General features: G+C 47.5%; 2 protein-coding genes across 4 annotated transcripts; one reads left to right on the top strand and one right to left on the bottom strand.

Moving 5' to 3' along the window:
- The first annotated feature begins 43,988 nt into the window (after window positions 1-43,988).
- angel2 (angel homolog 2 (Drosophila)) lies at window positions 43,989-143,399 on the top strand. Of its 3 annotated transcripts, XM_072508901.1 has the most exons (10): window positions 44,453-44,635; window positions 47,037-47,141; window positions 50,178-50,806; window positions 70,011-70,264; window positions 115,905-115,974; window positions 117,958-118,376; window positions 126,654-126,783; window positions 128,483-128,549; window positions 129,268-129,431; window positions 143,116-143,399. In XM_072508901.1, the coding sequence occupies exons 2-10, from the start codon at window positions 47,077-47,079 to the stop codon at window positions 143,262-143,264; spliced, it is 1,947 nt and encodes a 648-aa protein (XP_072365002.1). In that variant the 5' UTR covers window positions 44,453-44,635; window positions 47,037-47,076; the 3' UTR covers window positions 143,265-143,399. The 3 variants fall into 3 exon arrangements, with proteins under 3 accessions (XP_072364992.1, XP_072365002.1, XP_072365012.1); XM_072508891.1 differs by lacking the exons at window positions 44,453-44,635; window positions 47,037-47,141 and adding an exon at window positions 43,989-44,135; XM_072508911.1 differs by lacking the exon at window positions 47,037-47,141.
- Window positions 101,185-101,904, bottom strand: LOC140395055 (kinetochore protein spc24-like). The gene is given in 2 exon segments (XM_072482826.1): window positions 101,185-101,687; window positions 101,689-101,904. Coding segments are annotated over 2 exon segments (564 nt in total). The 3' UTR covers window positions 101,185-101,339.
- Window positions 143,400-144,179: the final 780 nt, after the last annotated feature.

Below are 144,179 nucleotides of genomic sequence, written 5' to 3'. Positions count from 1 at the left end.
TCTGCTTAACACAACAACCTTGTCTGTGTCGGGGCACACGCCCTGCTGAGAGATCTGGTCTCCGAGGAACTTGAGTGTCGACATGCCAAAGCAACATTTGGCCCTGTTCAGCTTCAGGCCATTGGCGTGGACACGGCGGAATACCTGCTGGAGACGGAAACATTCTCCCCAGGGGTCATGGACCATATGATGACGTCGTCCATGTGCACACGAATCCCTTCAATGCCCTCCATCATCTGCTCCATGATGCGATGAAATATCTCCGAAGCCGAGACGATGCCGAACGGCATCCGGTTATAGCAGTACCTGCCAAACGGTGTGTTGAAGGCGCAGAGCCGTCTGCTGGTCTCATCCAGCTGGATTTGCCAGAATCCATGTGACGCATCTACCTTCGTGAAAAACCTTGCATGTGCCATCTCACTGGTGAGTTCCTATCGCTTCGGGATGGGGTAGTCTTCACGCATTATATTCTGGTTGAGATCCTTGGGATCAATGCAGATGCGCAGGTCTCCAGAGGGTTTTTTAACCACCACCATCGAGCTGACCCAGTCAGTTGGTTCGGATACCCTGGAAATGATCCCCTGCTGCTGCAGCTCCTTGAGCTGTTCCTTCAGGCATTCCTTCTGCGGAGCTGGGACCCAGTGTGGTGCATGGACCACTGGCTTGGCATCAGTTTGCAGTAGGATCTTGTACCGATATGGCAAATTGCCCATCCCGTCAAACACATCTGGATACTGAACGAGAATGTTGTCAATGCCAGCTTGAAGATCCACATTGGAGGATGTCGCTGAATAAACCCGCTGAACCAGGTTTAGCTTCCGGTTGGAGACGAGTAGATGGCAGGACTCCAGTGCCGTGATGACATTACCGTTGTAGTCCAGGAGCAGGCAGGCTGCTAGAAGGACCTTGGGGAGCCTCTTGATGTGAGAGGAGGTTGGCAGAAGCACCTGTGTCCAGCTTGAACTGGATGGAGCAGCAGTTGACCTGCATCACCGCACGCCATTCGTCCTCCGAATCCACAGCGAGGATGGACTGAATGCGAGATGAGTTAGGTGTGGCACATTCACGTGTGGTAATGATGCCCACTCGGTAGGCGGACTCCAGGCACTTGTCCTCTGGATCCGTTGTAATGCCAGGATCAGAATCCTGTAAACGTCGTTGCACATTCTGGACGCGCCGTCGTCGGAACTGGTGGTGCAGACCTGCACAAGGCTGCATAGTGTCCAGGCTTCCCACAGTTTAAACATTGTCTGCCTCTTGCAGGGCAGTGCACCTTTTACGTGGGCTTTACCACAGTTCGGGCATGTGATGACGTCGGCATCGTGATGTGCTGTACATCGGCGCACATGTGCAGTGCGGTCGGCAGATGTCTGCACCTGCGCAGTGTGGGTGTCGGCCGCTTCATTATCCCGTTCGCATGGCGGATGCGTGGGGCTCCGGGAAAAGCATGAGAGATGGCCACTGTCTTCAATGCTGAGGCGCTGCATCCGGGAGATGGCCTGCACACTCACTGTCTTGTGGGAGGCAAGTTTCTAATTTTCAGCCGATTTGTATTGGGAATACCAATTTTTTGCATGCTTATGTACCGTACATGTTTCAATCGCGACTGGCAGGGTCATATCCTTGATTTTTAAGAGCTGCTCTCTCAGAGGATCAGAGTGAACTCCAAACACGATTTGGTCTCTGATCATGGAGTCAGCAATATCACCAAAGTTGCAGGACAGCGCTAGCAGGCGGAGGCTAGTTAAGAAGGCATTGAAAGATTCATCTTTACTTTGAAGACGTTGTTGGAATAATGTAGCGCTCGAAGATTTCATTGGTGTCCACTTCACAGTGACTATCAAACTTGTCCAAGATGGTCTGAAACGTTGTCTTGTTCGGTGAAGTTAAACGAGTTGAAGAGTTCGATGGGTTGATCACCCGCTGTTGAGAGGAGAAGCGCGATCTTTCTTGCATCAGACGCACCCTTGAGGTCTGAGGCTTTGATGTACAGGAGAAACTTTTGCTTGAATATCCGTCAGTTGGCACTGAGATTGCCAGAGGTCCTGAGCTGGTGAGGAGCCTGAATCTTCTCCATGGTGCGGGATACATTTGCTGGTTGTTACAGAACGGACTGAGGTAAGCCACCTTAAATTGGTAGTCTCCTGGTGTCATGTTGTGTTAGGGACACTAGTTTAACACTGGCTGCAACTGGATGCAGCTTAGATCAGAAAGATACTTCAGACCCTGAAGTTAGTTCAATCAGGTTTATTGAACTAATAGCACAGCCAGCACAGTTCTCTGTGAGTTCGACTCTCTGCTAACTTAAGTGTGGTTACTCTGTCTGACTGAACCAGACTAGCTCTTAGCCACGTGGTGGAGGTGTGAGATTGTAACAACACCCTTCACTGACTCTCTATATGTTCATCAGTGGGAAGAGGCGGAGTGTGAGTGCCTCGTGTCTTTTAGAGTTAGATCCCACCCCTGAGTGTCCTGCCTGCTTATTGGTCATGTCCTGTTCTCTGTGTCCATTAGCTGCTTGTATGTATATCATTATGTGTGTGTGTGTGCCTGCATATCATGACACCATGCATCAAAGATCTGCAAGCTGGACATGAACCATGTGTACCTCCAGCTGGAACTCGATATGGCATCCAGGAAGTACGTCACCGTCACCCCTCATAAGGGGTTGTATGAATACACCCACCTACCTTTTCAGAGTCTTATCGGTGTGCATTATATTTTTTAGCGCGTAATGGAAAGTATCTCTCAAGGGTTGCCAAGGGTGGCAGTGTACCGAGATGATGTATTAATCACAGGAGCCACTGAAAAAGAACACCTGACAAACTACAACGATTCTCTAACGCAGGTGTCTGCCTCAAGCGTGAAAAGTGTGTGTTTCAGGCGGACGGGTTGACATACTTCGGTTACCACATCGATAAAGACAGCCTGTAGCCTGTAGAGGACAAAGTGAAGGTCATGATGATGCGAAACACAACAGAATTGAAGTAGTTCCGACGCCTCATAAATTATTATGGGAAATGAATCCCCGTCCTAGCCAACTTACTGGCATCTCTGCATGCATTACTAAAGAAAAACCAGCAGGTGCCACAGCATTCACTAAAGTCAAGCACCAGCTGTTGTTGTCCAATATCTTGGCACACTACGATCCCGCAAGGCCACTGGTACCAACATGTGATGTCTCTCCCTACGGAATAGGGATAGTCCTCTCCCATCGATGGGACAATGGCAATGAGTGACCGATTTCATATGCACCACAATCACTTGCAATGCAGAATGACGTGATGCACAAATCGAGAAAGAGGGACTGGCTGAGATATTTGGAGTGAACAAATTCCATCCGTACATTTACGGCCGACACTTTACAACAATCACAGACCATAAACCTCTATTGAGCCTTTTCAAGAGGTCAAAGTGACCCCATCCATATGCATTGCCTCGGCTCGGATTCAATGCTGGGCACTATTGTTGGCGGCATATGAGTACTCTTTCAAGCACCGCCTGGGAACGCACATAGGCAATGCTGGAGCCCTGAGTCATAGTGTCTGCCAAGCAAATCCAGACATGGACCAGAAGGATCTCACGCTTGTGAAATTCTGCCACGCGATCCTAAGCAGCAGAATTTAGTGACATCATATGGAGTACCTGAAGCCCTTCCTATCTAAGGGCAGCACTATAGCACAAAGGGTAGCACTGAGGCTTCACAGCGCCAGGGTCCCAGGTTCGATTCCCCGCTGGGTCACTGTCTGTGCGGAGTCTGCACGTTCTCCCCGTGTCTGCGTGGGTTTCCTCCGGGTGCTCCGGTTTCCTCCCACAGTCCAAAGACGCGCAGGTTAGGTGGATTGGCCATGATAAATTGCTCTTAGTGACCAAAAAGGTTAGGAGGGGTTATTGGGATATGTGGAAGTGAGGGCTTAAGTGGGTCAGTGCAGACTCGATGGGCCAAATGGCCTCCTTCAGCACTGTATGGTCTATGTTCTAAATGCCAAGAGTTCAGCAAGGAAAATGGCATCATCCTGAGGAGAGCCCATGTGGTTCTCTCTCACCTAGGTCAACGCCCAATCTTGAAGGCACTACACTGGAGTCTCCAAAATGCAGATGCTCACAAAGAGCTACATGTGGTGGCCAGGACTTGACTCCGACATTGAGAATTTGGTGAAACAGTGCCTGTCATGTCAGGAAAATCAAAAGATTTTGGCCTCACTACGCCCATGGGAACAGTCAAGAAGACCTTGGGTATGGGTTTCATACGACCTTCATCAGGTCATTTATAGTGTCAATTTTTTTTCAATCTTGGTTGCTGCCTATTTTAAATGAATGGACATAATTTGGATGTCCTTCCCAAATTCCAACGCCTCTGTCGGAAAATTCAGGCAATCATTAGGCACTCATGGGGTACCAGAGGTACTCATGTCGACAATGGAACTGCCTTCACCAACGGAGAATTGCAGGCCTTTGAGAAGTCCAACGGGATGAAACACATCTGAAAGGCACCAGACCACCCATCTTCTAATGGCCTCGTCAAACGGGCAGTCCAAACATTAAAAAATGGCATGAAGAAGTAGACCATCGAATTGCTTGACACCAAATTGGCTTGGTTCCTCTTCAAGTATAGGACCACGCCACATAGCACAATGGGGATTGCGCCAGAGGAATTGCTGATGCCTCTGGACCAGACTCAGACTATTGTTTCCCAACTTAGGTGCAAACGTGGAGTCAAAACAAGAGGCCTGGAAAAGAAATTATGACACCCAACAAAACCTTCAGGCCAGGAGATAGCGTCTACGTTCGCAATTTCTGAGACGGGTCCCCTTGAATCCCGGGAGTGAGAGTAGAAAAGACTGGCCTCATGTCGTACAAGGTCAAGACCAGGGAAGAGGACCATAAAACTGCATGTGGGACATCTCAGAAGCAGTGAACCCTCTTCTGCGGAAACTACTCCGGGCGGGTGATGCCCTCAATATCCTTTGAACTAACCTCCAGGCAGGAGACACAACCCATGTTACACCCAAGAGTCGTCCTCCAAGAGGACAAACATCCTGACTCAGAAATGAAGACGAAGGTGACGGATCCGCAGGCGGAAGTCAACTTTGGGGTAGAATCCCCAGACGTGGCCCTTCGACACTTGATTAGGAAACAGTGATTCCCCCATCCGCTCCCCCAGAACCTACTCCATTGATGGTGAACGCAAGGCTGTGAGCAAAGAGGCAAAGGAGGCCTCATTGGCACAGGGGTGAGGGGGAGGGTCTGGACTTGGGGCAGGGGTGGGATGTGATAACCCTCACTAAGACCATGAGGAATCACTTATCGATCTTTCCATGGGGCTCGTAGAGTATGAGTTCCCATGGTAACGGGCGGAGGTCCGTCCAACTGGGACTCATTATGGAGCCCTTTAAATACCGCCCCAGACCCCGGTCCAGGAGTGCTATTAGTCCCGAGCTGGGACACTTGTGTTATATGCCGCGGGTTCAGTTTTACTTTTGAGTTTAAAATAAAATTAGTTATACCTTCATCTTTGTGACTCCTGGATTACTGCATTCCACATACATCCCCTCAGAATGAGATCGTTTGGCAAATTTTCAGGAGTAGAAACCCCGTAGGGTCAGTTGCCACATCATTTTTAAAATTCATTCATAGGATGTGGATATCATGGGCTAGACTAACATTTATTGCCCATCCCTAATTGCCCTTGAGAAGGCAGTGGTGTGCTGCCTTTACAAACCATTGCAGTCAATGTAGAGCAGGTACACCCACAGTGCCGTTAGGGTTGATTTTGTCAACCAGTGGCGGTGACGGTACAGTGATCTATTTCCAAGTCAATATGGTGAGTGGCTTGGAGGAGAACTTATTATTTTCCTTCCCAATGGAATCGCAATTGCATATGCCTCAATTATGCAATTCTTATCCAAAGTAATTGTTTTTAGAATTTACAGTACAGAAGGAGGCCATTCGGCCCATCGATTCTGCATTGGCTCTTGGAAAGAGCACCCTACTTAAGCTCACGCCTCCACCCTATCCCAGTAACCCCACCTAACCTTTTTGGACACTAAAGGCAATTTATCATGGCTAATTAACCTAACCTGCACATCTTTGGACTGTGGGAGAAAACCAGAGCACCCGGAGGAAACCCACGCAGACACGGGGAGAACGTGCAGACTCCGCACAGATAGTGACCCAAGCCGGGAATTGAACCTGGGACCCTGGAGCTGAGAAGCAACTGTGCTAACCACTGTGCTACCGTGCTGCCCACATTGTTGTCATGTCCAATGTTCTTTGTTACGGACGGGGGGGGGGGGGGGGTTAATTTCTCCTCTCACCACCATTCTGTAATCAGAAAGGTATATTTGGATTTTTATTTCCCCCTTTGTAAACGGGAGCGTATTTTCCCAACCCCAATTCCATTAATAACCCCATAGCAACCTCTAGATAGGGTAAACTCAGAGGGTAGTTTATTGGCACACACTGAAACACAAGAGGAGGGGTTGCAACATAGCCTCCCCTTTCACTCATAGAATACAAGAAGACGGGAATAGAGAAAGAAAGTGTTTTACAGGGCATCAACCACAATAAAGAATTATTGCTTCACTGGAGTCCAGAGTCCAGAATCAAAGTCCCATGGTGTATTCTTTCACAGAAATTTGCAGGCTGAAGATGGGTGTTGGCTAATTCACTTTTCCAGTGGAGATGAGTTCCATGATGGGATAGGTAGGTGGAGATGAATTTGTCTTGTAGGTACTGGGAGAAGTTCAGACGTTCCAGTAGAAACAGTGTAGATGGTGCCAAGTGTTCTGCTTCTGTGATGCTGCTTGCTAAATGGAAAGATGGCAGACAGATTGCCAGTACAAGAAAACCGGATAAATGATCCTCCCAGCTAGGAGTGATCTTGTGACATGACTTCTAATTCTTCACTTTGGACTTGCCAAAGGATGTATATTCCCTTTGTTTGGATTCTTGAGAGTGTTAATGTTTCAATCATTAAGAATTTTTAAACTTTCAGCGGCAGCCAATGTATGTGGTTGTGTAAAGGGCAGCTTCTGCTTGAAGGCATAGAAAAGAGCTAATTTTACGCAAAATCGGGTGTAACTTTGATGGAAAAGTGTAACTGAAGGTCGGAGGAGAGGTTCCCCCCGGGAATGGCATGTCTGCTGATTACCAAACCCGGCAGAAGAAGGTGAAGGATCTGGCAAGGAGTTGGAAGAAACATGTGGCGCAGCAGCTAGTGGAAAGATGGCGGAGGGGGAAGGGTCAGTGCAAGTTGGAAAGCCCCAGATGGAACAGCTGATAGTCTTCATCAGGGAAGAGTTCCCCCAGCAGAGCAAGGAGATGCAGGAGGATTGATCGAAGACCCATCGAAGGGACGGTGTCACCCCTGAAGGGTTCGATGGAGAGAGTGCAGAAATGTCTGGAGACTCAGGTTGCAGACCCGAGAGATCGAGGGGGTGACGTCAGATCACAGGATCGGGTGGTCATTGGAGGCAGAGGTGGGGCTCTTAGGAGACCTTTGCAAAATGTTGAGAGCAAAGGTAGAGGAGCAGAAAACCAGGTTGAGAAGGCAGAATTTGCAGATGGTGGGCCTGCCTGAAGGAGTGGAAGGCACGAGTGCCACAAGGTACATTTCGAGAATGCTGGCGGGGCTGGTGGCGGAGGGGGTGTTAGACAAGGCCCCTGAGGTGGACAGAGTGCACAGGCCTCTGAAGCAGAAGCCAAGAGCTGGGGAGCCGCCATGGTCAGTAATCGTGAGACTCCACACGTTTGTGGAAAAAGAGAAGATCTTGCAGTGGGCCAGGGAGAAGTAGAACTGCGATTGGGAGGGGAGCAGGGTTCGAATATACCAGGACATTGGAGCTGAGCTGGCAAAACGCCGTGCGGAGTTCAACAGGACCAAGGGGGTGTTATATCGATGGCAGATCAGGTTTGGGGTGCTCTACCCGGTGAACAATGGGTGACTTATGAAGGCCGGGAATATTATTTAGAGACTGCAAAAGCGGCCAATGACTTTATCAAGGTGTGCAAAATTGGGGGGAACTGAATAATTTTGGGAGACGAAGGTGCTGGCACTCTGGAATAATAGAGAATACAAGTACAGACTTCCGGTTGCGGCTATGCAGAGCTAAGTCGCACGTTCGGCAGCTCCCGTCAGAAACGGACTTTTGGGCTCTTTTAAGGGGCCCCAACTGCATTTGTTCGATGGTTCCTGTCATGATATTCAAACACATACATCATGATAGACACACCAACAGACAAATCAGAACACACAACACCACAACCAATGACAGAAAGATATAAAAGCACAGACACGACCCCCGGTGGTCAGTATTAGCTGCAGAGGAGGACCAGGACAGATCTGTTACCAAACACACTCAGGGAGACAGCACGTGCAGAGTATCCAGAACGAACTGTATTATAAGAGTTAAAATAAAATAGAGTTGTACCACATACAACTGTGTTGGCTCATCTGTGCACCAGAGCACCCAACACCACAGTTCCCAGTGTGGGAAGGTGACAGTACAGTTCCCCTGGAACTGTATGGATTGGACCAGGAGTGGAGCGGTCAAAAAAGTGATTTTGGTGCAGCGAAAAGTGCAAGGGAGGAGAAGCAAGATGGCGGCGGGTGGAGACCAAGCAGCGTGGGCGCTATGGTCGCAGGGGAAGCAGGCATTCCTCAAGCGCTGCTTTGCGGACCTGAAGGCAGAGCTGCTGGAGCCGATGAAGGCGTCGATTGACAAGCTGGTCGAGACCCAGAAGGCCCAAGGGGCGGCGATCCGGGAGGTGCGGCAAAAGGCCTTGGAGAACGAGGATGAGATCTTGGGCCTGGCGGTGAAGGTGGAGGCGCACGAGGCGCTGCACAAGAAGTGGCAGTAAAAGTTTGAGGACATGGAGAATCGGTCAAGGAGGAAGAATCTTCGGATTCTGGGTCTCCCGGAGGGAGTGGTGGGGTCGGATGCCGGGGCATACGTGGTCACGATGCTTAACACGCTGATGGGCGCGGGAGCTTTCCCGAGGTCCCTGGAGCTGGATGGGGCTCACCAGCGAGGAGGCCCAAGGCCAACAAGGGCCTTGATGACGGTGGTTGCGTTCATGTCTGGGCAGGGGATGGTGAATGGGAACCGGGAGTACTCGTCAATCACATTCAGGAAATACGTGTTGCGGTCGGTGGAGGGGAGGGGGCCTTTGAAATCCATGCTGAGGCGTTCAAAGGGACGGGAAGCCTTTAACAGGTGCGCCCTCTCTGGCCGGTAGAAGTGCGGTTTGCACTCCGCGCAGATTTGGCAGTCCCTCGTGACTGTCCTGACCTCCTCTATGGAGTAGGGCAGGCTGCGGGTCTTGATGAAGTGGAAGAAACGAGTGACCCCCGGGTGGCAGAGGTCTTCGTGGAGGACTCGAAGGTGGTCCACTTGTGCAGTGGCACAGGGCATCACGAGGCTCGTTTAGCTTCTCCGGACGGTACAAGATCTCGTAGTTGAAGGTGGAGAGTTCTATCCTCCATCGCAAGATCTTGTCGTTTTTAATCTTGCCCTGCCTTGCATTATCGAACATGAAAGCAACCGACCGTTGGTCCGTGAGGAGAGTGAATCTCCTGCCGGCCAGGTAATGCCTCCAATGTCTCATAGCTTCAACTATGGCTTGTGCTTCTTTTTCGACCGAGGAATGGCGAATTTCGGAAGCATGGAGGGTACAGGAGAAGAAGGCCACGGGCCTGCCCGCTTGGTTGAGGGTGGCCGCCAGAGCTACGTCGGACGCATCGCTCTCGACCTGGAAGGGGAGGGGCTCGTCGATGGCACGCATCGTTGCCTTTGCAATGTCTGCTTTGATGCGGCTGAAGGCCTGGCGGGCCTCCGTCGACAGGGGGAAGGTTGTGGATTGGATTAGGGGTCGGGCTTTGTCTGCGTAGTTCGGGACCCACTGGGCGTAGTAACTGAAAAACCCGAGGCAGCGCTTCAGGGCCTTGGGGCAGTGAGGGAGGGGAAACTCCATAAGGGGGCGCATGTGCTCAGGGTCGGGGCCTATAACTCTATTTCGCACTACGTAGCCTAGAATGGCTAGACGGTCGGTGCTAAATACGCATTTATCCTTATTGTACGCTAAGTTAAGGATTTTCGCGGTCTGGAGAAATTTGCGGAGGTTGGTGTCGTGTTTCTGCTGGTCATGGCCGCAGATGGTGACGTTATCCAGATACGGGAACGTTGCGCGTAAGCCATACCGGTCAACCATTCGGTCCATCTCTCGCTGGAAGACCGAGACCCCATTAGTGACACCAAAGGGAACTCTTACAAATTGATAGAGCCGCCCATCTGCTTCGAAGGCAGTTTACTTGCGGTCACTATTACGGAGGGCTAGCTGGTGGTAGGTGGACTTGAGATCCACCGTGGAGAAGACCTTGTATTGCACGATCCTGTTTACCAGGTCTGCTATACGGGGGAGAGGGTACGCGTCCAGCTGCGTAAACCTGTTGATGGTCTGACTGTAGTCAATGACCATCTTATGTTTCTCCCCGGTCTTTACCACAACCACTTGAGCTCTCCAGGGACTGTTGCTCGCTTCGATGACCCCTTCCCTCAGCAGCCTTTGGACCTCTGACCTGATGAAGGTCCGGTCCTGGGCACTGTACCGCCTGCTCCTGGTGGCGACGGGTTTGCAATCCGGGGTGAGGTTCGCAAACAGGGAAGGCGGGTCGACCTTGAGGGTCGCGAGGCCACAGACAGTAAGGGGGGTATAGGGCCGCCGAATTTAAAGGTCAGGCTTTGCAAGTTACATTGGAAGTCCAACCCCAGGAGGGTAGCCGCGCAGAGGTGCAGCAGGACATAAAGGGGGAAATTGTTGAATCTCCTGCCTTGGACAGTGAGGTTCGCTAGGCAGAACCCCTTTATCTCCACCGAGTGTGACCCGGAGGCCAGGGAGATCCTTTGGTTTACAGGGTGGGTAACAAGTGAACAGCGCCTTACCGTGTCGGGGTGAACAAGCTTTCCATGCTCCCAGAGTCGATCAGGCAAGACGTCTCGTGGCCGTTGATGAAGACCATCGTTGTTGCTGTTGCGAGTGTCCGAGGTCGACCTTGGTCCAGTATCACCGAGGCCAGATGAAGCAGTTGCGAGTTCTGATCGGGCAGCGTGTAGTCGGCCGTGCTGGGGGCCTGGGGCCCTATCCAAGGTGGCGTCTCCCATGGATCGCACATGGTGGCCGGGGATGGACAAGATGGCAGCGGGGATGGACAAAATGGCGGCACCCACCCTTCCAGCGTGGTGTCTGGGGGGCAAGATGGCCACGCCCGTGGGTAGCACGTGGCCCTAGGATAGGGGGGTGCCGTTGAGGGCTGGCCGGTCGGGGCCTGAATGTGGGGTTGCCGCGGCGGTCCGGAGCCGCTGGAGACCGCGGCCACGGCGCGGGCCTGGCAGACCACCACAAAGTGGCCCTTCTTGCCGCACCTTTTGCAGGTGGCGGTGTGGGCTGGGCAGAGCGGGCGGGGATGATTCGCCTTCCCGCAGAAGAAACAGCGGGGCCCGGCTGCGTTAGCGGGCCATCTCGCAGTGCAGGCCTGCGGGGTCAGGGGGAAGGTCTGTGGGGCTGCCGCTGCAGGGTGCCACGCAGCCCGGGGGCCGCCGCCCGGTCGAGTGCATAGGACTGCGCGTTTTGGGAGGCTACGTCCATGGACCCTGCCAGGGCCCGTGCCTCTCTAAGTCCCAGGGTGTCCTTTTCTAGGAGTCTTTGGCGGATCACTGAGGAGCTCATGCCTGCTACGAAGGCATCCCTGATTAAAAGTTCCGTGTGCTCGCTCCCCGAAACCTGCGGGCAGTCACAGTTTCAGCCCAGCACTAGTAGCGCCCGGTAGAAATCCTCCAACGATTCACCGGGGCTTTGCTGTCTAGTTGCAAGCAGGTGACGTGCGCAGACCTGATTTACAGGGCGGATATAATGTCCTTTTAACAGTTCGATCGCGGCATCATAGTCCTCCGCCTCCTCGATAAGGGTGTAGATCCCAGGGCTGACCCTTGAGCGCAGGAGATGCATTTTCTGTCCTTCTGAGGGGGTGCCTCCGGCTGTCTCGAGGTAGCCTTTAAAGCATGCCAGCCGGTGTTTAAATATTGCAGCCGAGTTCTCCGCGTGGGTCTGAGTTGTGGGCACTCCGGTTTGATTCGGAGCTCCATCCTTCCAGCTTGGGTCTAGTCGATTAAATTGATGCACGATCAATTACACTCAAGACAAAGTGATTTCATAACTGAAGGCTTTAATCGACTAGAACTTGTTCCCCAGCAGCTTCAGTACAGAAAGTGAAGGCTGCTGGGAATGCACCGGTTCTTACAGGCGGAGCTACGTACCAACAGCCAATGGTAAACTCCTAGGTTTAACCAATGGTCATCAGCCTCTTAGGTACCGCAATACCTGATAATATCACAATTGCAGTCTTTCCCAAATTTTCATAGTATATTCATCACTCTGTGTGATAATTTTACAAATTTGTGCACCTACCTGACTATTCCAAAATTGCAAACAAGTAAATAATATCAAAGACTGTAATTTAGTCTAGCTACCCGATTGTAATGATTATTGTTTGTGTAAATTATGCAGAAAGCCGTCTATAAACAGTTGCAGGAACACATATTACACCACATAATATGCATTCCTTCTAGTACATATCCGACGAAAAATGTAGAACAATGAGAATATACCTTAAGATGTAGGAGCAGGAGTAAGCCATTCAGCCCAATGATTCTGCTCCACCATTCAACAAAATCAAGACTAATTTGACATGAAAATCCTCAACTTCACTTTCCCAACCAGCCCCTTAACCCTTGATTCTCTGACTGATTAAAAATCTGGCTATCTCAGCCTTGAACGTACTTAATTACCCAACATCTACAGCTCTCTGTGGTAAAGAATTCCACAGATGCACCACCCTCTGAGAGAAGAAATTCCTCTTCATCTCTGTCTTTAAAAAATTCCAATAAAGGGGCAATTTCGGGTGGCCTACATCTTTGGGTTGTGGGGGTGAGATCCATGCAGACACGGGGAGAATGTGCAAACTGCACATGGACCGTAACCCGGGCCGGGATCGAACCTGAGTCCTCGGCGCCATGAGGCAGCAGTGCTAACCGCTGCGCCACCATGCCGCCCCCCCCCCCCCCTATTCTAAGATGATGCCTTCTGGTATTGCACTCTCCCACAAGGGTGTAAAATTAATCTGGAATTGTAAATGCAGAATTTTTATTCATACTAATGCACATAATTCATTTCTGAAAGTTAGTAAGTTAAAAGTGTGGGGGCAGGGTGGAGGCGGAGAGTCGTCAGGAGGCGGAGGTGGTCACAAGACTGAAAGTTCACCAAGGATACCTTTTTTTAAAAAATATATATTTTATTGAAATTTTTCATTCACAATTTTTCCCCTTACACATCAAACATAAAGAAAAGTTAACCGTACAAGTAACATGATAACTTCAATCTAATAAAGAGTTACTAACATGGTAAACTAACCAAATAATATAAAATGAAACTTTCCCCTCCCCCTCCCTCCCCCCTACTCCCCCTGGGCTGCTGCTGCTGGTCATCTATCTTCCCTCTAACGTTCCGCTAGGTAGTCGAGGAACGGTTGCCACCGTCTGGTGAACCCTTGAGCCGATCCTCTCAGCGCAAACTTAATCTGCTCCAGTTTTATGAACCCCGCCATATCGTTTATCCAGGCCTCCAGTCCGGGGGGTTTCGCTTCCTTCCACATGAGTAAAATCCTACGCCGGGCTACTAGGGACGCAAAAGCCACGACATCGGCCTCTTTCGCCTCCTGCACTCCCGGCTCATCCGCAACTCCAAATAAAGCTAACCCCCAGCCTGGTTTGACCCGGACCTTCACCACCTTCGAGATCACTCCCGTCACTCCCCTCCAATACCCCTCCAGTGCCGGGCACAGCCAAAACATATGCGTGTGGTTTGCCGGGCTTCTGCCGCACCTCCCACATTTGTCCTCCACTCCGAAGAACCTGCTCAACCTTGCTCCCGTTATGTGTGCTCTATGTAGCACCTTAAATTGAATCAGGCTAAGCCTGGCACACGAGGAAGAGGAATTTACCCTGCTTAGGGCATCAGCCCACAGACCCTCCTCTATCTCCTCCCCGAGCTCTTCTTCCCATTTTCCTTTCAGTTCGCCCACCAGCTCCTCCCCCTCTTCTCTCATCTCTCGGTATATCTCTGACACCTTGCCCTCCCCGACCCACCCCCCCGAGAGCATTCTATCCTGGATCCCCTGTGTCGGGAGCAATGGAAATTCCCTCACCTGTTGTCTTGTGAACGCCCTCACCTGCATATACCTAAAGAAATTTCCCCGGGGCAGCTTATACTTGTCCTCCAACGCTCCCAAGCTCGCAAACGTCCCGTCTATAAATAAATCTCCCACCCTCCTAATTCCCAACTGGTGCCAGCTCTGGAATCCTCCATCCATCCTCCCTGGGCAAACCTATGGTTGTTCCTAATTGGGGACCCCACCAAGGCTCCCAGCACACCTCTCTGTCACCTCCATTGCCCCCAGATATTTAATGTTGCCGCCACCACTGGGTTCGTGGTAAATTTTTTTGGTGAGAACGGTAGTGGCGCCGTCACCAACGCCTCTAGACTCGTCCCTTTACAGGACTTTCTCTCCAGTCTTTTCCACGCCGCTCCCTCTCCCTCTATCATCCATTTATGGATCATCGCCACATTGGCGGCCCAGTAGTAGTCGCCCAAATTCGGCAGCGCCAGTCCCCCTCTGTCTCTACTACGCTGTAAGAACCCCCTCCTTACCCTCGGAACTTTCCCTGCCCACATGAAGCTTGTGATGCTCCTGTCTATTTTTTTAAAGAAGGCCTTAGTGATCAGTATAGGGAGACATTGGAATACAAATAGGAACCTCGGGAGGGCCATCATCTTAATTGCCTGCACTCTGCCCGCCAGTGATAGTGGCTGCATGTCCCACCTCTTGAAGTCCTCTTCCATTTGTTCCACCAGTCATATCAGATTAAGTCTGTGCAAGGTTCCCCAGCTCCTGGCTATCTGAATCCCCAGGTATCGAAAGCTTCTTTCCACTCTCCTTAAAGGCAGGCCATCTATCCCTCTACTCTGGTCCCCAGGGTGTATCACAAAAAGTTCACTCTTTCCCATGTTAAGCCTATATCCCGAGAAATCTCCGAACTCCCTCAATATCTGCATGACCTCTGTCATCCCCCCCACTGGGTCCGTCACATACAGCAGTAGGTCATCCGTGTAGAGTGACACTCGGTGTTCTTCTCCCCCTCTAATCACCCCTCTCCATTTTCTGGAGTCTCTCAGCGCCATGGCCAGTGGTTCAATTGCCAACGCGAACAGTAATGGAGATAGCGGGCATCCCTGTCTTGTTCCCCTGTATAGTCAGAAATACTCCGATCTTTGCCGACCCGTGACCACACTTGCCGTTGGGGCCCCATAGAGGAGTTTGACCCAGCTAACATACCCGTCCCCGAACCCGAACCTCCTCAGCACCTCCCATAGATACTCCCACTCCACCCTATCAAATGCCTTCTCTGCATCCATTGCCGCCTCTATCTCTGCCTCCCCCTCTGCTGGGGGCATCATTATCACCCCTAATAGCCGTCGCACGTTGACATTTAGTTGTCTCCCCTTTACGAATCCTGTCTGGTCTTCGTGCACCACCCCCGGGACACAGTCCTCTATCCTCGATGCCAGCACCTTTGCTAGCAATTTGGCGTCCACATTTAGTAGTGAAATAGGCCTATAGGACCCGCACTGCAGCGGATCTTTATCATGCTTCAAAATTAGCGATATCGTCGCCTCCGACATTGTCGGGGGTAGAGTCCCCCCTTCCCTGGCCTCGTTAAAAGTCCTCACCAACAGCGGGGCCAGCAAGTCCACATATTTTCTATAAAATTCCACCGGGAACCCATCTGGTCCCGGGGCCTTCCCTGCCTGCATGTTCCCCAGCCCCTTGGTAACCTCATCCACCCCAATTGGTGCCCCCAGGCCTTCCACCTCCTGCTCCTCCACCCTCGGGAACCTTAATTGGTCCAAAAACTGCCGCATCTCCTCTTTTCCCTCCAGGGGTTGGAACCTATAAAGTCTTTCGTAAAAGGTCTTAAACACCTCGTTTATCTTCCCTGCTCTCCGCCCCGTAGCTCCCTTTTCGTCTCTAATTCCCCCTATCTCCCTCGCCGCTGTCCTCTTTCGCAGCTGATGGGCCAACAGGCGACTAGCCTTTTCCCCATATTCATATCTCATCCCCTGTGCCTTCCTCCACAGCACCTCCGCCCTCCTAGTGGTCAGAAGGTCGAACTCCGTCTGGAGTCGTCGTCTCTCCCTGTATAGTCCCTCCGCCGGGGCCTCCGCATATTCTTTATCCACCCTTAAAATCTCCCCCAGTAATCTTTCCCTTTCCTTGGCCTCTGTTTTCACTTTGTGGGCCCTGATGGAGATCAGCTCTCCTCTGACCACCGCCTTTAGTGCTTCCCATACCACTCCCACTCGGACCTCCCCGTCGTCATTGGCCTCCAGGTATCTCTCGATACATCCCCGCACCCTTCCACAGACTCCCTCATCCGCCAACAATCCCACATCTAATCGCCAGACTGCACGCTGCTCCCTCTCCTCTCCTAGTTCCAGGTCCACCCAATGTGGGGCATGATCTGAGATAGCTATGGCTGAGTACTCAGTTTCTTCCACCCTCGAGATCAACGACCTTCCCAAAACAAAAAAATCTATCCGGGAGTACACCTTGTGAACATGGGAGAAGAAGGAGAACTCCTTGGCCTTCGGTCTAACAAATCGCTATGGATCCACTCCCCCCATTTGGTCCATAAACCCCTGAAGCACCTTGGCCGCTGCCGGCCTTCTTCCGGTCTTAGATCTAGATCTATCTATCCCTGGGTCCAGCACGGTGTTGAAGTCTCCCCCCATTATCAAGTTTCCTACCTCCTGGTCCAGGATACGTCCCAGCATCCGCTTCATGAATCCCGCATCATCCCAATTCGGGGCATATACGTTAACCAACACGACCTCCGTTCCCTCCAGTCTGCCACTCACCATCACATATCTGCCTCCACTATCTGCTACAATGCTCCTAGCTTCGAATGATACCCATTTCCCCACCAGTATGGCCACCCCTCTATTCTTTGCATCCAGCCCTGAATGGAACACCTGTCCCACCCATCCTTTCTTTAACCTAACTTGATCCGCCACCTTCAGGTGCGTCTCCTGGAGCATAGCCACGTCTGCCCTCAGTCCTTTCAAGTGCGCGAACACTCGGGCCCTTTTAATCGGTCCATTTAGGCCTCTCACGTTCCACGTGATCAGCCGCATGGGGGGCTACCTGCCACCTTCCCGTGTCGACTAGCCATCACCCTCTCTAGGCCAGTCCCACGTGCCGATTCCGCGCTCCCACCCGTTCCCCAGGTGGCGCATTCCAGCCCCGACCACCCTTTCTTTAGCAAGTTCCTCTTTGATTTCTGCAGCAGCAACCCAGTTATCCTCCCCCCCCCCCCACCCCCCCACCCCGCCAGATCCCCATCTAGCGTGATTGCTCCCCCCATATTACTTCCGAAAGTCAGCTGACTTCAACTGACCCCGGCTTCTCCCACTCACTCCTTGACCCCCCCGTGTGGGGAACTCCCATCTACCTTGCGCCTATCTTCCCGCCATCACCTTTCTGGCGCGGGAACAAGGACAGTAGGCCCCATATTCTCTGTAGTTGTCCCGCCCCTTGTGGCGCAGCTCCCTCTACCGCCCCACTCCCATTCCTCATCCCCCGCCTATGTCTCTTCTTTCCCCCCACCGGCGCCCACATTTCTTAGTGTTCCCCCCCTTCCCAATTTACATCTCTATATACATCGACAGTGTCATTTCCCCTCTAAGATCAGTCCCTCAGTTCCGATCCAGTTTCTCGTCTTTAATAAAGGTCCATGCTTCTTCCGCCGTTTCGAAGTAGTGATGTCTCTCCTGGTACGTGACCCATAGTCGCGCCGGCTGCAGCATCCCGAACTTCACCTTCTTGTGTAGCACTTCCTTGGCTCGATTAAAACTCGCCCTCCTTCTCGCCACCTCCGCACTCCAATCCTGGTACACCCGTACCACCGCATTCTCCCATCTACTACTCCGTACCTTTTTGGCCCATCTCAGAACCACTTCTCTATCATTAAAGCGGTGAAATCGCACGATTGTCGCCCTAGGTGGTTCTCCCGCCTTTGGTCTCCTCGCAGGGACCTGATGAGCCCCCTCCACTTCTAAGGGGCCCGAAGGGGCCTCAGCTCCCATCAGCGAGCTTAGCATCGTGCTCACGTAAGCCCCGCAGTCCGCTCCTTCCACTCCCTCGGGGAGACCCAGGATCCGAAAGTTCTTCCTTCGTGCTCTGTTTTCTAGGGCCTCAATCCTTTCAATGCACTTTTTGTGGAGCGCCTCGTGCGTCTGTGTTTTGACCGCCAGGCCCAGGATCTCGTCTTCATTATCCGTCACCTTCTGCTCCACCACGCGGAGCTCCGTCTCCTGGGTCCTTTGTGCCTCCTTAAGCCCCTCAATTGCCTGTAGCATCGGGGTCAGCACCTCCTTCTTAAGTAGCTCCACACACCGTCTTAAGAATTTGTCTTGATCGGGCCCCCATGTCGCCTGGGCTTTCTCCGCCGCCATCTTGCTTTTTTCCTCCTGTCCCTATCCTCGAGGATTCTTCGCGATGTAGCCGCCGCCGATTATATTTTTCTCTTTCGTTGGGGGGGACTCCCTGTTAACTCACCCCACACCGGGTTTCGTCCTGAAAAAATTCCCCGTTGGGGCTCTTAAAAGAGCCCGAAGGTCTTTTGAGCTGGAGCCGCCGAAACGTGCGGCTTAGCTGGGCATCGCCGCAACCGGAAGTCCACCAAGGATACCTAATGCTCTTGCACCAGCCCTGCAAGTAATATAGTCAGGAAACAATCCCCTTTGGAGCAAATCATGCCACCTAACTAAGTGAATTAAGACCCTAACAACTATAGTTTTTCATGTTCTATTAAGGGATTAGTGTAGATGGGCTTTAGAGTGGTTTCACAGGTTGGCGCAACATCGAGGGCGAAGGGCCTGTACTGCTCTGTAATGTTCTATGTTCTATGTTCCAGCTAACATGAAGACTAAGATTATATGCCCTTTGGTCAAATATTTGTAGAGTTTCAGTGATGGTGATTGTGATGTTCTTTGCTTTCTGAATTATGATGGCTTTGAAGTGTAGTGTCTCACAAAGTACATCGAGCGATGTATTGAACAAACACATTTATTTACACTACAACTAAATAAATTCAACTTACTTGCAAAGATATACAAGATAACAGATGTACTAAAACTATGATTCTAACTACAGAGCTCCTGATAACACGACTATTCTCTATCTCGCCTAACAACCTTCTCCCCAAATCAAGAGTATCACGTGATCCACCTGTATGTGCTTGATGTGGTTGAATGTAGCTACAGCAAATTGTTAACCTTTCATTATTGTTACAATACACATACTGTCACATCCCCTTTCTTTGAAATTGTTTGGGTATACATTCAATCATAATTACAGTACATAATTAAGGCTATACATGGTTTCAGTGTGTTATTCTCCATCTGGTTAACAATTATTGTTCTGTTTTACAAATTAAGTCTCTCTGGTTTTCTTCTGAGATGTGTAGATACCCTCAGTGCAATCGTTTCTTGCAGTTGTGTTTGTTTAGTCTGCGAAGCTTCCGCACGGTGTTGTTCTGATGCTGCTGTCGTCGTGTTCACTGCTGGAACAATGTCTTCCTGACATCCTGTTGGAGTTGCTCTGAGTAGCTCTGTATCTACTGTAATGTCTGGAAATGGGGGTTGAGTCGTCTTTACCTGAAGGAGTGCTTTGCGATTTCTCCTTAAGATTGAACTCTCTTCCGTTACTATATATGAATGTGGAGCTGCCTGGCGTATAACATGTGCCATGCTCGACCATCCATTCGGAAGTTGTACTCTGACAGTATCACCTTGCTCTAGCGGTGATAGATTTTTTACTGTTCTATCACAGTACTGTTGCTGTTTCCTTTTGTTCTGCTTGATCTTTTCGATTGCGTCTTTGTTGTCAGGATTTGTTGTATTCAGACACGGTAATGTGGTACGTATCTTTCGATTCATCAGCAACTGTGCTGGTCAGTATCCTGTCGCAAGTAGTGTCGCTCTGTAGCTCAACAAAACTACGTTTAGGTCGCTGTTGGAATGGCAAGCTTTCTTAAGTTCCTTCTTGGCAATGTGCACTCCCTTCTCAGCCTTTCCATTCGAATGTGGATGATGTGGACTAGAGGTTACATGCTGGAAGTCATATTGTCTGGAAAACTCAATCCATTTAATGCTATCAAAACAAGGTCCATTGTCACTCATAATATAATCTTTATTGTCACAAGTAGGCTTACCTTAACACTGCAATTAAGTTACTGTGAAAAGCCCCTAGTCGCACATTTTTTGGGCTGTGGGAGGAAACCGGAGAACCCGGAGGAGAACATGCAGACTCCACAAACAGCGACTCAAGCCGGGAATCAAACCTGAGATCTTGGAGCTGTGAAGCAACAGTGCTACCCACTGTGCTACCGTGCTGCCCCATTACGTTGAATGGGACACCATGCCTAGCTAATATTTCTTTTGTAGCCTTGATGACTACCTTAGAACTTGAGTTGGGTAGCTTGATTACCTCAGGATAATTCAAAAAGTAGTTAATGACTAACAAGTATTCATTGCCTTAAAAGAAAAACAGATCAATGCCTACTTTCGATCATGGAGTCGTGACAATTTTGTGCATTGTCAGTGCTTCTTTCTGTTGATGGGACTGGTTCTTCTGACATGTTTCACATTGTGCAACGAGATTGCTAATGTCGTTGTTGATTTCTGGCCAGTGCACGGACTCCCGAGCTCTTCTTTTATATTTTTCCATCCCCAGGTGGCCTTCATGCACATTGATGAGGATCATTTGTTGTAAAGAAGTCGGTATTACAATACAATTTTGCCTGAGTGGAAGCCATTGACACTGCTCAATTCTGTTTGTATGTTTCGGTCGTTGGAACAAGTACCTTTGGGCCAGCCATCCCGCATGTATTTTAATACTCGTTGGATAGTTTTGTCCTTACTTGTTTCCTCCTTGATTAACTTCGACTTGTCATCAGACACAGGTAGGTTCTCTTCAATGAGGGTTGCATGAGCTTCAGTGATCTACATAGAATATAGAACATACAGTGCAGAAGGAGGCCATTCGGCCCATCAAGTCTGCATCGATCCACTTAAGACATCACTTCCACCCTATCCACGTAACCCAATAACCCCTCCTAACCTTTTTGGTCACTTAGGGCAATTTATCATGGCCAATCCACCTAACCTGCACGTCTTTGGACTGTGGGAGGAAATCGGAGCACCCGGAGGAAACCCACGCAGACACGGGGAGAACGTGCAGATCCCGCACAGACAGTGACCCAGCAGGGAATCGAACCTGGAACCCTGGCACTGTGAAGCCACAGTGCTATCCACTTGTGCTACCGTGCTGCCCACTGTACGATGTCTGTTGTCCCTGGATCATCGGTGGACATAGACATAGAATTTACAGCGCAGAAGGAGGCCATTCGGCCTATCGAGTCTGCACCGGCCCTTGGAAAAAGCACACTACCTAAGCCCATACCCCCACCCTATCCCCATAACTCAGTAACCCCACCTAACCATTTTTTTTAACACTAAGGGCAATTTAGCATGGCCAATCTACATAACCTGCACATCTTTGGACAGTGGGAGGAAACCGGAGCACCCGGAGGAAACCCATGCAGGCACGGGGAGACAGTGCAGACTCCACACAGACAGTGACCCAAGCCGGGAATCGAACCTGGGACCCTGGAGCTGTGAAACAACTGTGCTGACACCTGTGCCACCGTGCCGCCCATGTGATGCACATGATAGTGCATCAGCTACAACTATATCCTTTCCAGGAGCGTACCTTTGAAATTTCATGACCTTTCTTTGTAGTCTTGGAGACATGTCGTTTAAATTCTTTTTTTATAACTGAGAGGACGATGATCGGTTTCAACTGTGAATGTGGGTAACCCATACACGTAGACCCAAATACTCTTTTTCAATTTGCACATAGCGCTGCTCGATTGGTGTCATCGCTCTCGAGGCATATGCAACTGGTTGCCATAGCCCTTCACTTGTCCATTGTAACAGCACTGCGCCTATGCCATCTTTGCTGGAATCTGGTAGCACGGTAGCATAGTGGTTAGCACAATTGCTTCACAGCTCCAGGGTCGCAGGTTCGATTCCCGGCTCGGGTCGCTGTCTGTGCGGAGTCTGCACGTTCTCCCCGTGTGTGCGTGGGTTTCCTCCGGGTGCTCCGGTTTTCTCCCACAGTCCAAAGATGTGCGGGTTAGGTGAATTGGCCATGCTAAATTGCCCTTAGTGTCCAAAATTGCCCTTAGAGTTGGGTGGGGTTACTGGGTTATGGGGATAGGGTGGGGGTATGGGCTTGGGTAGGGTGCTCTTTCCAAGAGCCGGTGCAGACTCGATGGCCAAATGGCCTCCTTCTGCACTGTAAATTCTATGATTCTATGTTGAGATATTCGTATTGCTTTTGGGGTCGAAGAATGCAGAACAGGTGCTGCAGTGAGTGCTCTTTTCTGATCAGACCACTCTCTGTTGTGTTCCTCAGACCAAATGAACATCAGATTCTTTTGGATCAGCTGTCTCAGTGCCGTGGTGCATGATGCCAAGTTTGGTATGAATTTTCCCCCAAAATTTAAACACCTAGCATGCTTAGGATTGCCTTTTTGTCTTTTGGACATGATATTCTGGTGATGGCTGCAATCTTTTCACTATCCAACTGCACTGCTTGAGCTGATAGTTGATCACCCAAGAAAACTAGTCTGGAGATGCCAAATTGGCATTTGGCTCTGTTCAGTTTGAGACCAAACTTTTCAATATGCTTCATGACTTGCAGAAGTCGAGCATTATGTTCCTCTTCATTTGATGCAAATGATGCATGTCATCCATGTACACTCGTACGCCTGTGATACCTTCCATCTGTTCCATAGCCCGATGAAAAGTTTTGGAAGCTGAAATAATCTCGAAAGGCATTCTGTTGAAACAGTATCTCCCGTATGGTGTGTTAAAGGTGCAGAGATTTTACTTGCATCATCTAACTTTAGTTGCTAGAACCCCCAGGAAACGTCTAGCTTGGTAAAGATCTTGGCACCTGACATTTCACTAGTAATTTCCTCCCTTTTAGGAATCGATAGCATTCCGGCTTAATATTCTGATTTAGATCCTTGGGATTGATGCAGATTCTCAGGCCACTGTTGGCTTTCTTCACACAAACCATAGAACTGACCCAGTCAGTTGGTTTTTCCACTTTGGTGATTATCCCCAGCTGCTGCATACGCTCAAGTTCCACTTTTAAACGTTCCCGCGAAGGAGCTGGTACCCGCCTCGGTGGATGAATTACTGGTTCGGCATTCGCTTTTAACTGGATTTTGTATTCAAATGGCAATGTTCCCATACCATGAAAGACATGAGGAAATCTCTGGATACTGCCCTCAATCTGGTCATTGCAATTGGATGAAAGCCTGCCCAAGCTGTAAATGCGTTTCACTAGCTGCAGAATCGCACATGCCTGAACACCAAGTGACGACAATCTCTCTGGTTCAACAATCACAAATTTAATCGGAATCTTTTTCTCTTTAACTTCTACAGTTAAATAGCAGGTACCCATTGTGGTTATTAAGTTGCCATTATAATCTCGCTGTCGACAATCATCCTCATCAATCACTGGTTTTATTCTTAATTTGGCTATATCTGTCTGATTAATAAGATTAACTCTAGCTCCGGTATCCAACTTAGCCTTCATGTTGGTTCCATTTATTTTTAAAGGTATCATCATTATTTTGAACAATGGAAATTTGTTTTGGAGTGTCCGAATCAGAAGTTTTCTGTTGTGCTTTTTCTATGCTTTCCACTGTTTCAACAAAGAATGAATCTTCTAAGTCAAATTCATCTCTCTATGAGTCAGGTGTGATCACTTATTTAATGTTTCTTTTAATGCCTACTTCTTGCATAGCTCTTCCTTTGTTCACTGTACTACACTTTTTAAACTGCTGCAAATTTTTTCCTGATCTGCCTTAAGATGCTTAATGGTTTAGCTTGTGACATTTAGCTCAGGTTTTTCCAAATGCAGGGCATTTTTTGGTCTGATGCATGTTGCCACACCTCTTACACATCATGTCACTCACTACGTCATGTGTAAAATGGCTGCTGTCATTCTTAAAATGGCTGCCACCTGGAGCACGTTTCTTTTTTAGGTGTGATGCACAATCAATACTCTTGAGACCACGAGGAGTCATATCGATTTGGCTTTAATCAGATAGAACTGTACCCAGCAGCGATGTTACAGAAGTGAAGGCTGCTGGGACGGCAGCAGTTCTTATACCCCGTCTCTCAGGGCGGGGCTATGTACATTACCCAATGGTAGACCCCGCGGTCTAGCCAATGGTCATTCACCTCTCAGGTACTGCAATACCTGGTATTACCACATTCACCCCCTGTTAAAAAAGGAGCCAGCGGGGTGATGGCCAGTGTCACTGTCGCCTTTGCATGGTAGGACCAGGTATTGCAGGTACCATGCTGTCGAGGGTAACGGAGAAAGTTCTTGTGTTGTTTATTTTTTTCATGGTGCTGCAATCAGACGATCGGGTGGCCTGGTCGTCCTACTGGAGCGTCTAAGTTTCGGCGGCGAACCTGGTGAGGGCCCCGGCGGTTGTGACTCCGGGAACGTGGTGTCTTCCTCCCAGGCAGTTTCGTCACCCCTAGGCGGCGCTGTGGGGGCGACAAATGGGCAGGGGGGGGCGTCGGTGGGCGCCTGTAGGGGGGGGCGCCTGTAGGGGGCGTCGGTGCCTGTTCGGCGCTGGGTCGGGGTTCCGGTGGCAGTACTGACCCTCCGGTCAGGTGCTGCGGGGGGGGGGGGGCAGTGGCGCGGGCGCGCGTGGGTCTCCGGCGGGCGCCAGGTCCCGAAGGGAGACCGTATCTTGGCGTCCGTCGGGGAACGCTACGTAGGCGTACTAGGGGTTGGCATGTAGCAGGTGGACCCTCTTGACCAACGGGTCCGACTTGTGCGCCCTCGCATGTTTCCGCAGCAGGACGGGTCCGGGTGTCGCTAGCCAGGTTGGGAGCGAGGTCCCAGAGGAGGACTTCCTGGGGAAAACAAGGAGACATTTGTGAGGTGTCTGGTTTGTGGTAGTACATAGCAGGGACCGAATGGAGTGAAGGGCCACTGGGAGGACTTTTTGCTAGCGGGAGACTGGGAGATTCCTGGACCGAAGGGCCAGCAGGACGGTCTTCCAGACCGTTCCATTCTCCCTTTCTACCTGCCCATTACCCCGGGGGTTGTAGCTGGTCGTCCTGCTCGAGGCGATGCCTTTGCTAAGCAGGAACTGGCGCAGCTCGTCGCTCATAAAGGAGGACCCCCTATCACAATGGATGTATGCGGGAAAACCGAACAGTGTAAAAATACTTTGGAGGGCCTTGATGACGGTGGTTGTGGTCATGTCTGGGCAGGGGATGGCGAATGGGAACCAGGAGTACTCGTCAATCACGTTAAGGAAGTACGTGTAGCGGTCGGTGGAGGGGAGGGGGCCTTTGAAGTCCATGCCGAGGCGTTCAAAGGGACGGGAAGCCTTTATCAGATGCGCCCTCTCTGGTCGGTAGAAGTGCGGTTTGCACACCGCACAGATTCAACAGTCCCTGGTGACTGTCCTGACCTCCTCGATGGAGTAAGGCAGGTTTCGGGACTTAACGAAATGGAAGAACCGGGTGACTCCCGGGTGGCAGAGGGCTTTGTGGAGGGCTCGGAGGCAGTCTACTTGTGCGGTGGCACAAGTGCCGCGGGATAGGGCATTAGGAGGCTCGTTCGGCTTCCCGGGACGGTACAAGATCTCGTAATTGTAGGTGGAGAGTTCGATCCTCCACCGCAAGATCTTGTCGTTTTTTAATCTTGCCCCGCTGCGCATTATCGAACATGAAGGCCACCGACCGTTGGTCCGTGAGGAGAGTGAATCTCCTGCCGGCCAGGTAATGCCTCCAGTGCCGCACAGCTTCTACTATGGCCTGGGCCTCCTTTTCGACTGAGGAGTGGCGAATTTCGGAGGAATGGAGAGTGCGGGAGAAGAAAGTCACGGGCCTGCCCGCTTGGTCGAGGGTGGCGGCCAGAGCTACGTCGGACGCGTCGCTCTCGACCTGGAAGGGGAGGGACTCGTCGATGGCGCGTATCGTGGCTTTTGCGATGTCCGCTTTAATGCGGCAGAAGGCTTGGCGGGCCTCCGTCGACAGGGGAAAGGTTGTGGATTGGATCAGGGGTCGAGCCTTGTCGGCGTAATTAGGGACCCATTGTGCATAGTAGCTAAAGAAGCCTAGGCAACGCATTAGGGCCTTGGGGCAGTGAGGGAGTGGGAACTCCATGAGGGGGCGCATGCATTCAGGGTCGGGGCCTATGACTCCATTCCGCACTACGTAGCCTAGGATGGCTAGACGGTCGGTGCTAAACACGCACTTCTCCTTATTGTAGGTCAGATTTAGGAGGTGCGCGGTCTGGAGAAATTTACGGAGGTTGGTGTCGTGGTCCTGCTGGTCATGGCCGCAGATGGTGACGTTGTCAAGATACAGGAACGTTGCGTGTAAGCCGTACCGGTCAACCATTCGGTCCATCTCACGCTGGAAGACCGAGACCCTGTTTGTGACACCGAAGGGAACCCTTAAAAAGTGGTAGAGCCGCCCATCTGCTTCGAAGATAGTGTACTGGCGGTCACTATTACGAAGGGGTAGCTGGTGGTAGGCAGACTTGAGATCCACCATGGAGACGACCTTGTATTGCACAATCCTGTTTACCAGGTCGGCAATACGGGGGAGAGGGTATGCGTCCAGTTGCGTAAACCGGTTGATGGTCTGGCTATAGTCAGACCATCCTATGTTTCTCCCCGGTCTTTACCACCATGACTTGAGCCCTCCAGGGGCTGTTGCTTGCTTCGATGACCCTTTCCTTCAGCAGCCTTTGGACCTCGGACTTGATGAAGGTCCGGTCCTGGGCGCTATACCGTCTGCTCCTGGTGGCGACAGGTTTGCTATCCGGGGTGAGGTTCGCAAACAGGGAAGGCGGGTCGACCTTAAGGGTCGCGAGGCCGCAAACAGTAAGGGGGGGGTATAGGGCCGCCAAATTTAAAGGTCAGGCTTTGTAGGTGGCACTGGAAATCCAGTCCCAGAAGGGTGGCTGCGCAGAGATGCGGCAGCACGTATAGGCGGAAATTGCGGAATTCCCTGCCTTGGACGGTGAGGTTCGTGAGGCAGAACCCTTTTATCTGCACCGCGTGTGCCCCGGAGGCCAAGGAGATCCTTTGTTGGATGGGATAGGTGACCAGAGAACACCGCCTTACCGTGTCGGGGTGGACAAAGCTCTCTGTGCTCCCGGAGTCGATGAGGCACAACGTCACGTGGCCGTTGATGGCGATCGTAGTGGTGGCCTTCGCCAGCGTTCGGGGCCGACTCTGGTCCAGGATAACGGAGGCCAGCTGCAGCAAGGAGCCGTATCGAGGTAGCTCTGAAAGCACGCCAGCCAATGCTTAAATATCGCGGCGGAGTTTTCTGCGTGAGGGCTGAGCTGAAGGCATGTCGGCTTGATGCGGAAATCCATCCTTCAAAAGTACTTATCTGATTAAATTGATGCACAATCAATACTCTTGAGACCACGAGGAGTCATATTGATTCACCTTTAATCAGATAGAACTGTACCCAGCAGCGATGTTACAGAAGTGAAGGCTGCAGGGACGGCACCGGTTCTTATACCCCGCCTCGCAGGGTGGGGCTATGTACATTACCCAATGGTAGACCCCGCGGTCTAGCCAATGGTCATTCACCTCTCAGGTACTGCAATACCTGGTATTACCACAAGGTGCACCACTGCATTAATCGCGTCGGTCACATTGTTAGTTTTTGCGCCAATTTCTCCGACCAACATTTCAGAAAACTGATTTTTTGCAAGTTTGCTTGCTCTGCACAAACTGATTGTGCTTTCTAACGTCAAATTAAATTCTTGCAGTAACCTATCTCGCAATTTGTCACTTTTAATGCTGTAGACTATCGGATCACGCAAGAGCGAGTCTAGGAGAATCGAAAAATTATATGTCTGCGCTTTAAGTCTCAGATCAGTTATGAAGCAGTCAAGGGTTTCACCTGCTTTTTGCACTCTCTGCCGGAACACGTACCATTCAAACGTTTTGATTTGCTGCAATTGGCAGTGCTTGTCAAACATTTCAACTACTTTGTTATACTTCTTTTCATCTGCCTCATTTTCAAACGAGTAGGGGATGTCGTGTTAGGTACACAGGTATAACACTGGCTGCAACTGGATGCAGCATAGATCAAAAAGACACTCCAGACCTTGTAGTTAGTTCAATCAGATTTATTGAACTAATAGCACAGTTAGCACAGTTCTCTGTGTGGTTACTCAGTCTGACTGAACCAGACTAGCTCTTAGCCACGTGGTGGGGGAGGTGAGATTGTAACAACATCCTGGACTGACTCTCTAGATGTTCATCAGTGGAAAGAGGCGGAGTGTGAGTGCCTCGTGTCTTTTATAGTCAGATCCCACCCCTGAGCGTTCTGCCTGCTTATTGGTCATGTCCTGTTCTCTGTGTCCATTAGCTGCTTGTCTGTATATCATTATGTGTGTGTCCACATATCATGACATCTCCCCTTTTTTTTAATGTTTGGATGACATGTGAACATATTTACAAGAATAGGCCAATATTAACATATATACATGCAGTGGATGTGAACATATGTACATGTGAAAACAGCTGTCTAATGCAAGACCACAGAACATAGCAAACAGAACAAATGTTCATAAGTCTAGTCTCTGTGGCTTGCGTCTGATCCTGGTCGACCGCCGGAGAGGTGGTGGTGGGGACGGCGTTGCCTTGATGGGCGGGATTGAAGCCTGACTCGTGGCCTCATGAGTTGAGGTATCAGGAGGTGACAAAACAACAGAAGGAAACGGAGAAGAATGTGGTTGCGGGCGGGCAACTTTGCGCAGTGCCCGTCTGTTTCGTCGCACAACAGAACCATCAGCCAGACATACAACGTACGAGTGGGGGCAGTCTGTCGAACAACGACAGCTGGAGCTGACCAGCCTCCATCAGGGAGCTTGACCCGAACAGTGTCGGACGGGGATAACACGGGCAAATCGGTGGCATGAGCATCATAGCCCTGTTTTTGCCGGTCTCAGAGTTGCTGCACCTTCTGCAGCACCGGGAGGTGATCCAGGTTGGGCACGTGTATGGCTGGAAGTGTCGTTCACAGGTCCCTGTTCATCAGGAGTTGAGCCGGCGACATGCCAGTGGACAGTGGGGCCGCCCTGTACGCAAGCAGCGCAAGGTGAATGTCACACGCAGAATCCGCAACCTTGCAGATGAGCTGCTTCACTATGTGCACCCCTTTCTCAACTTTTCCGTTTGACTGCGGATAGTGTGGGCTGGAAGTGACGTGTTTGAACTGATACAACTGGGCAAACAGAGACCATTCATGGCTGCTGAAGCACGGGCCATTGTCACTCATGACAGTGAGTGGGATACCATGCCTGGAGAGCATCTCCTTACAGGCCTTGATGACGGTTCGAGATGTGAGGTCTGAGAGCTTCACGACTTCAGGGTAATTGGAAAAGTAATCAATGAGTAACACGTAATCACGACTATTTGCATGAAAGAGGTCAATGCCAACCTTGGATCACAGAGAGATTTCGATTTCATGCTGCTGAAGTGTCTCCTTACTCTGCGCTGGCTGGAAGTGTTGACAGGTCGCACAGTTAAGGACCATGTTCGCGATGTCCTGGCTGATCCCGGGCCAGTAGACAGCCTGCCTGGCTCTGCGTCTGCACTTTTCCACACCCAGGTGGCCCTCATGGATTTGACGGAGCACCAAGCTCTGGAGACTGTGTGGAATTACAATCCTGTCCAGTTTGAGGAGGATGCCATCAACCACTGTCAGGTTGTCTTTTACATTGAAAAATTGAGGGCACTGCCCTTTTTGCCAGCCATTGGCGAGGTGTTGCATAAAACGCTGCAAGAGGGGGTCTTTGGCTGTCTCCTCACGGATACGAATCACCTTCTCATCAGATGCCGGGAGGGTGTTAGCACACAGCTGCACCTGTGACTCAAACAAAGAACAAAGAAAGTACAGCACAGGAACAGGCCCTTCAGCCCTCCAAGCCCATGCCGACCATGCTGCTCGACTAAACTACAATCTTTTACACTTCCTGGGTCCATATCCCTCTATTCCCATCCTATTCATGTATTTGTCAAGATGCGCCGAAATGTCACTATCGTCCCTGCTTCCACCACCTCCTCCGACAGCGAGTTCCAGGCACCCACTACCCTCTTGTGTAAAAAACTTGCCTCATACATCTACTCTAAACCTTGCCCCTCTCACCTTAAACCTATGCCCCCTAGTAATTGACCCCTCTACCCTGGGGAAAAGCCTCTGACTATCCACTGTCTATGCCCCTCATAATTTTGTAGACCTCTATCAGGTCGCCCCTCAACCTCCGTCGTTCTAGTGAGAACAAACCGAGTTTATTCAACCGCTCCTCATAGCTAATGCCCTCCATACCAGGCAACATTCTGATAAATCTCTCCTGCACCCTCTCTAAAGCCTCCACATCCTTCTGGTAGTGTGGCGACCAGAATTGAACACTATACTCCAAGTGTGGCCTAACTAAGGTTCTATACAGCTGCAACATGACTTGCCAATTCTTATACTCAATGCTCCGGCCAATGAAGGCAAGCATGCCATATGCCCTCTTGACTACCTTCTCCACCTGTGTTGCCCCTTTCAGTGACCTGTGGACCTGTACACCTAGATCTCTCTGACTTTCAATACCCTTGAGGGTTCTACCATTCACTGTATATTTCGTACCTGCATTAGACCTTCCAAAATGCATTACCTCACATTTGTCCGATTAAACTCCATCTGCCATCTCAACGCCCAAGTCTCCAAACAATCTAAATCCTGCTGCATCCTCTGACAGTCCTCATTGCTATCCGCAATTCCACCAACCTTTGTGTCGTCTGCAAACTTACTAATCAGACCAGTTACATTTTCCTCCAAATCATTTATATATACTACAAACAGCAAAGGTCCCAGCACTGATCCCTGCGGAACACCACTGGTCACAGCCCTCCAATTAGAAAAGCATCCTTCTAATGCTACTCTCTGCCTTCTATGACCGAACCAGTTCTGTATCCACCTTGCCAGCTCACGTTTTGTACTAGTCTACAATGAGGGACCTTTTGAAAGGCCTTACTGAAGTCTATATAGACAATATCCATTGCCCTACCTGCATCAATCATCTTTGTGACCTCTTCGAAAAACTCTATCAAGTTAGTGAGACACGACCTCCCCTTCACAAAACCATGCTGCCTCTCACTAATACGTCCATTTGCTTCCAAATGGGAGTAGATCCTGTCTCGAAGGATTCTCTCCAGTAATTTCCCTACCACTGACGTAAGGCTCACCGGCCTGTAATTCCCTGGATTATCCTTGCTACCCTTCTTAAACAGAGGAACAACATTGGCTATTCTCCAGTCCTCCGGGACATCACCTGAAGACAGTGAGGATCCAAAGATTTCTGTCAAGGCCTCAGCAATTTCCTCTCTTGCCTCGTTCAGTATTCTGGGGTAGATCCCATCAGGCCCTGGGGACTTATCTACCTTAATATTTTTCAAGACGCCCAACACCTCGTCTTTTTGGATCTCAATGTGATCCAGGCTATCTACACACCCTTCTCCAGACTCAACATCCACCAATTCCTTATCTTTGGTGAATACTGATGCAAAGTCTTCATTTAGTACCTCGCCCATTTCCTCTGGCTCCACACATAGATACCCTTGCCTATCCTTCAGTGGGCCAACCCTTTCCCTGGCTACCCTCTTGCTTTTTATGTACGTGTAAAAAGCCTTGGGATTTTCCTTAACCCTATTTGCCAATGACTTTTTGTGACACCTTCTAGCCCTCCTGACTCCTTGCTTAAGTTCCTTTCTACTTTCCTTATATTCCACTCAGGCTTTGTCTGTTCCCAGCCTTTTAGCCCTGACAATTGCCTCCTTTTTCTTTTTGAAGAGGCCTACAATATCTCTCGTTATTCAAGGTTCCCGAAAATTGCCGTATTTATCCTTCTTCCTCACAGGAACACGCCGGTCCTGAATTCCTTTCAACTGACACTTGAAAGCCTCCCTCATGTCAGATGTTGATTTACCCTCAAACATCTGCCCCCAAACTAGGTTCTTCAGTTCCCGCCTAATATAGTTATAATTAGCCTTCCACCAATTTAGCACATTCATCCTCGGACCACTCTTATCCTTGTCCACCAGTACTTTAAAACTTACTGAATTGTGGTCACTGTTCCCGAAATGCTCCCCTACTGAAACTTCTACCACCTGGCCTGTGACTCAATTTGCCGGATGACACTCAGTGGTTCACTAGGCACGGCCATGAAGCGGGACAGTGTATCGGCAATGATGAGCTCCTTGCCAGGCGTGTAGACCAGGTCAAGTCGTACCTTCTGAGTTTGTGGAGGATGCGCTGCAACTGAAGCGTCGTCATTAAGGTCCTTCTGGATAATGTGGACCAGGGGCCTGTGGTCCGTCTCAACTGTGAATGTCGGTAGGCCGTCGACATAGTCGTGAAACTTGAGAATGCCGGTGAGAATGGCCCAGGCATTCCTTTTCGATTTGTGCATACCTTTGTTCGGTGGGCGTCATTGCACTTGATGCAAAGGCAACCATGCCCAGGATGAGGTGTCATCGCGTTGCAGCAGGACCACACCGATGCCATCCTGGCTCGCACCTGTCGAGGTTTTCGTTTCCCTGTCTGGGTCGAAAAATGCCAATACGGGTGCAGTGGTGAACTTGGCTTTCAGCTCCAACCACTCTGCCTGATGGACCGCCTTCCACTTGAAGGCAGTGGACCTCTTCACGCGGTTTCGTAGGGCCGTGGTGTGTGAGGCCATGTTTGGGATGAACTTGCCCAGAAAATTGACCATGCCCAGGAAGCACAATACCGCCTTCTTGTCTTCCGGGACCTTCTTGGCTGCGATGGCCTTGACCTTGTCTGTGTCGGGGCACGCGCCCTGCTGAGAGATCTGGTCTCCTCGGAACTTGAGTGTCGACATGCCAAAGCAACATTTGGCCCTGTTCAGCTTCAGGCCATTGGCGTGGACATGGCGGAATACCTGCTAGAGATGGGAAACATGCTCCTCGGGGGTCGTGGACCATATGATGACGTTGTCCATGTACCCCTTCGATGCCCTCCATTCATCTGCTCCATGATGCGATGAAATATCGACGATGCCGAGACGATGCCGAACGGCATACGGTTATAGCATTGTGGTGGTATGTATTAGGGGTCATGTGGGACTGTGAAGCTGTGATGCTATTGGCTGACAGATCCCGGGTCCTGGTTGGCTGTTGACTCCTGGCTCCGCCCTGAAGGCGGTGTATAAGAACCCGAGCTTCTCCCCGCCGCTTCATTCTGTTGCTGAACTGCTGGGGACAAGTCTCGCTCAATAAAGCCTCATCGACTTCATCACTACTCGTCTCTCTCGTAAGTCATTGTGCGCTACAATTTATTAAGCGAGCTTAAAGGACTATGGAGCTCCGTATCGCCCCGGAATGCCTGCGGATCAGCCCCCACGCAGCGAACTCGGCAGCAGTTTTTAAACACTGGCAAGCTTGTTTTGAAGGCTACCTCCGAACGGCCCCAGGCCGGATCACAGAAGACCAGAAATTGCAGGTCCTGCATTCGAGGGTAAGCCCGGAAATTTACCCTCTCATAGAAGACGCAGAGGATTTCCCGACGACGCTCGCAGCACTGAAGAGCATCTACGTTCGCCCCGTGAACCAAGTCTACGCACGCTACCAACTCGCAACGAGATGGCAAAGTCCCGGAGAATCGTTAGAAGAATTCTACGCCGCGCTGCTAATTTTGGGACGGGGCTGCAGCTGCCCGCCGGTGAACGCGATCGAACACATGGACATGCTAATTCGCGATGCGTTTGTGGCAGGTATGAACTCTCCCCAAATCCGCCAAAGACTTTTAGAAAGAGAGTCGTGACTCTCAGAGGCACGGGCCATTGCAGCTACCCTAGATGTGGCCTCGCAAAACGCCCGCGCCTACGGCCCCGACCGTGTGGCAGCCCCTTGGGCTCCGTGGACCCCCGTCGCGACAAACCACCCCCCCCCCCTCACAGGCTTGCGCGGTTAAAGCGCCAGACCATCCCGGGGGGGCCCGCTGCTATTTCTGCGGGCAAGCGAAACACCCCCGGCAGCGCTGCCCGGCCCACGCAGCTATTTGCAAAAGCTGCGGCAAGAAGGGCCATTACGCGGCTGTGTGCCGGTCCCGGGGGGTCGCCGCAATCCCCGGAGAAGAACGAGCCCAGCGCATCCCAAACGCTCCCCAACCCCCCCCCCCCCCCAGCGCCCCATGTGCGACCCGCGGGCGCCGCCATTTTGGGTCCCGGGCACCACGAGGGGAGGATGGGTGCCGCCATCTTGTGACCCCCCAGCCCCGACCACGTGCGATCCATGGGGGTGGCCATTTTGTCCACCCCCGGCCGCGTGCGATTCATGGACGCCGCCATCTTGGATGACAACAAAGGACCCCAGCATCGACGGCTCCACGGGGTCCGAAGAAGACGCCGAGACACTACGACCACGACTGGCTTCGGTGACGCTGGATCAATCACGGCCCCGGACGCTCCAGACGACGACAACAACGGTGCTGATAAACGGACACGAGGCATCATGCCTGATCGACTCCGGGAGCACCGAAAGTTTCATTCACCCGACACGGTAAGACGCTGTTTTCTGACCATCCATCGAAGTACGCAAAAGATTTCCCTAGCTGCAGGATCCCACTCCGTAGAGATCAAAGGGTTCTGCATTGCGAACCTAACAGTGCAAGGGAGGGAGTTTAAGAACTACAGGCTCTACGTCCTTCCCCAACTCTGCGCGCCCACATTACTGGGATTAGATTTCCAGTGTAACCTGCAGAGCCTAACATTTCAATTCGGCGGCCCAATACCCCCACTCACTATCTGCGGCCTCGCAACTCTCAAGGTTGAACCGCCGTCCTTGTTTGCAAACCTCACCCCGGATTGCAAACCCGTCGCCACTAGGAGCAGACGGTACAGCGCCCAGGACCGTATATTTATTCGGTCTGAAGTCCAGCGGTTACTGAAGGAAGGCATAATCCAGGCCAGCAATAGTCCCTGGAGAGCCCAGGTGGTAGTAGTAAAGACCGGGGAGAAGCAAAGGATGGTCATAGACTATAGCCAGACCATCAACAGGTACACACAGCTAGATGCGTACCCTCTCCCCCACATATCCGACATGGTAATTCAGATTGCCCAGTATAAGGTTTTCTCCACCGTGGACCTCAAGTCCGCCTACCACCAACTCCCCATCCGCCCAGGTGACCGCAAGTACACAGCCTTCGAGGCAGACGGGCATCTATACCACTTCCTAAGGGTCCCATTTGGTGTCACGAACGGGGTCTCGGTCTTCCAACGGGAGATGGACCGAATGGTTGACCAGCACGGGTTGCAGGCCACGTTCCCATATCTCCACAACGTAACCATCTGCGGCAACGATCAGCAGGACCACGACGCCAACCTCCAAAAATTCCTCCAGACCGCTAACGCCTTGAACCTCACATACAACGAGGAAAAGTTCGTTTTTAGCACAAACCGGTTGGCCATCCTGGCATACATAGTGCGCAATGGGATAATAGGCCCCGACCCCGAACGCATGCGCCCCCTTATGGAATTTCCCCTCCCCCACTGCTCCAAAGCCCTGAAACGTTGCCTGGGGTTCTTTTCATTTTACACCCAGTGGGTCCCCCAGTACGCAGACAAGGCCCACCCGCTAATACAGACCACGACCTTCCCCCTGTCGACAGAGGCTCGCCAGGCCTTCAGCCGCATCAAAGCGGATATCGCAAAGGCCACGATGCGCGCCATCAACGAGTCCCTCCCCTTCCAGGTCGAGAGCGACGCCTCCGACGTAGCTCTGGCGGCCACCCTTAACCAAGCGGGCAGACGCGTGGCCTTTTTCTCCCGAACCCTCCACGCCTCAGAAATCCGCCACTCCTCAGTGGAAAAGGAAGCCCAAGCCATAGTGGAAGCTATGCGACATTGGAGGCATTACCTGGCCGGCAGGAGATTCACTCTCCTCACCGACCAACGGTCGGTAGCCTTCATGTTCGATAATGCACAGCGGGGCAAAATTAAAAATGACAAGATCTTAAGGTGGAGGATCGAGCTCTCCACCTTCAACTACTAGCTAGGCCATAGAAGGCAGAGGGTAGCAATGGAGGGATGCTTTTCTAATTGGAGGGCTGTGACCAGTGGTGTTCCACAGGGATCAGTGCTGGGACCTTTGCTCTTTGTAGTATATATAAATGATTTGGAGGAAAATGTAACTGGTCTGATTAGTAAGTTTGCAGACGACACAAAGGTTGGTGGAATTGCGGATAGCGATGAGGACTGTCTGAGGATACAGCAGGATTTAGATTGTCTGGAGACTTGGGCGGAGAGATGGCAGATGGAGTTTAACCTGGACAAATGTGAGGTAATGCATTTTGGAAGGGCTAATGCAGGTAGGGAATATACAGTGAATGGTAGAACCCTCAAGAGTATTGAAAGTCAAAGAGATCTAGGAGTACAGGTCCACAGATCACTGAAAGGGGCTACACAGGTGGAGAAGGTAGTCAAGAAGGCATACGGCATGCTTGCCTTCATTGGCCGGGGCATTGAGTATAAGAATTGGCAAGTCATGTTGCAGCTGTATAGAACCTTAGTTAGGCCACACTTGGAGTATAGTGTTCAATTCTGGTCGCCACACTACCAGAAGGATGTGGAGGCTTTAGAGAGGGTGCAGAAGAGATTTACCAGAATGTTGCCTGGTATGGAGGGCATAAGCTATGAGGAGCGATTGAATAAACTCGGTTTGTTCTCACTGGAACGAAGGAGGTTGAGGGGCGACCTGATAGAGGTATACAAAATTATGAGGGGCATAGACAGAGTGGATAGTCAGAGGCTTTTCCCCAGGGTAGAGGGGTCAATTACTAGGGGGCATAGGTTTAAGGTGAGAGGGGCAAAGTTTAGAGTAGATGTACGAGGCAAGTTTTTTACGCAGAGGGTAGTGGGTGCCTGGAACTCACTACCGGAGGAGGTAGTGGAGGCAGGGACGATAGGGACATTTAAGGGGCATCTTGACAAATATATGAATAGGATGGGAATAGAAGGATACGGACCCAGGAAGTGTAGAAGATTGTAGTTTAGTCGGGCAGTATGGTCGGCACGGGCTTGGAGGGCCGAAGGGCCTGTTCCTGTGCTGTACATTTCTTTGTTCTTTGTTCTTTGTACGAGATCTTGTACCGTCCCGGAAAGCTGAACGAGCCGTCCGATGCCCTATCCCGCGGCACATGTGCCAACGCACAAATAGACCGTCTCCAAGCCCTCCACGAGGACCTCTGCCACCCGGAGGTCACTCGGTTCTACCATTTTATAAAGTCCCGCAACCTCCCCTACTCTGTGGAGGAGGTCCGTACAGTCACCAGGAACTGCCACATCTGCGCGGAGTGCAAACCGCACTTTGTCAGGCCGGATAGAGCGCACCTGATCAAGGCTTCCCGCCCCTTTGAACGCCTCAGTCTGGATTTCAAAGGGCCCCTCCCCTCCACCGACCGCAACACATACTTCCTGAACGTGGTGGACGAGTACTCCCGTTTCCCCTTCGCCATCCCCTGCCTCGACATGACAGCGGCCACAGTCATTAAAGCCCTTGGCACCATATTCACACTGTTCGGTTGCCCCGCATATATCCATAGCGACAGGGGGTCCTCCTTCATGAGTGACGAGCTGCGCCAGTTCCTGCTCAGCAAGGGCATAGCCTTGAGAAGGACGTCCAGCTACAACCCCCGGGGGAACGGGCAAGTAGAGAGGGAGAACGGCACGGTCTGGAAGACCGTCCTACTGGCCCTAGGGTCCAGGGATCTCCCAGTTTCCCGGTGGCAGGAGGTCCTCCCGGACGCTCTCCACTCCATCCGGTCGCTGCTGTGTACCACCACTAACCAAACGCCTCATGAGCGCCTCCTTGTCTTCCCCAGGAAGTCCTCCTCCGGAACGTCGCTGCCGACCTGGCTGGCGGCCCCAGGACCCATCTTGCTCCGGAAACATGTGCGGGCGCACAAGTCGGACCCATTGGTCGAGAGGGTTCACCTCCTCCACGCGAACCCGCAGTACGCCTACGTGGCGTACCCCGACGGCCGACAGGACACGGTCTCCCTGCGAGACCTGGCGCCCGCCGGCAACACACACACCCCCCTGACACCGATCATCCCCTCCCTGCCACCGGCGCACCCCGCGACCGCCCCCTTCCCGGGAGGATCGGTCCTCCTCCCGTGCCCGCCCAGGAGTAAAACAGGAACAAACACCGAAACGCTCCCGGAGACGACAACGCCGGAACAAGCACCTGCACCACCACCGGGGCTGAGGCGATCGACGAGGAAGACCAGACCGCCCGCTCGACTCGTGGCATCGGCGTGACACCAAGAATGTTGTTGGACTGTAACAAAACATTTTTTCTCTTACTAATATTGTAAATAGTTTCACAAACCTTGTACATAGCCCAGTGTAGGGCTAAAACTGTAATAACATGCCCAAAATTTTCCTCCCAGGACCAGCCTTGTAAACCCCTACCACCATGCGAACCACCACCCCGCCGGGTTCATTTTTAACAAGGGGTGAATGTGGTGGTATGTATTAGGGGTCATGTGGGACTGTGAAGCCGTGATGCTATTGGCTGACAGATCCCGGGTCCTGGTTGGCTGTTGACTCCTGGCTCCGCCCTGAAGGCGGAGTATAAGAACCCAAGCTTCTCCCCGCCGCTTCATTCTGTTGTTGAACTGCTGGGGACAGGTCTCGCTTAATAAAGCCTCATCGACTTCATCACTACTCGTCTCTCTCGTAAGTCATTGTGCGCTACAAGCAGTACCTGCCAAACTGTGTGTTGAAGGTGCAGAGCCTTCTGCTTGTCTCATCCAGATGGATTTGCCAGAATCCATGTGACGCATCTAACTTCGTGAAAAACCTTGCATGTGCCATCTCACTGGTGAGTTCCTCCCGCTTCGGGATGAGGTAGTGTTCACGCATTATATTCTGGTTGAGATCCTTGGGATCAATGCAGATGCGCAGGTCTCCAGAGGGTTTTTTAACCACCACCATCGAGCTGACCCAGTCAGTCGGTTCGGATACCCTGGAAATGATCCCCTGCTGCTGCAGCTCATTGAGCTGTTCCTTCAGGCGCTCCTTCAGCGGATGCGGGACCAGGTGTGGTGCATGGACCACTGGCTTGGCATCAGGTCGCAGTAGGATCTTGTACCGATATGGCAAAGTGCCCATCCCGTCAAACACATCTGGATACTGAGCGAGGATGTCGTCAATGCCAGCTTGAAGATTCACGTTGGAGGATGTAATTGAACAAACCCGCTGCACCAGGTTTAGCTTTTTGCAGGCATGCGCGTCCCTTAGGGATGCCCTGTCCGGGTTGACAATTTCAAACCTTAGCCGTGCATGGGTGCTCCGGTTGGAGACGAGTAGATGGCAGGACCCCAGTGCCATGATGGCATTACCATTATAGTCCAGGAGCAGGCACCCTGATGGAAGGACCTGGGGGGCTTCTTGATGCATTTGAAGTCTGCCTGTTAGAGGAGGTTGGCAGGAGCACCTGTGTCCAGTTTGAACTGGATGGAGCAGCGGTTGACCTGCATCACCGCATGCCATTCGTCCTCCGAATCCACAGCGAGGATGAACTGAATGCGAGGTGAGTTAGGTGTGGCATGTTCACGTGTAGTAATGATGCCCACTCGGTAGGCGGACTCCAGGCACTCGTCCTCTGGATCCGTTGTACTGCCAGGATCAGAATCCTGCAATCGTCGTTGCACATTCTGGATGCACCGTCGTCGGAATTGGGAGCGCTGGCCTCTGACTGGTGGTGCAGACCTGCACAAGGCTGCATAGTGTCCAGGCTTCCCGCAGTTTAACCATCGCCTGCCTCTTGCAGGGCAGTGTTCCTTTAAGTGGGTGTTGCCGCAGTTCGGGCACGTCATGACGTCGGCGTCGTTACGCGGTGTATGTCGTCGCACATGCGCAGTGCGGTCGGCAGACGTCTGCAACTGCGCAGTGTGAGTGTCGGCCGTTTTGTTATCCCGTTCGCTTCGCGCATGCGTGGGGCTCTGGGAAAAGCGCGCGAGATGGCCGCTATCTTCAGTGCTGAGGCGCTGCATCTCGGAGATGGTCTGCACACTCTTTGCCTCGTGGGAGGCAAGTTTCTCATTTTCATTTGTATTGGGAATACCGATTTTTTGCGTGCTCATGCACTGTACATGTTTCAATCGCGACCGGTAGGGTCATACGCAGAGGATCAGCGTGAACTCCAAACATAATTTGGTCTCTGTTCATGGATTCAGCAATATCACCAAAGTTGCAGGACAGCGCTAGCAGGCGGAGGTTAGTTAAGAAGGCACTGAAAGATTCATCTTTACCTTGAAGACAATGTTTGAATATGTAGCCCTCGAAGATTTCATTGGTGTCCACGTCACCGGGACTATCGAACTTGTCAAGGATGGTCTGAAACTTTGTCTTGTCCAGGCCTTCGGTGAAGTTAAACGAGTTGAAGAGTTTGATCGCCTGAACACCCGCTGTTGAGAGAAGCGCAATCTTTCTTGCATTAGGCGCACCCTCGAGGTCTGAAGCTGCGATGTACAGCAGAAACGTTTGCTTGAAGTTGACACTGAGATTGCGGGAGGTCCTGAGCTGGTGAGGAGCCTGAATCTTCTCCATGGTGCTGGGATACATTTGCTGGTCGTCATAGAACGGACTGAGGTAAGCCACCTTAAATTAGTGGTCTCCTGGTTTTGTGTTGTGTCAGGTACACTGGTATAACACTGGCTGCAACTGGATTCAGCATAGATCAAAAAGGTACTCCAGACCTTGAAGTTAGTTCAATCAGGTTTATTGAACTAATAGCACAGTTCTCTGTGAGTTTGACTCTCTGCTAATTTAAGTGTGGTTACTCTGTCTGACTGGACCAGACTAGCTCTTAGCCACGTGGTGGGGGTGTGAGATTGTAACAACACCCTGGACTGACTCTCTAGATGTTCATCAGTGGAAAGAGGCAGAGTGTGAGTCCTCGTGTCTTTTATAGTCAGATCCCACCCCTGTGTGTCCTGCCTACTTATTGGTCATGTCCTGTTCTCTGTGTCCATTAGCTGCTTGTCTGTATACCATTATGTGTGTGTCCGCATATCATAAAAGGGACAAGGTAGCACAGTGGTTAGCACAATTGCTTCACAGCTCCAGGGTCCCAGGTTCGATTCCCGACTTGGGTAACTGTCTGTGCGGAGTCTGCACATTCTCCCCGTGTCTGCGTGGGTTTCCTCCGGATTCTCCGGTTTCCTCCCACAGTCCAAAGATGTGCAGTTTAGGTGAATCGCCCTTAATTTAGGTGGGGTTACTGGGTTACAGGGAAAAGGTGGAGGTGTGGGCTTAAGTGGGATGCTCTTTCCAAGAGCTGGTGCAGACTCGATGGGTCAAATAGCCTCCTTCTGTACTGTAAATTCTATGAGTTAAAGATTTCAATGGCTTGCGATCCAGCCACTGTTAAAAACAGTGCTATCTTGCACTGGTCACTGGCCACATCTAGGTCTAGGGCTGAGATATACAACTTAAACTGCAGCCTGAAATTACGCTGATTAACTTCTACTTTACCCGAAGTATGAAATTGCCACGGAGTTTGCAGATCTTCCATCTCACATCGACTGGGATATGCTTCGACGTTGTTGTTGAAGTCAGACTCTGGTAGAAATGTTTTCCAAATTTTTCTAATGGAAATTTCTTGCTAACTTCTCGTTTCTTTCTGCACCTTCCCACTTATCTTTAGCATGCACACCTGGTACCTTCTGATATCCACTCTTGGTATCATGTGATGTTCTTTGCTTTCTGAATGACGATGGCTTCAAAGTGTAGTGTCGCACAAAGAACATCAAGCGATGTATTGATCAAAGCTAATTTATTTACACAACTAAATAGATTTGACTTGCTTGCAAAGATATGAAAGATAACAGATTTCACAAAACTATGATTCTAACTACAGAGCTCCTGATAACACGACTATTCTCTATCTCGCCAACAACCTTCTCCCCGAATCGAGTATCATGTGATCCACGTGTATGTGCTTGATCGCCATCTAGTGGTTGGATGTAGTTCAAGCAAAATGTTAAAACTTCATTAATACAATGCACATATTATCAGCGACTATACCTTAGTGTCTGTTCAAAGGTGGATCTATTTCCTATGAAGCCCATTTGTTTGTGCTGTTTGTCTCTGATGAGTGATTCATTCTATAGAATAGAATCATATAGGGGTGTATCCTCCATTGCCTGATGCTGGTAATGGGTATCCCTATCCAGTGGAGAATGGAGCGTCAGCTGATAAACAGGATCGGCACCGGGCGCCAATCTGGGTACGATGCTCCGGAACCTAGCTGCTGGTGGCATTGAGCTACATGCCCCATACCAGTGGGAGGATGCAAATGGGCGATTTGCATCCGATTAACGGGCGTGAACACGAGTCTCCAACCCCCGTTACGCTTCGGCCCCCACAGCAGGAAATCCTCCTGGCGGTAATTGGTGCAGGTTTTCCCTAGCATAGCCGACAAGGTGGACCACATGGTGGGTCAAGGGGATCAATGCATAATTGAGGTGCCCCCCCCCCCCCCAAGTCCATCAGATGCCCCCCACCCACGCCTACAGCACAAATTCTGCCCACACCCTGTTCCCAAGCCCTCCCCATCAATCCCATCAGAGCCCCCATCAGTTACCCTTGCCTGAACGCTGATGATCAGTCCAGGCAGAACAGTGAACAATCATTGCATTTTCACTTACCCTTCCCTTACATCTGCTGCCTCAGAGAAAAATGTTTAAGGCGGCAGCTGTTACAAGTGTCAGAGGCTTCCTCAAAGCGCAGTTCAGCCTTTGAATTGCAAATGTCCCATTCAATTGCACAAGTAATACATTGCATTGGACAGTTTTATTACTCCAGAGACAGGTGCTTGGTGGATTGTTAATCTATCTTTCCCTTCACACTTGAATCCATTACCCTGCTTTGATGTTCACCGCAATGTTCATAAACACTCTTGCTATGATTGACAGTTCCTCACCACAACAAAAGCAACTAAGTGCTTTCTGCTGTGAAAACAACTGCTTTCTGCTGCTTTAAACAATTTTGTCTGAGGCCGTTGAAATCGGAACACCCGGTCACGAGGAGAACATGCAAGCTGCACATAGTCACCCATGGCCGGAATTGAACCCGTGTCCCTGGCAATGTGAGGCAGCAGTGCTAGCCACTGTACCACCATTTTAACTCACTGACTTTTTTAATGCAGGAAATGTTACTTCACTGAGCTTTGTTGTGTATTGAGCATCATGACAAGATGCAATTGCAACAGTTAAGGGCATAAAACACACGGGTTAAATATACCATTTATGTATATATATGTTTGGGAATATTAATGATGTGAATAAGTAAGCACGGAAACTGTGTATGTTTAATATAATCAACACGCATTCGTTTTATGTAAGTCACGTTAAATTTAAGTCTCTTGGGCAGAATCGTCACAAATGGTAACAAACCCGCGATTAACCCAAAATAACTGTGCGGGGGAGGGGGAAAACCAAAGGGCAGCATATGAACCGTTGGACTTTTTGTTGGAAAAATCTGAATTAATTTAATTACGACTTGACGGAAACGAGCCCGGTGTGCCTTTGTCTCGAGTCATTTTTTAATGACCCCTCATGAGATCCCTCATTATTTTCAGCCGGCCCTTGTGCAGAAAGACACCATTTGAGCAGACTTGGCATCTCCTGGCAGTCTGCTGATCGTTAATGTTAGAAAAGACTCGCTCAGTTGTCACCTGTGCTGGAATTAGCCAACGCCACGCGCGGGATAACACCGGCTCGCTCATTATGTACTTCCACATGTAAGTTAATATTAGAATTCATATCTCATTTAGCTTCTGATTCGGGAGGCTTCAAAAAAAAAAATCTCCCCAACTGTCGTTTGTACGAAGGCCTTAATTTATTGTATTTTGATTTTTAAAATTTGCTCTGCTGGTCCCCCCGGGGTATATTGCCCTCCATTGACCCTCGCGATGTTCCGTAGGAATGGTGGGCGGATTGACGCGCGCATGCGGGTGTTGTAGTTTCCCAGGGCAGCGTCGTCCCACCACCCAGAAGTGGTGACTCGGGATTGATGGACTACAACTCCCAGGAACCCCAGCGCGCGGCGTCCATTGTTCCCTCCCCGCGGCCCGCGATCGCACCGAGAGGCCGAGGCCTGCAGCCGGCAACTAGATTGATCGGTTGGTCGGGGCGGCTGAGTCGCAAGGCTTTGATTAAACAGTCGTGCGTTAAGGAGTATATCTCATCACCAGAATTATGGTCTCCAAGGCAAACGCAGCAACTTCCTGTTGGTGACACCGTACGTAGCGCGTTATTGCTTTTAATTTGCATCTTGTCGCTCGTTGAGTGATGTTAAATGTGGCTGACTGGTACCACTCGCCACTAAATCACATCATTCTGGGTTCGAGTCTCAGTCCAGGTCTCGATCGAGCACAAAAATCAAGGCTGACACTTCAGTGTGGGACACTGGGAGTCCAGGCCCTCAATCAACATGATTTTTTAAAAAAATCTCGTCCTTATCACATTGCTGTTTGTGGGAGTTAAGTGAGCATATCTTGTGTTTTCGTGATTGCCACATTGCAACAATGACTACACTTCAAAAGTACTTCATTGGCTGTAAAGTGCCGTGATATATCCAGTGATCATGCAAAGTGCAATATAAATGCAAGCCTTTCATTTCCTGGCCCCACACGCAGCCAATTATGAAATGTTTACAACAGAGGATCAGCCTTTCTCTTTTAGAAGGTTTAATATTTCCAAAGGTTAAATGGAGGAACAAGGAATTATTACTGAAATATGGCAGTAATTCATGAAGAATGTCAATTCGCCTTGCCCTATGATTGTGGAATGGTACCTCTGAACTATATATAACCAATTGTGTTCCCCTCTTGTAGAGAGAGATGAAATGGCTAGTTACCTAAGTGGCCAAAATTTCCGGTTTCCAGATCGTCTGAGTTGGGATGTAAATTAAGAGTCGGGACTTCTGGAGGGCGCTGATGCACAGACATAAGTGGAAATTGATACGGAGCTTTGAACTTCCAATGGGTTGATTTCTGCTTTCCTGTGCCGTTCGTGAAAGTCTCTGACCCTGAGACGTTGGGCCAGATAGGCAGAAATATACTGGGCATGTTTACCCAGGAATATTACAAAGTTTAATATCTGGTCCAATTCAGTGGTTAGCCATAGTATCTTGACTGAAGGCCACAACTGAGTCCCCCAATAACCCTGCTCCTGTCTCCCCCAACCAGTTCTGACTACCCCCATATCACCCATTCACTAACTCACCTACAGAAAGACTTGGACCATTAAAAACTTAATACTGTCATAAAAAGGGGTTGTGTCCTCCTTCCATCTCTTGCGTCCAACAATCTTCTTGCGTCCAACAATCTTTTCCTGGAGAGTGTGTGCAACGCTTTGATGCTTCAGCAGGCATCAAACATAGGGCTGAAAAATCATATATCGGGTTGGGTCACAGAAATTGTGCAGGCATCAATAGTGATCAGAAGGTTTGGGGTAACATTTTCACTGAAACACAGCAGCCAGATGACCTATTTAGAGTGAGAGTAACCAGCTGATTTTGGTTAAATTATATTCTTATTGTGATAGATCTCTGCACAAAAATGAATGCAGCTCAGTTTGAATTTAATTCCACAACCCTTTGTAATGCTAAATCTAATTGTTAGGAAGTCTTAGTCCAATTATTAGGAATTCCATGATCCTTTCAACAATAAAGACTGATGAAATTGATGTAGGGAGATGGTGGCACAGTGGTCATGCCACTGGGCTAGTAATCTAGAGGCTCAGGTTAACTTCCTCGGGGACAGAGGTTCAAATCCCACCAAGGCTGGTCGATTAAATTTAAATTTGATTTAACGTTGACTGTAAAGCCATCATTGTCGTGAAAATCCACCTGGTTTGCTTTAGGGAAGGAAATCTTGCCTGGTCTGGTTTGCATGTGACTCCAGCAATCTGGATGACTCTTAACTGCCCTCTGAAATGGCCTAGCAAACCACTCGGTTGTACCAAACCACCACTGAAAAATCCTAACATAATAATAATCTTTATTATTGTCACAAATAGTCTTACATTAACACTGCAATGAAGTTGCTGTGAAAATCCCCTAGTCGCCACACTCTGGGGCCTGTCCGGGTACACTGGGAATTCAGAATGTCCAATTCACCTAACTAGCACGTCTTTTTGGACTTGTGGGAGGAAACCGGAGCAGCCGGAGGAATCCCACGCAAACATGGGGAGAACATGCAGACTCTGCACAGACAGTGACCCAAGTTGAGAATTGAACCTGGGACTCTGGCGCTGTGAAGCCACAGTGCTTAACGCTGTGCTATCGTGCCACTTCTACATCACTCAGCAGTTCAAGAAGTCAGCTGCTCTCACAAGGGTAATTAATTATGGATAATCATGTGGTAGTTGTAGTGCAACGGCCTCACCACATTAAAAGACTCCACGTACAAATGCTTGCCAGGGTGGCAAACATCCTCCTTTTCCTTCGAGGGACTAACCTCGAGAGAGAGAGAGAGAGAGAGAGAGAGATCGAGAGAGAGAAAAAGAGGGATGGGCAACAAAGGCTGACACCCACATCCCTTGAATAAAAATTGTATAGTTAAATGTTTGATATGTAAAACTATTATAGGTTTTTTGTTTTAATTTTTTTTGTATATTGTCTTGTGGGTTTGATTCAGTAGCTCCTGGAAGAACAGTTTCTGCTGCAGTTCTTGAAGAATGAATGTCAACAGAGTCACACCTCTTGGGCACTCTGCTAGGCTGAATACACAGAACACAAGAGGGTAGGAATTCACTTAGTGTTAATATCCACATAAACTAGCATATTTCAAATGGAAAGACCCTACATTAAATTAGCACAAAAAGCTACTCTATTTAGTTCCTACGACATTGTTGTTTGTCTTCCTTCTTCTTGCTAGTCTTTTGGAATTGTAGAGCTTTGCAAGGTAATCAATCCTGTGTGGTGTTGGCAGTGAGTGACCGTAGACCAATGTGAGGCTGAGTCAATGCCTTTGACACACCTTAGCTACTTAATAGCAGCAGGATTTGGATTCCTGGATAACACTCCTTTCTCAATACAACCATAGACAGCACATTTTTTTCTTCTCTATCTAGTTTGATCTGGGACAGCGTACAATCTTTTAATTTGTTCAGCTGATATGCGGAATTTGAAAAAATATACTTTTTGATGGGGCCAAATTACAATTACTTGATTAAAGCACGTTTATATAAGTTATCTGACTTCCGCGATTTCATATTATTTTATATTTCTGTATACTGTGGATTTGTATTCCCTATTTTAACATAACCATGGAGTGTAGAAATAAAAACGAAAAAGCTTAAGAAGAGTGACCTAGGATGTCTGGCAGCATCTGTAGAGAGAGAAACAGTTATCATTTTGAGTGATGACCCTTCAGAACAGAAAGTGTAGAGATGTTTTTGTCATATTCAAGCTACAAATTGGGATTGCGTTCATATGAATTGAATTATCTTTTGATCTCAATGCCTTTGGGATGACTCCAGTAACGTCAAACTCAGAATTTTCTGCAGTTAAATGCTGATCTTGGCCATTCTTGTCAAACTGAGTTTAGAAGACTGTGACATGATAATATGATAAACCACCAGATATTTTATTTTTGGGGATTTTAGTTAGGCAAGTGCATTAAATGTTTTACTTTTGCATCCTAATTGTTTTGATACAAATGTCGAGCTTAGATGAAAACAAGAGTTGAGAAATCATTTAAAAGGTGGCTGGCTCTGGATGGGCAACAAAGGTTGACATCTACATCCCTTGAATAAAAGTGCTGTCACCTGCAAGGTTCTCTCCAAGGTGCTGGAAAATGGGATTAAAATGAATGACTAGTTTCTTTTTTCTCTTTTTTGGCTGGTGCAGAGACAGTGGGCTGAATGGCCTCTTTCTGCACCGTAATCCTATGGTTCTAAAACTTCAGGTTTGGTCATATCTTGTCACACGTTCTTTAAAACCATGTTTTGGCCATGCAGTATCTTCTATACATAATGCCTTTTCACACAAGCTACATTCACTCTGTTCATAATATCTCACGAAAGTTCTACGAATAGATAGATGTCATGGTTATTTTCTTTGGGATCTTGGAAGGATTGTGTTGGTAGATTTAGTCGTCTGCAGTGTTTGGAAAAACTACCAACAGCCTGTTTCAATTTAATAAATAAAGTTAAACTGTCGTCTGCCATTTAAATTTTAGTTTTTACAAGGGAGAAAAAATTGACACAATTTTGTTTCGTTTAGCTGTTTGGAGAAATGCCAAATCTGTAAAGGCATGTACACATTTGCTGTACTCTAATTTTGGTTCAGTCAGTCACTGACTGCAAGAATAGAGCAAGAAAAGACTAACCTGTCCATCAGTGATCACCCTGTCCATCAGTGATCACCCTATCTGTACCACCCTCCTCAATTGCAGGTGATACTGGCTCGAGAATGAAGTAAAAATAAAATAAACTTGTGGTTACTTTGAGGAAAATCTTGGGGACATTGAAACCAGGAACATTTTGGGGACATTGATTCTGACTCCAAACTGCAAATGTGTTTTAGCACTTTGTTTTAGTTTGATTTCCTGCAGTTGTAGTTTTTCTGCATTATTTCTAGTGATCCTTTATCTTTTCATATTTTCTATCTTTTCCCTATTTAAATCTTCCAGATTAATACATTGCCCTCACAGGTTGACTATTAATACAAGTGTTTTCAACGCCTCACTGTGATTGTTAAGAACCCCACTAATGTTACGTACGAGAGTGTCTCAAAACCCCGAAGAATAACTTGAACACTGGTTTTTAATGGTGTATGTTTGTTTGGAATAATGTGAGGAACAATTGACAACTCAGTGAGGAACCAGTCCAGTCGTTGTGTAAACAATGAATACAGAATGTTTATTAAACAAACGAGAAAGATGCATGACAAGACTACAATACGCTACGACACTCAAGTATATTGTTAACTAAACACATTGTTTTATCTCAAATTACCCGTTGTTCCCAAAATATACTCATGTTCCCTGAACTCACTGAGTCACACGTTTTCCCAAGCAACTTCCAATTTTTGTAACTCCATAGGTCAAATCCAGCTAATAGTTACCACACCAAAACTATTTAGGGGACCAAGTCTGGGAAAGCGTCTTTTCCTGGTTCAGTGAAGACACAAAACTGCGACTTTTAGAGGAGAATATCTGCAATCTGCGGTGGCTCTAAATATTAAATGGAACAGACCTCCATGGCTTGCATCATAGATGGAACTGACCTGTCTGACTGTTGTAAGGAGAACTAGCCTCCTTCCACACTGACGGTATTAGCAGGTATACTGTTCAGTCTTTTTGATATCCCATCCTGTGGATTCAGTTGTCTACATCTTTGAAATCCCTTGCCTTTACAAGTCATCATTTGTATAGCCCCATTGATTTCTGGTAAACAATGTTTCTGATATGGCCATTCACACCTCAGTGTGTCTAGGCGCCTGCTAATCTTGTTACTGGCCAAATCGCCGTTCATTATTCCTCTAGATTCCTGATAGTCTTGTTACTTGTCTGTTATTTCGTTTTCATCTCAAGTTCACTGTTAACCTCGTTAATTTATCAAATTCTTAACAGTCATTTTTAAAATTACATTATTTACGTGTTCACTTTGTTTTAGTTTGTTACAACTTTCATTTGCCATGTGGATTTTAACCATGGTTGCTTTGAACATCATTTTTGTATATTTGTTGTATTGCACCTAGACATAAATTCTACAGTTTTCTTTTAATGAACAGATATGCTTATAAATATATTAATTGTGTTTGTGTTTTCTAGCCACCACATGCTTACTCATCATCTGCAGAACTTTGGCAGGAGCTGCATAGTCCGCCCAGATGTCCGGGAATGGTTCCATAGGACCTCAAGCCTTTCCTGTCCTCAGTGGTCAACCGGTTTTACTCCTGAGACATTAAATCTACATGGTTTTGGGAATCCTGTTCCTTTCCCCTGGCAACCCCCTTTCCCCTGGCAACCCCCTTTCCCCTGGCAACCCCCTTTCCCCTGGCGACCCCCTTTCCCCTGGCACCCTCCTTTCTCCTGGCGACCCCCTTTCCCCTGGCGACCCCCTTTCCCCTGGCAACCCCCTTTCCACTGGCAACCTCTTTTCAACTGTAGACCACCATTGAACTTTTATAGTGGTTCATGGACAAGAGGCAGATCTTCACACCAAGGGTTTCCTTCTTATTCAATAAATCAATCATCTTGCTCTATGGAGCCAAATGACAATATACCTCCAGCTAAACGAAGAAAGCATGATCCAGCAGATCAGAAAGGAGGGAGCCCTTCAGAATCTGATAACACGAATCATGCAATACTCTATAATTCTGGTAATATTATTTTTCCTGACAATGAAATGGGAAATTCTTGTGTCTCCAAAGAAGATCAAGAAACTTCATTTATAAAAGGTAAGGCTGGTTAATAGTTAATCTGATTAACCTGTTTGAATGTAAAATACCTTACAATGAAGAAAGTAATGACTTATAATACCATCTGTAAATATAATGGCAACTCTGGTCATAATGACAATTCCTTTCTGAAATGTGTTTGTGCTCACAAGAGGATTGCCTTCTCTCGAGAACGACTGTGAGAAATAAAATTACAATGGTGTTCCATCCTGCAATCAAAATTAGGAAGCTCTCGTACAAAACATGCTTATAAGCTATTGAGGCTTTGGCAAGGTTTTTATTTAAATTTGTTGCAAAACTCTTAAATTACTTTGACCTCTCCCTCCACCACCAACCCCTCTCTTCCCCCTCAGCTCTGCCAGCCTGTAATTGCATAGTTGCAAAAAAAAACGTATTTTATTCAAGGAGGAAACATTAGAACAGGGACAAGTACAGAAACGATTCTGAAATGTAGCCCTTCATGATTTTTTTTTACAGCCTATCCTGAGTTTAGATAAAGGTGACTAAACATTAGATTGAAATGTGGATTTAGGTAGGGCGGAGAAACAGAGCTTCCAGAAACTTAAACTTTACTGATTTTTATAGTATTCTACTGGATTTGACTATATTCAGGATACCTGTTTAACTACTTCATACAATTGTTAGACAAACACTGTGCGGAAGGCTAACACTTTCAAAGGAGTTGAGTTTTCTTTTATGCAACAAAAAGAAAATACTGGACAATCTCAGCAGATCTGACAGCATCTATGGAGAGATAAGGGAGCGAACATTTCTAGTCTGGATGACTCTTTGTCAAAGCTATTTTATGCATTTGGGTTGTATTTCTAACTTGATTTTAGTGTTTTTGTCCTTTTTTGAGGGAAGTCTTGTAACTTCCACAAGTACCTTTGGGACCACATGCCCTATTTTTAATCCAGTTTTAAATCAACAGTACATCAAGACCTTCCCCCCATTTAAAGTTTTATGCCAAGTGGACAAAATGGGCCAGATTATTCTGTTGTAACAGGGCATCTGATGTCATCAGCCATTGGTTAGACTTGCCTTTGCAACCTTTTTTGACCCTTAAATTGCTGAAAGTGCAAGCTGATAATGTCACAGTGAGGAAAATGGGGCATTAGGGACCTGAGTGAAAAAGGAAACCAACAATGTCTCCTTAACCAATCAAACTGAAGAATTGAGAAATATTCAGTGTGAAGACTGACCAGTCAGTATAAATTATAGTAGGTGAATTTAATATTAAATCAGCCACAAAAAAATAAAGGAAAGAAATATTGGCTAGAGAGACCAGAAAATGAGACAAAAATGAATAGTAAGAATTTAAAGAAATGCATCATTAAGTCTCAATCAACAACACTTGTATTTATATAGTGCCTTTTTCATGTTGAACATTTGGGATGTTTTACGAAGAGAAATGTCTGTAGAATTGCTTTGCCCCTGAGCCCACGGAAGGCGACATCAGAACAGATAATTAAAAGCTTTAAAGATATAAGTTTCAAGGCAGGGTCGGAGATGAGCAGTGTTTTGTAGGTGGAAATAGGCATTCATAGCGATGGAGCAGAGATATATTTTAAAGCTTATCTCTGGGTCAAACACAATACCAAGATTATGAACCAACTAGCTCAGCTTTAAACAGTTGCCAGGAATGAAAATAGGAGTTGAATTTGAGATGGGGACCAAAGACAGTGACTCCCAGGTTTTCCAATATTTAATTGGAGGGAATTTCTGCTCATCCAATTTGGATGTTGGATAAGCAGTGCAACAAATAAAAGACAGTGGAGGGTGGTAAAATAGAGCTGGTTGTCATCAGTACCTGTGGAGCCTGATATGTATTCGATTTTTATGGCCAATTAGTAACATGTAGATGAGTAGTAGAAGGGACCAGCATTAGATCCTTGAGGGACTACAGAGATAATAGTACTGAAATGAGATAAGAAATAATTCTCTGGGAACTGTTCGACAGTCGAGAATGCAATCAAGCAAGGACAATTCTACCCAGCTGAATGATAGAGAAGCATTGGAGAATACGGTGGTCCATTGTGCCATAGAACCAAACAATTACTGCAGCGCAGAAGGAGGCCATTCGGCCAATCAAATCTGCACTGTCCCTCTGAAGGAGCACCCTACCTAGACCCACTCACCCGCCCTATTCCCATAATCCTGTAAACCCACCTAACTTGCACATCTTTGGACACTAAGGGGCAATTTATCATGGCCAATACACCTAACCTGCACATCTTTGGACAGTGGGAGGAAATCGGAGCTCCCAGAAGAAACCCACACAGTCATGGGGAGAACATGCAAACTCCATACATGGCATAACTTGCTGTGATGTGTTTAGTTGGTATCTACCTTGCAAGTATAGCAATATCTTGACATTCAATGCATTCCAACAGTAAAGCAGACAGTGAATTGCTGCTTTTGCAGTGCTAACAGTGAAACAGTGTAAGTCAGGCAGCAAGCTTTGGGTATCGGAATTTAACCTGTCTTGAAATTTCTGTACTATTTATACATAATTAACAGAGAGCAGCATTACCCTCACACATTTTGATGGTAAAATCTGGTCCATTCTCTCTACTAATTCATTTTTGCAGTAAACGTTTCTTCACTGTCCTGATAAACATTCCTAGCACATGGATATGAAATTGTTTCAAAATATGGTCATGATCCTCAAACATTTGCAATGTACACCCAATTTTTGCTATAAAGGTAGACAATGTTGTACAGGACATCAGTAATAGTTTTAAGGAATGGGACAAGTTACAGACCAAAAGGTTTCACTCCACTTAACAAGTGTTTTCACCTTTTATCAGCCCTCTTCATCCAATAATGGGAGATTCTGATTCTACTGGTTGTTGATGTTCAATAATCATGTCAATTTAGAACATTCTGATTCTGAGAGTAGAATCTTATTGATCTTTCTCTTCCTTGCCCTCCTCCAGCTATGAGATCCAACCTGTGAGATGTGGTGTCTTGTCCATGTTTACACTAGCTCTAAATAAGACCAGCCATATTCATGGCAAGTCTTTGTGAAAACTCCTTCCTTTGGAACAAACAAAATTGTGTTTTTACACAATGATTACAAAACACTGGGAAGGTGCTGAGTGCAGTTTCAACTACCCAACCAAGTTGTCAACCAAATATGGATGCAAATGGAATGCTGCATCCATAAGGGCACAATAACTACTGAAAAATGCATTGTGAGTGTCTTGAGGTTCTGAAAGATCTTATATTAGCATATGAGCTCTTGTAAATGAAGGCCAAGAATCTGGTTTGAATGAATGTCAAAAGTAAATACCGTTTAAGTTTTTGTTGCTACTCATTGCTAGATATATGGAGTTGGTTATATTGAGCACCTTCGAGGACTTCCGGTTGCGGCGATGCGGAGCTAAGCTGCACGTTTCAGCAGCTCCCGCGACAACGGACTTTCGGGCTCTCCAGAGGAGCCCCAATGGAGCTTTTTTCGAATTAATCCCGTGTGGGAAGGTGCAGTGAGGTTCCCCCCTCACAATATATGACAGAGATCAGCGGTGGAACGACGAGGAAAGAGGCCCTGGAGCAGAGACCAAAACGAGGGGAAAAAGGCAAGATGGCGGAGAGCGAGCGGCGTGGGGGCCAGACCAGCAGGAGTTCCTCAAGCGATGTGTGGAGGAGCTGAAAAAGGAGGTGCTGGCGCCGATGCTGTTGGCGATCGAGGGACTGAAGGAGACCCAGAAGACCCAGGCGGTGGAGCTTCGTGAGGTGAATGATAAAGTGAATACCAACGAGGATGAGGTCCTGGGCCTGGCGGTAAAAATGGAGGCGCAGGAGGCGGTGCACAGGAGGTGGGCCGAGAGAATTGAGGTCCGGGAGAACAGGTCGAGGAGGAAGAACCTCCGGATTCTGGGTCTTCCTGAAGGAGTGGAGGGAGCTGATGCTGGGACGTACGCGAGTACGATGCTCCATTCGCTGATGGGTGCGGAGGCCTCTCCGACCCCCCTGGAGCTGGAAGGGGCTCACCGGGCCCTGGCGAGGAGACCCAAGGCTGATGAGCCGCCAAGGGCGATAGTGGCAAGGTTCCATCGCTTCACGGACAAAGAAAGTGTGCTGAGATGGGCCAAGAAGGTGCGGAACAGTAGATGGGAGAACGCGGTGATCTGAGTATACCAGGATTGGAGCGCAGAGGTGGCAAAGAGGAGAGCTGGCTTCAACCGGGCCAAGGCGGTGCTGCATAAAAAAAGTCAGGTTCGGCATGCTGCAGCGTGCGCGACTGTGGGTCACTTATCAGGACCGACACCATTATTTTGAAATGCCAGAAGAGGCTTGGACCTTTATTCAGACGGAAAAACTGGACTCGAACTGAGGGGATGTGGTTGTGTATGGCGTTGTAAATATGGGTAAAGAATATTTCATGGGTGGGATGATGGATGGGGATGTGGGTAGAGTTCTGGTTAAAATACCTAAAATTTCCTTTTTTCTTTTCTGTAGACAAGATGATGATGATGGGGAATGTGGGCGTCGGTGCTGGAGGGAGGTGAGACCCGGGGATGAGGGAACTGGGATAATGGCCGCAACAGGAGCTGCGCCATAGGGGGCGGGGCTGGTTCAGGAAAGCGCAGGCTTTTTCCCACGCCAAAAGGGGGGGGGGGTGGGGGGAGGAGGAAGGTAAGGAGGAGGAGAGACCCCCGCACGGGGGAGATCAACGGGAATGCGGGGGAAGCCGGGGTCAGCAGAAGTCAGCTGACTCACGGAAATAATATGGGGGGAGCAAAAGAGCTAGATGTGGATCTTGCAAGGGGGGGGGGGGGGGGAAGAGAGAGAGAGGGGGGGATTCTAGGGTTGCTGCTGCACTGTCCGAGGGGGAACTGAAAATGGAAGAGGTGGTCGGGGCGGGGGTTCCCCGCCTGGGGGACTGGAGGGTGCGGATGATGCAAGCACGGGACTGGCCTAAGATAGGAGATGGCTAGTCGGTCGGGGGGGGGGGGGGGGGGGGGGGGTGGTGGTGGCAGGTAACCCCCCAATCCGGCTGATCACGTGGAATGTGAGAGGCCTAAATGGGCCGGTTAAGAGGGCCCGAGTGTTCGCGCACCTAGAGGGACTGAAGGCGGACGTGGTCATGCTTCAGGAGACACATCTGAAGGTGGCAGATCAGGTTAAGGAAGATGCTGGCACGCCAGCTCCGTAAGAGGATGGCAGCGAGAGAAATAGGTGGCGTCAAAGATGGCAGGGGAACTACGGTGCGGAGTGCAGGGAAAGTGAATGAGGCTTTTAAGGCCTTTTACGAGGAACTGTATAGATCCCAGCCCCCAGGGGGAAAAGAAGGGATGGGTGGGACAGGTGTTCCATTCTGGGCTGGATGCGCAGAATAGAGGGGTGGCAATACTGGTGGGAAAGGGGGTTGTCGTTTGAGGCCAAGAACATAGTAGCGGACAAGGGAGGCCAATACACGATGGTGAGTGGCAGGTTGCAGGGGACGGAGGTGGTACTGGTGAATGTATATGCCCCAAACTGGGACGATGCTGGATTCATGAAACGGATGTTGGGGCGTTTTCCGGACCTGGAGGTCGGGAGTTTAATAATGAGTGGGGATTTTAACACGGTGCTGGACCCAGCATTAGATCGTTCCAGATCTAGGACAGGGAAGAGGCTGGCTGCGGCCAAGGTGCTTAGGGGGTTTATGGATCAGAAGGGGGGAGTGGATCCGTGGAGATTTGCCAGGCCTTTGGCCAGAGAATTTTCTTTTTTCTCCCACGTGCATAAGGCCTACTCCCGGATAGATTTTTTTGTTCTGGGCAGGGCATTGATCCCGAAAGTGGAGGGAACGGAGTATTTGGCCATAGCCATTTCAGACCATGCCCCGCACTGGGTGGAGCTGGAGCTGGGGGAGGAGAGGGACCAACGCCCGTTGTGGAGGTTGGATGTGGGACTGCTGGCAGACGAGGAAGTGTGCGGGAGGGTGCGGGGGTGTATTGAAAGGTATCTGGAGGCTAACGACAACGGGGAGGTGCAGGTGGGAGTAGTATGGGAGGCGCTGAAGGCGGTGGTCAGGGGAGAGTTCATCTCCATCGGGGCTCAAGGTGAAGAGAGAGGGCAGGGAAAGGGAGAGGTTAGTGGGGGAGATTTTAAGGGTGGACGGGAGCTATACAGAGGCTCCTGATAGAGGGACTACTTAGGGAGAGATGCAGGCTCCAGACGGAGTTCGACCTGTTGACCACAGGGAAGGCAGAGGCACAGTGGAGGAAGGCACAGGGGGCGATATATGAATATGGGGAGAAGGCGAGCCGGATGCTGGCACACCAGCTCCGTAAGAGGATGGCAGCGAGAGAAATAGGTGGAGTCAAAGATGGCAGGGGAACTACGGTGCGGAGTGCAGGGAAAGTGAATGAGGCTTTTAAGGCCTTTTACGAGGAACTGTATAGATCCCAGCCCCCAGGGGGAAAAGAGGGGATGCGGCGATTCTTGGATCAGTTGAGGTTCCCAAGGGTGGAGGTGCAGGAGGTGGCTGGTTTGGGGCCGCCAATTGGGGTGGAGGAGCTGGTTAAAGGACTGGGGAGCATGCAGGCAGGGAAGGCCCCGGGGCCGGATGGGTTCCCGGTGGAGTTCTACAGGAAGTATGTAGACCTGTTAGCCCCGTTGCTGGTAAGGACCTTCAATGAATCAAGGGAGGAGGGGACCCTGCCCCCGACAATGTCAGAGGCGACGATCTCTTTGATCTTGAAGCGGGATAAGGACCCACTGCAATGTGGGCCGTATAGACCGATCTCGCTCCTTAATGTAGATGCTAATTCGCTGGCAAAAATGTTGGCCATGAGGATTGAGGACTGTGTCCCCGGGGTGATTCACGAGGACCAGACGGGATTCGTAAAGGGTAGGCAGTTAAATACTAATGTGCGAAGCTCCTAAATGTGATAATGATGCCATCGGTGGAGGGAGAAGCGGAGATAGTGACAGCCATGGACGCGGAGAAGGCCTTCGATAGGGTAGAGTGGGAGTATCTCTGGGAAGTGTTGAGGAGGTTTGGGTTCGGGGGAGGGTTTATCAGTTGGGTTAAGCTCCTGTATGAAGCCCCGGTGGCGAGTGTGGTCACGAACCGGTGGAGGTCGGCGTATTTCCGGCTGTATCGCGGGACGAGGCAGGGGTGCCCCCTGTCGCCTCTGCTGTTCGCATTAGCAATTGAACCTTTGGCCATGGCGTTAAGGGAGTCGGGGAAATGGAAGGGGGTGGTTCGAGGGGGGAGAGGAACATCGAGTGTCGCTGTACGCAGACGACCTGTTGCTGTATGTGAAGGATCCAGTGGAGGGGCTGGTTGAGGTAATGCAGATCCTACAGGAGTTTGGAGACTTTTTGGGCTATAAGCTCAATGTGGGAAAGAGTGAGCTCTTTGTGATCCATCCGGGGAACGAGGGAAGAGGAATAGATGACCTACCGTTGAGGAGGGCGGAAAGGAGCTTTCGATACTTGGGGATTCGGGTAGCTAGGAGCTGGGGGGCACTGCACAAACTTAATTTGTCGCGGTTGGTGGAACAGATGGAGGAGGATTTTAAAAGGTGGGATATGTTGCCACTCTCACTGGCGGGTAGGATACAGTCAGTTAAAATGGTGGTCCTCCCGAGATTTTATTTTGTATTCCAATGCCTCCCAATTGTGATCACTAAGGCCTTTTTTAAGAGGGTAAGCAGGAGCATTACGGGATTTGTGTGGGCGAGCAAGGCCCCGCGGGTAAGGAGGGCGTTCTTGGAGCGTAGCAGAGATGGAGGAGGGTTGGCGTTGCCGAATTTGGGTGGTTATTATTGGGCAGCCAAAGTGGCAATGATCCGTAAGTGGGTGATGGAGGGAGAGGGGGCGGCGTGGAAGAGGTTGGAGATGGCGTCCTGCAAAGGAACGAGCCTGGGGGCGCTGGTGACGGCACCGCTGCTGCTCTCGCCGATGAGGTATACCACGAGCCCAGTGGTGGCGGCAACGCTAAAGATCTGGGGGCAGTGGAGACGGCACAGGGGTGCGACGGGAGCCTCGGTGTGGTCCCCGATCAGAGACAACCATCGGTTTGTCCCAGGAAGGATGGACGGGGGATTTCAGAGCTGGCATCGGGTAGGGATTAGAAGAATAGGGACCTGTTCATTGTCGGGACGTTTGCGAGCTTAGGGCTGCTGGAGGAGAAGTTTGGGCTACCCCCGGGAAACGCTTTCAGGTACATGCAAGTGAGGGCGTTTGTGAGGCGGCAGGTGAGGGAATTTCCGCTACTCCCGGCACAGGGGATTCAAGATAGGCTGATTTTGGACGTATGGGTCGGGGAGGGCAAGGTGTCGACGATATACCAGGAGATGAAAGAAGAGGGGAGTCTTTGGTAGAGGAGCTGAAAGGTAAATGGGAGGAGGAGTTGGGGGAGGAGATTGAGGAGGGGCTATGGGCTGACACCCTAAGTAGGGTCAATTCCTCTTCCTCGTGTGCCAGGCTTAGCCTGATACAACTTAAGGTGGTTCATAGAGCGCATATGACGGGGGCGAGGCTGAGCAGGTTCTTTGGTGTGGAGGACAGATGTGGGAGGTGCTCAGGAAGTCCGGCGAACCATGTCCATATGTTTTGGTCATGCCCGGCACTGGAGGGGTTCTGGAGGGGAGTGGCGGGAACAGTATCGAAGGTAGTGAAAGTCCGGGTCAAGCCAAGCTGGGGGCTAGCACTATTTAGAGTAGTGGACGAGCAGGAGTGCAGGAGGCGAAAGAGGCCGGCATTCTGGCCTTTGCGTCCCTAGTAGCACGGCGAAGGATCTTGCTTATGTGGAAGGAGGCGAAGCCCCTCAGCGTGGAGGCCTGGATAAATTATATGGCAGGGTTTATCAAGTTGGAAAGGATAAAGTTTGCCTTGAGAGGGTCTGCGCAGCGGTTCTACAGGCGGTGGCAACCGTTCCTAGACCATGACGCGGAGCGTTAGATGAAGATCGGACAGCAGCAACAGCAACCCAGGGTGGGGGGAGGGGGGAGGGGGATTTCTCTGGGGGGCATTTGAGCAAGAAAACACTTGAATGATCCGGAAACTGACATGTACAGGAAGAATCCAATGTACAAAGCTTTGTATCTTATTGACTTGCCATGTTCATGTCTTGCCACGTGAGTTCTTTTTCTTTTCTTTGTTACGGGGGGGGGGGGGGGGGGGGAGTTTGTTTGTAAGGTGGAAAATATTGTTATTGAAAGATTCTTAATAAAAACATATTTAAAAAAATATATATAATGAGCACCTTCATATTTCAGAATAAATTTGACTTCCTAGAGTCCAGTACGAGGTAGAGTAATTTACTGGACTTTGTGATGCAATAAGAGTAAAGGCACCAAATTTTCTGCTTTGATGGGCATGTTTGCTTCCTCCCCCAATCCTGCCACATGCTATTAAAACTATTTAACAAGGGTGTAATTTTTTCTGTAATAAGGATGCCACAATTAATTCAACGTCTTTGTCTTTGAGATTGCTAAGAGATTCTTCTAACTGTCAGAAGTGCCAGTGCCATCCAAGAGGAGACTGCAATTCTCAGCTGAGCAAAATATACCATGCAGTTGAGCAGCATTCCATGCTAACCTAGGCTTAGCTTTTGATTCTTAATGCATGTACCATCCACTTGCTGCAGTATCCTGGCATGCCTGCATTCTTATGGGCCAGGGTTTAAAAACTCCAAAGTATATTATGGAGTTCACCTAACCTATAACCTTTTGTTGAATTTGGCTAGGATGAGCACAAAAGCCTTCACTTGAGGTGTGATTCAACAGTCTGCCTCGACACTTTAATCAAAATAAGCTTTATTCTAAGAACTTAGTCAACATTTATATATAAACAAACAGCAAGAATTTTTATCAATTACAAACATAAAGACCCCACTCAGCTACAGTAATATATGTTCAACACTTAATGAATTCCTCCTTAACTGTTCCAATTCAAAAACAAAATCCCATAAACCAAAACCCCCTTTTTAAGGGCATGGTCCAGCACTCTGCATTTTCACTTGAAAACGACTGGCTTTTCCTGAGATTCTGACCCGGTCACATCAGCAGGTTTAAACTTTTCTGAAAAGCAAACTATATGTTTTAAGTTACTAAAACAGCAGGTAGCTATAATCAATGTTTTTTTTCTTGGAACAACTCTTTAAAATGAAAATAGAGAGACAGGCCAAAACACCTCTGTTCTCAGTGTCTGAGTCCACAGCAGCCAAATGTGACAGCGAAACCAAAAACAGCTCACAGAGCCACAGCCCAGCTCCACCTATACAATAACATCACTGAAGTCATGTGATAATACAAAAATCTTTCTTAAAGAGAGACTCCCATGACATCATCTAATTTTGAATTAGTGCATTTCAATATAGTGACAAGAAATATTTATAGAAAAGGGCGTGGCTCAATATGGCAAATGTCAAAAATTATGCAGCTCTGGCTGAACAAACATTGGTAACATGATATGAGAGTCTTGAGAGCATATGCCACAACCCAAGTTGTCCACATTTCTTGATTTCTATTGATGCATCTCATGGTTAATAACATGAAAACAAACTTTTAATATTGTCTCAGGACCTGGAATGTTTGCCTGTGATGTGAAGATCACTGGCAAACATGGGTACATTCTACCAGCTGTATCTTGAATAGCCTTGGGTATCTTGGCAGTTCTTGCATCTATAGCTGTGCCCTTGAGGGAGGTACATATGAGAAATCTCTAAAATGTTGTATGTTATGCCTGGTTAGAAATTTTGTAGAATGGCTTTACATGTGCTACAAGTGCCCAGAAAGAATGATATTGAGACTTGGTGTTAGTTTTTAACTAAAATTTCCAATATTGTTCACTGATACACGATAGCACAGTGGGTAGCACTGCTACTTCACAGCGCCAGGGTCCCAGCTTCGATACCTGGCTTGGGTCACCGTCTGTGCGGAGTCTGCACATTCTCCCGGTGCTCCTGTTTCCTCCCACAAGTCCCAAAAGACGTGCTGTTAGGTAATTTGGATATTCTGAATTCTCCCTCAGTGTATCCGAACAGGTGCCGTAATGTGGCGACTAGGGACTTTTCACAGTAACTTCATTGCAGTGTTAATGTAAGCCTACTTGTGACAATAAATATTATTATTATCAGCATTTGAAATTAACACCAAGTGAGGAATTTTAGGAGCTATGATTGAAAAGTAGATTTAGGCAAAGTGCTGTCGTAAGTTCCACAGAGTAGTGGGTGTGATGAAATGCATAACGTAAATTTGTACATCATATGCACGATATCCGACCACTAGGTGGCATTGTAAACCCACTGTGTCAGGGAGCTGGGAGTTGGCCGTGCTTGGAGATAGCCATATTTTCAATAGTTCCACAAGAGTTGTTTAGTGTTATTTGTTTGTTAGTTTACTTATTCTAGTTATCTTATCACACAGTTTGTTCTTTAATAAATTACTTTAAACTACATGTTCTGTAGTTCATCATTCACTTTGGCCAGTCTACAAAACATGACACGGTACCAGGGGTGATGATTTAACCAGAACTCAAAAAATTCTGTACAAGAAAATTCGAACCACAGAAGATAACTGCAGGATAAGAAAGGAAACAAATCTTTGTGACTAACCTTGCAAGCTACTGGCATCTTATGCTCAACACGCAGTAAAACCTCGAAGCCTGTAATGGAAGGTATCCAGGCACCTCAACAGCTTCGATTTACCGATATTGTAGATGAAAATTGGAGGGTGGTGAAGCAGCAGTTCAAACTGTATGTTGCAGTCCTTGGTCTGTAGGCAAGCCCGATGAGAGGCATATTGCGTTTCTGCTCACTGTAGCAGGTTCCCAAGCAATTGAGATGTTTAATACTTTTACATTTGAAAATGAGACTGATGGCAAAAGCTTCGAGTGCTCAAACAATTCGACCAGCATTGCTCCCCCAGAAAAAACAAAATCTTAAAGCGCTATAAATTCCATATTCGCACCCAGAATGTGGGAGAGGCATTTGATAGCTTCCTCACTGACTAGGGATTGAAAGCGCAGTCGTGCAACTTCACACTCCAGTCGTCAATGATACGAGACCAGATAGTTTTTGGAAACTCCAGTCATAAAGTGCACGAGCGGCTACTACGGGAAACAGATTTACAACTTAAACGTGCCATTCAACTATGTCATGCTAGTGATCTTGCTGCAAAGCAGCTCACCACGTTGAATGCCACAGCAGTGCCCTGCTTATGGAAAAACATGTGCCATCTGTAATGGCAGGAATCATTTTGCAGCCTAATATATAAGAAAAAGGCCTGAACAAACAGAGAGTATCATCGCCATTGATGAGGTGTGTCTGGAGAACACATTCTTTGTAGATGTGATCTCCGGCGAAGATAAGGAGACTCCAGGTATATCAAACAAAAGTATATTTGTACCAATCCGCAGCAAGAGTGAACTGAAGGCAGATAGTTAAACAGATAAAATGGACGGTGCCATAAAAAATAAATGGCACAGCAATAAAAGGCAAGCTTGAGGTGCGAGGGTCAACCTCATCAACCTGTCTGATGTACAAAAAGCTGCAAATTCAGCCAAAAATAGTTACCTGTACTATTAAGAGATTATAATGGGAGCAAAATCTCGTCAGGAGCATGTGAGCTTGATGTCGAAGTCAAAACCAAAACGTACAAGCTGAAATTTTCTGTGGTGGTGGCGGACCGCGAGTCCTTGGAGTTGAGTGTGAGGAGCTACAGCTCGTCCGACGAGTCTACAGTGCAGACAATGCTGCGATAGGCTCTCATTACTCAGGAGACTCCATATCGAATTATTGCCTTGAAATTGTCCAAGGTTTTGGTACGTTGCCACACGTACAAGATTCAGTTGAAGGAAGATGCAAAGCCTGTGATTCATGCGCCGAGACGTGTGCCGGCGTCATTAAGAGATAAAATAAAGGCAGAGTTAGAATGACTGCATGGGTGTCTTTAAACGAATTGACGCCCCTACCGACTGGGTTAATTCCCATGGTCTAATAAAGAAGCGTAATGAGGATCTCAGAATCTGCATGGATCCGAAGGATTTGAATCTCAATATTAAAAGGGAACACTACCCTATACCATAAAGGGAAGAGATAACGTGTGAAATGGCAGGATCAACCTGTTTCAGCAATTGGCCGCGTCTCAAAGCTGGCAATTGAAACGAGATCAAGAAAGCACAAAAATGTGCACATTCAACACATCCTTCGGAAGGTATTGTTATTTACGAATGCCATTTGGCATCATCTCGACTTCAGGGATATTTCATCGTGCCATGGAGCATGTAATTGAAGTAATCTCGGGGGTCCGTGTGTATGTGGATGACATTATTTGGGGGTCGACTCGAGAAGAACATGAGCGTCTGCTAAGGGTCCTAAAGAGTATCAGAAAAAACGGTCTGAAATTAAACATTGTAAAATGTCAAGTCGGGATGCATAGTATCACCTTCCTGGGAGACGAGCTGTCCACACGGGTTCGGCCCGATCAAGACAAGATAAGGGCGATTCTACAGATGCCACACCCGATGGATAAAAAAGGCATTTTAAGAATGCTAGGCATGATAAATTTTGTGGGCAAGTTCATCCCCAGCTTGGCAGCCAAAACAGCACATCTGAGGGAGACCATAAAGAAGAATGCAGCAGTGGTCCAGCAAGCACGAACAGTGGCAGGCACTGCAGGTTTTGCTTACCACTGCGCCAGTGCTCACGTTTTTTGACCCAACCAGGAGCACAAAAATCTCAACTGATGCATCACAGGATGGTTTGGGGATGTTCCTGCTCCAGCAGGATCTGGAAGGAGACTAGCTGCCAGTGGCGTATACATCCAGGGTGATGTCCGACACTGACCAGCGATACGCACAAATTGAAAAAGAGTGCCTTGGGCTTATTAATGGGCTAATTAAGTTCCATGATTATGTGTATGGGCTTCCAACCTTCATTGTGGAGACTGATAACAGGCCACTGGTCACCATCATAAAAAAAAAATCTTAGTGAGATTTTGCCAAGACTGAAATAAATGTTCATGAAGTTGCATCGGTACGATTTTGAATTGGTGTATCTGCTGGGTAAACATCTTATGCTGTCTGACACGCTTTCCAGAGCTACTGATGAACCACTCCAGTTGGATGAGGATGTACAGATGCATGTAAACATGGTGACAGCCTCTGCCAGTCTCTGACAAGTCAAAGTCATTAGAGAAGAAACTAAGAAGGATCAGTGTTGCAGAAAGTGATAAAACACAACAATGAAGAATGGCCCAAAGGATCATGTTCGAGTTTCTATAACATATGAGCAGAATTAAGTGACGTTAATGGATTTCTGCGGCAAAATCAGCGGATCATGATTCCACAGGCACTACGATCAATGATCCTCCTCAATTTGCATGAAGGGCACTTGGGGATAGAAAAGTTCAAGAGGAGAGCCAGGGAGGCAGTCTATTGGCCTGGGATCAACCGGGACATTGAGCAGATGGTGGAGAACTGTGAAACATGCCAAACATTTCACGCTAGCAGAGCAAGGAATCTATGCAGATAGGCAAGAAATTACTAGACTCTGGCAGTAGGTTGGCACGGACCGTTTCCATTTCAATGGAAAGGAGAACCTTCTGGTCATAGACTATTTATCGAACTACCCAGAGATAGTGCAGTTGTCGAGTTCAACAGCAAGATGTGTGATTTTAAAAAATGTCAAAGAAATTTTTGTGCCGCACGGCATTCCAGATGTGGTCATGAGCGATAATAGTCCTTGCTTTGATTGTTATGAATGGACGGAATTTGCGCGGCAGTATGATTTCCGACATGTTATGTCCAGCCAATCAAATGGCAAGGCTGAAAAGGGATTGCACAAAAAGGGATTGCACATTGTCAAACAACTCTTAAATAAAGCACTCGACAGTCGTGAGGATACATATCTTGCGCTCCTCAACTATCGGTCGGCACAGCTAGTAAATGGCGTCTCGCCTGCTCAAATGTTAATGAACAGGCAACTATGCACAAATCTACCTCGTTTTCTTACTGAGCCCGTGAACCATTCGGTAGCGAGACAATTGACCTCTCAGAAAAAGAGGCAGCAGGGGTTCTATGAAGTCTGCCAAGAGGCTTCAACTTCTGGAGCTGGAGAATACGGTGAGAGTAGAAGACTACAAAGGCAATGGATGGTCTAAACAGGCAAAGGTATTGCGACCAGCAGGTCCAAACTCGTATATGGTTATGACGGATGAAGGTGGTGTTTTGAGACGGAATCGAAGAGCTTTGCTCAAAGTACGGCAACCATTTGTGATGCAACCACCAGAGCAAGATTACAACAGTCCTAAAACATCTCAAGAAAACATGGAACCAACACAACAAGAGGAGGAATCAACACAACAAGAGGATGATACATCAAACATCAAATATTCGAGAGCATGAAGAACCTGTGTCAGTTCAGCAAACACTAAGATGATCCACAAGAATATGGCGCAAGCGAGAAAGACTGAACTTGTAACAGACTGTAAAGTAAAACAACAGATATCTGAACATGTATATAGTTATGCATGTCATGTTGAAATGTAAAAAAGTTATTTAATGTTTGTAAATTTTCTTTTACAAAGGAAAGGGGATGTGATGTAATGCATAATGTAAATTTGTACATAATATTGTGCACGACCTCTGACCACTAGGGGCATTGTAAACCCATCACATCACCATGTGATTTGGGAGTTGATCCTGTTGAGAGATAGACTTATTTGCAGTAGTTCCACAAGATTTGTTTAGTGTTAGTTGTTAGTTTATTTATCTTAGTTATCTTACCAGGCAGCTTGTTCTTTAATAAATTATTTTAATCTACCTGTTCTGTAGTTCATCATTCACTTTGGCCAGTCTACAGAACATGACAGGGGCAGGACGTAATAAATAAAACATTGGAATCAAGTGAATGAAGTATTTGATGGGTGTAAAGATGGGAAAGCATCTGGTGTTACTAAATTATTTTTTTTCTTTTAAGAACAAATTTAAGGTACCCAATTCTTTTTTTCCAATTAAAGCGCAATTTAGTGTGGCCAATCCATCTACCCTGCACATCTTTAAGTTGTGGGGGTGAGACCCACACAGACACTGGGAGAACGAGCAAACTCCACATGGACAGTGACCCTGGGCTGAGATCAAACCCGGGTCCTCGGCCCGTGAGGCAGCAGTGCTAACCACTGTGCCACCTTGCCGCCTGGAGTTAATAAATTATGGGCGACATGGACCAGCTGGGCCAATGGGTCTGTTTTCATGCTGTAAACATCTATGACTCTAAACATTGGAATCAAATGGATGACGAATTTGACGGATGTAACGATGGGAAAGAATCTGGAGTTTGGGTTTCAGAAAGATGAGGGCCTGTACGTTCTCTGAGTCAGACCGACTCCAGTACCCTTTAAAATGATAGACTGGACCTGATTACAGGATTCCCGCTCCTGGCAATTTTCACCAGCGTGGGGTAAGTGTGTGGGCAGTGAACCTGCACCCTGCACTCTCAATCTGGCTGGTTTCATTTTGTGGTGGCATCATATACCACCACCAAATATTTTCATTGAGCCCAGTCAACCTCTGGAGGACTTGTGGTTGACGGCTCCTCAGAGGAGTCATGAACTGTGGTTTGGATTCAGCCGCGTTTTGACAGACAAGTTTTAAAAGCCTTACCTACATACCCTCAGGTGTTCAATGCTCCAGTCATACGTCTTCCATTATCCCTATGCTTGTTCCATGACCTCCCTGCATCTCATGCCAATTCACACAGTATACACTTTGTTCAGATTCAATGAACCATAAAATAACAATGGCATGTTTTTGAAATGTTCATGAAGAAAACACCCAGAAAATCTTGTTTCGAAAGAGACTGCAGCTCTTACAACTCTATATTCCCAGCAACAGAACTGGACCAGCCATATAAATACTGTGGTTATGAGAGTAGGTCAAAGAATAGGATAGGAATCCTGTGACAAGCAACTTATCTGACTCCAAAGCCTGTACACATTCTACAAGGCACCAAGTCAGGAGTGTGATAGAATACTCTATACTTGCCTGGGTTGTTGCGACTCCAACAATACTCAAGAAGCCCGACACCATCCAAGCAGCCCACTTGATTGGCATCTTATCCAAACATTCACTCCCTCCATCATGGACTCACAATTAGCATAGGTGTCTACCACCTACTGCAGGAACTCACTATGGCCCTTTAGTCAGAACTTTCCAAACCTGAGACTTCTACCACCTAGAAGGACAAGGGCAGCCGACATGTGGGAATGTCGCCTTCAAGTTCCCCTCCGAGCCACTTCCATCCTCACTTGGAAATATATTGCTGTTTCTTCACCTTTGGAGGATCCAAATCCTGGAACTCTCTCCTTAACGGTACTATGGGTGTACCTACACCACGTGGACTGCAGTGGCTCTAGACGGCAGCTCACTATCACTTTCTCAAGGGCAATTAGAGATGTGCAATGAACACTGGCCTAGCCCCCTACATCCCATGAATGAAATTTTTAAAAATTCAATCAGACACAACTTCATTTCACACCACCTAATCTTGTCCATATACAGACATTGAATAGCCACATTAAAGAAATGCCAGCGGTAACACTCCCCTTCAACCTATGAATAGAACCCCGCTGAGCGGATTTCATTTGTGAGTCTTGGAGCCCAGGTAGTTATTCATAATGAGACCATCTGATAACTGTGTCAGGTGGGCAGACATTTGTTTCTCCAGCTGGCCTCATTATTTTCAAAACAATTATTACTATCTAAAGTTTTCTGAACTGATTAAGTAGTATTAAAGAGCTACCCGAGTTTTACATCTTTACATATCAGCAATATGTATGATATTTTAACCTTGCCTATCAAGGGACTTGATTTCTCCATCGTTTCCAAATGATCAGACAGCTTATCCGACTTCCGGCACTGCATGAGCAGAAATGTCCTCCATTTAAATATCGAGTAGACTGAAACCATTGTTTTCAGCCCCACTTCAAACTCTATTTCTTAGATTCCAACGCCATTCTGCTCCTTGGCTACAGTCAGATTAAACCAGTTATAATCTTGATGTCATATTTGACCCTAAGATGAACTTCCCGACCCTATTTCCAACCCTGTGGCATTGCCCGATTTTATCATTGCCTCAGCTCATCTGTTACTGAAACCCTCCTTCATCACTTTGGACAATGTACTAGTGTACATACAAGGCTGATCTCTCACATTCTATCTTCCATAAACATAAGGTTATTCTACCCGTATCCTAACGCACACCAAGTGTCATTCGCCTATCACCCGTGTGCTCTGACCTACATTGGCCCTTAGTTAAGCACGGTGCGCTTTAAAAATTCTAATTTCTTATTTTCAAACATTTCCATGGCCTCCCTCCTCCCTTTCTCTGTAATTTTCAGTCCCAAAGCCCTCTATGATATCTGTGTTTATCTAATTTTAGCCTGGTGAGCATCCCAGAATTTAATCGTGCCACTATTTGCGGCTGTGTCTTCAGTTGCCATAGCCCTTTGGAATTGAGCATTTGTATTCCCTCCCTACACCTGCCGCTTTCTTACCTTGCGTTTCAACTTTAAGACAGTCTTTAAATCCTTCTGCTTTGACAAGCTTTCAGTCACCTGATCTAATACCAGCTTATGTTGCTCATCACGCATTTTGATTCATAATGCTCCTGTGAAGTGCCTCAGAAATGTTTATGCTGTTAGAGATGCTATATAAATAAATATAACCTACAACTTGTGTGCGAGTACTATAGTAAATTTACTGTTCAGGCAAGCTACTTATTTAAGTTGCTGCAGTTTATCCAAAATCAAGCTCCAGGGGTTGGAATATCAATGAGGTTAACTAGTTTACGAGTTTTTTCATATTTACAAAATGGTCCCCCCCCCCATTTGTTCTCCTGCAACAATTGCCGCCTTCATCCAAGAGGCGATCTGTCCTCGGGCACTAATTGGGACATTCTATAACTGCTTATTTTAAGAGGTATATGTAACTAGCCCAAGGCAGTTGCGTGTTCTCCTCCCTTTCTGTGGGAAGTGGAACATTCTTGGCCTCCATTACCCATTGCAAAATACCTGAAATCACAAGTGATGTACCTTAACCAATTCTCTGCTGCAACAAATTGGTGCATTCTCAACTATGGCCTTGAAGATAGTAAGTGAAAATAAGGATCTCTATGGAAAAAAAAAGCACATAACATTGTTGTGTAATTATGGTGTAGAATACTGCAATTTAGTTTTTCTCATTTGTAATCTCTTTCCAGTAGGGGCAGTACATAGAAAATGGGAGGATTTTACTTCATTGTACAAGAGCAACCAAGGTACTAGTGAATCAAAAGAAACTTCAAATGGAAAACAGAAGGAAGTTTTTGATTTTTCTGTGATGTCGTACAATATTCTGGCACAGGATTTGTTGGAGGACAATGGTTACTTGTACAAACATTGCAGTCAGCCCTTGTTGCAGTGGGGATTCCGATTTCCCAACATCCTTAAGGAACTGAAACAGTTGGATGCAGATGTAAGTAGTTCAATTAAGTGCATACCTGTACATCTTCCCAAAGATTTAATGCATAAATGCATTTCATGGTGATGTACCATACAAACCTGGAAATTCCTAAAGCTAATCCCTACTAGGGCAACGGGAAGGATAGAAACACAATTTGCCTTTGTATCCCTGGCCTAGGAAAGAATCATCCAGGGTTCTTGCTATTTCTGTTCACTCACCCACACTGAAAGGGCACGTATTTGTGGCCATCAGGTAAGGACACAGAGTTGGACTTGGCTTTTGATCATCACTGCCAAATGCCAGGTGTTGGAGAGAGTAAGAGCAGAAGGCAAATCAAATTGTGACTTATGCTAGTGTTGTAGAACAGCTTGGAAGCAGTTTAATGACCTAATCATGGCAGAAAAATGGAGTGAGGACCAACATTGGATCAGCCATGAGGGCAGCACGGCGCCTACTCCTGTCCTATTTCTTATGTTGTTACTACAGTTTCCTCCTTGCAATAGGAAAAAAAGTTAAATAAATGAATTGTGAATGTTACATTTTTTTTAATGTAAGACACATGCTGGTTAAAAATGGGAGGAGCTAAAAAAACAAATCGATCTGAAATGCAAAAATTAATAATTTAGTTTTTCTACACTGTTTTCACAAAGAAGCAAAAATAATCAATTATTATATCAGAATGTTTTTTATCTTAGCATCTGTAAAGACAAATTGATATAATAGTATTTTGCGTACAGACTCTCTTATTAGAACTGGAAAATTAGTAAATTAGATCCTTTTTCAAACGACCATATGAGAATAGGGAAGTGGGCAGCACAGTGCTTGGCACTGTTGCCTCACAGTGCCATGGACCCGGATTCAATTCCGGCCTCAACCCACAGTCCAAAGATGTGCAGGTTAGGTGGAGATTGGCCTTGCTAATTTGCCCCTGGGTGTCCAAAAAGATTAGGTAGGTTTACTGGGTTACAGGAATAGGGTGGAGGCGTGGACTTAAGTAGGGTGCTCTTTCCAGGGGCTGGTGCAAACTCGATGGGCCGAATGGCCTCCTGCACTGTAGGGATTCTATTCTACGACAAGTCAGGTATGCTAACTTAGACTCATAGAATGATACATCACAAAAAGAGGCCAGTTGGTCCACCGTATTTGCACTGACTCTTTCAAAGAGCTATTCAGTTAGCCTCACTCCTTCACTGTTTTTCAATTTATCCAATTTTCTTGCACAATTTGTTATTTAATCTGCTTCCACCATCCTTTCAGACTGTGCATTCCAATTTTCAATGTTACCTTAAACCTGTACCCACTGAGTGTAGCATGGTGGTGCAGTGGTTAGCACTGCTGCCTCACGCCGCCGAGGACCCCAGTTCGATCTCTGCCCCGGGTCACTGTTGGTGTGAAGTTTGCACTTTCTCCTGTCTGTGAGTCTCACCCCCACAACCCAATGATGTGCAGGATTGGCCGTACTAAAATTATCCCTTAATTGGAATTTCTTTTTAAAATCTGTACCCACAGGCTATTGATCCTGCTACCACTGGAAACATTTACACCTTATTTACTGTGTTTCAAAGCCTTTGATTTTAAACCGCTGTATCAAATCTCCACTTCTCTGCTTTATGACGCAGAAGAGCCTCAGTTTTCTGGTCTTCACTTCATTGAAGCCTTTCATCCCTGGTACCAATCTAGTAATTCTACTACACCCTCTCTCAAATTTAACATGTTTCCTGAAGTATGGTGCCCAGAATTGGGTGTGATATGGGTAAATATGCTGGGAGCACGTTGTGATGAAGCCAAGTGTGCGCAGGGAACCTGCAAGAGATTGCACTGTGGCTGTCGGTGGGGCCATTGAACTTGCACTTGATTTCCAGGTTTCTCAATCAATTAGCATGAGCAGGTGTGAAAAATTAGTTGGATTTCACAACTATTTAAAGGGACGCTGCAGAGATAACAATTGATGGATTTGTGAGGTGGGGAGCAGAGGAAGTAAGTGTCATTGTGGAGTCACAACATGGCAGGCCTTTGCCTAACATCACCGATGCCTCTTGATCTGATGTTACAGTCTAAGGACCTGCAGGGAGACAGACCTTGCTGCCAATCGAAGAAAAAACTTGCTACTAAGAGCAAGAAGACAAGTCAGAAAGTGAGCTGCAAGAATGTAGTGCCATAGTTCTGGAGTCTGTGCCAGAAGCAGGTTAATTACCCAATCAGGCCAGAAAAGGTGAGAAAAGTGGCAGATTCAACTGTAACCTGCCATATATATTCCACCAATGCTTTCGCTCTGACTATTCCAGCACATCACTTCTCACACCAACTCACCATACAGGTGCACTTATCCCTCTGTACACCAAGCACAAGGAAAAAGCAGAGAAGTGGAAGAAGTCCCCCAGCAATCTTGATACTTACATTTGCAGAGGAGCAGCTGCTGGAGATGGTGGGTCTAAGTGTGACTGGCCAGCTAGCTGGTGACGGAATTAAGTATCAGATACCCACATGGCATACAATACTCGCTTATGTTGTTGACTTGATAGCCAGTGAAACATGATCATGTGCATAATGTTCACTTAAAACATTCTGATCTCGGCAGTTCTATGTCTAAGTCATTAGGCATCCTGCAGGAGGTGGTTCAGAAAGGCATTGTTACCTTCTGCTAGGAGGGAATATGCCCGAGCATGCACCATCCCTGTTATTGTGGAGACCATACACTAGTTCAGATACTTGTACTTTGTTAAAACAGTAAAGAAGATGGTTGGGTTTGGTGCCTCACTCTTTGCAGGTGAGCGAAGAGCAGATAATGGAGATGGGGAAAGCAATGGAGAGCCTATGTCAGAGGCCGCAGGACACTAAGCTCTGTTCAGCTGGATGAAGTTGCTGCACCTCTAGGGATGTTGAAGAGAATATTTTTGGAGCAGCAGTAAGGGATTTGTGAGGTACTGGCATACTTGCAAAGAGATGGAGGAATCTATCTTCAGCATGAGTGGCATGATTTCACAGGTCTTTGTGATGATGTCTTCTTTAAACAAAGAGTGGCCATCTGCATGGAGCATCAAACAAGTGCACACTGGCCCTGACTCTGGATGCCAATTTAAATAGGATTAATGAAGCCCGAGTACCTCATTTACATGCAGCAAAGCACTCGCCAGCTCATTGCTATCATGGAAGTGCATGTGAGCCAGAAGAGGGAAGATGATGAAAGGGGTCATGGATGTAGGGATTTGGCTAAAACTGTTGCCATTTCTTACCTCTTGCTTCCCAGGACCCAATCCCAGTCAGGACCCAGTATGCTGCTTTGTGCCTGATGGCCGAGTCTACTCCTGAATATGATTTTAGCATCCAATTTTCCAGATGGGTGCACTGAGGCAACCTAACTGAAGCTTGTCGTATAGGAATCCTGGGCAGCAATGTGCACCGCTTTTGGTGCAATGGCCGCATCACCTTCATCCTCCTATGAAGGGGTTGTGCACTCTGCGACTTTCTTCTCCTGAAGGTTCAATTCTCATTGCTGTGCAATGTGTGAAGTATACCACACTACAATCGGGAATCTCTGACTAGTGCACATTGAAGGACACCTCCGGTTTTGTCAAGGTATCTGATTTGCCAGTTGTTTGTTCAGTGACGTATCTTGACATATGGCTTTGATTGCAGCACTCTTTGACCTCATTGCCTAGCGTCCTCAAGAATACCATCAGCCATGTTTTCAAGTGATTAGTCCCTGTCTCCAAACACCCAGCCACTGTGTGTTTTGAAGTGCGAAGATGGGTGGACTGGCACCGGACAAATGCTTCATGGCAACTCCTGTGACTACTGCGCACGCTTTCATAAACATCGTTTTGTGATTGCAGACCAGCTGTACATTGATGGACTTGAAGCACTAATGGTTTGTGAACACTCCTGAATGATCTGGAATGCCTTGGTTGCTTCAGTTGATAATGCGCTGTGCCTGTGGGAAGCCAGTCAGAGATGAAAAGCAAAGTGACAGGCATCTTCAGTGGCAGTGTACAGAATTTCCTGTCTTGGCACTTGTCATCTGTGTGACATATCTGTGGGCAGCTGACTGCAGAATCCAGTAAATATCTTCTGTAGATTCCTGGAAGTAGTCTTAGTCAAAGAAGTAGAGGGCAGCATCACTTTGACAGTCACTGGTAAAGCATGGCCACCAGCTCCACTTTGCAGCAGGTCACGTTCCAGTAGGTTGAAAATCTTTGCCATGATCTTTTGCGAAACACTGAACATCCTAAGAAACCGGTGTTCAGACATGTCCAGGTTGATGATCCTCTGGCATACACCTCATGTTTCAAAAATCACCCCCTCGAGCTCAACCATTCTGTTTATTGCCTCCTCTGAAGTGGCATGTCTGTGAGGAGACAGCTGCTGCTGCTGGTGGCGGTGCACCCGCTGCTTGTCCCCTTCTGCTGGTGTTTCTGATGGTCCTCATTGGAAATCCAATCCAAAACAGCATAAGCTGTATCACAGATGCAAAGTGGAGATCTGAAGCATTGAAAGTCACCACCAAAGCATTAGAAACCAATTGAACAGGGGCTGGTTTAGCACACTGGGCTAAATCGCTGGCTTTTAAAGCAGGCCAGCAGCATGGTTCAATTCCCGTACCAGCCTCCCTGAACAGGCGCCGGAATGTGGCGATTAGGGGCTTTTCACAGTAACTTCATTTGAAGCCTACTTGTGACAATAAGCGATTTTCATTTCATGAAGTAGTTGGACTCTTAGAACAAGTACTATGAGCAAAAGGTTTTCACACAATGAGATCAGGAAGCAGCTGTGAGGTTTCACAACTTAAAGGAACTTTTGCCTGTCATTCCTTCAGCCCCCTCAGTTGCTAATGTGCTCTTGTCTTGTTTGTTCAGTGACGTATCTTGACATATGGTTTTGACTGTAGCACTCTTTGACCTCATTGCTTAGCGTCCTCAAGAATGCTATCAGCCATGTTTTCAAGTGATTAGTCCCTGTCTCCAAACACCCAGCCACTTTGTGTGTTTTGAGGTGCGAAGATGGGTGGACTGGCACCGGACAAATGCTTCATGGCAATTCCTGTGACTATTGCACACACTTTCATAAACATCGTTTTGTGATTGCAGACCAGCTGTACATTGATGGACTTGAAGCTGGTGAGTTCTAAGAAGCCTGGGAAACCAGTGCATTCACAGGTAAAAAGTTGAAGGCCCTTGTTAAAAAGAAATCTCTCAATGGCCTGTTAATATGATTATTTTGGTAACTCTTCAAGGGGATGGGATTTCTCACTTGCAACCTGACATTCTGCAATTAAATATGGAAGTGAGTGAGTTGCACCCAGCTTCATGATGTATTGTCAGTATCAGAGAGAAGTAAGGAAGTAGTTGATGGGTTTAATTTGACGAGTCAAAAAAAGTCCCGGTGTACAGAATGATTGTTGTCACCACAGTCTGCACTGCAGTGAGACCTAGGCTATGGATCAGCAACTCATAAGAGCATTAGAGAAATTCCAGCAGCAATGCCTATGCTGCATCCTCTGGATTGAATAGGAAAATCGTCAAAATAAGCTTGAAGGCAGATCCACAAACATTGAGGAAAATTCCTGCAAAATTAACTCTGATGAACTGGACAAAAACGGTATTCAGCATATATTACATGTAGGGAAGGTGTGGCATAGTGGTATTGTCGCTGGACTAGTAATCCAGAGACCCAGGATAATCTGGGACCCGGGTTTGAATCCCACCACAGCAGATCATGGAATTTAAACTCATTAAAATATCTGGAATTAAATGTCCAATGATGACCGAAATGGCCTAGCAAGTCACTCAGTTGTATTGAACCACTACGAAAACACAAAAAAGGGATGAAACCGGACAGACCACCCAGCATCAAACCAGGCACCGGAAACGACAACGGCAAACCCAGCCCTGCTGACCCTGCAAAGTCCTCCTTACTAACATCTGGAGGCTCTTGCCAAAGTTGGGAGAGCTGTCTCACAGACTAGCAACAGCCTGACATAGTCATACTCACAGGCAATGTCCCGGACACCATTGTCACCATACCTGTCTCGTCAGCAGGGCAGACCCAGTAAACAGTGGTATACAGTCGGGAGGGAGTTGCCCTGGGAGTCCTCAACATTGACTCTGGACTCCATGAAGGTTAAACATGGGCAAGGAAACCTTATGTTGATTATCACGTACCGGCCCCCATAAACTGATGAAACGATACTCCATGTTGAACACCACTTGGAGGAAGCACTGAGGGTGGCAAGGGCGGTGATAATGCTCTGGATGGGGGATGTGCAAGAATGACTCAGGTCGTAGCTGCTAGACTGGGACTGCAACAGGTAGTGAGGGAACCAACATGAGTGAAAAACATACTTGACCTCATCCTCACCAATCTGCCAACTGCAGATGCATCTGTCTATGATGATATCTGTAGAAGTGACCACCGCACAGTGCCTGTGGAGACAAAATCCCATTTTCACTTTGACGATACCCTCCATTGTGTTGTGTGGCACTCCCACCGTGCTAAATGGGATAGACTTTGAACAGATCACGCAACTGAAGACTGCGCATCCATGAGGCGCTGTGGGCCATCAGCAGCAGCAGAATTGTATTCAACCACAATCTGCAACCCCATGACCCAGCATATCCCCAACGCTACCATTCCCACTAAGCCAGGGGATCAACCTGGTTCAATGAAGAGTGCAGGAGAGCACGTCAGGAACAACATCAGGCATATCGAAAAATGAGGTGTCGACCTGGTAAAGCTACAATGTGTGCCAAACAGCATAAGAAGCAATAAATAGAGCTAAGCAATTCCACAATGAATACAGCAGATCAAAGCTCTGTAATCCTGCCACATCCAGCTGGGAATGGTGATGGACAATTAAACAACTCACTTGAGGAGGAGGTTCCACAAATATCCCCATCCTCAATGATGGAGGAACCCAGCACAAGGCAAGGCTGAGTCATTCTCAACAACCGTCAGCCAGAAGTACCGAGTAGCTGATCCATCACTGTCTCCTCTGGAGGTCCCCAGTATCACAGATGTCAGTCTTCAACCAATACGATTCACTCCGCGTGATATCAAGAAACAGATGAAGGCACTGGATACTGCAAAGTCTATGGCCCCGGCAATAGTACTGAAGTCTTATGCTCCAGAGCTTGCCACACTCCTAGCCAATCTGTTCCAGTACAGCTTCAACACTAGCATCTATCCGGTAATGTGGCAAATTGCCGAGGTGTATCCTATACACAAGAAACAGGACAAATCCAACCCAGCCAATTATGGCGCTATCAGTCTACTCTCCATCATCAGCAAAGTGATGGAAGGAGGCATCAACAGTGCTATCAAGCAGCACTTACTCAGCAATAACCTGCTCACGGACGCTCAGTGTGGGTTCCGCCAGGTCACTCAGTTCCTGACCTCATTACAGCCTTGGTTCAAACAGGGACAAAAGAGCTGAATGCCTGAGGTGAGGTGAGAGTGACTGCCCTTGACATCAAGGCAGCATTTTACTCAGTATGGCATCAAGGAGCCCTAGCTAAACTGGAGTCAATGGGAATCGAGGGAAAACTATCCGCTGGTTGGAGTCATACCTGGCACAAAGGAAGATGGTTGTTGGAGGTCAATCATCCCAGCTCCAGGACATCATTGCAGGATTCCTCAGGGTAGTGTCCTAGGCCCAAACATCTTCAGCTGCTTCATCAATGTCCTACCTTCCATCATAAGGTCAGAAGTGGGGATGTTTGCGGATGACTGCACAATGTTCAGCACCATTTGTGACTCCTCAAATAGTGAAGCTATCCATGCCCAAATGCAGCACTGGACAATATCCAGGCTTCAGCTGACAAGTGGCAAGTTACATTCGCACCACACAAGTGTCAGGCAATGACCATCTCCAACAAGAGAGGATCTAACCACAGCCCCCTGTCATTCAGTGCAATTACTATCTCTGAATCCCCCTCAAATCAACATTCTGGGGGTTACCATTGATCAGAAACAGGACTGGACTAGCCACATTAATACTGTGGCTACCCGGGCAGGTCAAAGGCTAGGAATCCTACGGCGAGTAACCCCCCCAAAGTCTGTCCACCATCTACAAGGCACAAGTCAGGAGTGTAATGGAATATTCTCCACGTGCCTGGATAAGTGTAGTTCCAACAACACTCAAGAAACTCAAACACCATCCAGGACAAAGTAGCCTGCTTGATTGCTCCCCCTTCCACAAACATTCAAACCCTCCACCACCGACAAACAGTGGCAACCGTGTGTACCATCTGCACTGCAGTAACTCATCAAGGTTCCTTAGACTGCACCTTCCAAACCCACGACCACTGCCACCTTGAAGGACAAGAGCAGCAGATACCTGGGAACCCCACCACCTGGAGGTTCCCCTCCAAGTCACTCAACACCCGACTTGGAAATGTTTTGACATTCCTTCACTGTCACTGAGGCAACATCCTGGACTCCCTACGTAACAGCACAGTGGGTGTACCTGCACCTCAAGACTGGAGCATTTCAAGAAGGCAACTCATCAACTTCTGAAGGGCAACTAGAGATGGGCAATAAATGCTAACCAGCGACGCCCACGTCCCGTAAATTAATTTTTAAAAATAGAGCTGTAAGAATAACCGAATAGCATCTGCTGCTCCTCCAGGTCCTGTTTTTTCGGCCAGTGTTCCAGGAAAAATAAAATGCTTCAAAGATGTTCAGAAGCTCTCCTTGAAGTGTGGTAGCATTGACTTTAATGTGTGGGTTAATCTTGCTGAGAATCATTCAAAATTAAGAAAATTTGTCCCTCAAGTTGAATCGCATTGAGCCATAAAGTCTTAATGATAAAGCAGAACTGCAGCAGAGAAGGAAAAAAGGGAAGCAAATCCTGCCCATTTAGTCCCACTGTCTTGTGAGGCATCATGCCCCATGTGCCTAAAGACTTCTGGGTTAAGAATCGGCCTGTTCAGTGACAGAGTCGAGGCTATTCTCTGATCAAGGCACCGCCAATAACGATGGGTTTGATATGCTGAATACTTTTGTTTAAAAAAAATATAAGTTGAAAATGCAGACTAATATAGTGAAATCATCTTAAATGTGGCAGTGAAAAAGCAAAGAAGTGAGATAGCTGTGGAAGGAAATTAAGTAGAAAGTGGGTACAAAAAATTAGCAGGAAAATGGAGTTGCCAAAATGTGACACTGGAGAAGGCCTCCAGATCAAAGTTTCAATGAAGATGTTTCAAAAAATGTAATTCAGTGCCGCTTGTGAATGATGTGTTATGTCAGAAATCAATTTTTTGTAGATTGAACTCTAATAATAATAATCGCTTATTGTCACATGTCGGCTTCAATGAAGTTACTGTGAAAAGCCCCTAGTCACCACATTCCGGCGCCTGTTCGGGGAGGCTGGTATGGGAATTGAACCCCCGCTGCTGGCCTTGTTCTGCATTACAAGCCAACTGTTTAGCCCACTGTGCTAAATGAGCCCCTATTCAATGATAAACAAGATAGGAGCCAAAATGTTCAAAAGGTAATATCTCTCTTACATAACTCTGTACACGTCTGGTCAATTGTCCATAAGAGAGATTAGCAGATTTATATTTGAGAAATACCTTTCAAATCCTTGGGATGTTCCAAATTGTTTTAGAACCAATTCATTTATTTTGAAGTACAATCACAATTATGTAAGCCAAGTTACTGAACTTTTTAAAATTTATTCTTTCACGGGATGTGCGCATCGCTGGCTAGGCTTATTGCCCATCCCTAATTGCCCTTGTGAGAGTAGTAGTGAGCCGCCTTCCTGAGCAGCTGCAGTCCGTATGGTATAGGAACAGCCACAGTGCTGTTAGAGAAGGAGTTCCAGGATTTTACCCAATAACAGTGAAAGAATAGGCCTCTCGTTCCAAGCCAAGTTGATGTGTGGCTTGGAGGGGAACTTGCAGGTGGTTGTGTTCCCATGTATCTACTTTCCTTTTCATTCTAGATGGGAGGCAGGTTTGGAATGTGCTGAGGTGCTGTCAAAGGAGCCTTGGTGAGTTGCTGCAGTGCATCTTGTAGATGGTGCATGCTGCTGCCACTGAGCATTGCTGGTGTAGGGAGTGAATGTTGAAGGTGATGGATGGGGCACCAATCATGTGGACTGCTTTGTCCTGGATGGTGTTGACTTCTTGAGTGTTGGAGCTGCACTCATTCAGGCAAATAGAGAGTGTATTCCATCATATTTCTAATTTGTGCCTTGTAGATGATGGTGAGTTACATGTCACAGAATTCACAACCACTGTCCTGATCTTGTAGCCACAATATTTGTATGGCTGATCTAGTTCAGCTTCTGGTCAATGGTAACCCCCCAAGATGTTGATGGTGCGGGATTTAGTATGCTGAGATGGTTAGTGTAGTAAATGGGGGCTGGTTTAGCTCAGTTGGCTCGATAGGTGGATTCAATTCCCGTACCGGCTGAGGTTATTCATGGAAGGCCCACCTCAACATTGCTCCTCGCCTGAGGTGTGGTGGTCCTCAGGTTAAATCACCACCAGTCAGCTCTCTCCCTCAAAGAGCAAAGCAGCCTATGGTCATCTGGGACTATGGTGACTTTATCTTTACTATAGTAAATGCAATAATTGGTGATTACCAGCTCTCTACAACGATGGGTTTATTAACAATACAAACTATATACAGAGCACTATCATCAATGTCTGAATTCTCAGTACAGGGATCACAAAAATTGGCTGTAAAATCCCATGCTCAGCACCAAGATCCCTGCGCTTTCTCCCCATTGGACAATCGGGCCACAGGATCCCTCCGATGCAAGCCCCCTTAAAGGGCTAGCTGCTACATCCATCCCCCTTTAACTCTTTTATTGCAGAGTACATTGATACACAACTTTCAAAACATTATGAAGAATTTTTTACACACTTTGTCAGAAACTCTCAGGAGACTTTATCTTTCTCTGGGATCAATTTAGCTCAGCTGGTTGAGATTCCACAGTAAAGGTAGCTTCGGTTGGACCTACTTCACTAGTACCAGCACATCACTTTCCACTACTTTCTCTATTCCACTAGGAGCAGCACTTTGGCCTGCCACTGGCGCTGTTTCATTCCTTGGAACAACCAATGCGATCAGGTAGTAACATTGGACCTTGGGAGGGCTCCCATCTCTGCAAATGATCTATGTGTTTCTTCAAAAACTTTTCCTGCACTTTTGTTTCATAGGACAGTGGCCCTGTCTTGGCCATCACAACTCTCGGGACCGAACTTGGTCCACTTCCAAAATTCTTTCATCTGTCTCAAATGTTCTTTCCACATTTGCCAAATCATGGTTCCTTTTCTGGCAACTGTGCCTTGTCGCTACCCTCCCAGCCAAATTTGGAACTACCAGGCTCGACCTGGTCCTCAAAGGTTGACCCATCAGCAGCTCAGCTGGAGCTATGCCAGTAGTGGAATGTGGGATGGCTCTGTAGGCTAGCAGGAACTGTGCTATCTTGGTTTCCAGTGACACAGGTGATTGCTTCTTCACATCAGCCTCGACAATCTGAACTGTGCGTTCAGCCAACCCATTTGATGATATGATGATATAGTGATATGGTGCAGTCCATTAAATGTCATGAACTTCTGGAATTTGGCACTTGTGAATGCCGCTCTGTTGTCCAAGATAAGTACTTCTGGTACGCCGTGGTTGGCAAAACATTGACACAGTTTCTCAGTGGTGGCATATGAAGTTGTAGACTTCATTTTGAATGGGTGTCCACTAGCAAAAGGAATATAATGCCCACGAATAGGCCAACATAATAAGAACATAATAACCAGGAGCAAGTGTACGCAATTCAGCTCAAGGCTGCTCAGCCCATTCTCCATAATCCATCAACCCATTGCTAATTAAAAATCTGTCTATCTCCTCAAATTTACTCAAATTCCTAACATCCACTAACTACCACACTCTGGGGTAGTAAATTCCACAGATTCACAACTCTTTGAGACAAGTAATTTCTCCTCATCCCTCTCTTAAATCTGCTACCCCTTATGTTGAAACTATGACCTCGTTCTAGATTGCCCCACAAGAGCAAGCATCCGCTCTACATCTACTTTGTCAATTCTTTTTAGCATCGTATATGCCTCAATTAGATCTCTCATTCTTCTGAAGTCGAGAGTATAGGCCTAAACTGCTCAATCTCCTTTCATTAGACAAGCCCCTGATCTCTGGAATCAATCTAGTAAACCTCCTTTGAACTGTCACTAATGCAACTATACCCCTCCTCAAATAAGGCAGGCAAAACTGTGCACAGCACTCAGGTGCGGTCTCACCAATGCCTTTTACAGTTGCAGCAACACTTCCCTACTTTTATACTCTATTCCTTTAGCCATAAATGCCCAAATTCCATTTGCCTTCCTTATTACCTGTTGTACCTGCATACTAGTGTTCAGCAATTCATGCACAAGGACACCCAGATCCCTCTGCACTGAAGCACATGAAGTTTCTCTCCATTTGGATAATAGGTAGCCTTTCCCTTTTCCCAACCAAAATGCATGACCTCACACTTATCCACGTTAAACGCATTCTGCCAAATTTTGGCCCACTTACCTAATCTGTTTATAACTATTTGTAACTTTCTTATTGCAACTTATTATCCCACATTTTTTAATGCCTTCCACAAATTTGGCTATAATGCCTTCTATCCTGTTTCCAAATGATTAATATATATTCTATGCACTGCTGTTAGCACTGCTGTCTCATGGCGCTGAGGACCCGGGTTCAATCCCAGCACTATCCATGTAGATTTTGCACATTCGCCCCGTGTCTGCTGGCGTCCCACCCCCACAACCCAAAACGATGTGCAGGGTAGGTGAATTGGCCACGCTAAATTGCCCCTTAATTGGAAAAAAAAGAATTGGGTACTCTAAATTTATTTTCTGAAAATTAATATATATTGTAAATAGTTAGGGCCCGAGGACCGAACATTGTGGCACCACACTAGTTACATCTTGCCAACCAGAAAAAGATCCATTTATCCCAACTCTCGCCTTCAGTCGGTGAGCCAGTCTTCTCTCCAAGCTAATAAATTGCCTTATGTATTAATCTGTTGTGTGGCACATTATCAAATGCCTCTGGAAGTCCAGATATGAACTCTCACCTATGGTTGACACAGCCATTCCCGGGGATGCAAGGAGGCTCAGCAGGCAACATCTGGTATAACTGGCATTGGTCACGTTGTTTCACAATCCTTTCTATATCCACATCGATGCCAGGTCACCAAACATAGCTTCTCGCCAGCAATTTATCTTTGACATGCCCAAATGGATGCTATGCAATTCTTCAAGGCAGTAATTCTCTTCCTGGTAAGAGGATGACCACTCTTGTTCCCAAATGGTTGACACCATCGTCGTAGCTAAAGTTTAATTTCCTCCAAAGCTTTCTCATTTTGCCATCCATGCAATCATATGTTTAACCTTCATAACAATAGGTCCCTATTAGTCCAGTACTTAATTTGCTGTGCTGTCACAGATAAGGAGTCTAGAAAGTTTAAGGTCATTACAAATTCCTAGAGTGGTACTAAAAGAGGTGGCATGCTTTCTGGTAACAGAAGGCTACTTGAAGGCATCTGCATAGACTATGTATGCCCCTGGTCAATGTTCAAAGGTATATTTGTAGGCCAATAGGAACTGTGCCCACCATTGTATCCTAGCAGAAGCAATTGGTGGAATATTCCTTAAAGGGCTCTAAAAGTGGCTTGTGGTCTGTGACGATAGTCAAATGCCTCCCGTATATGTATTGATGAAACTTCTTGATGCTGTAGATAATAGCCAGGTCTTTTTCTATTTGGGAGTATCCTCTTTCCGCATATGTTCGGGTTCTTGATATGTACCCAATTGGTCTCTCAGACCGGTCCTCCATTGTATGGGATAACAGAGCCCCTACCCCATATGGTGATGTATCGCACAGAAGTGCTATCTTCATAGAGGGGTCAAATTGTACCAATAAGCTTGAAGACTGAAGTGCCTGCTGAACTTGGTTAAAAGTCTCTTCCTGTCATGCCTTCCAATCTAATCTCTGGCTTTTTAACAGCACAAGCAATGATGCTAGTCATGTCGATAAATTTGGGAGGAACTGCCCATAATAGTTGACCAACCCCAGGAAAGATCTGAGTTCTGAGGTGTCCCTAGGGACCGCTGCCACTTTAATTGCTCTCAGTTTGTCCTCCATGGGTGTAACGCCTGAGCAGCCACCCAAGAGCCACGATAACTCACCACGTTGGCTTGGAAGATGTACCTTCTCTTTTTAAGCACACTCCTGCAATCTCTTTAAAACTTTGTCCTAATTGGCCAGATGTTCCTCTTCAGTGGATCCCATTATTAAAATGTCATCCAAACCTACAGCAAACTCTCTATTGTTCGCTGGAAGACTGCGCAAGCCAATGAAACCTCAAACGATAGACATGTATATTGGTATAACCCTTTATGAGTATTTTTGGTGGCATATCCTCTTGATCCATTGTTCAGTTCAAATTCTTGGTAAGCGTGGCTCATATGCAACTTGGTCTATGTCAAACCCCTAATCAATTTGGCATATAGATCCTCCATTTTTGGGATGGGGTACCTATCTACTTTTGCAACCTGATTTACTGTCAGTGTGTAATCTCCGCAGATACGGATGGTCTTGTCTGGTTTGACTAATGGCACAATAGATGTGGCCCACTCTGCAAATTTTATGGATCGAATGCCCAAGTTTTCCGACTATTGTACTTCTGTCTCTACGTACTCTACTAATGTGTAGGACATTAGTAGAGAAGATCTTTCTCTAACAAATTTCAGGGTGGTTTCCGGGTCCACATGAATCTTTGCTTGCAGTCCTTTGATCTTCCCCAATTCGTCCTGGACTCCATCTTAATATTTTTCTGTGACTGCATGCAGCCCCCTCCCCCCTTCAATTAAAAAATTTCTAACCATTTCAACTTGATATATTGGAGCCAGTCATGCCCCATTAAACTCAGTCCTTGGCCTGACACCACTGTCAACAGTAGCTGTGCAGACTGCTGTCTGTAACTCACTGAAGTCATAGTCACCCTACTATTTTTATGGCCTGTCTAGTATATATAACTAGTCTAGCTTAGACTTTGAGTCATAGAGGGCTACAGCACAGAAAAGGCCCTTCGGCCCACCGTGCCTGTTCTAATTCCATTTTCTAGCACTTTGCCCACAGCTTTGTGTGCCTTGGCATCGCAAGTGCACATCTAAATATGAGGGTCTCTGCCTCCATTCCCTTTTCACGTAGTGAGTTCCAGACTCTGGGTGAAAATATTTTTCCGCACATCCCCTCTAAACCTCCTGCCTCTTACCTTAAATCTGTACCCCCGGTCATTTCCACCAAGGGGAAATGTTTCTCTCTGTCTACTCCATTCATGCCCCTTACAATATTATACATATCAATCATGTCCCCCTTCAGTCACCTCTGCTCCAAGGAAAACAAACCTAGTCTATCCAATCTCTCTTCACATCCTGGTAATTATCCTCTGTTCCCTTTTTAGTGCTATCACATTCCTCCTATAATGTGGATTCCAGAACTGCACACAGTACTCTAACTGTGGCCTAACCAATGTTTTATACAGTTCTAGCATTAGCTCAGTGCTCTTAAACTCTCTTTTCCTAATAAAGACAAATTTACCATATGCCTTCTTAGCCACTGTATCTACCTCACCTGCTATCTTAAGAGAACAGTGTACATGCACACCAAGGTCATTCTGATCCTTGGTGCTTCCCAGGGTCTCTCCATGTATTCCCTTGCCTTGTTTGTCCTGCCCAAGTGCATTACCTCACACTTATCTGGATTGAATTCCATTTGCCACTGATCAGTCCATCTGTCCATCCCGTCTATATGCTTCTGTAATCTAAAGCTATCCTCCTCATTATTTACCACCCCACCAATTTTTATACAATCCACAAACTTACTGGTTAACTCTCCTAACATCCGTATCAAAATCATTTATATAGACCACAAACAGCAAGAGCCCAACACTGATCCCTGCAGGATCCCACTGGACACAGGCTTTCAAACCGAAAAACACCCTTCGACATTACCCTCTGCCTCCTGCCACTCCGCCAGTTCTGGATCCAATTTGCCCAATTTCCTTGGATCCCATGGGCTCTTACCTTCGCTATCAGTCTGTCACGTGGGACCTTATCAAAGCCTTGTTACGTCAAATGCATTACCCTCATCTACACACCTGGTCATCTCTTTAAAAAATTCAATCAAGTCACCCCTTATCAAAACCATGCTGACAATTCTTGATTTATCCCTATCTCTCCAAATGCAGATGAATTCTGTCTCTCAGATTTTCAACCAATAGTTTCTCCACCACTGAGGTTAGACTGACTGGCCTGTAATTTCCTGGTTTATCCCTTCCTCCCTTCTTGAATACTGGTACCACATCCTCCAATCCTCCGGCACCTCTCCTGTGGCCAGAGAGGAATTGAAAATTATTGCCAGCGCCGTTATTTCCTCCCTTGCCTCACTCAACAGCCTGGGACACATTTCATCTGGCCCTGGAGACATGTCTAGTTTTAAGCATGACAGACCACTCAGAACATCCTCTCTGTCTATGTTAATTTATTTAATTTTATCACCGTCCTTCTCCCTGATTTCTATACCTACACCGTTTCACTAGACACCGACACAAAGTATTCATTTAAAACCCTACCTACATCTTCCGACGCCACACACAAATTACCACCGTGGTCCTTAATGGGCCCTACTCTTTCCTTTGTTATCCGTTTACCCTTCATGTACTTGTAAAACAATTTAGGATTTTCCTTTATTGTACCTGGCAGTATCCTTTCTTGTCCCCTTTTTGATCTCCTAATTTCCTTTTTAAGTTCCCGATTGCATATTCTATGTCTCTAGGGCTTCTGCTTTTTTGAGCACTTATTTGCCATAACCCTCCCCTTTTCTCCTCATCCAATACCATGTAACCTTCAGACCCACCCTTTTTCTTGATTGCAACACGTTGGCTCTGTACTCTCCCTATTTCCTTCTTTAATGCGCCCCTCTGTTCTGTCACAGATTTACCTAAAAGTGTCTGCTCCTAGACCACTCTGGCCAAATCATAGCTGATCTTACTAAAATCGGCCTTCTCCCAATTTAGAGTTTTCAGGCAAATCCTTGTCCTTTTCCATAACAATTTTGAATGTAACGATGTTATGATGCTGTCTGCAAAATGCTCCAAACTAATACTTCAACCGCTTGCTGACTTTGTTAACTAAAATTAATTCCAGGACTGCTCCCTCTCTTGTAGGACCATCTACGTATTGGTTTAAAAAGTTTGGGATGCATTTTAATAATTCTGCTCCCTCTAAACCTTTTACACCATGACTACCCCAGTTAATGTTGGGAAAATTCAAATCCCCCTGCATCACTACACTATTTTACACTTTTTTCTGAAAGTTGCCTACATATCTGCTTTTCTATTTCTCTCCGACTGTTAGGGGGCTTATAGAACACTCCCAGCATTGTGATTGCTCCTTCTTGGTTTTCAAGTTCTACCCATATGGCCCTACCCGGTGCGCTCTATCACTGACATCATTTCCAGCACCTTTTTAAAGTTGAACTCTAATTCAGCTAACAATTTTCTCTGTACAGCCGCATTGTTTACACCGCATACCAATCATCCCCACAACATGTCATTCAACACACCTAACATTGCAATGTTCCGCGATTTGTCTTAGCCTTGCTAAGAAGGCTTCCTTGGGCTTCTCTCCATGGAGTTAAATTTGTACTTTTTTGTAATGTTACTGAGGGGTTTGGGTGGTAATGCCCTCTTGCTAACTCAACAAGCTCTGCAAAAGTCTTCGTGTCGGGAGCATCAGGGGACATTAAACTTTGGATCAAAGTTATACGTCTGGATTCTACCCATGTCTACATGGGTCTCATCCCCACAACTCAAAGATGTGCAGGGTAGGTGGATTGGCCACGCTAAATTGCCTCTTAATTTGAAAAAAAAAGAATTGGGTACTCTAAATTTATTTTTTAAAGTTATACATCTGGGTCCCACATGCAGTCAGCAATTTCTTCTTATCCTCCCCCTCTATTTCACTAGCATGGAAAAAATATTCAAAATGCTACATATACTGTCCCCAGTCTTCTGGAGCAGCGTCGAAGCTTCTAATTTTCCGAAGAGAAGCTTGACTACATTTTGCTCTTTTGCAGATGAATTCGATTGGACTTGTTCTGTAAGTTGCAACCGAACTTTCCTTCAAAATTCTTCCTTCATTGCAATCTGAGTCACTGTTGCTTTCCTCATCTCCATTGTTGTAAATGCAATAATTGGCGACCACCAGTTAACTATCTATCAATGACTGGTTATGATTCAAACGTTTTACCCAGGTGCCTTACCTGCTGGATGAACAAACGACAAACACAAGTTTAGGATTGCCCAGATAAAGTCTAGCTTTATCTGGGCAATCCAAAACAATCGATCCATATGAATAGGAACGATTATCTCCTGGTCTGTTGTTGACGGGGCAGGCCCAGACATGTCCTGGCAATCTGTCTGTGTCAGTATATTCGGTCTTGGCCAGGTTCTAATTCCTAGCAGGCCTAACTGTGGTTCAATTTAAAATGCCCAATTCTTAATTTAGAGTGTCCAATTTTATATCGGGCCTAAAATTCAGGTCGCTGTCCATTTTACCACAATGCTATCCAACAGCTGAGAATCTTTGGAATCGTACACTGCAGAAATAATAGTCTGAAGGTTACTTGTAATTACTTTTTTGTCACTTGGAGGATGGTTCATTAAATACTTGGAACTCACCATGCTCGATTTGACACATTAATGCAACAAACAAATTAGGGAAATTACAATTCAGGATGGACCTCTTTCAGCAGTGTTGTTGCTTACAATGTAATTTATTTGAGTGCTGCTTAGTCCCAAGATTCAATAGTAAAGGGAAAAACAATGAAGACCTGTGAGATTGTATTTCCACCCCATGAGATTTATCCATGGGCCAGGGTGTCGGATTTCTTGCCTCATCAGCAGGCTCAAGGACAAGGACAACTTGCTAATGAGGCAGGAAGGTCTAAAACAGGCCCTTCCAGCACATTTTCCTCCCTCAACCCAGAAGGAAAATTATGACAACAGTGACAAGGTGTGGATAGGTGGATCAATGTTTGGACAGACACTACAGAGCTCCATAATTGTAAAGGTTTTGATTTGTACTTCATAGATCATAGATCATAGAATTTACAGTGCAGAAGGAGGCCATTCGGCCCATCGAGTCTGCACCGGCTCTTGGAAAGAGCACCCTACCCAAGGTCAACACCGCCACCCTATCCCCATAACCCAGTAACCCCACCCAACACTAAGGGCAATTTTGGACACTAAGGGCAATTTATTATGGCCAATCCACCTAACCTGCACATCTTTGGACTGTGGGAGGAAACCGGAGCACCCGGAGGAAACCCACGCACACACGGGGAGGATGTGCAGACTCCGCACAGACAGTGACCCAAGCCGGAATCGAACCTGGGACCCTGGAGCTGTGAAGCAATTGTGCTATCCACAAGGCTACCGTGCTGCCCTACTTGGGCTCATATCAGATTCGTGCTTCTTGTTCTGTTGTGAATGACACCTATTTTGTGCTGACTTCCACTTTAACCTCCTCTTGGAGCCAAAAATTAATGACCAATTGTCACTGACATGATGTAGCAGATTTTCCTATCAGTCTTTGATAATTTTATTAAAACCCCAGCCTTTCTTGATCCCATATGCAGTTTTAGAATCTCTTCATAACTGTAATTTCTCAATCCAGGATTTACCCAAGTAAATCTAAAATTGCACAAAGTATCTTAATTGTGTTTTAATCCTTGCCTTGTGTTAATTTTTTATATCCTTTTGCACTCTTGTATCTTATTTATAAAGCCCAAAAAACACATTGGACATTTTTTTTACTTTATCCGTGCACTTGCACTTTGAGGTTTTTCTGCATTCACAACAGGAGGTGGCTCTGTTTCCCCACACTCTTAGCATTCTCCCATCCACCCACTTTCGAAATGCGTCATTCAACACTCTTCTGCAATAAATTGCATCTGCCACTTATCTGCACTGCTTATCTAATGTTTGTGTGTGAAGTCTGTCAGTTATAAAAGCTTACTGCAGAGATATATTTATCTACTTCATATTAAAACGCTAAGCTTCTAGCATGGGGTGAAATTCTCCCGAAACGGCGCGATGTCCGCCGACTGGCGCCCAAAACGGCGCCCCAAAGGTGCAGAATGCTCCGCATCTTTGGGGGCCGAGCCCCAACATTGAGGGGCTAGGCCGACGCCGGAGGAATTTCCACCCCGCCAGCTGGCGGAAACGGCCTTTGTTGCCCCGCCAGCTGGCGCGGAAATGACATCTCGGGGCGGCGCATGCGCGGGAGCGTCCGCAGCCGCTGACAGTTTCCCACGCATGCGCAGTGGAGGGAGTCTCTTCCGCCTCCGCCATGGTGGAGACCGTGGCGGAGGCGGAAGGGAAAGAGTGCCCTCACGGCACAGGCCCGCCCGCGGATCGGTCAGATCGCCCCGTGCCCCCCCCCCCCCCCCCCCCCCCCCCCCTCCCCCGGAGCCTGCCCACGCCGCCTTGTCCCGCCGTTCAAAAGGTGGTTTAATCCACGCCGGCGGGACAGGCAATTTATCGGCGGGACTTCGGCCCATCCGGGCCGGAGAATCGCGGGGGGTGGCCCACCAACCGGCGCGCCACGATTCCCGCTCCCGCTGAATATCCGGTGCCGGAGACTTCAGCAACCGGCGGGCGCGGGATTCACGGCGACCAACGGCCGTTCTCTGACCCGCTGGGGGGTCGGAGAATGACGCCCATGGTTTCTGGTGACCCATAGTAACATCAACTGCCATTTACATAGCATTCTTGGTATTACGATCCCAGACCAGACTCAAACAGTGTCTAGGATACTGGACAGAAACCCCAATATTTAATTTTAGTTTTGTAAGACCATGAAGAAAATATAGTTTGCTCCACAATCAGGAAACACCCTGGGATATGCTTCTTGCAACACCTAGTTTGTTTGACTTTCCACAGGCTTTTCAACCACAGTAGGTTGCACTCCCACCTGTGATCCAGCTATGTCATTACCTAGGATAAATTGTACCCCTGAAAAAGGTAATTTTTCTATTATTCCTATCACCACTTTTCACCGGACTCTAATCTTACCTTGCATAGTGGCACACTGCTGCTCTCACCACTAATTCTACATATTACCACCTTTTCTGGCAATATTCCTTACAAACTACATATCCCCTTATCTCACTATTAAAGGCTGACTTACTCCTGTATCCCTTAAGATCTTAATCTCCTTACGTCCTTCACCCTGTATACATGAGTAAACCATACCCCCACAAATAAAATCCTTAAAAATTTCTGACACCTGCTTTTCCACCAGCTTCTGAACAGTTTGTACACTCTTCCACTGGAACAATGTTTTTTCTTCCCAGTTTAATAATCCCCACTGGCTTATCTTGTTTTACCAGGTCTGTTTTTCCAGTACTTTTTTTAATCCACCAACACTGCAACTTCACATGCCCAACTTTATTATAATAAAAACACTTAAGTTTTCTTATCTCTCTTCCACTATCATAGGTTTCCTTTTTAACCTGAAGCAAACTGTCCTTAACATCACAAACTAAACCTCCTTCACCTTGATTACCTGTGCATGTCTCATTTTACTAGTTTCTATCCTTCACAGATTTAAATTGATGTCAAAAAACAGACTTTGCTTTGTGAATTAATTCAAAATCATCAGCCATTTCTGCTGCCAATCTAGCATTTGTAACTCTTTGCTCTTCCACATGAGTTCTCACTACTCTGGAAAGTGAATCTTTCAATTCCTCCAAAATAATTTCCATAAGAGCTCTTATCCACCTATCAAAATGATTTTGTTTCATTCTTTTGAATTCAGTATACATCTGACTTAAGGATTTCTAAACTTCTGTCTGTAGGCTTCTGGCACTAGTTCATATGCACTTAATATGGTTTTTCTCACCTCATCATAATCCCTAAATACCTCCTCTGATTGTGATGCAAGCACTTCACTAGCTCTACCTGCCAACTTTGTTTGAACCAGCACTACCCACATGGTCCTTGGCTAATTCAGTTTAGTCACTTTCTCAAATGAGATTTAAAAATAGGCTTCCACATGTTTCACATCAAATCTTAGTAGTGCTTGAATATATTGAAACATATCCCTACAAAGCTCTTGACCAGAAATTGTTTCTCCTTCCTCTAGCTCTTCCTCAGCTTCTGCCTTTAACTCTAACATTTTCCATTGATGTTTCTCTTTGCAGTTCCAGTTTCCAAAGTTTAAATTCGCTCTCCTTTACCTTTTGCTTCTGCCATTGCCAATCTCTCTTTTTCCTTATCCCTTTCTTCCTTTCCATTTCTACCTCAAGCACCCTCCTTTCCATTTTGTTCTAAAAAGCTCTCTCTCTTTCCTGTTCTTCTTTCTCCAATTTCTTCAGTTCTATTTTTTTCTGTTTATCTTTTTCCTAATTGCATTTCTAATTGTTTCATTTGTAATTGAATTCTAGCTAATTCTAATGATTCAGGCTGCGTTTCTGGCAAATGTAAGTGCTGAGCTATTGTTTGTATTCTCTGTACCTTCCTCACCCCTTCAGATAAGGTTAACTGCAGCTTTTCTGCCAAACCCCAAAGTTTTGTTTTAGTTACCCTTTCTAAATTAGCCCGAGTAATCTCTTCCACACCCAGGAAATATTTCGCACCTGAAAGAGCCATCTCCAGTCATTCCTTATTTAAACTTCAAAACCTGAAAGAAAGCAACCATTCCACACACACACACACACACTCATTGCCTTTAAGTTCAATAATCCCAAGACAAACAAGGAATTATACTTGAAGATCACAGCAAAGAGCCCCCAATTTTATTACGATTCCGGACCAGACCCCAACAGTGGCTAGGATATTGGACCGAAACCCCAATATTTTATTTTCGTTTTGTAAGACTGTGAGGAAAGGATACTTCACTCCAGGGGTGATTGCACAATGAAATAGAGTTGGGTTATGGTACTTTAAAACCAACTTTATTACTAACACAGTATTAAAATCTTTAACACCACACTGGAAAATAACTTACAATTACTCCATGAATTATACTATTCAGTGAATACAATACCCCTAATTGCTATCTTTATTCCCGCTTAAACAACAAGGAAAAAAACATCTCCGCTCCCTGTCCATTTTAAATATCACTGGCACTCAGGAATATGTGTTTTACAGAAATGGTCTTTGAGAAAGAGAATCTCTTGACACTGCTTTGAAGATAAGATCTGACTCCTGTCAAAAATCTGGCTGTATCTCTTCAGAAGATGCTTCTCACCCTGTTTCAACTCCATCTTGTTCTCTGACAAGTCTGTGCTGCTTTAAAGACTGTTAATCTCTTTTAACTGAGCTGCAGAGAGCAAAACTGTTTGACTTCTGGCTACAGCTTCATTCAGATCCGAACTGCCCTGACCTTACTGCAGAATTGCTTGGTGCCTTAGCTTCACCCAGCAATTACATCATCCTACAAAGCTGAAAGCTAACTAACTCCACAAGGAATACCTTAATCAAAACAAAATTCCATTAGCCCAAGCTTTTTATAATGGTTTAATTGCACCGCTGGTTCCCAACCTTTCAAATTAAGATTTCTTTTAAAACATGGCTGCAGCAGTCAAACACACTCTAACCCAGGCTTTTAACCCTTACTGCGCCAAAGTATCTATAATCCAATACACCTGAAATTCCTACATTAATCACATTGGTTCTATTCCAGAAAGCTATTTGGTGAAATATAATACTGGAGACAATCTTTATTCAGTTTTACTGAGTTAACTATTTACAAAGTTAAAGATTACCAGATATACACCTAACTCAACCACATCACTTGTTTCAATAAGTGTATTTTTCTGTATATGCTCAAGTGGGATCCCAATTAATGCCTTCATCTGCATATTATGGGATGAAAGGTTCTTTTTCGGAATGGCAGCCGGTGACGAATGGTGTCCCGCAGGGTTCAGTGTTGGGGCCACAGCTGCTCTCTTTATATATTAACGATCTAGATGACGGGACTGGGGGCATTCTGGCTAAGTTTGCCAATGATACAAAGATAGGTGGAGGGGCAGGTAGTATGGAGGAGGTGGGGAGGCTGCAGAAAGATTTAGACAGTTTAGGAGAGTGGTCCAAGAAATGGCTGATGAAATTCAACGTGGGCAAGTGCGAGGTCTTGCACTTTGGAAAAAAGGATAGAGGCATGGACTATTTTCTAAACGGTGACAAAATTCATAATGCTGAAGTGCAAAGGGACTTGGGAGTCCGAGTCCAGGATTCTCTAAAGGTAAACTTGCAGGTTGAGTCCGTAATTAAGAAAGCAAATGCAATGTTGTCATTTATCTCAAGAGGCTTGGAATATAAAAGCAGGGATGTACTTCTGAAGCTTTATAAAGCATTAGTTAGGCCCCATTTAGAATACCGTGAGCAATTTTGGGCCCCACACCTCAGGAAGGACATACTGGCACTGGAGCGGGTCCAGCGGAGATTCACACGGATGATCCCAGGAATGGTAGGCCTAACATACGATGAACGTTTGAGGATCCTGGGATTATATTCATTGGAGTTTAGGAGGTTGAGGGGAGATCTAATAGAAACTTACAAGATAATGAATGGCTTAAATAGGGTGGACGTAGGGAAGTTGTTTCCATTATTAGGGGAGACTAGGACCCGGGGGCACAGCCTTAGAATAAAAGGGAGTCACTTTAGAACAGAGATGAGGAGAAATTTCTTCAGCCAGAGAGTGGTGGGTCTGTGGAATTCATTGCCACAGAGGCCGGTGGAGGCCGGGACGTTGAGTGTCTTTAAGACAGAAGTTGATAAATTCTTGATTTCTCGAGGAATTAAGGGCTATGGAGAGAGAGCGGGTAAATGGAGTTGAAATCAGCCATGATCGAATGGTGGAGTGGACTCGATGGGCCGAATGGCCTTACTTCCGCTCCTATGTCTTATGATCTTATTAAACACAATTTCAATTTACTTAATACCTTTAATATAGTTTAAATCCTAAGGTCTTTTGCAGGAGTGTAACCAGACAAGAATTAACATTGAACCGAAGAAGGAAACAGATGTCAAAAAGCTTCAACACTGAGAGAGGTTTTAAGAAGGGTAGTGGAAGATAGAGTGGTGTGCAGGTTTGGGGTATTTCCAGAGTTTCAACCTGGGGTAACTGAAGGATAGGCTATCAGTGGTGGAGTGAAAGAGGTTGCAGATGGATAATTTAGCAACATTTTAAGTGGCTGGAATCTTCCCAGGAGATGGCTATGCCATTTTTGGAGTGAAAACCAGAAATGGGCCCCATCGCTGCAGTCAAGACTGGAATTGTTAGACATTGAAAATAAAATTCACGGGGGTAGTGCCGCGCCTGTGGCGCACTGTCTGAATCGGCCATCCTGGGGTCATCGGAGCAGGTCAATCAAGGGGATGCTGCATTTAAATGACTCCACAGCACTTGCTCTCAGTTTAGCCAAGAGAATGGCAGCAAGAAAGTCAGCTGCAAGGTTCACAGAGAGTGCCTGGACAGAGATGTTGGATGCTGTGGCGAGAGGAGGTTTAACGTTTACCTGCTGGTGGGCAGGAGACACTGGGAATGTCCCGTCCATCTGACTCATCCCTTTCGGCCCTGTAGCCATAACAAGGAGGCACCACAGCACCTGTGCCACCCCAGAAATAGGCTGGGGCCCTCCAGAGGACACCCATCAAGATCCTCTCAGGCAGCAAGGCATGGCAGACAGGCCGCCTCAACTTCAGATGTGGATCCTGAGCAGACACCTAGTTGTAACGGTAGGGTTAGGAAGGTAAGGAAGTTGTAGTCGAAGTGTGGGCTTGGGTGATGTTAGGCACTTAGGGATGTTGGGCTCTGACGTTTGTAAATATTTTATCTCACTAGTATTAAAGCTCACTTTTGTTAACCACTTTTAGGCTGCCATATCTTTACAGATTAGTAACAGCAGTGGCATATCTAACGTGAGGGATGCATTCAGTTAGAGCACCGCCTCCATCCCCACTCTGCAATGTCATCTCCGTGCAATTGTTTCCCTCACAATGACAGGATTCAGTCATGATACAGGGAATCCTCTAACTGAACCCCCAGTCCCCCGAGACAGCATCAGGAGAGTTGACTGACTCCGCTCATCATCGCTCTGAAATGACCCAAGCCACAGGGAGTCGACAAGCTTCCATCAGCCAGACATGAGTCAAGACATTCGCAATATCTCTGAGGAGCATCACAGCCATTTCGTCACTGAAAGTCATCATCAGCCTCCTGCATTGAATAGGCAGCTGGCATTCGGGGACTCCCCATCAGCAAGTCCCTGAGTTGATAGCCCTTGTGAGGCCCCCCCCCCCCCCCCCCCCCCCCAATGTACATAGGAGGGACCATGTCCAGAAGGGTCACCCAAGTTCCTGGACCTCCAGGAATCGTGTTAAGATGAATCTGCCTCTAGCCCTCCTGCTGATGTCCATTGTGCTACTGAAGACCCTTTCAGAAGGGAGTTAGATTTCCTGATCTCACCTGGACGCTCACATTTGGAGGGTGAGGTGGTCATTGGGAAGGGAGGGAATTCAATGGGACCGCTAATGCAGGAGCTGGGACCTTGAGAGAGAGAGGCGAATTCCTCGGCCCTTGTTTCGGAGGCATTTGGTCTGCCAGCCCTCTCACTGAAAGCTGAGGCTCAACCTTGGATGTAGCGCTGTGGGGAGGAGATAGTGCCAAGATTTAAATCCGTTTCAAGCATAAAACTCAGCTTATTCACTGGGCATAATTGGTGCCTCCCTCAGTGCTAGGCTGTGCTAATAGGCACCCTGGCAACTCAAGTAGCAGCCATCAGGGAGTTGCTTGCTATCATTCCTCGATTTAAAAAAAATCACTGGATAGTAAATCTTCAGCTACAGCCAATGCCCCCCTATCTCCCATAAGGAGGGGCCTCCAACAAGCCTAGTCATGAGGACACCCTCCCTGACCTTACAGACCCCCGAGAACAAACTCATAGACCCCTGCGAGGTCAATCATGGATCCCCAACAGCTACCCTCTTCTTGATGTTCTCTCTTCCACCCCACCCACAGAGCTGTCCGGTGCCCTCTCTTTCCTTGGACTCCCTGGTGGATAGTGGTGACAGGTGCGATCGCCTCCAATCTCACTCTCAGAGGTCATGGCGCCAGCTTTCCTGTTTTCAAGGGCAGTAGTTATTTGAGTCAGCTAGGCACCACACCAGCTGGATGGGAAGATACAAGCAGGACAGAAAATTTAGTCTTGGGTGAACTACAGTTGCTCCAGCTAAATGTTGAAACGGTTGAAGTTTTCATTTTCAGCTCCTACTATGAATATTTTGTCCCTGCCATGAATTCCATCCCATTCCCTGGCCACCATTGCAGCTGCACCAGACTGTTCACCACCAGTTTAACATGAAGCCATGCTTCCAACTCCACATCCTATTCACGAATACCAGCTTTATAACTTTTCATCCATGCTTTTGCGACCTCCAGGTGTGACTATTCCAATGCTCTATGAATAGCTTTTCCATCTTCAAGCCTCTAAACTTCAGCTCATCCAACAAGCCCTGCTTGTCTGTCTTCACCAGCCTACATTGGTTTCCTGTAACCTCAAATTTACAATTCTCAACCTATTGTTTCAATCACTGCCGTGTTTCTCTCACTAAACTTGGATCCCATGTAAGGGGCACGTCTGAGAGTCCCTTTGGAGTCTCACTTATGTTCAGAGCCTCTTAGACGTAACAGGAAAGTTATGTGCTAAAACAATTATATTGAATAATGATAATTATAATAATGGCATGACAATTATAATTGATAATATAAAAAGTGAAAAGAAAAATAGCTTGAAAAGGATAAAACAATTTATTATATATGAAAAGAAATACAGACAACTACTTACATCCCATTCATACTAAATTACAGATATATATTATATTGCAAATGTTAACCCCAAATTGGTCTGTTCACCAAAATGGATAACCTCAAATGAGTCTGTTCCACGACAGGAACTTAATTTGCTAAAATTCCCCTGGTGCATACATTACCAAGTCTCTGAATTACCTTACCACGGGTGGGAACAACAGTTAGTCTCTTAATTCCTGGCCCTACTTCCCATAGTCTCCAGTGGTTGACTATTCCTTCCGGCTTCAGCCCTGAATCCTGGAAGCAGCGTCCCTTTTAAGCCAAATTTCTGGTTCCTCGAGGCCTGGCTCAGACAGTCTCAAAGCAAGTCCCAGTCCTTAACAATTCTCTTCACAGGCACTGCAAGGCCATGCAGTTGTCACAATATCCAAGTTGTTTACACATCTTTTGTGTCCCCATCTGCCATCCATCAAGTGTTATGTTTATCAATGAAATGCCACCTCCTGATGACCACACTAGTTGGTCATCTCATGTAAGGTTATTCATCACACTGGCTTGTAGCCCAAGGATCATCGGGATCAATTATAATAAAAAAGCTCTTTGGGGGGGAACGTGAACCAAGGCTTTTCGAAAAGCTGGCCCAACTTCATAAAATTTGCAGTGATGACCAGGGCTTGCTAATGCCCTGCAATGGAGCCAATTCGGTCAGGAGTGCAGGGTGTGGGTTTGCAACCTGAAGCAACCCATACCCTTAAAAGGCACTCCCAAACATCGGAATGCCCAGGAATGGGGTCAGAAATCTTGGAATTGGGTCCCACCTACCGTTTTTAAAGTGCCCTCCGCCTTGCCCTTTATTGGCTTTTTAATTCCTTTGAAATAGGCTGCGGATCATTTGTGATCAAAGGATCAATAGAATCTTGTAATATTAACTTAATGTCATGAGAATGTTGTGAAATACTGGAAAGTAAACTCATTGGCTGGAATCTTACTTTCCATTTTCACACACGTTCATCAACCCTATTAAGATGAAGCAAAATGAATTAACTAACAGATTTATAAACAGAACTGCAGTCACAAACAGAACTGCAGGGACACAATATTTGTTTATTATGATGGGTTGCAAAATTTTACACGAAGACAATTTGCAGTGCAGCAAGTGGCGAGTATTCCACTTTTTGGAAGGTTTCGCACTGAGTGCTGAATTTGGTGCATTTTGAGTGCTATAGTAAGAATTTGGTGACCGAGGGAGTATAAGGCTTCATTTTTATCTAAAGTTTAGTCTTTCTTTTATTTAGTTAATTAACTTAAAAGTTGCTGTTTGGTTTAGAAGAAGGTGAATTTTCAATCAGCTTTAAACAAGCTTCTACTTGTAGGCACTTGCAGCTGGAGCTTGTTAATTAGTTAAATGGATTAGGCCAGTTTTCAGAGGCTAGATTCACAGTATAAAAGTGATCCCCTACAGTGCAGACTTTGTTTGCACTGAGTGCTGAATTTGGTGCATTTTGAGTGCTATAGTAAGAGTTTGGTGACCGAGGGAGTGCTGAATTTGGTGCATTTGAGTGCTATAGTAAGAGTTTGGTGACCGAGGGAGTTAGGTGAGGAGGGAGTAAGGTGCTCCTTTCATTTTGTTTCCGACATTTCCGCAAAGAGTGAGAAGAGAGCCAGGAGTTTACAGAAAGTGTAGCTGACTGGGAGCAGAGTCGGAGGGCGGAGATCTAGTTAGTCCACAGGGCAGCTATAGTCTGTCAGGTCAGAGGGGATGGAGGCTAGGCCAGTTGCATGCTCCTGTAGGATGTGGGTGGTGAGGGATACCACCGGTGTCCCTGCTGACTATACCTGCAGGAAGTGCACCCAACTTCAGCTCCTCAAAGACCGTGTTAGGGAACTGGAGCTAAAGATGGATGAACTTCGGATCATCCGGGAGGCAGAGGGGGTGATTGAGAAGAGTTACAGGGAGGTAACCACACCCAAGGTACAGGACAAGAATAGCTGGGTTACAATCTGGGAAAAAAAAAAACAGGCAGACAGTGCAGGGATCCCTCGTGGCCGTTCCCCTTCAAAACAAGTATACCGTTTTGGATGCTGTTGGGGGGGTGACCTACCGGGGAAAGGCCATGGCGGCCAGGTCTCTGGCACTGATTCTGGCTCTGGGGCTCAGAAGGGAAGGGGGGAGAATAGAAAAGCAATAGTAGTAGGAGATTCAATGGTTAGGGGAATAGATAGGAGATTCTGTGGTCGCGAGCGAGACTCCCGGAAGGTATGTTGCCTCCCGGATGCCAGGGCCAGGGATGTCTCGGATCGTGTCTTCAGGATCCTTAAGGGGGAGGGGGAGCAGCCAGAAGTCGTGCACATTGGTACCAACGACATAGGTAGGAAAAGGGGTGTGGAGGTAATAAACAAGTTTAGGGAGTTAGGCTGGAAGTTAAAAGCCAGGACAGACAGAGTTGTCATCTCTGGTTTGTTGCCGGTGCCACGTGATAGCGAGGCTAGGAATAGGGAGAGAGTGCAGTTGAACACGTGGCTGCAGGAATGGTGTAGGAGGGAGGGCTTCAGGTATTTGGATAATTGGAGCGCATTCTGGGGAAGGTGGGACCTCTACAAGCAGGACGGGTTGCATCTGAACCAGAGGGGCACCAATATCCTGGGAGGGAGGTTTTCTAGTACTCTTCGGGAGGGTTTAAACTAATTTGGCAGGGGAATGGGAACCGGATTTGTAGTCCAGCAACTAAGGTAGCCGATATTCAGGACGCCAAAGCGTGTAATGAGGCAGTGGGGAAGGGAACACTGACAAAGGAGAGTACTTGCAGGCACGGAGATGGGTTGAAGTGTGTATACTTCAACGCAAGAAGCATCAGGAATAAGGTGGGTGAACTTAAGGCATGGATCGGTACTTGGGACTACGATGTGGTGGCCATCATGGAAACTTGGATAGAAGAGGGGCAGAAATGGTTGTTGGAGGTCCCTGGTTATAGATGTTTCAATAAGATTAGGGAGGGTGGTAAAAGAGGTGGGGGGGGTGGCATTGTTTTTTTTTTTGGGTTGGAGTGGAGGGATTTTATTTTTTTCTCACATCGTTTGAATTCAACACTCATACTATCATGCTTTATTCAAGCTCCCTTTTCTCCCAGTCTTTCATAGAATGGAACTCCAGTCTTTAATTACACAAAAATCTTCAACGCTATGACATTACTTGTTGGTCACCCATTTCTATTATTCCAAACATCAGTGGTCCCACATCTGGCTTTCACTGCTTCTCTCAAATTCACAAATGAAAGGATACCGCCTTTCACAAGAGAAGGGTCACTGTCATAGTCCCAAATGATCTTAGTTACCTTGTGGTAGATATGAGCCAAGTACTTAGAAGAAGGAATAACCACTGTTGTATCTTCAGTTACCTCTTCTTCCATTTTGGAAATTTGTTTTTCAGTCCTTTCAAGCTCTTCCAGCTCTTTCTGTAACAACTTGAGTTCTGGTTCTTTCTCAGAATTCTGTTGTTGAAGGTTTTCCCACTCTTCCTTAATCTTCTGCACCTCCAGAAATTTTTTTATTTTGTTCTTCTTCAACTTCTATAACTTTCAGTGCCACTTTTTCTCGTGACTGCTGTATCTCTGCCAGCATCTGCCTCGCCGATGTTTCATATTCCAGGTACCTGCTCAAGGTCTCTGCTTTATCCGCCATGGCCTTCTGCAGCAAAACCTCGCCGTGGCAGCCGGACAGGATGATCAACATTTCATCGGTCAGCGCCTTCAGTTGCGCCTCCATCCTGCCGGGGTAGCCACCTGGGAACACAAAGCAGCATGTCTGACCTCTTGGCTCTGTCGTTCACTGAAAAGGGGGGGGGGGTCAGACAGACAGTCTGGGGGGGGGGGTCAGACAGACAGTCTGGGGGGGGGGGGGTCAGACAGACAGTCTGGGGGGGGATCAGACAGACAGTCTGGGGGGGTCAGACAGACAGTCGGGAAGGGGGGTCAGACAGACAGTCTGGGGGGGGTCAGAAAGACAGTCTGGGGGGGGGGGTCAGACAGACAGTCTGGGGGGGGGGGTCAGACAGACAGTCTGGGGGGGGGGGTCAGACAGACAGTCTGGGGGGGGATCAGACAGACAGTCTGGGGGGGTCAGACAGACAGTCGGGAAGGGGGGTCAGACAGACAGTCTGGGGGGGGTCAGAAAGACAGTCTGGGGGGGGGGTCAGACAGACAGTCTGGGGGGGGGGGTCAGACAGACAGTCGGGGGGGGTCAGACAGACAGTCGGGGGGGGATCAGACAGACAGTCGTGGGGGGGGTCAGACAGACAGTCGTGGGGGGGTCAGACAGACAGTCTGGGGGGGTCAGACAAAGTCTGGGGGGGGTCAGACAGACAGTCTGGGGGGGGCAGACAGACAGTCTGGGGGGGGGTCAGACAGACAGTCTGGGGGGGGGTCAGACAGACAGTCTGGGGGGGGTCAGACAGACAGTCTGGGGGGGGTCAGACAGACAGTCTGGGGGGGGGGGGGTCAGACCGGGGGTGGCATTGTTAATTAGAGATAGTATAACAGCTGCAGAAAGGCAGTTCGAGGAGTATCACCCTAATGAGGTAGTATGGGTTGAAGTCACAAATAGGAAAGGAGCAGTCACCTTGTTAGGAGTTTTCTATAGGCCCCCCAATAGTAGCAGAGATGTGGAGGAACAGATTGGGAAACAGATTTTGGAAAGGTGCAGAAGTCACAGGGTAGTAGTCATGGGTGACTTTAACTTCCCAAATATTGAGTGGAAACTCTTTAGATCAAATAGTTTGGATGGGCCTGTACTCCGACCGTCCAGCCCCTCGGCTGCTCCTACCTCCATCTGCTGTACCGGTTCGGCTGTGGTGCGCACCAGTCTGTGAACCAGAAGCCAACAGAGGGGCGATGTGATGGAGGAGGAAGAAGCAGGTGAGCCCGAAGAGGGCAGCGACTCTGAACATGAGATGAGGAGGGGGAGGATGGGAGGGTGGCGGGGCACAGACACCATCGGGGCGCGGGATATGGCCGGGAGGCCGCACAACGCCACCGTTTGGGACAGCGGGCACGCAATGCGTTGATCGCCGCACGATTCGCACACTAGGGGGAGGGCATCGTTCAGGGCACTCGCTCCATTGACCGCGCACACTGGCACCACCCAGCACCCACCTCCCGCACCATCGCACAACCCTACCACACACGACACCACTCTCAAGCAACACTACACCTGCGGCACCTCGTTATTGTCGGTAGACTTTTACTTCCGAACAGTGCCATGTTGGATGATGACAACCCGCTCTGCGATGAGCTGTGAGCTACAGATCACTACTGAATGTCTGACTCATGGCCATATCTGAACACCCCCACCTCGGTGTCCCCTCTATGCGTCACGAATACTCCATCACATGTCCATGTGGGGCAGCGGGCGTCGGAGCACTGAGGACGACGGCGTGTTTGGTGTTGGGGGGGGCTCACCCTTGTAATGATCCTCGAACACCATTGTCACCGGGCACCCTCACGTGTGTGCCCCCCCCCCCCCCCCCCCCCGGCACCGGAAATAGGACAGACGCATGAAGGTTTGGTGTAACAACTTTAATTGTCACATTGAAAGACACGTGCCCTAGCCCCTATAATTAATCTGTGTCCTGCACCCGTGCCAACTTACTATGTGTCTGGCCTTACAGGCCCTACCAATACGTCTAGGTGTCTTCCCAGATGGGTATATCAGGAGTGGAGGCGGACTGCTGAGAATCCTGCCCTTCGACGTGGCTCCCCGTCGGCGTGCGCTTCCTGGGGCGGTATGGCCTGGATGGGCTAGGCTGCTCGGCAGGCGTGCTGGATGGCTTGGTGACACCCTCCTCTGCCCGCTGCCCACCAGATGCACCAGGGACAGGACAGGGGGGGAGAGCGAGTGTTCCGGTCCCTCCCTTGCTGTGGTAACCGGGACAGGCACCAGGACCTCCTCCTCCCTCGGGGAGCCCATTGGCTCCCGGGCCACTCGAAGGGACGGTGGTGCGTGCGGAGGCAAGCCCCGTTGCACCACCGACACCTGGCGCTGCCAGTCCTGGAGGTCCGCTGTGGAATCGACCAGGGTCTGAACGTTCCCGGCGATGGAGCTGAGGGAGTGCGACATCCCTGTCAGGGACTGCCCTACCTCTCGCTGGGTCTGGGCGACGCCATCCATCACATGGACAAAGCCGCCGATGCTCTCAGCGATGGCCTGCTGGGACAGGGCCATGGCCTGCTGAGACTGGGCCTGACCCCGGAGCGCAGCGGCAATGTCCATGTGGCTCTGGAGCATGGCTGCCTGTGAGTGAGCAGCCCTGTCATGGGCCACAGATGACGCGTGCACACTTAGCCCCACGCCCTGAAGAACCTGACTCATGGCCGAAACCGTTTCCCCCATTGCCTCCATCGCGGACGCCACCCGTGTGGTGTCGGCATGGATGGCAGCCATTACCGACACCACTCCCTGCTCGTCGACGCGGATGGACTCCTCCAGCTGCGTCTGCAGTTGCCGGAAGACAGCTGTCATCCCGTCGTCTGGTCCCTGGGGTAGCAAATGCATTGCGTCTGTGGGTGGGCCTGGAATGCCCAGGAACCCGGGAGCCGTTTGGGCAGCAGCTGGGTGCTGAGCCGGGCCTGTACTCCGACCGTCCAGCCCCTCGGCTGCTCCTACCTCCATCTGCTGTACCGGTTCGGCTGTGGTGCGCACCAGTCTGTGAACCAGAAGCCTCGTCACTTACTTGCCCAACCGAGGTGAGTGTATCTGCGATGTTGGAGGGTGTAGGTGACAGCAGTGCCGCGGCCGCTAGGTCCTCGTCTGTGCTTAGCTCTGGTGTCTCCTGTCTGGAACCTTTGCCCAGTGCATTGAGATCACGGCCCATGCCAGGTGCCGTGCCCCTGTGCCTCGAATGTCGCAACGTCCTCTGTGCGTCACTATCCGGGCTCGCTGTTCCCTCCTCGTCCATCTCACTGTCAGAAGAGTCATTACCCTCTGTCCTGACGTCTCTGTCTGTCCTCTGTGCGTCACGCCTCGATGGCCCGGTCTCAGAGGATGGCCCTCCTGCCCGGGATCCTTCCCCTCTGTCCCGTGCGACTCTGGCCAGAAGAGGTTGGAACTGTACGGCTGCGGGGTGAATAAGCAGTTCCACGATGGTGCTCCTCTGGCCCTGGAGAACACAGTAAGGCACGTTTCGTTAGACACGCGGGGTCGTACGTGAGGGGGTGGAGGGGGCATTGTGAGGGTGTGGACTGTGGGGGTGGTGCAATGTCAGGCGGTGGGGTGTGAGGGTGTGGACTGTGGGGGTGGTACAGTGTCAGGCGGTGGGGTGTGAGGGTGTGGACTGTGGGGGTGGTGCAGTGTCAGGCGGCGGGGTGTGAGGGGTGGTGGGGGCACTGATGGGCTGAAGGACAGCATGCATACAGTGGATTCTCACTTGGAGCTTCGCCTCCGACCTGGCACGGCGCTACCTCCCGGCTGGCGGCTCCCCCAGCAAGGTCCAGTGCCGTTTGTCATAGACGGTAAGGGGGTGCAGCTCAGGTGATTCCCCTCCAGTTCTTGCACGCTCCCTGTGATTGTGAGCTTGGGGGTGGGGGGAGAGAGGAGATGAACCTCAGGGTTAGGCGGTCATTAGCAGGACGCACACATGAACGCAACATTATCACAAGGTGGGGACACTATGACCCACGCCATGGCACCTGCCCACTGGGTGGGGTGGGGGGTTCCACATGTGTCCCGGGTGCAACGTGGGGCCCCAGCGCCCCACCCCCCGGCGTGGTGGGGGGTTGCCCTGGGGGGCGTGTCAGGGCACTTACCCTCGCTGCCCTCATGAGGTCGTGAAGTTTCTTCCTGCACTGGTCTTCCGTGCGGGGGATGTGCCCCACGGTGCTGACCGCCATCCCGAGCTCTCGCCATCCACGCCTCATGGTGCTGCACGGCTGCCGCTGTCCACGTATGGGAAAGGGGATGGCCCGGCGCTCCTCCACTGCCCCCAGAAGTGCCTCCAGGTCGCTGTCCCGGAAGCGGGGAGCGGCGCGACGGGGCTCATCCATGTCGGACCCTGGTGTGTGTGTGCCGATCTGCGCACTTCCTTATGCGCAGCGCAGCGTCATCCTGGTGTCGCGCAATGACACCGCTGGTCCTGCGCAATGCCCACTGCGTTTCTCGCGTCGCCGCTACTGGCCCCTTTTCTGGCTGTGAACCGGCCGCGGCGGAGGTCTGTTCGCGCCGTCGTGGAACGTGACGGCGTTCACAACGGCGCGGGCACTTAGCCCCGCGATCGGAGAATCGCCCCCAACATCTTTGGACTGTGGGAGGAAACTGGAGCACCCGGAGGAAACCAACGCAGGCACTGAGAGAAGATGCAAACTCCTCACACAGTCACCTGGATCCCTGGTGCTGTGAGGCAGCAGTGCAACTATGCCACTGTGCTGCCCTAAGTTACTTGTCACTTAGCCTGAACATTGTCCCTGTTTGCATTTTATGAAGAATTGTGAATGGGACTGAATAATGCCAGCATGGATTTGTAAAGAGTTGGTTATGTGTGATGAACCTGAATGTTTTGATGAGATGACTAAAGTAGTGGACAGGGAAACATCAAAGAACATTGGGCCAGAATGTCCGAGCTCCCTAGCTTCATATTGGGGGGCTACCCAAAAATGTGCTGCCGAATCTCCTTCAAATGTTCCCAAATAACGTTTGCAAAGCAATTGCCCACAAGTGCAAACTTCACTTGAGTAAATACAAACTTCCCCTCCCCACCTGACCGTCCACGTCTCACCTCCAATCACCCACCCGACCTCCAATGACCTCTCCAAACTCCCAATCTCCGGCGTCCCACCCCCTCCAAATCCTATCCACTTACCTCAGACACTTGCCTTCTCCCTGGCCAGTCAAGAACCGTTAAACTTCAGTGTATCTTCCTGGTTTGCAATAGCTGTAAAAAAGGAGGGTGTGGCATCCTTCCCTTTGACTTGGCTATACTTCAACACGAGGCTCCGGGGATGCACTGCACTGCCTGGACCTCACTCAGCCTGAGTCAGAGTGTCAGGTGGGATCAGATCGAAAAACAATTAAGGTAATAAATTGGGAACAGAGTGACTATCCGACCGACGCTGATTGCCACTCGGGGAAGTTCAGGTCAGTTATTTACATTGACTTCCAGCAGGCATTTGAGGAAGTCTCTCATTTGAGACCAAAAATTAAACTTGAAGCCTACGGATAGGAAATTGTATGAGTGGCAGGGGACAGTGTAGGAATAATGGGCAGGTACTCTAATTGTAGCATGCAACTAGTGGTGTCTCGTAAGGCTATAATTGTTCATCATGTTTATTGACAACTCAGATAATGGGATAGAAAACCACACCCATGACACAAAGATAGGCAGCATTGAATGCAATATAGATGGAAGCATGAAATTACAAAGATATTCTTACATGGGATGTGGGCATCGATTGCTTGGCCAACATTTGTTGCCCATCTTTATATGCCACTGAGAATCTGGTAGTGTGCCACCTTGAACGGCTAAAGTCCAGGTGGCGTAGAGACACCCACAGTCCCGTTAGGAAGGGAATTACAGGATTTTGACTCTGATAGTGAAGGAACAGGGCTATAGTTCCAAGTCAATTTGATATGTGTCTTGGAACTTGTCGATGATGGCATTCCCAAGTGAATATTGTCCTTGCCTTCCTAGCTGATGAAGTCACGGGTTTAGAAGGTGGTTTCGAAGGAACCTTGGTGAGTTGCTGGACAGCATTTTCTATATATTACAAATTATTGCCACAAAGGACGATGGACATGTTTGTTGGAGACAAAACATGTCAGTCCCAAGACACCGTGCATCAGTGCTGGAGGGAGTGGCTGCTTAGGTTTATGGATCTAGAACGAGAGCTCACAGATAGATTGAGAGGGGGTAGATTTAGAACTGAGATGAGGAAGAACTACTGCTCACAGGGGGGGCTGAATTTGTGGAACTTTCTGCCCCATAGTGCGGTGGAGTCTGAATCATTAAATTTCAAGAAGGAGATAGATACATTTCATAAAATATAGGAGCAGAATTAGACCATTTGTCCCATTGGATCTGGTCCGCCATTCGATCATGGCTGATATGCTCCTCATCCCCATTCTCCTATCTTCTCCCCGTAATCACTGATCTTCATATTAATCAAGAAATTCCATTATTGATCATGAACACCATATTTGAGCTTGGAGTGCTGTTCCCTACAGTGCTACAGACCAAGAGTTGGATGGTGAAATCTGCCAGAGTATTTCTTAGAACACAAGAACTAGGGGCAGGAGTCGGCAATTTAGCTTCTCGAGCCCGCTCTACCGTTCAATACAATCATGGTGATCTCCTCCTGGCCTTAATTCCACTGTCCTGCCCGTTCTCCATAACCCTTCAACCCATTAGCAATTAGAAATCTGTCTAACTCCTCCTCAAATTTATTGAATGTCCCTGCATCCACCGCACTCTGGGATAGCGAATTCCACAGATTCACAACACTTTCGGAGAAGGAGTTTCTCCACAGCTCTGTTTTAAATTTGCCATCTCTTGTCCTAAGACTATGACCTCTCAATCTAGAATGCCCCACAAGAAGAAGCTCCACAAATTTGCCATCTCTTGTTGCTCCACATCTACTTTATGCATACATTTTATCATCTTGTATACGTCCATTTGATCTTCCCTCATTTTTCTAAACTCTAGAGAGTATAGGCCTTAACTGTTCAATCTCTCTTCATACAACAAACTCCTCATCTCTGGAATTAACCTAATGAACCTCCTCTGAACTGCCTCCAATGCCTCTACATCTTTCCTCAAATAAAAGGACTGAAAATATGCACAATACTCCAGGTGTGGTCTCACCAATGCCTTGTTTAGTTGCAGCAACACTTCCTTACCTTTATTCTATTTCTTTAGCTATAAATGCCCACACTCCATTTGCTTTCTTTATTATCTGCTGTGCCTGCATGCTAGTTTTCTGTGACTCATGCACGAGGACCCCCAGATCCCTCTGCAACGGAGCACCATTTTTCCGACCAAAATGCATGACCTCACACTTATCCACGTTAAACTTTATCTGCCACATTTTGGCCCACTCTCCTAACCTATCTATATTAATTTGTAAGGTTCTTATCGAATCATAGAATTTACAGTGCAGAAGGAGGTAATTCGGCCCATCGAGTCTGCACAGGCCCTTGGAAAGAGCACCCTACCTAAGCCCACACCGCCACCCTATCCTAGTAACCCCACCTAACCTTTTGGACGCAAAGGGACAATTTATCATGCCCAATCTACCTAACCTGCACATTTTGGGACTATGGGAGGAAACCGGAGCACCCGGAGGAACCCACACAGACACTGGGAGAATGTGCAGACTCCGCACAGACAGTGACCCAAGCAGGAATTGAACCTGGAACTCTGGAGCTGTGAAGCAACAGTGCTAACCAGTGTGCTACTGTACTGCCTCAACTGTGCTGCCGTGCCGCCCGCACTGTGCTGCCGTGCCGCCCGCACTGTGCTGCCGTGCCGCCTTATTTTCTCATTGCAACTTACTGTCCCACCTATTTTTGTGTTGTATGCAAATTTGGCGATAGAACCTTCTATCCCTGTATCCAAGTTGTTTATATAGATTGTAAATATCTGGGGTCCAAGGACCCTGTGGCACCCACTAGTTACATCTTGCCATCCAGAAAAAAAACAATTTATCCCTCCTCTCTGTCTCCTGTCCATCAGCCAGTCTTCTGTCCAAGCGAATAAATTACTCTTAACCCCACGTGATCTAACTTGAATTAACCTTCTGTACGGCACCTTATCAAACACTTTCCTGAAGTCCAGACATACTATATCTACAGGATCCCCATAATCCACTTTCATAGAATCCCCACAGCGCAGAAGGAGGCCATTCGGCCTGAGTCCGCACCATCCCCTGGAAAGTGGACCCCACTCAAACCCATGCCAACACCCCATCCCCACAACTCCACCCAACCTCTTGGATACCAAGGGGCAATCCACCTAACCTGCACATCTTTGGACTGTGGGAGAAAACTGGAACATCCAGCGGAAACCCACGCAGAGACGGGGAGAAAGTATAATCTCCACACAGTCAGTCAACCAAGGCCAATTTCTTTGCTTGTTACATCTTCAAAGAACCCTAGCAAATTAGTCAAACGTGATTTGCCCTTCATGAAACCATGCTGACTCTGATGGATAGCATTTTGACTTTCCAAATGTCCTGTTATTACTTTCTTGATAATTGATTTTAACAATTTCCCAACAACATGTTAAACTAACTGGTCTGTAATTTCCCACATTCTCCCTCCCTTTTTGGTTAAGGGCATTAGGTTAGCATTTTTCCAATCCACTGGAACCTTTCCTGTGTCCATGGAATTTTGGAATATTGTAACCAATAGATCAATTATCTCCGCTGCCCCTTTTAATAACCTAGGATGTAGGCCATTAGGCCCGGGAGACTTGTCGGCCCTTAATACCAATAGTTTTTTGTGTATCGTTTCCCTAATGATGTTGATTGTTCTAAAGGGGTGCTTGATGCCACTCGGTCAAATGCTGCCTTGATGTCAAGTGCAGTCATTCTCGCCTCACCTCTGGAATTTGGCTCTATTGTCCATGTTTGGATTGGGCTGTAATGGGGTCAGAAATCAAAGAACCATGACAGAACCTAAACTGACCACCAGGGAGCAGATTCTTGCAGTGCAAGTGCTGTTTTATAGCACTGCCAATGACACCCTCTATCACTTTGCACAGTACGAAGTCTTCCAACACCAGGTAAAAGTCCAACAGGTTTATTTGGAGTCACTAGCTTTTGGAGCGTAGCTCCTTCATCAGGACTCACCTGATGAAGGAGCTACGCTCCGAAAGCTAGTGACTCCAAATGAACCTGTTGGACTTTAACCTGGTGTTGTAAGACTTCTTACTGTGCCCACCCCAGTCCAACGCTGACATCTCCACATTATCATTTTGCAGGTATGCCTGCTGCTACTCCTGGCATACCCTTCTGCACACGGGAGGGGCATGGTAGCACAGGGGTTATCACAGTTGCTTCACAGCTCCAGGGTCCCAGGTTCGATTCCTGACTTGGGTCACTGTCAGTGCGGAGTCTGCACGTTCTCCCTGTGTCTGTGTGGGTTTCCTCCGGGTGCTCCGGTTTCCTCCCACAGTCCAAAGATGTGCAGGTTGAAATGAAATGAAAATCGCTTATTGTCACAAGTAGGCTTCAATGAAGTTACTGTGAAAAGCCCCTAGTCGCCACATTCCGGCGCCTGTTCGGGGAGGCTGGTACGGGAGTTGAACCGTGCTGCTGGCCTGCTTGGTCTGCTTTAAAAGCCAGCGATTTAGCCCAGTGTGCTAAACCAGGTTAGGTGAATTGGTCATGCTAAATTTGCCTTCGTGTCCAAAACGGTTAGGTGGGGTTACGGGGATAGGGTGGAGGTGTGGGCTTGGGTGGGGTGCTCTTTCCAAGGACCGGTGCAGACTGGATGGGCTGGGTTGCCTCCTTGTGCATTGTAAATTCTATGATTCTTATTAAACCAGGTAAATGTAAATATTGCCACAGTCCCAGAGGACCATCGGCTCCTTTCTCCTTTTGTGAGCTGACTCGCGATGATTTAATTGGAGGGTCAATACACCTCGGTTGAGAAGGTAGGACCTTTGTGAATAACCTCAGCCGATATGGGATTTGAACCCACACTGTTGAAGTTGCTCCATATCATGAATCAGGGGCGTCATTCTCCGACCCCCCGCCGGGTTGGAGAATCGCCGGGGGCTGCCGTGAATCCCACCCCCGCCGGTTGCCGAAGTCTCCAGTACCGGATATTCGGCGGGGGCAGGAATCGGGCCGCGCCGGTTGGCGGGCCCCCCCGCTCGATTCTCCGGCCCGGGTGGGCCGTAGTCCCGCCAATAAATTGCCTGTCCCACCAGCGTGGATTAAACCACCTTTTGAACGGCGGGACAAGGCGGAGTGGGCGGGCTCCGGGGTCCTGGGGAGTGGCGCGGGGCGATCTGGCCCCGGGGGGTGCCCCCACGGTGGCCTAGCCCGCGATCGGGGCCCACCGATCCTCGGGCGAGCCTGTGCCGTGGGGGCACTCTTTCCCTTCCGCCTCCGCCACGGTCTCCACCATGGTGGAGGCGGAAGAGACTCCCTCCACTGCGCATGCGTGGGAAACTGTCAGCGGCCGCTGACGCTCCCGCGCATGCGCCGCCCCGAGATGTCATTTCCGCGCCAGCTGGCGGGGCAACAAAGGCCGTTTCCGCCAGCTGGCGGGGCGGAAATTCCTCCGGCGTCGGCCTAGCCCCTCAATGTTGGGGCTCGGCCCCCAAAGATGCGGAGTATTACGCACCTTTGGGGTGGCGCGATGCCCGTCTGATTGGCGCCGTTTTGGGTGCCAGTCAGCGGACATCGCGCCGTTACGGGAAAATTTCGCCCCAGCTATCCAACCAATTGAACTAACCATAAGGAAATGGTAGAGTAAAGGATATGCTGGGTCATGAGATTACAGATTGTGGAGGAACACAATCCTCTTGATGGCCCATCAACCATGGTAATGCCAGTGAATGTGATAGATATGTTCTGAATCTATCCTATCTAGCGCACTGTTAATGCCACACAAAACAATGAAGAGTATACTCAGTTTTAAAATGGGTTTCTTCACAAGGACTGTGTCGTGGCCACTCCTACCTGCACTGTCATGGGCAGATGTATCTGCAAGATGTAGAGTAATGTGGAGTAGGTTTTTTACCCCTTGTAGGTTCCCGCCCCACCTGCTGCAGGACCAATCTGCCTACATGTCCTTCAGGACTTGACCAGCTCAGTCAGTAGTGATACAACCGAGTCACACTTGACGATGGACAAAGTGCCCAACCAAGAGTACAGTCTATGCCCTTGCCAACCTCTGCTTCATCCATGCGGTGTTAAAAATGAAGGAGTATTCATTCATAGTTAAGGGAGGGTGGTAGGTGGTAATCTGTCAGACATTTCCTTGCCCATGTTTGACTGGCGCCATGAGACTTCATTGGGTCTGAAGTCAATGTTGAGGATACTCAGGGGCACTTCCTCCATACTATTTACCTCTGTTTCGGCACCTCTACTAGATCTGTCCTTCAGGGACTGGACATACCTAAAGATGGTGATTATTGCATCTGGGATATTGACTGTCAGGTGAATATGACAGATTGTTGCTTAATGAGTCTGGAACAGCTCTCCCAATTTTGGCACAAGCCCCAGAAGTTAGTACGGAGTATTTTGCAAGTCGATAGGGTTAGGTGCGCTGTTGTCGTTTCTGAGGCTTAAGTCGACGCCAGGTCGTCTGTCTGGTACTATTCCTTTTTGACTTTACTGTCACAGTTTGATTAACTGAGTAGATTGCTAGGCTGTTTGAGAGAGCTGTGAGCCAACCACATTGCTTTGGGCTGGAGTCATATGCAGGCCAGACCAATTTTTTCCCAAAATGACATCAGTGAAGCAGATGAGTTTTTGTGCTATTGCTGATCGTTTCATAGCACCATCAGTACTGAGACTGGCATTCAATTCCAGATTTTCACTTTATTATAATTAAATTCCAGCTGCGGTAGTGTAATTTGAACGCGTGTCTCCAGGGGATTAACCTGGACCTTGGATTTACTAGTCCAGTGACTTCACCCTTATGCCAACATCTCCTTGGCTTCCTTAAGTAATGGGCAAAATGCTGCAACTGGATTTCAATATAGATGTGTGTGTGGTCATCACTTTTGACGTAAATAGGATAGATCAGAGAACTTTCAAAACTCTGAAAAGCAAGAAGCAGTACAGGTCCAAAGAGATGTGAGTATCCATGTACATTAAAATGCCATGGACAGGTACAAAACATTAGGCAGGATGTTCCGGTCCTGCCAAAAGTCTGTGGCATTTTGACTGACCCACCGAATTCCCCGTGGCAGGGCCAGAAAATCCTGACCATAATGAAAAAGACTGAAATATCTGTGCTTGAAGATCACCTCTTGGCAATATTTCTTCCAGTGATATTGGATTGAAGATTCCAATTGGTTGGTTCATTAAAGTTACCCAGAGGTTTTACCTAAATCGCTTCCCAATTTAATGTCGCTCTATAAATGGTTGTCAACTTGTCACTTGCCCATCTGTGATTTGTTGTCAAAACCAAAACATTGACCCCAATATTTATGAGACAGTGAGAGACAATTTTGGAAGAACAGAATTGAAGGCCGAATCGGAGTACCGTTTCTGAGATGCATTTCTCAGCCGCAACCAGCTAAATTGGAAAAACTGGGGCACGAGGCCACAGGCTTGGGGCCCAGAGGAGGGAGCAGGACGCAGGACTCGGGGCGAGCACGGAAAGATGGCGCAACCGGGAGAGATTGGAGTGGGGGGTCATTGTAGGGAGGGTTGGTAGCTAAGAGATGGGGTGGCAGGGGGGGCATCAATGGGTGGGAGGGGTGGGACCAATCGCAGAGGAAGCCTTTGGAGGACATGGGCAAGAATGGTGTCAGTAGTAGGTCGTAGAGAACATAAAGAGGGCATTGGATCATGAGTGGTCCAAATACTGAGGAACCTACAGTTTAGTTTGGCCCGGGATATCTTACCAGTCAGTGTTAAAGCTGGAACGGAGAATAAATACAAGGCATGCCGCCTCATTTAAAATATTTCAGTGAGGTATCTGCCTCTTAGGATCCTCACATTAAAACTGGAAATGGGTGGGGTCAAAGACAGTTCAGTAGATTTGAAATTTTCTGCATTTTAATTCCCATTGGATCCAAAGATATCTATTTTTGGAGGTTACAATTTCTCCCATGTTTTCACTAGATACTCATTGAGCTCTATGATTTGTGCCTAATGGAGGAATTTAAAGTCTTCATAGGTATTTATTTCTGGTGGTGTACAAAATGTGAATTTAGATAGCCAAATGCACAGTATACTATTCCGGTATCATCTCTAAAGCTTGGCCTGAGTTATGTTAAAGGTTGTTCATTTACCCCTCCTGGCCTCTTTTGATCAGATTTCAATTGGTAACTTCCAAAGGCAGTCTCAAGCATTTGCACATTAAAAAAATAATATTGTATAGATTTCACTTCACAAGACTATCCACCTGTATTGTACTCCATTTGTGTCTTGTTGCTTTCTCTTGTGTGCAGAAAATACTGAATGAGCAAGGAAGCTAGGTTTATCTGCATTGTAATGTTAGTTCATCGAGTGCTCTTTGTACACAGCACCCACCCCTCCCCAACTCCCACCCCTCCCCAACTCAACACACACACACATGTTCCTGCAACTCCCACGTTCTGGGCTTATTCTCACAGGGGGAAAAAAATCAGTTTCAGTGTAGCTTCAATTCAAAGTAAATTTGCACTATGGCACAGATCCTGGGCTTTATACAGCTTTGAAGTAAGGGGGCCATATATGACAATCCTCACCTGCAGCGTAGATATTCTGTGTGAGCCTAGGTGACAGTCAAACTAGGCTTCCCAACAATATTTGAAGGATCCAGCTCATTTGAAGACTAAAGTTTCTAGAGAAGTATGCAATTTGCTTAATTATTAGCTTTAATATTAATTTAAATGATTTCATAAGACAAATGGCAGTTTATTTCTGCTAGTGTGGCAGTAAATCAATTTCCAAGCAATTGTTGAAGCTCCAAGAACAATGGTAATGATCTTTTTTTTAAAAAAGCATATCAGCTGCTGACTCTAGCAATTTTCAGTGCATTGGCCAAGTATGCATAACGAACAGATCGGTAATGGGGTATCATTATAGTTTGTGTTGATTGATCTTTTCTAGATCTTGTGTTTACAAGAAGTTCAGAATAACCACTACGGACAGCAATTGAAGCCAGTACTGGAATCACTGGGTAAGACTGATTGAAGTACTAGGGAAAAACTATGTGCTTTTCCATTAGATGCCCTTCTGTTTGTATGTGTTGCATAATTCTTTTAAAAGCAAGAAAGTCTTGAATTTTAGTCTTGCATGATTGAAGGACATTGAGAAAATGTTTTATGATTCTCACATTTTAAGAAACTCAATTTTGTTGTGATCTCCTGAGAGACCAATAACCTTTTGAAAGATAGTCGCAGTTCCAGTGGCTAATTGGAAGGATCAATGACAAATTTAAAGAGAAACTAAAAGCAACCTTGTCAAACCACTATTCAGTAGGCAGCTTACACTCTAAACTGCAAAAAATGATTCCCCATTTAACTTTTAAACCAACAGAAAATCCCGCGTTACAGCTATACTTAATTTTCCACGAGCCAGTCCAAAGTTATTCTCGACTCCTGATGGCTCGATTGCTTCCTTTTCCTTTTCCAGCCAGATATCTTCTTAATTCCCAAACTGGCTTTTATAGTGATGGACAAATTTTATTTATTTAATTTTTAAATTTTTTTTTAGAGTATCCAGTTCATTTTTTCCAATTATGGGGCAATTTAGCGTGTCCAATCTACCTACTCCGTACATCTTTGGGTTGTGGGGGTGAAACCCACGCAAATACGGGGAGAATGTGCAAACGTCACACGGACAGTGACCCCCAGAGCCGGGATCGAACCTGGGACCTCGGCGCCAAGAGGCAGAAGTGCTACCCATTGCACCACCGTGCTGCCCGTGATGGATAAATTGGAAATTATTCCCACTAACCAAGCTAGGAAAATCTTCCAATCTTATTTAAATCCTCACATACTCGGTTTCTTCAATCTGAGTGCAAGCTCCCACCTGCTTTTCATGTAGTGATTAACAGAGGGAATATTTTCTCTGCTTCATGTGTAGGACGATCTGACTCTATCTTTCTGTGCGTGATCTCTCTCTCCCTCCCGCCCTCTCTCTTGTCTCCTCCACCCCCTCCAAATTCTTGCAGACTTCTAGCTTTTAAAAAAAAACACTGCTAAGCCAATATTACAGTTTCTTTCTATGGCCTATTCCCCTCTCAAACCCCAACTCCATGGTAACGTGAATCACATGGGCTTTGTATCCAAGTGGAAATGCTGATTAACTATCTTCTAACCCAATAACGCCATTCTATCTTGGAATTGAATAGACAGTTCAAAATATAATCATTTACAAAATATGACATTTCTGAAAGATGACTCCTGGGACTTGGAGACTAACAGTCTATCCATCGTCAGTACAGCTACCTTGGTCGTTGTTTACTGGTGTGAATATATCGGCCCTCATTCCCAGTAAAACACCATGGGCCCCTCTTTTACATTTACAACCAAGTCACCCAAGGTGTTGTCTGGCAGAACCCATTTTGTCATAAGTTAAAGAGACAGTTCCAAAACTTAACTCTCTTACAAACTTTAGTAACAATATTTTGTTGTTGTGTTTTTGAATCATTTACATTGAGTTGGTTTTAAAGTCAACCATAGTGTTCCCAACTGAAATGTATTTGGACATTTATACTCAGCAGGCAGTCTCTGATTTCCCACAAAAAATTTAGCTCTTGTGTTCTGGCTATATGTATAAGTGGTGCAAGTGTTTTATCTTTAGGAAAAAGTATCATTGTCATCTCACTCAACAATTGTACTTCTTGTGATCCATTTGTAGGTCTAGCTTAATAAAAGCTGTAGTGATTAAAATCCCTCCGACTCTGGTAAAGATGAAAGTCCTCCCATTTGCCAGTGGAAGAAATGTCAACGTGCAGATTTTTCGAAACAATCACATGAAAATTACATATTGTTAGAGTTAAATATATGAAATTGACCTTACAATTTCTCAGTTTGGAGTTAAAACAGCTTAATGCAATCAGTTGTATATCTTTGGAATTTTAAAATTTGGCCTAGCAAGTTTCAATAGACATTTGCCAATTTTTGTTTGTTTTTTTGTCTTGATGTTTCTTCTGCAGGTTATCACTGTGAGTACAAAATGCGAACAGGAAACAAGAGGGATGGCTGTGCCATTTGTTTTAAACGCTCAAAATTTTCACTGGTCTCTGCTAGTCCAGTAGAATTCTTTCGCCCTCAGATTCAAGTTCTAGACAGAGACAATGTAGGACTTGTACTACTGTTGCAACCAGTGCTTTCACAATCCGCTGCTCTTGTGTGCGTGGCAAATACTCATCTCTTGTATAATCCACGTCGAGGGGACATCAAGCTGGCTCAGCTTGCAATACTCTTGGCTGAAATTAACAAACTGGCGTCTGATGGCAAAGGTGGATACTGGCCGATCATCCTGTGCGGAGACTTGAACTCTGTCCCTGAATCTCCTTTATACAACTTCATTAGGAATGGGAAACTGATGTATGATGGGCTTCCAATAGGAAAGGTATGGCTAATAATTTAATGGAAATCACTGAAATATAAACATGGGTGAATAATTAGTGCATCACAGTTGCTTTTTTGTTAAGAAACCGTGCCAGACTCTTTCTCTAGTGAAATTTAACATTCTGAAGTTCTCATGTTTAACCATCACACTGTAATGGAAGCATGAGACTTTATCGTAGAGTTTGAGATCACAAGAGAAAAATTATCTTAATTTTAGTACTTGGGCACTGTTAAGTAACACCGAGTAGCCAAAGAAAATGTTGCAGTGGTATATGTATTTAATACCTCCGAGAAAAAGGTATTGTTAGTTTTGAGTACAGAGAGCATTCAGGCTCCTGGACAAATACTGCAAATCTGTGTGAAAAATCTGGACCATATAAAACAACGCTCTCAAAATGTAGTATTTTTTTAAAATGACAAGAACAAAGATAAAACAATTCTTTCTCTCACCCTTGTTGTCCCCCTCCAGTGAGATCCTCATCTCTGCTCCTTTAACTCCAAGGGATGCAGACTTGAAAAGACATGGGCAACTGTTTTAGCCACCCAGCATCCGATCTGGCTGGACCACTTAAAACATTATCTGATGTTCATGGAGCTCATCCTGAGTTTTGAAAACTGCAAGGCCCCTTTAAATGTTTGTGTTTTCTTCCTGTTGGGGTTACATGGTTTAATTATCTGTTCTTTAATTATCTGTTTTTTTGAGCTCCAATTGCTGTTACAACCAAGGCGTTAAATGAAAAGGTGTTTATTCCAGCAGTTTGAAGATTCCCCCCACCCACAAATCCCTCCATTCCACCGTCCTGCTGGACACTCTCAATCACCCTCCCTCATCCCTTCCACAATTGTCACCTTAGGGTCACATAAAGTCAGTTGCATCAGGAAAACTTTGGAAAGCACCGCTCTATCGGGTTGTGCTCTCATCTGCTAGATCTGCTTACTATTCCAGGATCAACCTGGAATACAAAGATAACCCCCAACTTATTTTCTGTACTACAAACCATCTTAAACCCCTCTTCTCCACCCTTGCCTGCAATAACAAAGTAAGAAGTTTTACAATACCAGGTTAAAGTCCAACAGGTTTGTTTCGATGTCACTAGCTTTCGGAGCGCTGCTCCTTCCTCAGGTGAATGAAGAGGTATGTTCCAGAAATATATATATAGACAAATTCAAAGATGCCAGACAATGCTAGGAATGCGAGCATTAGCAGGTGATTAAATCTTTACAGATCCAGAGATGGGGTAACCCCAGGTTAAAGAGGTGTGAATTGTGTCAAGCCAGGACAGTTGGTAGGATTTTGGAGGCCAGATGGTGGGGGATGAATGTAATGCGACATGAATCCCAGGTCCCGGTTGAGGCCGCACTCCTGTGTGCGGAACTTGGCTATAAGCTTCTGCTCGGCGATTCTGCGTTGTCGCGCGTCCTGAAGGCCGCCTTGGAGAACGCTTACCCGGAGATCAGAGGCTGAATGCCCTTGACTGCTGAAGTGTTCCCCGACTGGAAGGGAACATTCCTGCCTGGTGATTGTCGCACGATGTCCGTTCATTCGTTGTTGCAGCGTCTGCATGGTCTCGCCAATGTACCACGCTTCGGGACATCCTTTCCTGCAGCGTATGAGGTAGACAACATTGGCCGAGTCGCACGAGTATGTACCACGTACCTGGTGGGTGGTGTTCTCACGTGTAATAGTGGTATCCATGTCGATGATCTGGCACGTCTTGCAGAGATTGCCATGGCAGGGTTGTGTGGTGTCGTGGTCACTGTTCTGAAGGCTGAGTAGTTTGCTGCAAACAATGGTTTGTTTGAGGTTGCGCGGTTGTTTGAAGGCAAGTAGTGGGGGTGTGGGGATGACCTTGGTAAGATGTTCATCTTCATCGATGACGTGTTGAAGGCTGTGAAGAAGATGTCGTAGTTTCTCCGCTCTGGGAAAGTACTGGACGACAAAGGGTATTCTGTCGGTTGTGTCCCATGTTTGTCTTCTGAGGAGGTCGGTGCGGTTTTTTGCTGTGGCGTTGGAACTGTCGATCGATGAGTCGAGCGCCATATCCCGTTCGTACGAGGGCATCTTTCAACGTCTGTAGATGTCTGTTACGCTCCTCCTCGTCTGAGCAGATCCTGTATATACGGAGAGCTTGTCCATAGGGGGTAGCTTCTTTAATGTGTTTAGGGTGGAAGCTGGAGAAGTGGAGCATCGTGAGGTTATCAGTGGGTTTGCGGTAAAACAAAGTGCTGCGGTGACCATCCTTGATGGAGACGAGTGTGTCCAAGAATGCAACTGATTTTGGAGAGTAGTCCATGGTGAGTCTGATGGTTGGATGGAACTTATTGATGTCATCGTGTCGTCGTTCCAGTGATTCTTCGCCGTTGTTCCAAAGGAAAAAAATGTCATCGACGTATCTGGTGTATAACGTTGGTTGAAGGTCCTGTGCGGTGAGTAGGTCTTGTTCAAACTTGTGCATGAAGATGTTGGCGTATTGGGGTGCGGATTTGGTCCCCATGGCTGTTCCGTGTGTCTGGATGAAGAACTTGTTGTCGAAGGTGAAGACGTTGTGATCCAGAATGAAGCGGATGAGTTGCAGAATTGCGTCTGGAGATTGGCAGTTGTCGGTGTTGAGTACTGAGGCTGTTGCAGCAATGCCGTCGTCATGGGGGATGCTGGTATAGAGTGCCGAGACGTCCATTGTGACGAGGAATGTTCCTAGTTCAACTGGTCCATGGGTGCTGAGTTTCTGTAGGAAGTCCGTCGTGTCGCGACAGAAGCTGGGCGTACCTTGTACGATGGGTTTCAAGATGCCCTCGATGTAGCCAGAGAGGTTCTCACACAGGGTCCCATTGCCTGAAACGATAGGACGGCCTGGTGTGTTGGCCTTGTGTATTTTCGGTAGGCAGTAGAGATCTCCAATGCGGGGAGTACATTTGCAATAACAAATGTAAGGAGCTCAGGAACCTCTTTGTCACTAAGATTGAGACAATTCAATAAGCTGCTTCTGCCTTGTCACTCCCCCTCACTGGTCCCTGGACTGAATTTCCTTCAGTGTCCCCTTGCCCTGACCATGAATTCCTACCTTTCTCTACTTTCCTATCTCCCTTTTTGTGCTCTGAACTCATCTTATTGATGCGAACAGCCTCCTGCCCCCTTGACCTTATTCCCACTAAACTGCTAATCACACAAGCTCTCCTCTGGCCCCCATATTACCCAATAGTGTAATCAGCTTTCTCTCTTCAGGCGTTACCCTTCTCCTTTTAAGTTTGCTATCATCACTCTGCTCTTCAAAAAACTAACCCTTGGCCCCACTGTCCTTGAAAACTATCATCCCACCAACCTCCTGTTTCTCAAAAAACCTTGAATGTGTTGACACCTTCCAAATCCGTGCCACCACTAAGATTGCCTATTTCCACCCCTGTAACATTGCCTGACTTATGTCTGTTTCATCTCATCTCATCTACTGTTAAAACCGTCCTTTATATCTTCATTACCTCTAGCCTTGAGAATGCCAACAAATTCCTGGCTAATTTTTACATTCTACCTTCCGTAAACTTGAGGTCATCTACTATTCTGCTGCCTGTATCTTAATTCGTAGCAAATATGGGGATGTTCGCTGATTGCACAATGGTTAGCACCATTCCCGACTCCTCAATACTGAACCAGTCCACATGCAAATGCAGAAAACCCTGGACAATATCCAGGCTTTGGCTGACAAGTGGCAAGTAACATTCGCGTCACGCAAGTGCTAGGCACTGACTATCTCCAATAAGAGAGAATCAAACAGTCGCCCCTTGACATTCAATGGCATTACCATCACTGAATCCCCCCACTATCAAACTCCTGGGGGTTACCATTGACAACAAACTGAACGAGACTAGTCATATACTGTGGCTGCAAGAACAGGTCAGAGGCTGGGAATCCTGCAGTGAGTATCTCACCACCTGACTCCCCAAAGTCTGTCCACCCCCTACAAGGCACAAGCCAGGAGTGTGATGGAATACTCCCCACGTGCCTGGACGAGTGCAACTCCAACAACACCAGACCTCCGGTAACGGAACTTTTGGAAATCGAATTTAGCCCGCAAAATCGGACTTAAACCTCTTCTTCTTCTCCTTCCCCCCCCCCCCCCCCCCCCCCCCCCGCCCCGCCCTCAACAATAGTACGGACAACAGAATGCCAGGAAGCTCGAGAGGCCGCAGGGCCACCAGGAATTGCAGCAAGGGAAAGGAGCAGGAGAAGGGCAAGCTGGTCAGCGGACCCACAAGGCAAGGAGTCCCCAACCTCCCCTAAGAGAGGGAGACCGGCGACCCAGCAAACAAGCCCCCTCCCCTGCATGCCGATGGGTGGAGAATGTTCCTAACCAAGGAACTAAATGCAATGAAGGATAACATTAAGGTCGAGATAAAGGCGATGGTCAAGGTAGCAAAAGCTAGCCGCCATGCAGACGGAGCTCATTGGCATTGGTAGGAAACTGGAAGCCCAGGGGAGCGTGAAAAGGCATTGATGGATCAGGGCGACCGAATCATCGCCCTGGAGGCCGAGATCAAGAGGTTGGTGGCGACCCAGGGGAGCCTGAAAAGGAGGACCAGGAGAATTGGTCGAACATTCGGATAGTGGGCCTGCCAGATGGGATCAAGGCAGGGACCCAACTCACTTTGTGGCCTAAATGCTGGGCAACCAGGTGAGGAGGGACAGCTTCCCCAAAACGCCAGAGATCGACAGGGTTCACAGATCGCTCTGACCAAAGCCCAGGGCCGGGGAGCACCCGAGGGCAATAATAGCCAAGCTTCACAAATATCAGGACTGGGAAAGGATCCTTTGCTGGGTTCGACAGAGGCAGCGCAATTGGGGAGGCAGGAGGGTAGATAGATAGACAAGGGAGGGATGGGAATGGTGGGAAGAAGGGGGAACCAAAACCACAGGGGGAACAAAATGATAAAGGAGTGTGGGGGAGGGCTCTGGACTGGCTTCAGCAGGTTGTTATCGGAAACGTGGAACAAGATGGCACCGCAAGCAGCCACTTTGGAGGCTCCCGGTCTCATGGTGAAAACAATGACCATTTTGGACGGCCCCCTAACAAAGGGAAAACCCGGAGTGCAGGAGCGTATCCACCAGGTAAGTATAGTTGATCCTGCAGGAAGCGGGGGGGGGGGGGGTGACAGAAACCCCCCATTAGGATAGTCACCTCGAATGTCAGGGGTCTTAACGGCCTAGTGAAAAGATCCAGAGTCTTCGCCCACCTGAAAGACATGAAATCTGACAAAGTCTTCCTCCAAGGGACGCACCTGAGGGAGAAGGACCGACTGCGGGTAAGGAAGGGCTGGGCGGGACAGACCTACCATTCCTGTTACGGGACGAGGGCCAGGGGGTAGCCATACTGATAAGTTAAGAGAACGGTGTTCACTGCAATAAGGACGATTACAGACCAATTGGATCATTTTTAAAGCCGGCTGTTGCGTGTTAATTCCTGCGATCGGGAACGCCGTGATGGATGGCTCTGCGACCCTCCCGTGGGTTGCAATCCCGACTTTGAAAATGACTGGTGTACAATATGTAAAAACTTCAATAAAAAAATGTTTATAAAAAAAGCTCGATGCCATCCAGGACAAAGCAGCACACTTGATTGGCACCCCTTCCACAAGCATTCACTCCCTCCACCACCGACACACAGTAGCAGCAGTTGTACCATCTGCGAGATTCATTGCAGGAACTCAGTAAAGCAACTTAGGCAGAACCTTCCAAACCCACAATCATTACTATAGAAGCAAGGGCAGCAGATACAGGGGAACATCATCTGGAGGTTCCCCTCTAAGTCACTCACCATCCTGACTTTGAAATATATTGCCGTTCCTTCACTGGCACTGGGTCAAAATCGTGGAACTCCCTCCCTAATAGCACAGAAGGTATACCTACACCACATGAACTGCAACAGTTCAAGAAGGCAGGCCACCACCACCTCTAGGGCAATGAGGGATGGACAACAAATGCTGGCCTAGGAAGCTCTCCCGTAAAAATTGAATTTCTAAAAAATCCCATTCCCCTATAACCCCTGCGTTCATGGCCTACATTGGCTCCTGGTCAAGCAACATCTTAATTTTAAAATTCTCATCCTTGAATCCCTCCATGGCGTCGCACTCCCCCACCTCTGCAATCTCCCCCAGCACCATATCTGCGCTCCTTTTTTGCATCCCCAATTTTCATTGTTCCACCATGGTGGCCATGCCATCACATGCCTGTGCCCGAAGCTCTGGAATACCCTCCAGTACCTTTTGGACTCGCCACCTCCTTTTAAAACATTCCTTAAAACCTATCTTTTTCCCCAAACTTTTGGGAATCTGACCTAATAACTCCTTTTGTGGCTCAGTTTCATACTTTGTTTAATAATGCTCCTGGGAAGCACATTGGGATGTTTCAGGCACTATATAAACAAATGTTAACGGCACTGTACAAATATATGTTATTGCTTTTAGAAGTGAGATTTAAAACATAAGTTGGTCCTTCTAAAATGATTGTTGCTTCCATGGATCTTGCTATGTTACAATTAATAGTCACTATTGTATGCCAATAAATTTCAGAAAAAGCCTCTAATATTTTAAACAGCATAAGGAGCTTACCAGAGTGAATAGTCACTAAGTGTCTAATTGGGAGCACGGGTTACCTCATACCCAATTGAGTTACTAGCAAGAAATTTGTGATTTGCGGTTCCTTTAAACCAAATAGATTAATAGTAGGCAATCTAATTAACTGGTCAATCAGATTGCCAGGAACAGAATCTCAAAGTTTAAAAATATGTAGCAGATATAGTTGCCATTTTTCACCTGGAGGTTTAATTGTCATTGGAGCATTGACTATTAACTGTTTACTTTCTGACGGTCAGGTCTTATTCAATTATTCCAATTACTAGAGTTAAAATATCCTTATGATTTTCGCTCCCATGTGTGGATAGGAGAATTTACCACTTATCATCCCAGATCTCTTCAGCTCACCAGTTCTGGGGAAAAAAAGATTGGGTGACAGTATTTATATTAGTCTTTCATTCAGAAAGTATAAATATTCTTTCAGTGCATACCCAGTTTCACCATAAACTTCCAGATATAAGTCAAATAGCTTTGTATATTAAGTTGCTCTTCATTGCATCTTGGCTAATACATACCAATATTTTACTGATTTAACCCTTTTTAAAAATAAATTTAGAATACCCAATTTTTTTTTTCAATTAAGGGGCAATTTAGTGTGGCCAATCCACTTAACCTGCACAACTTTGGGTTGTGGGGGTGAAACCCATGCAAACGGGGAGAGTGCAAACTCCACACCTGGAGCCGAGGTCGAACCCGGGTCCTCAGTGCCGTAGGCAGCAAAGCTAACCACTGCGCCACCTTGCCGCCCCTTTACTGATTTAAATTTATACAATATGACCAACCTACATCTGTTTTCCAAAATGCAATCTAAAATTGCCTAAACATCCATTGTTCTTTTCTAAGATTACAAAACTACAGTACGAAAACTACAATATGCAGAGATACTTGCCTTTGTATCAGCAAGCATTCAACAATATATTGGGTCTTATTTGAACCAACATAATCCATTTCACCAGCTATACAACATTGTGATTATTAGATAGCAACACTGCAGTCTCATTCTTGCTGCATGTTCCCTCTGGCTATCCTTTCATTTTAAATCAACCGCAACCCAGTCTCCAGTGAAGTCAGGATTTGGAGGGAAAGTAGTCAACAACAACTTGCATTTTTATAGTACATTTAACACTAGCACAGTGGTTAGCACTGTTGCTTCATAGCACCAGGGACCCGGATTCGATCCCCAGCTTGGGTCACTGTATGTGCAGTCTGCACTTTCTCCCGTGTCTGCGTGGGTTTCCTCCGGGTGCTCCGGTTTCCTCCTACAAGTCCCGAAAGAAGTGCTTGTTACGTGAATTGGACATTCTGAATTCTCCCTCAGTGTTCTTGAATAGGCGCCGGAGATTGGTGACCAGATGCTTTTCACAGTAACTTCATTGCAGTGTTAATGTAAGCCTACTTGTGACACTAATAAAGATTATTATTATTATTTGAAGCAGTGCCAACGCACTGAACAGTTCAGGAATAAGGAAACAAGCTGAGTTAGAAAGATATTAGGAAAAGTTACAAGACTTGAGTCAATCAATAGACTTTGAGGAGCTTTTAAGGGAAGGAGTGGTTGAGAAGTTCAGAAAAAATCCTTTGAAACATGGCTGCTTCTCCATTCCATTTCAGAGGAATTTCTTCTGGTGACCTTTCTAACTTACTATTTTTCATATAGGTATCCGGTCAGGAGCAGAGTCACAGGGGGCAGAGACCTTTGACAAAGCCACTTTGGCCACCAAGTCTTGGAATTTCACCAGCATGTCAATATGAAACATTGAATTGTCAGCAAACTATGAAAGTTGCAGGTGTGATTTCCAGGTTTCTTCTTCATGTCAAACTGCTATACTTACTTACAACGTGGCCGGTAGATCCCGGGAGAGGGCTCCCGTGGGCTTCCTGGTAGCCTTTACGCCTCCTGGGATAGACCCAATGCTGCAAGGTGTCCTGAATCAGAATCCCGCCCAAATGAGGTGTGACCAAACAGAGAGTGCGCATCGGTTTTAAACATACATAGGTAGGCTTATCCGGGATCTTATCGGCCCCCCGGGATCTACCAGCCACCGCAGGGAGGCTGCAGCCGGGTGCCAATCCGTACTGATCCACACAAACGTGGACCAGGAGGAACAGTAGGCCCCTGGGTTGCCTGGTATGGTGCTGGGTGGCTTCCTAACTCTCCCCCTGGAATGCCGCCACCTTGGCACTACCCAGCTGGCAGCTTGACATTGCCACCCTGGCACTGCCAAGGTGCCTGGGTAGCACTCCAAGTTGGCAGGAGCGCTGCCAGGGTGGCAGTGCAAGGATGCCCATCTGTCAAGGTGGCACTGCCAAGGGTCCGGTACCGAGGGGGGCCATGTTCATGAAAAGATGGAGAGGGGGTATGAAGGGCAGGGATGTAGATGACTCTGGGATGTTGGGCGGTTGACTGGTGGGGGTCCTGAAGACAGGGGCCCCCAGGGACCCCAAAGCTGGATATCCTCACTTGGGGAGTTTGGGGTAATGCCCATGTTTACGGGGGTGACATTGCCCATGGATGGGGCTTGTCCCACAAGCTCACTTAGAGATCAGGGCACCCTTTCAATATGGCAGCCTGATCTCTTGAGTTCAACTTTCCAGTTGAATTCTAAGTCTGGGCCCAACCGATGAGAAACTCCCCAGGGCCCAAAAAGTGACTAAGGGCGCAATTCTCCCAAAAGGGAACAAAGTCACCTAGCGACCGTGTTTACCGGCACTCGCAGTGCTGAGAAACACATGGCTATTCAACATAACTCGCGTTGAATAATGGGCCTGAACGGGGAATGTGCCCGCACATAGCCCTGTTTTGTACATTGGGGAGCTCCACTCGTTGGAACTAAAAACGGTGTCCCGATCTTAGAAGCCCACAAAACGATCCCCACCACTCTCACCCCCCCACCCCCCCCCCCCCCCCCCCCCCCCCCAACCTCCCCAAAGGGCATGCAGCTGGGCCTCCTACGAGTGCCGTTCCGTCTGGTCCCCATTTGTGAGGCGAAGGAGTTGAATCCCAAAGCCTCGTACCTTGGGAATCTGCAGTTTACAGTGAGGCTAACTGCCTCACTCTAATCTGCAGATTTGCCAACAATGATCCTGCCCATTGTGGGCGGGATTTACATCGCGAGATCGCTGGTAGATCCTGGGAGTGGGGTCTCCTGACTTTCATCGGCCATGCTGCGCCGTGGGAGCTGCTTTTCGGGCACAGCCATGCCTTTGGATCGCACCCTAAGTGTCGTTTGATCGTGGTAGGGAACTCGCCATAAGAGCTGGTGGGAAACTCCCTGCAAAACCCGCCACAACTGAACTTAGAAGTGTTTCCATTAAATTCCGCGTATAGTGTACATGTGAATGCCCGTTTTAAACTGTTTTCACAATAGGTTTGGTTTAAAAATTGAGTTTACAAAAATAATTTGCTGCGCAACTTAGCCAATTTTCAGAACTTGCATTTTTTAAAATTCCAATAATATTTCCTGTGTAATTGAAAATATCCTTCAGATGCTGTCGACAGTTCAGAAGAGTCAAAGGATTTCACAAAAACGAGGAATCTTCCTTTGGACGAACTGTAAGTTAACTTTTGCGAATTTTGATATGAAGTTCATTCTTCACAGTAATTCTGTTAACATTTAGCCTACTCAATTTAACACTAATAAATAAAATTTGACATTCTTGGTCTCAAACTCTACTTAGGAGCATAAATACAATAGAGATAGTGAGTTTACCAAATTTGAGAATATTATTGAGTCCAGGCTGAGTTTAAATCAGATTTGGTGATAAATGTTGCCTGAAACCCTGATTTTAAAGAAGGAAAAGGTACAGTGAATGCACATGAACCCTAAAACAGACTGCAGAATCTGAGAAAGTGGAGGCTATGCTGATCCTCATAGCCGAACCTCAATACCATTGCCATTCACAATATCAGCTAGCATAGAATCAAGAGCTGTAAGTTTGGCAAGTTTCATGGAAATAGTCAAGGGGCAAGAACTGTATTTTCTTATACAAGTTGGGTTTTTGGGAGGACATGAGTCAACGAGGAAGGAAACTGGAGTAGGTGGGGCAGGGGGGGAGGCCTTTGGATGAGTGTTTTCTTAGTGGACAAGAGAAGAGGGAAGCAGCTGAACAAATTGTCTCCGTGAACTCCTCATACTTTGCTGGCGGTGATCCCGATTAGTGGAAAAAAGAAGACGGGGGTTATGTTTGTCCAGGCTGATTACAATGCATATAGCAGTCCTTAATAAATCAGACAATTGCAGACCAATAGTACATTTTCTTGATTTTTGCAGAACCCCATCCGCTATCTGGCACAACTTCAGGCTTATGTCTGTGTACTCCCATTATATACCAGGCACTGGTAAAGCTGAGGTCACCACCTGTCACTCCCGATCTGCTGTCACTGTGGATTATATTTTCTATTCAGCAACAAAGCACAGCGTCTCCACACACTCAGGTAACCAAAACCAGCAGCTAATCTAATTTCTTTTTTTCAAAATCTGTTTAACAAATTACAAGAAAAAGAAATGAACCAAATAGTCTTTATGCCTGTATTAACTTTCGCTGTTAGCAGAGCTGTTTCTTTTAAATTTAATTGGTTTAATTTGTTTATTGCAAAAGTCTGTGCAAGGGAAGGGAGACTGAGATATCTTTTAATTGCACTAAAATCATACTGACAATCAGGTGATTCTGCAGCTTACACAGCATGGTGTGCAAGAAGGCTTCACACTCCCTTTCTTATAATAAATGTCATATCATTACCAAATTAAACAGCATCAAAAATCTGCTTCTCATATGTATGTATAGATCTTTATAAGGTCTATACATGTATTTTGAAGAGCACAAGATTTATGGGATCATTTATGTGGAAAAGTATTTTCTTTACTTCCCCTTTAAGTGATTAGCATAAATCTATTAATAATAAAAACATCTTGCATTTAAGGCACCAGCTGAGTGCAAAACCTTGCTTTCTGCTGTCAGGTTTCCCATTATGATTCGCATTTCCACATTCATGACAGAAACTGCCTTTGATTCAGCCGAAGCATCTTTATTAACAATTTAGAGAAGAGTGGAATTCAACAGATGCATATTCAGCAACATCTTGCACTTTTAATGTAGAAAAATCTCACAAGGTGGAGCTGTAATCAAACAAAAGTGGCACAAACCAAAAGAGTTATTAGGAGATGTAGCCAATAGACTGGTGAAACAATAGACTGTTTTTTGAGGAGGAGATGGAGATGCCGAGGAAAACGGATTTAAGGAAAATTGACAGAGCTTAGAGCCTAGGCATCTAAAGATGTGGCAACCAATAGCAGAGCAAAGTGAGGGGTAGATGGATAAGAGTTCAGAGTCAGTATGATGGAGAATTTAGGGGTGGGGTCTTATAGAAGGATGCCCACTGCAGAGATTTAAGCATGATGGTTATCTTTATTATTGTCACAAGAAGGCTTACATTAACGCTGCAATGAAGTTACTGTGAAAATCCCCTACTCGCCACACTACGGTGCCTTTTCGGGTACACCGAGGGAGAATTCAGAATGTCCAATTCACCTATCAAGCACGTCTTTCGGGACTTGTGGGTGGAAACCGGAGCGCCCAGAGGAAACTCACGCAGACATGGAGAGAAAGTGCAGACTCCACAAGTGAGCCAAGCTGGGAATCAAACCTGGGTCCCTGGCGCTGTAAAGCAACAGTGCTAACCACTATGCTACCGTGCCGCCCACAGGATGGTAATTTTAAATTTGAAGTGATGTTGGACCGGGAATCAATCTGCATCAGAGAGTACATAGATGATGGAATAGACTAATGTGAGGCAGTATATGGAAAACAGAATTTAACTGGGAAAGACCCAAGAGAGCATTGGATTAGGTGATAAAGATATGGATGAGGGTTTCTGCAGCGAGTAGGCTACGGTGAGGCGAAGAAAAGAAATATTGCAGAGGTGGTGGTAAGTATTGATAGAGAGAATGGAAGCTAAGCTTGGGGCTGAGTAGAATAGATTATGAAAGGTTAATTTATTAACTCATTCTTGGGATGTGAGCATCACTGGCAAGACCAACATGAGCCACTTTCTTGAACCATTGCAGTCCATGTACTGCAGCTCAGCCTACAATATAGCTGTGAAGGAAATGGAATTGGATACAAAGATACAGTTTTTGGCAGCGCCCACAATGCCGGCATTTTTGTTCCCTGTGTTTAACCAAGACTGGACAGCAGATAAAAGGTATGAACACAGAGGTTGTAATGGGGGTCAAGAAAAAGGTAAAGAGATGTAAAAGACCCCTCCCCATAATCAAACACCCCTCCCACCCGGCTTACTCACTCTTCCAACTTCTTCCATCAGGCAGGAGATACAAAAGTCTGAGAACACGCACGATCAGATTCAAAAACAGCTTCTTCCCCGCTGTTACCAGACTCCTAAACGACCCTCTTACGGACTGACCTGATTAACACTACACCCCTGTATGCTTCACCTGATGCTGGTGTCTATGTATTTACATTGTGTACCTTGTGTTGCCCTATTATGTATTTTCTTTTCATGTACTTAATGATCTGTTGAGCTGTTCGCAGAAAAATACTTTTCACTGTACCTCGGTACACGTGACAATAAACAAAATCCAATTATGTCGAAGTTAATTCCATGCCTGTGGATAATGTTGGCAAGGACAACATGAGGATGAGGAAGTGAGAGATGGCCTTGGTGAGCTCCAGAAGCAACAATACCCATGCTGGGGAGAAAGTCTTTTGTTGATGGTGTGGCAGCGATCAGATTTAAGTAAGAATGGAACCAAGTAAAGGCAGTTCCACTGAACTGGCCATTATTGGGCGGTTGAGGGTCGAGAATAATATAGTTGACCCAAATCTAAGACTACAGAGAGCACTAAGAAGGATAATGCACTAAAGTCATAATTACAAATGATGGCCGTTGTGACTGTGGTTATGCACATTTTAATGTTGTATCAAGGACGGAACCTGAGTTACAAGATTTAAACAAAGAGTTGCAGGAAGGGACTTCCTGTGGCGGCCATGGAGTGAGTGGTCGCACATTTGGCAGCTCCGGCTCAAGGCGTTTTTTTCTGGTCCTCCCCAGTTGCCAGGTAGATGTTTTGGAGAAAAAAGAAGCAGTGGTGGTGGAGGAAAGCTATACTCCGCTGGTGAGATCGGTGGATGGATCTGCAGACCAGAAGTGGGTCTAGGAGGAAGGAGCTGCAAGAGCAAGAAACTCTTCATGTGACTCCAGGAAAGATGGCGGAGACTAAGGGATCAGCCCTACCAGCCCAATGGCTGTCGGAGGAGCTGATGGACCTATCTGAACAGAAAGTTCAGCCAAAAGAGGAAGGAGGTTCAGCAGGACCTGGCCAAGGTGGTAGACCCTCTGAAATCAGGGATCGACCGAGCGGAGCTGAGGCTGGAGACCAGAGCCAGGTGATACAGAAAGTGGGGGTGGTGGTAGGGGAGCACTAGGAGCAGATTACCTCAATGGAGCCTTAAATTGGGACGTTGAGTGAGACCCAGAAGTGGCTCAAAGAGAAAGTGGAGGGTCTGGGGAATTGTGCCCGGATACAGAATTTGAGAGTAGTGCGGTTGCTGAAGGGCATCGAGGAAGACGGTCTTGTGGTGGGGTGGGCCAAGTAGACGAGGAGATGTACCTGGGAAGGTAACGAGCTCCGGGTACATCAGGACTGGGTGCAGAATTGGCCGCACCCAAGAGGTGAGTTTGGGGTATTTTGGAGTGCATCGTGGGACAAGGCAGGGATGCCCACTCTCCCTGTTGCTTTTTGCCTTGGCGATAGAGCTATTGGCAATGGCGCTTAGAGCTTCAAAGAGTTGGAAAGGGTAGAGCATAGGGTTTTGTTATATGCAGACAATGTTGCTTTACATTTCGGAGCTGTTGGGAGGCATCGGCGTGGATCATGAGCATCTTGGAGGAATTCGGCAGGTTTTCCGGGTTCCGGGTATAAGTTAAACATAGGGAAGAGTGAAGTTGTCATGATCCAAGCAAGGGGGGGCTGGGCAAGCTACGATTTAAAGTGGTTGGGACAAACTTTAGGTTCTTGGTCATCCACGTGGTGCGGGGATGGGAACAACTACACAAATTGAATCTGGTGCGGTTGGTAGAGCAGATGAAGTTGTATTTCAAGAGATGGGACATGCTCCCGCTGTCGCTGACTGGGCGGCGCAGATTGGAAAATGAGGGTGCTTCCAAGATTTTTATTTGTTTTTCAGAACCTCTCGATTTTTATACCAAAGGCCTTTTTTAATGGAAAATCAATGACTTGATCGGGAACATATTCGGGTGGCTGGGAGAGATGGGTTGCGGGGGGAAGGGAGACTGGATCGGGGGTGTGGAGTGAGACGATGCGTAGGGTGAAATCGATCTTGATGTCCCCGATCCTACCCTCCCCTTCCTTGTCCAGGAGCAGCACCCATTCTAGTAAGGCATATTTTGACAACTTGGGAAACCCTCGCCATACCTTCCGTGCAAAGCCCCTCAGTTGCATATACCTGAATTCACTTCCTTTCAGGAGCTCTACCCTCTCCCACAACTCTTCCAGATTTGCAAACCTCTCCTCCAGGTATAGATCCCTCACCTGTACCACCTCTCACCACCTCCTATACATGCCATTCGTCTCCCCCAGCTTGAACCCATGGTTCTCACACAGCGGTGTTAACACCGACAATCTCCTCCATCCTAAAAAGTAACTCCTCAGCTGGTTCCACACCCTAATCGTGGACTGTACAACCTGGTTCTCCATATACCTCCTCGGTGCCAGCGGTAGCGCCGCCAACACAATGGCCCTCAGGCTGGGTCCCCTACAGGACTCCTACTCCATCCAAACCCATTCTAACCCCTCTCCTTCCCACCACTGCCTCGCTTTCTCCACATTGGCCACCCAACAGTAGTGCAGCAGATTCGGTAACGCCATCCCCCCTTTCTGCCTCTGCTTCTGTAGCAGGGCCCTCCTCACCCTAGGTACCGTCCCATCCACATAAACTCCAAAATCGCTGTGTCCAATTTCCGGAAAAAGGCCTTCGGAATGGTGATCGGGAGGGTCTGGAATATAAATAGGAACCTTGGCAGGACGTTCATTTTTACCACCTGGACCCTCCCTGCCAGTGTCAGGTGTAACCTATCCCATGGTCTAAAGTCCTCCTTTATTTCCTCCACCAACTTTGTTAGGTTCCATTTGTGCATTGTCGCCCACTACCCCATCACCTGGATCCCAAAATACCGAAACCTATTCCTGGCTACCCTAAATGGCAACACCCCCAAATTGGCTCCCCGACCTGCCTTGTTCATCGGAAACACCTCACTTTTTCCCACATTCAACTTATAGTCCGAGAAGGCCTCGAACCTCTCTAATAAGCCCCTAACTCTCCCCATACTCTCCAGCGGGTCTGACATGAACAGCCCTTTCTGGCAATGTTTGTATGCTCAATGCACATGTCCTGCTCACTAAGTTTCCCTCCTTCTGCGCCTTGCATTAGTTTCTCTCTGAGTTACCCTCATGGCCCCTCTTAGTTTATCTTGACCGTGAGATCCATTTCCAGCTTCCTTGGCCTCAGTGTCACTAAAATACTGACCATCCCACTTCCATTCCTGGACCACTTGCATGCTAATATCATAGATTATAACCACTCTTCAGATACAGACCCCTTCATTTTAAAAACTGCCAAAATCACATCCCTCTCAGAACACGCACTCCCAACTCCTGTTTCCATGCAGATTACCATCACTTATTCAACCTTCCTTTCATCTTCATTGTCCTTGAACACCTCTTGCCTCCAAAACCACGTTCCCTTTTCCTGAAACTCTGTTAAAATATTTTTATTAAGACATATATATATATATACATGAAACACAACCTAAACCAAAAAGAGAAAAACAGGAAAACAAACAAATAACACCCCATCGCCCCACCTCCCTGCCATTCCCCTCCACCCATTCTGCCTCCCCCGTTTTTACCCCCTATAACCCCACCCCCTCCGGGCCCCCACTGCTGACATCTTAACTATCTTTGAAGAAGTCAATAAATGGCTTCCATCTCCGGGCAAATCCCCGCAGACCCTCTCAAGGCAAACTTGATTTTTTTTTCCAACTTAAGGAATTCCACGAGGTCGCTCACCCACATCACCGGCTTCGGCGACCCCGAGTCCCTCCACTCCAACAAAATCCATCTTCGGGCTACCAGGGAGGCAAAGGCCAAGAAGTCGGCCTCTCTCACCCCCTGGACTCCTGGGTCTTCTATTTTTTTGATAAACATTTTATTGAGGTATTTATGGTTTTACAACAACAACAAAATGAACAATGTACATGAATTTAGAAACATAGTGCAAAAGCTGTCTTCCTCCCTTACAGGTCCCACCTTTACTAACACCCTACTCTAAATTAATCTAACCCCCCCCTTCTGCTGACGGTTAATTTTCCGCAAAGAAGTCGACGAACGGCTGCCACCTCCGGGCGAACCCGAACATTGACCCTCTCAAGGCGAACTTGAATTTCTCCAGACAGAGAAAGCTAGCCATGTCAGTTAGCCAGGTCTCCGACTTCGGGGGCTTTGAGTCCCTCCAAGCTAATAAGATCCGTCTCGGGGCTACCAGGGAAGCAAAGGCTAGAACGTCTGCCTCCTCCTGGATTCCAGAGTCTTCCGACACTCTGAAAATCGCCACCTCTGGACTCGGTGCAACCCTTGTTTTTAACACCTTGGACATGATCTCCGCAAACCCCTGCCAGAATCCCCTAAGCTTCGGGCATGCCTAGAACATATGGATATAGAACATTACAGCGCAGTACAGGCCCTTCGGCCCTCGATGTTGCGCCGACCTGTGAAACCATTCTAAAGCCCATCTACGCTATTCCCTTATCGTCCATATGTCTATCCAATGACCATTTAAATACCCTTAGTGTTGGCGAGTCCACTACTGTTGCAGGCAGGGCATTCCACACCCTTACTACTCTCCGAGTAAAGAACCTACCTCTGACATCTGTCTTATATCTATCTCCCCTCAATTTAATGCTATGTCCCCTCGTGCTAGACATCACCATCCGAGGAAAAAGGCTCTCACTGTCACCCTATCCAATCCTCTGATCATCTTGTATGCCTCAATTAAGTCACCTCTTAACCTTCTCCTCTCTAACGAAAATAGCCTCAAGTCCCTCAGCCTTTCCTCATAAGATCTTCCCTCCATACCAGGCAACATTCTGGTAAATCTCCTCTGCACCCTTTCCAATGCTTCCACATCCTTCCTATAATGCGGCGACCAGAATTGCACGCAATACTCCAAATGCGGCCACACCAGAGTTTTGTACAGCTGCAACATGACCTCATGGCTCCGAAACTCAATCCCTCTACCAATAAAAGCTAACACACCGTACGCCTTCTTAACAACCCTCTCAACCTGAGTGGCAACTTTCAGGGATCTATGTACATGGACACCGAGATCTCTCTGCTCATCCACACTGCCAAGAATCTTACCATTAGCCCAGTACTCTGTCTTCCTGTTATTCCTTCCAAAATGAATCACCTCACACTTTTCTGCATTAAACTCCATTTGCCACCTCTCAGCCCAGCGCTGCAGCTTATCTATGTCCCTCTGTAACTTGTAACATCCTTCCGCACTGTCTACAACTCCACCAACTTTAGTGTCATCTGCAAATTTACTCACCCATCCTTCTACGCCCTCCTCCAGGTCATTTATAAAAATGACAAACAGCAGTGGCCCCAAAACAGATCCTTGTGGTACACCACTGGTAACTGGACTCCAGTCTGAACACTTCCCATCAACCACCACCCTTTGTCTTCTTCCAGCTAGCCAATTTCTGATCCAAACAGTTAAATCTCCCTGAATCCCATGCTTCCGTATTTTCTGCAGTAACCTACCATGGGGAACCTTATCAAACGCTTTACTGAAATCCATATACACCACATCAACTGCTTTACCCTCATCCACCTGTTTGGTCACCTTCTCAAAGAACTCAATAAGGTTTGTGAAGCACGACCTACCCTTCACGAAACCGTGTTGACTATGTCTAATCAAATTATTCCTTTCCAGATGATTATACACCCTATCTCTTATAAACCTTTCCACGATTTTGCCCACAACAGAAGTAAGGCTCACTGGTCTATAGTTACCAGGGTTGTCTCTACTCCCCTTCTTGGACAAGGGGACAACATTTGCTATCCTCCAGTCTTCTGGCACTATTCCTGTTGACAAAGATGACTTAAAGATCAAAGCCAAAGGCTCAGCAATCTCCTCCCTAGCTTCCCAGAGAATCCTAGGATAAATCCCATCCGGCCCAGGGGACTTATCTATTTTCACCCTTTCCAGAATTGTTAACACCTCCTCCTTATGAACTTACTCAAGCCCTTCTAGTCTAGTAGCCTGAATCTCAGTTTCTCCTCAACAACATTGTCTTTTTCCTGTGTGAATACTGACGAAAAATATTCATTTAGCACCTCTCCTATCTCCTCGGACTCCAAGCACAACTTCCCACTACTGTCCTTGACTGGCCCTACTCTTACCCTAGTCATTCTTTTATTCCTGTCATATCTATAGAAAGCTTTAGGGTTATCCTTGATCCTACCTGCCAAAGACTTCTCATGTCCCCTCCTGGTTCTTCTTAGCTCTCTCTTTAGGTCCTTCCTAGCTAACTTGTAACTCTCGAGCGCCCTTACTGAACCTTCAGGTCTCATCTTTACATAAGCCTCCTTCTTCCTCTTGACAAGTGTTTAGACTGCTTTAGTAAACCATGGTTCCCTTGCTCGACCACTTCCTCCCTGCCTGACAGGTACATACTTATCAAGGACTCGCAGTAGCTGTTCCTTGAACAAGCTCCACATTTCCATTGTGCCCATCCCCTGCAGTTTTCCTCTCCATCTGATGCAACCTAAGTCTTGCCTCATCGCATCGTAATTGCCTTTCCCCCAGATATAACTGAACCTCCCGCACACCATGCTCACTTATCTTCTACCCCAAAGAACCTGCTCATCCAGGCCCTCCTGTGGGCCCGGTGAACGACTTTAAATTGTATCAGGCTGAGCCTGGCACATGTTGTGGACGGGTTGACTCTACTCAACGCGTCCGCCCAGAAACCATCCTCTATCTCTCCTCCTAACTCTTCTTCCCATTTGCCTTTCAACTCCTCGGTCTGCGTCTCCTCTGACCCCATGAGTTCCTTGTAAATGTCAGAAACCCTCCCTTCTCCCACCCACACTCTCGAAACTACCCTGTCCTCTATCCCCCTTGGTGGTAGGAGCTGGAAGGTTGGGACCTGTCTGTGTAGGAAGTCCCGCACCTGCAGGTACCTAAATTCATTTCCCTTCGACAATCCAAATTTCTCCTCCAGCTCCTTCAGGCTAGAAAAGCTCCCCTCTATAAACATATCCCCCATCCTCTCAATCCCTGCTCTCTGCCATCTCCGAAACCCTCCATCCATCTTTCCCAGGGCGAACCGGTGATTGTTACAGATTGGAGAGCACACCGATGATCCCTCCGCCCCCACATGCCACCCCCACTGCTCCCAGACCCTCAGGGCCGCCACCATCTCGGGGCTGATGGTGTACCCTGCCGGCGGGAACGGCAGAGGCGCCGCTACCAACGCCCACAAACTAGTGCCCTTGCATGAAGCCGCCTCAACGCACTCTCATACCGACCCACCACCCACTTCCTGATCATGACTATATTCACCGCCCAGTAATAATTACTAACATTAGGCAGCACCAGCCCGCCCTCCCCCCGGCTCCGCTCAAGCATCCCCTTTTTTACTCGCGGGGTCTTACCCGCCCATACAAAGCCGTGATTACCTTCTTGACCCGTTTAAAAAAGGACCGTGGAATAAAGATGGGGAGACACTGAAATACAAACAGGAATCTCAGGAGGACCGTTATTTTCACTGTCTGCACTCGCCCAGCCAGTGACAATGGGAGCGCGTCCCACCTCCGAAAATCGTCCTTCATTTGGTCTACTAATCGGGCCAAATTTAACTTGTGTCGTCGTTCCCATTCCCGTGCCACCTGGATACCTAGGTACCGGAAGCTTCCCCCTACAATCCTAAACGGCAGTTCTCCCGATCGCCTCTCCTGGCCCCTTGCCTGGTCCGATACGTACAGAAGCAGCTTGGCTGCGTAAAGCAAGACTCTGTGTCCCACTCCCCCCCCCCCCCCCCCCCCCCCCGATCAGTCCCTTCCAGCTCCTAGAGGCTCTCAGCGCAATTGCCAGCGGCTCTATGGCTAACGCGAACCGCAATGGGGAGAGGGGTCATCCCTGTCTCTTCCCCCGATGCAGCCTGAAATAGTCCGATGTTGTCCTATTCGCCCGTACGCTCGCGACAGGAGCCTGAAACAACACCCTGAACCAGTCAATAAAGCCCGCCCAAATCCAAACCGTCCCAGTACCTCCCACAGATATTCCCATTCCACCCGATCAAAAGCCTTCTCTGCGTCCATTGCGACCACTACCTCCACATCCCTCCCTTCTGGAGGCATCATGATCACACTTAACAACCTTCTTGCATTGGCCACCAACTGCCTACCCTTAACGAACACCGTCTGATCCTCCACAATCACGCCCGGAACACAGTCTTCAATCCTAGAGGACAAGATTTTGGCCAGCAGTTTGGCGTCCATATTCAATAGGGATATCGGCCTGTAGGACCCACATAGCTCCGGGTCCTTGTCCCGCCTCAGGATCAATGAGATTGTGGCCTGTGACATCGTCGGGGGAAGCACCCCACGCTCCCTTGCCTCATTGAATGTCCTTATCAACAGCGGCCCCAATATCCCAGAGAACATTTCATAAAACAGGGTACCCGTCCGGCCCAGGGCTTTACCCGACTGCATGGCCTTCAGGCCCTCTGCTATCTCTTCCAACCCGATCGGGGCCCTCAGCCCTTCTACCAACCCCCCGTCCACCTGCGGGAAATTCAGCCTCCCTAAAAGGTGCCTCATCCCCTCCGGCCCAGCTGGAGGTTCCGACCCATACAGCCTACTGTAGAACTCCTTGAACACCTTATTCACCCCTGCTGAGTCTCCAACCAGGTTCCCGTCCCCGTCCTTTACTTTCCCAATCTCTCTGGCTGCTCCCCCTCTTTCTAAGCTGCTGCGTGAGCATTCTGCTGGCCTTCTCCCCATGCTCATAGATCGCCTCCGTCACCTTCCTCAGCTGCTCTACCGCCCTCCCTGTAGTTAACAAGCCATACTCCGCCTGTAGTCTCCGTCGTTCCCTTAAAAGCCCTGCCTCTGGGGTCTCCGCATGCCTCCTGTCGACCTGTGATATCTCCTTTATCAGTCGGTCAGTCTCTGCTCTGTCTGCCTTCTCCCTATGGGCCCGTATCGAGATCAGCTCCCCTCTAACCACCGCCTTCAATGCCTCCCAGACCACCGCCGCCGAAACTTCACCCATGTCGTTGACTTCCAGCTAGTTCTGAATACATTTCCTCAGCCGCCCGCACACCTCTTCGTCAGTTAAAAGTCCCACGTCCAGCCTCCAGTGTGGGCGCTGGCTACTCTACCCGCTAACCTGTAGGTCAACCCAGTGCGGGGCATGATCTGAGATTGTGATCGCCGAATATCCCGTGTCCACTACCCCCGTCAGTAGAGCCCTATTCAAAATACAAAAATCAATCCGGGAGTACACTTTATGCACGTGTGAATAGAAGGAGAACTCCTTCACCCTCGGCTGCCCAAACCTCCATGGGTCCACCCACCCCTTCTGCTCCATAAACCCCTTTAGCTCCTTTGCCATTGCCTGTCCTTGAGATCGACCGGTCTAATCCAGGGTCAATAACTGTGTTAAGGTCCCCTCCCATGACCAACTTATTCGAATCCAGGTCCGGGATCTTCCCCAGCATTCTCTTTATAAACTCCACATCATCCCAATTTGGCACGTACACATTTACTAGTACCACCTGCAACCCCTCCAGTTTCCCACTGACCATAATGTACCTGCCTCCCACAGCCGCAACTATTCTTCCCGCCTCAAATACCACTCTCTCTTATTAATCATGATCGCGACCCCTCTGTTCTTAGAGTCCAGCCTCGGGTGAAAAACCTGTCCGACCCATCCCTTCCTTAATCAGATCTGATCAGTTACTCTAAGGTGCATCTCCTGTGGCATTACAACGTCTGCCTTCAGTCCTCTCAAATGCACGAACACTCGGGCCCTCTTAACCGGCCCATTTAGGCCTCTTGCGTTCCAGGTGACCAGCCTGGTTGGGGGGCTCATCGCCCCCACCCCCTCGCCGATCAGCCATCACCTTTCTTGGGGCCAGTCCGTGCATCCGCCGGCCCGCCCCCAGGCAGCCTCCGCCCTCGATCTCCTCTCTGTCCCACAGCAAAAGTCCCTCGCCTGTCAGCAGAACATTTCTCCCCCCCCCCCCCCCCCCCGGTAACAGCACTATGTAACCCGACCCCTTTGACAAGCATAACATCTGCTTGCCCCATACTGCACTTCTGTAAGCTAGCCCGCCCAGCTAGCTTGGTGACCCCCGCCCATGGCGCCAGACATTCTCCCACATATTGTTCCCCCCCCCCCCCCCCCCCCCCCCCAGACACACACATTCAAAAGAAAGCCGTCCCAACACAATTGCCCTGAAAAAAGAAAAAAATACACGATAAACAAAGAAAAGATCAAACTGAAGATCCAGCATCTAACAAACACACCTCCATCCTCCATCAGTGCAAATGTAAGCTTTAACTCACTCAGTTCTGCAACAAGCCCCAAATCAATACAGAAGGCATTACAAATAACCTCCCAGGGGAAAAAAAAGAACAAGAAACTTTTTTAACGTGAGCGCTGCAACAAATTCCTCAGTCCGCCACCAGTCCTTTCCTTCTAGCGAAGTCCATCGCTTCCTCGGGCGAATCAAAATAAAAATGTTGCTCCTCATACGTGACCCAGAGACGGGCTGGATATTGCAGTCCAAACTTCACCTTTTTCTTAAAAAGGGTCGCCTTTATCTGACTGAACTACGCTCTTCTCCTGGCTACCTCCGCACTCAGGTCCTGATAGATCCGCAGGATACTGTTCTCCCATTTAGAACTCCGTGTCTGCCTGGCCCACCATAAAATACGCTCCTTGTCCAAGTACCTGTGGAATCTCACCACCACGGCCCACTTGCGGCTGTCCCCCACTTGCGGCTGTCCCCCACTTGCGGCTTCCTCGCAAGCGCTCTGTGCGCCCTGTCCACCTCCAAGGGTCGGGAGAACGTCCCATCCCCCAGTAACTTCTCGAACATGCCTGCTATGTATGCCCCAGTGTCCGCTCCTTCGGACCCCTGCGGGAGACCGACAATTCTCAAGTTCTGCCGGCGGGATCTATTCTCTAGGTCCTCCACCTTCTCTAGGAGCCTTTTCTGCTGGTCTCTCAGTATCAAATAATTGCTTAACCCAGCTGTCAACAATGCCAGTGATTTTTGTGGGGCCAAGTACAGCATGAATGCTTCTCCTAGTACACAAAAGTTATTGAGATCCCCTGAATGCAGTCCATGTGGATTCCCCTCTTTCATTCCTCCTCCCACACTCATTAAACATTTGAAGCTTGCCTAACTAATTCAAATAAAGTCTGACCACAAAAATAGTTCTGGCGTCACACCTGAGCCATCAGACAAATGGTGCACCTGCCTGGTGTGCACCATAATTGAAAACGAGACCTGCCAATCAACCTCTCACAATACAACATTGACTGAAGATTCAGAATAAGTTTACTTAACTGAAGATGGTATATAAAAACCAGAAGAGTTGAGGGAGAAAGAAAATAAATAAATTAGAAGAACAATTGGCAGCACCATATATTTGCTTAATTATTTGTACATGTGAAAAATAATAACTGTCTGAATATTGGAGCTGATATGGTGACAGAAGTTTAGGACACAGGTTGACACCCACAATCTCCTCCTGCGGTGAGCTCTGATCCATTATGGAGGCCAGATGTTTTGCCAACAATGAAGGAAGGAAAGTTGGGGGACATGTCACTTTGTAAAAATCTCATTAATGAAACTTCATGGATGATTTTGTTTCCCAGTAGAGTTTTGGAAATTATGTGCTCTACATAATCTAATTGCTAATTCTGTTTGAATATTTGATTTACCTTGTTCCTGGAGACCTTAAAGCCTATAATTTTTTTTTTAATCAATTCTGTAGGAGGAGCTCCCCATGATGGTCACTTGCAGCTTCTTGGAAAACTTGCTCTACTTACTGAACAAGATCTATGGACTGTAAATAGATTACCCAATGAAAATAACTCTTCCGATCACCTGCCTTTGTTAGCAAAATTCAGACATAAACTTTGATACTAAAAGAGCTGCCTAATGATTTCTTCCTTCTGCACCTGTTCAGTATCTGACCCAAAATTATGTATTATACGGTGTCATTTTTCACTTTTGATAAATTTTTGTCCAAAAATGAAATAAAAAGTTTATGGTTTATTTTTTACCTTTTTTAAAAAAAAACGTAATATTTAATAATGTATTTGCTATTGTTGAAAACAGAGAATTAGTCCAACGGTATAAGTTCAAATACTTTGCACTATTTAATAATGAAAACGTTACTAGAATTAGAGTTGGGAACAAGCAAGAGTAGCTCATTTTAGGCAGTAAGCACAGTGAAGGGGAAAATGCCATGGAAATGGTATTAGACTGGCAAGCAGGAGATAGGACAAAGGGTTTCACAGGTTGGGGATGGGGACAGGATCTTTGTAAGACGGGCAGAATTAACCGTAGGAATATCTGGTTTGGGAGGGAAGGGGTGGACAAAACCTTGCAATCCTGAAGCTGGACAAGAGAGCAGTTAGGGCAGTAAATGACAAAGGGAGGATGCGGGTGTGGCTGCGTAAGGTAAGTTAAGACTGCAAGTTGCCTTGCCTATTCTGTGTCATGAACCATTCCCCTGCCATCTCCCACCAATTCTCTTGATAGAATCTTAACTAAAGGTATTCCCAGTATTAAATTGGATTCTAGCGATTTGTTTTAAAGCATTAGTTCGCACTATATGAGGGCCTGCACTCTAGGTTTCTCCAAAAATACATTGACAGATCCAACCTTAATGCAGGAAACTGACAAAAGGAGATTGTTATAGATTAATGCCAGTTTACATGCTTTTAATGCCTCTTTCCTGGCGTTTCTGCATCTGTTTCACGCAAGTGAATGCACAGGAGAAGTGCAAAAAATAAAAGTGGAGGGAGGTGGGGGCTGTTACAATTCTAGTTG

Source organism: Scyliorhinus torazame, chromosome 1 (assembly GCF_047496885.1).
Source record: "Scyliorhinus torazame isolate Kashiwa2021f chromosome 1, sScyTor2.1, whole genome shotgun sequence".
Lineage (NCBI taxonomy): Eukaryota > Metazoa > Chordata > Chondrichthyes > Carcharhiniformes > Scyliorhinidae > Scyliorhinus > Scyliorhinus torazame.
Note: the sequence above shows the minus strand (reverse complement) of the source record. Positions and strands in the feature narration are given on the sequence as shown.

Excerpts from the sequence above, each read along its gene's own strand:
- angel2 (XM_072508891.1), top strand. The coding sequence starts at position 44,041 with ATGTTAGAAAAGACTCGCTCAGTTGTCACCTGTGCTGGAATTAGCCAA. Across the intron at positions 70,265-115,904 it reads TGAAACAGTTGGATGCAGAT|ATCTTGTGTTTACAAGAAGT; the intron begins GTAAGTAGTTCA and ends GATCTTTTCTAG. Across the intron at positions 126,784-128,482 it reads GCAAACTATGAAAGTTGCAG|ATGCTGTCGACAGTTCAGAA; the intron begins GTGTGATTTCCA and ends AATATCCTTCAG.